A 136,619-nucleotide genomic window follows, 5' to 3' on the forward strand; every position below is an offset into this window, starting at 1 on the left:
GCTGGGAAGAAAAAAAATTCACGCTAGCAGTGGACACACCTTGAATCGTTCTGTGGTGGTTACGTAGACACGTAGTAGGCGTTTGCTTATATTTAAGATCGGTTGGTCCCACTTGTCAGTTGCGGCCCCCACAGGTTAAATGTGGCCCGCATGTCAGTCGATGGTCCCACTTGTCAGCCGCGGCCCATAGGGTAATTGAAGCCCGCGTGTCAGTCTGTGGTCCGGACGTGGCCTCAAGTGACAGATTTAGGACTCGGTCAACCGTTGGTTCAGGATCAATGGGTCCCACATGTCATTGTAATGTTACTCTTGACACGTAAGCATTGAATTGACACGTAGACACGACATGTGAGCAAAATTGTCGTGGTGGCTGTCCAGCCATGCAAATGCTTCAGATTTTATAGAGTTATTATGACGATCTAAAATTGGTCATAATCAATTAGGACTAACAATTGCTATTTTGTGACCATTTCGTGTGATAGAACTATGACCTTCTTGATACAAATGGTCATAAAAACTTAGGACTTGGACCCTCATGAATACTCTATGACCATTTATGACCATTTCTCTCGTGGTCATTAAAAAAAATCACAAATCAACACATTTCTTGTAGCGTATCCCCCTTTGTATTCCACAAGCCAAATGATCCCATCTTCAAAGTGCCTGCACTACACTAGCGCCAAGGTAGCCGGGGTTGGGCCGTTTGTCTTGGACCATGGTCCATGGGCGCAGCAAACAAAAAGAAACGAGAATATTGAAGGCGAAGAAGGGGAAGCATCAAACAAGAGCAAGGTAAAGAAAGAGGGTTTAAATCAAGACCTACTATGTGCTTTCCGAACCAAGAGTTAACTACTGGAGCTAATAAAAAACATCATGTCCCTTATATTGTAATTGATGCTTAAATTACCATCTCGACGCCAATGGTGATGGCGCCGCATCTTACACATTGAAATGGTTGCGGCGCCGAGGTCCTGCAGCGGCCTTGTTAGTGTCTCCGTTGACGGCTTCTTATATCAGAGCCATCATTGTGGAAATAAATTGCTTAGCCTGTTTCCATCAGATCGAGCTTTTGGTTGAAATGACTAGCGCGTACAATTCAGTATCATGACCAGCAGATACATTCTTGGTACGGCTGACGCCTACTCCGAGTGATATGTGATGTAGTATAGGTTTAAACGTGATCACTTGTTTAATCAAGGGTTAAGCAAGGTCATGTAGGGAGAAAAAATCACACTACTTCTTCTAGATATATCCTTCAAATATCTGGTCAATTATTGACAAAGACAGAGCAAAAGAGGTAGCAATATACTTCTTCGGACTTCGGAGTAACTTCCTCCGTGTGGCACAAGCTAGCAGGCACAAAACGTCGAAAAGCTAGCATGGTGGCACGTAAGAAATGACGTAAACCCATCAATAGCAGCCGAAACACAATAATTTGAGGTACTCCTGCTAAAGTCGTCCACCTACCTACCTATGAACTTGGAAGATACGACCGGCGTCGCCAAATACGTCTATGAACTAATCGGGCGGTTGCGTCAGCTCTGACCACACCGTTTATATCTTCTAGTCGTTTGCAGGAAAAGATGCGTTTGCGATTTGTGTCGCTGTTGTTTTGATATAGAACGTGCATGGCACCTATGAGAACAGAGGATAATGTAATCAAGCAAATGTTGACTGTTGAGTCTGTCGCGCGGGCGTACGTATTAGTAGTTTTTTTAGTCACCAAGTTCCATATATGAGCTAGTGAACTTGTTGTTAATTACAGTTTCGTGCATGTAGAGTTTGACCTCCACATGAATTGTAGAGCTTGACCTCGTGTTGTTAAATTGTTCCCTCCGTCCAATAAAAGATGTCTCTGACTAAATTTGAATGCATTTATACACTAAGTCATGTTTAGATATATTCAAATTGTAATAAACTTGAGACATCTTTTGTTGGACGGAGGAAGTATGTCCGTCCATGTGTGTTCATGTAGAGGTTAAGCTCACGTAAAATCGACGCATGTGAAACACCTCGGGCATTACATTGGTTTAGACAGGTACCTCTTGTATAAATAACATGGAGTATATAACAATCTGAGGGCCATAGAAAGAGATGAGGAATGGTCACTTAACAAAGAAAACTCCAAGTCAGGTCAACCCTGGTTTTGACCATCCTAAACCGTCCTAATGACGAGATTGGCCCGGTGTTACATGTTGAAGGACGAACTTTGCACAAAAAATTGTTCGAAAAGGAAGTTGGCACATACGCAATAGTTGATCGATGAAATAGCACTTACTCCCTCCGTCCCATATTAAGTGTCGAAATATGACATGTATCTAGACATATTTTATTACCACCTCGATCCATATTAATTGTCTCAAATTTGTCCAAATACGGATGTATATATGCCTAAAAATTGTTTAGATACGTTCACATTTAGACAAATTTGAGTCACTCAATATAGGAAGGAGGGAGTACTCTTCAATTTCTTGATAATTGGAATTTTTAGCGGCTTTTTAAACATTGATAGTGAAGCATTAACGGTTCATCTAGAATTATAGAATATATATTGTGCAATAAAATGAAAACTAGAGGCTAGGGGCAAGAAATCTTGTGATACAAAAATTCACGAAGACCAAGAGAAGTGGATAAAAAAAAAATCCATTCCTGTATTTCTTTTAAATGACCTAAATATGAACTTTGTAATTGACCTTTCACAAAGAATTGTTTAAAAATTGAAGAATAGAGAAAATGGCTCCCAAAATTGAGTTCCAGAATAAATTTAGTATAAAAGTATGAACAATTCCCTCTATAACACTTTGAGCACCACACAGTCCATGATAGAGTGATTGGTCCCTAGAAATAAAGTATGAGTAGGCTATTTTAGTCTTGATTTGTATTATTTAATTAGTGGCCTAAATAACAAGGATATTTTAGTTTTTTTTAGGAAAAAGTAGATCAATGATCTACTGCAAATATATTGATAAAAAGAGTAATATGTACAAAACTGATAATGAAAAATTATTGGGTTAGTCTATCTAAAATTGTGAATCCCGTTGCCAAACTAGTAAGGATACTTTTGTTGGAGATATGAGCTGAAAACCTCTATTTAATGAAACTTGACACTTTCAATCATAATCATTCGCTAGCAAATAAACTGATCATAAGAAGCTGAAACCTCTAGTCACTTAAAAGCAATTTATGAAAACACTCTACGTGATTAGAGGTTTAGTTTTTTTCCTTCATAAGTATGTGTACATTTCCGCACAGACAACTTTGCTATGGTACGCCGACGCAACCGGACAATCATTTCCCCGGCTATTCTAATGTTCGCATGACACGGTAAAAGCGACCTAGAAGCCGTACGTATTCCTCGCATGCCGGCAGAGTTCCAAAAGATGAATCTAGACGTTTCGGTATTTTCGACAGGTTGTTGTAGCACAGGTGTTACCCGCATGCCGCCAGAAACAACGAAACAAGCGCGCGTTCCAACCAATTGCAGCGGCAGCGAAACCAAACCAAACTCCTGCGTTTGTTTGGTAGGAGTACCCCCAAACAAAAAAAAAACCTGCAGGAAAGACAGTGCCACACAAGCTAGCAGCCACAACTCAATTTCTACTTTTTTCCCCCCCTGGCGGCCGTCGCAACTCGCAAGTTTTTATAGCCCACACAGACAACGCTGAGCTGTGCGCTCCTCTGTATCCTGCGCAGCCACAGCCCACATCGTACAGGGGAGAAAGAAAGAGCGAGAGAGGGACGCAGAACTCGCGCGCGCCCCCATGGCTGCGGCGGAGGGCAAGCTGGAGAGCCCTTTGCTGACATCGCTGCAGCCGTCGGCGGGCAGCGGCGGCAGCGATGGAGGGCACGGGGCGAGCCGGCAGCTGGAGAGCATCCTGAGCGACGAGTCGGTGCCGTGGGGGCGGCGGATGTGTGCGGCGACGGCGGTGGAGCTGCGGATGCTGATCCGGCTGGCGGCGCCCGCCGTGCTGGTCTACATGATCAACTACCTCATGTCCATGTCCACGCAGATCTTCTCCGGCCACCTCGGCACGCTCGAGCTCGCCGCCGCCTCCCTCGGCAACACCGGAATCCAGGTCTTCGCATACGGACTCATGGTACGCCAAATCACACGCGCCCTACCTTGAATTTTAATCTGTCGTCAGGACTGTAGGAGTATTTTATTATTAGTATATCTCGTGGTGTAGCGCATCATTAGCGAACATGCCGAATCTCTGTCGCCCCTTTTCAATTTTAGGCCGGAATCCACGGGGCTCCTAGTTTAATCGATCTCATCTCTGAATCTAAGATTGGTACTCTCGTGATCCGAGTAATGAAATCAATATATAAGGAGTATCTACCAACAACGTTTTTTTTCCCCGACGAATCTACCAACAACAGTTGATCCTGATTTGTACGGACCTGTGTAGAGAAAGAAAATATACAGATGAACTGTCAACATGCATGACTAGTGTACTCTACTAGCTAATGAAGTGGCTTTTTCTAAGTCATACTATCTCATATGAGTCCAATACTCGAGAGATTTTAGGATGATTATCTTCCCACGTGTGGTACGTGTTGCCTGCTTGATGGGCATGTAACACGGGAGTTGGCATCTTCGTATACCAACTGATAGAGAGATAAGAGATGCTGCTGCCGAAGAAAGAAGAGATGTTGCTGTCAAAACAGGAGCTACATAGAGATAGAGAGATGCCAAGGTACCACGACGACTTAAATTCGTACCTAGACTCCCACATCGGTGAATAACTTTCACGTGATTATGTCATATGTGACGATAATAATTCAGGGGAGCCATGCCAGGTCCAACCGAACACACGTAAATGGAGCTGGTGCACAAGATGTGTTTTGGCTCTCCGTTAGCGGCAGCGGTAGGCAGAGATCGATCGTTCTAATTTCGTCCGGACGTGGACCATTCAATGAAAGCTGCTGCTGCTATGCATCCCGCTGCCCCCATTTATTTCGTGGTGTCCTCTGACCACTGACCACCAGACCTCACAGTGAAGTGGCCACACCCATGCGCTTCTCTGTCTCTGGTTCATATACATGTCGGTTCATCCATACGCTTCTCTGGTGAAATGTGGACCCATCGAGATCGATGTGACGCCAATCATACGTGCAATGTTTACATTTTGATCTCAGAATAGTTATACTGAAGATTTCTGTTTAGCGAGAGCATGAAGATTTCACATTTGGGAAATCCAACTGAACCACGGCTAACAATGGACGCCGAACTCTGCAAATGCAGCTGGGAATGGGGAGCGCGGTGGAGACGCTGTGCGGGCAGGCGTACGGCGCGAGCAAGTTCGACATGCTGGGCATCTACATGCAACGCTCCACGGTCCTGCTCATGGCAACGGGCGTCCCGCTGGCGGTGCTCTACGCCTTCTCGCGCCCGATCCTCGTCCTCCTGGGCGAGTCCCCCGAGATCGCCCGCGCCGCGGCCATCTTCGTCTACGGCCTCATCCCGCAGATCTTCGCCTACGCGGCAAACTTCCCCATCCAGAAGTTCATGCAGGCGCAGAGCATCATGGCGCCCAGCGCCTACATCTCCGCCGCCACGCTCGCCGTCCATCTCGTCCTCAGCTACCTCGTCGTCTACAAGTTTGGGCTGGGGCTCCTGGGCGCCTCGCTCATGCTCAGCGTCAGCTGGTGGATCATTGTTATCGCGCAGTTCGTCTACATCGTCACCAGCAGCCGGTGCCGGCTCACATGGACCGGGTTCTCCCTGCAGGCGTTTTCTGGTCTGCCCGAGTTCTTCAAGCTGTCGCTTGCCTCTGCCGTCATGCTCTGCCTTGAGACTTGGTACTTCCAGATCCTCGTGCTCATTGCTGGCCTCCTCAAAGACCCCGAAATGGCCCTCGCCTCCCTCTCTGTCTGGTAATTTTACTCATAAGTACGTTTAATCAATTATTTAGAGAGATTGCGTTGTTGAGATGACTCAGTCAATTCTGATGTGTTTGTTGCAGCATGACCATTTCAGGCTGGGTCTTCATGATCTCAGTTGGATTCAACGCAGCAGCCAGGTAAATTGTGTTGCTAGTTCTTGTTAAGTTAGCAGGCACTTGCAGGTGAAGTAAACTTGGCACCACGACTGACATTTTTGTTTGTGCAGTGTGAGGGTGAGTAATGAGCTTGGCGCCGGCAACCCCAAGTCTGCAGCCTTCTCCGTTGTGGTGGTGACGATGCTGTCCTTCGTCCTGACTTCCATAATCTCAGTGGTCATCCTGCTCTGCCGTGACTACATCAGCTACATCTACACTGACGGGGACGACGTGGCGCAGGCCGTGTCCAAGCTGACGCCACTGCTGGCGCTCACCCTTATCCTCAACGGCATCCAGCCGGTCCTCTCAGGTAAAACAGATCACATGCAGAGAAAGAATAAAAGCTAGGCAGCTAGCATCTTCCAACTTGGGCAGGCGTGAGGCAGAAACTACTGAAGCATTAGATTCATTAATTTGTGGAAGCACACACCCTGTAACTGATGTGGATGTTATGAGCAGGTGTGGCCGTGGGCTGTGGGTGGCAAGCATTCGTTGCCTACGTCAACGTCGGCTGCTACTATGTTGTCGGAATCCCCCTCGGATGTCTCCTCGGCTTCTACTTTGACCTTGGCGCCGCGGTAACTAACGCCTTTCTCGTTCATGGTTTTGACAACTTAACCTCGATATATGTATCATGAATTTTGACAAAGAAGAGTGGGTGACACAAAATGCAGGGCATATGGAGCGGTATGATTGGAGGTACCTTGATGCAGACCTTGATCCTCGTGTGGGTTACCTTCAGGACAAACTGGAACAAAGAGGTACGTGTGGGATTAATGGCTAGCTAGTACGTCGTTATCGTTTTGTACTTTGTATATTAAAAGTGAATAGTTTTGCATCAGAGCCATCGATAAATTCAAGTGATAAGGGTTCAGTCAGGATAGTAACATCATTGCCTGCAAATTATTGCAATGAGTTTCTCTGAAATTATAGACAGTGGATTGAGCCAAAGATACTCAATAATTTTAATATTACGAGTTCCAACCAATATTATGAAGAAAAAAAACTGAATTACATATTGCATGTTAAACGACATACTCGCATTGCAATATTCTCTGTACATTCTCTGTTAAGGGCATTACATCGTACTCGGAACAGTTACCTCATTTTATTGTGTAAGAGAGCCACTTTAAGACTGGAGACCTTCTGATTTTATTGTAGGTGGCCGAATCCATGAAAAGACTGCACAAGTGGGAAGGCAAGACACCTCTATTAGCAGGCCAAGAATGAAACAATGATAAGAATTTTATGGTTGCAGTGATAAGAATTGTATGGTTGCACCGACCATTGGATCAGCAGAGATGGGACTCGGCAATTCAGCATCAAGCCGATGTCCCTAAAAAAATGTGTAAATGCGATATTCTGTCATGCAATCCACCATTGAAATTTCAAATTATGTGTTACTCCGAAATTTCAAATTTCAACTTGCAGAGTACTTTATTTCTGGCATTCATGGTGACGGTGACAATCTTGTCAATTTTTACAACTGAAAGTCTATGTACGTGACCGATAAGTGGTGCTGAGACCACTTTGTTTTATGTAAGAGATCTCGGGTTTGTTCAACCGAGGTAAAAACGATCTTAGACATAACTAAACATATTGAATGAGGAGTACCATGACATATTGTTACATATTTGTACCATCTGAAGATTTGATGCCATGCAGAATTTCAATATTATACCAACACGAGTGAAAATATTCACTCAACAGCCAACTGTTATTCAGAAGGGCAAAAATAACATGTCGCTGTCTCACCTATCTGAAATTTGATGGCCAATCTTTCTACATATCATTTTCCAAAAACAGTAGTCATTCTGCATATGAAACCAGCGTTCTGCTGTGAGAATATGCAACTTCCAGCCCACACTGAGAAAATATACAACAAGTACGCCCAGCTATAAGTCCATGTGTTTATATATCTATGTATACGTAGGTTGCAGCAAGGCATAGTGCCTGATCCTGAGAGAGACCAAAGACTATCAACAGTATGTGGTTATTAACCAAAACTTGACTAATAAGAAAATCAAAGGAGTCATTTTTTTCGCGAGGAAAAAGGGGTCGGCTTACTATAATAACAGAACCAGAGAAAAAATTGAAACCAGGCAGCTGGAGCTGGTACTGCATGATGAACCATACTGAAGTCATTTGAAATATATTAAAGAAGGAAATATTGTTCTTTATGGCAATTAATGCCATATGCTAAGCCAAAATTTCACCAACCCTCCTTGTTTTCCTTTCCGCTATGATAGGCTCGCACATCTAACAGGAATTCATGTTCAGATAGCTTTGTTGAACCTCCAAAAGCTATAAAACTTGAGTAAAGTTGGACAATCATACCAAACAACATAATTACCTATAAACATAACAAATCTATCTGACCCTACATGCTCTGTAGCATGTTATAGACCAGGCTACGAAAGTTTGACTGACCATGTATAGTCAGCACTGTTTGTGGATCGCTTGTTTCCCCTTGTACTACTCGTCTGCTGAAGAAAAGAAAAACTAATTAACTCATTCATGCCTTACTAGCAAGCCAAGTTACCTCGTCTATGTGTCCAGAAAACCCAAGAAAAAATCCAAATAAACTAAGGTTTTCCGAAATCTCAATCAAACAACAAAACAGAGGCTGTATGTTCATCAAGACCTTGAAGTATCATCTCCAGGTTCCTTTTTCACATGGAAATCACCAACTTAATTTGTTGGAGCATTTGGAAGATCCGCAAATGTATTCAACGGGCACACAACCTTTGCTCTTTAGATGCAGAAAGATCTTTAAAGATGATCTTGATCTTGTTTTCACAGACTTGTTTTTCACAGAGCTAGAAGAAAAACCTATGTTAATTTTGGCGCTTGAATTAGCAGGTTTAGATAGCTCATCCTGTCAACATGCTTGGTTACAGGTCATTTATTTGTAACACATTTAAACCTTATTTATTAATATTTGCAGTAGATCTATGATCTACTGTTTTGCCTCAAAAAACATAACAGAGGTACAAAGATAACTTAAAAATAAGATGCATATAAAAAATAGTACTCCCTCAAACCAAAATTACTTGTCATTGATTTAGTATAACTTTATACTAAATTTAGGACAAGCAGTATGATTCGGAGGGAGTAGTAAACATAATACAAAAGTAAAACTTTGGTGTCCTTACTGCCTATAAAATATAGAAGTATGCAATTAGAAATTTTAAGTAAAATAACACCAGAACCGAGGTGAAAATATGGCTTAAACTACGAAGAAATACATGTAAAATGGATAAGTCAAGGTTGTCGGAAGCTCTTAAGTTAAAATATGATTTTTGAAAAGTCAGTTCTTCGCTAGTTATTTTTTTTTTGAGTTCTCAATAAACGGATCGTACCTTAATATTGTTGTTGCCCGGAAGTCTAGCTTGCTTATAGATGCTGACGTGCATCTAGTAGTTATTGGTCTAGGTGTCCTTGTCTCAGGGTCCGATGACGTACCTTAATCTTGTTTTTTTTTCCTATGTTTCCTGCCACCAAGCTCTAGTTGTTTTATTTTTTGTGTTTTACTTTTAATCTTCCGGGTAGACTCCGTCCGACCACTTTGACAATGAATAGCTCGTTGCAGCTGTTTCGTCAAAAAAAAAAACAGATCGTTGTACCCGTTTCGTAAAAAAAAATTTGTTCTTTAATACTCCCTCCGTCCCTAAAAATGCCCCCTCCATCTCTTGGAAAATATGCTCATAGGAATAGAATTGTGTTTCTAAGAAAATGAACTTGTTGTAACGAATAAAACAAAAAGGACCTAACAAGCAGCGGAGAAGAAACACATTAACATTATTCATTACAACCTCGCAAACAAAAGAAAAACGTTAACATTATTCTACCGAGCGTCTCCAACACACTATTTTAACTTTGCATCACAGGTCACATTAGGCAGGAACATTATTCTTTCTGTAGTTCTCGGGCAAAACCGTCCTACATGGCCTCATAGATAGAGATGAGCCGGCAGCCGTGGCTCAGCCTGCAGACGCAACGGCTGAGCCAACACCAGGCTCGTGTCAGCCTCTCGCAGCTCAATTCTATCGACACCAGGCGGCTTGGTCCAGACGAACCCCTGGAGGAGCCGGGCAAAAAGCATCATGGTGATTTCCGTGCCAAGCGAAATCCCCGGGCAGCCTCGCCTCCCCGTGTTGAACGACACGAACCGCAGCTCCGGCTCGCTGAGCGTCACGTCAGCATCGTCCGTCGTCAGGTGCCGCTCCGGTCGGAACTCCAGCGGCTCGTCCCACACCTTGGGGTTCCGACCGAGGCCGATGCGGCTCAGCATGACCTGGCTCCCCTTGGGGATCGAGTAACCGGCGATAGTGGTGTCGGCCATGGCAACGCGGGGCGGGCTCAGCGGGTGGTACGGGTGGATCCGGAACGCTTCGCGGATGCAGGCCTTGAGGTAGTTGAGGCCCCGGATGTCGCCTTCTTGGACCAGCCGGTCACGGCCCACGACGGTGTCGAGCTCCTCCGTTGCCTTGCGCATGATCTCCGGCTTGTTCATCATCTCCGCAAGCGCCCACTCCACCGCGTTTGACGGGTTGTCAACGGTGGCAATCATGATATCCTGCACGTGGTAATTAGCAGTCAGTCTCGGTAATTAATGCTTGATTCGGTCAGCTAATCTCGATTTGTGTGTTGCAGCTTTGCGCGTTAACACTTTATATTGTATAAACAGACGAAAGAATTCACGCGGACATTTTCTTTCCAATGAAACAATTACCCCATGGGTCCACCACATATTTGCTTGGGAGGAGGAAGGACCGAAGGATGGAATTAACCATGCAAATGGGAAATTTTCTAGCTGCCAGAAGAAAACAGGAAGAAGGGCAGCAGTCCCTCAACAACAAAAAAAGAAAAAAGGAAAAGGAAGAAGGGCAGCAGTGCCCTTCTGGAGCTGCGGCAGGAGCAGTGCCCTTTTGGAGCTACAGCATATACAGGTCAGGATCATCACGGTGCATTGTAAACAGAAAATTCAAAAATTATATACTCCCTCCGTCCAGAAATAAGTGACGTCCACATCACTTATTTAAGAACGGAGGGAGTATTTAAATTTGCTTTTAATTTGTTTATTTGAAAACGTGTTGAATGAGCATCTACTAGTTTATGTCTCTGGATCTCCCTGTCTCTCTTGATCTCTATATATATTCACAAAATGTACTGGAGTACACTGTAATTTTTAACATTGCGATGTGCTTTAACTATCTGACAGTTCTTTCCTTAAAAACAACAACTACAGATCTGGCAATTCTTACCAGTTTTGAAAAAAAATAAAGTAATACGCCTCTCCTTCTTTGATGCAACTAGTTGCTACAAACTTGGATCGAATTGGCTGACAAAAAAAAACTTCGATCGAATTGACGAATCAACGAGATCAACTCGAAACTAGGTAGGAGCAAACTATTAAGTTCCTCATTTTCATTGGCTCATTGCTTCATGCACACTAATACAATATCCATCAGCTCTCAGCACGTACCATGGACCATTTTATTTATAATTGGGCTAGTATTATATATTAGTGAAATATTTTACTAATTTTGATTGAAAATTTATTTATTAGTAAATAGTACTCCCTCCATTCCTAAATGTTTAAAGTCCTACCTTAGTCCTAAGTCAAACAAGTTTAAGTTCTTTTATAACTAAGTTGTCTGATTTTTGAATAGAAATAAGTCAATTAATTGGATCTAGTTTGTGCTTTAAGATTCTCAACGAATGATGGAGAGAGAAGTGGGTATGGTGCCTAGATACTAATCCGACGGTTTTTGATACATTGACTGGGATTTAAGAAATTTCCTTATAGATCAGCGTCTGAGATATAACCACACCCAAATTTTTAAACATTGACCAATTTTATAGAAAAATCTTTCAACATTAAGACTCTAAATTAGTTTTATTAAATCAATATGTTTTTTCACAGTACATTTATTTGATATTCTAGATGTTGATATATTTTTAAACATTGACCAATTTTATAGAAAAATGTTTCAACATTAAGACTCTAAATTAGTTTTATTAAATCAATATGTTTTTTCACAGTATATTTATTTGATATTCTAGATGTTGATATATTTTTCTTAATCTGATCAAATTTAAGTAATTTAATTTATGACAAAAAAACAGTACTTAAAACATTTAGAAACAGAGGGAGCAGAGCGTATTTGCATACTAACGTTAAGAAATTCTCGCTTTATTAGCTAAATGATGAATTGAGGTACTTGTACGGTTGCACCTTTATGACCATATAAAAATATATTATCATTTCACGTACAAGCAAGATGTCTGTGCATCCAATCAATTCCAGTGGAAAGAGCAAGATCGAACAAACTTTAAGTCTTTAAACTGCGTATATATGCATGCAAACTTAAAAAAAAAAGAGAAGATTGTGTGTACGTCTATAGATAAATGTTTTTCCACTTTTCTAAGGGGCCACTTTTTTTTACGGTATGCATGCAGATCGAGGCAGACTTTTTGGTCAAACGATGAAAGTGATAAAAAAATAGCCAGAAAGCAAATAATAAATGGAAGTGATAGATAACACGAGTAATTAACTTACAATGGTCTGAGACTTGATCTCTTCCACGGTGAGCAGCGCGCTCCCATCCGCGGCGTCAAGGGAGGCGAGCACGTCGAGGAAGTCGGCGACGTCGCGCCGCCCGGCGCCGGCTTTCCGCAGCAGCCGCCACTCCTCCACTCTCTCCTCTATGACGGGGTCGTGCAGCCGGTTGAGCGTCCTCATCACGCCCTTGACGACCTTCTCGTGGCCGTCCAGGTCGAGGCCGACGAGCGCCGGGAAGTAGTCGGAGACGCAGAAGGCGTCGAGGTAGTTGAGCACGGCGAAGAGCGCGTCCACGTGCTCCTCTTCGTCGGGCCCCGGCCCCGGCCCCACCATGGCAGCGTCACGGAAATGGCGTCGCCCCAAGGCGAGCCTCCGTATGACGTTGCCGCAGAAGTGCCTGGCCACGTGGCGCACGTCCACGATGATGCCGCCGTTGCTGCTGCTGCTGCATTGGAGCTTAACGTAGCGCAGGAGGTGGTCGGCCTCCTGCTGCCGGGCGCCGCGGAGGCGGTGCTCGGCGGACGGGGAGAGGATCTCGGAGGTGAGCACGCGGCGCATCTTCTTCCACTGGTCGCCGTAGGGGGAGATGCTGACGCTGCGGTAGCCCACGCTGAAGGACGCGGCGGCGAACGTCGTGGGCCGGTCCGCGAACACGGCGTCCTTCCTGCGGAGCACCTCACGGCCCATCTCCGGGCACGCCACCACCACCACGTGCACGGGGCCCAGCCGCACGCAGACGATCTCTTCCTTGATGAGCTTGAGCAGCTCGTGCAGCCACCGGAAGACCGGCTTGCTCGCCAGCATCTGGTGCATGTTGCCCACCACGGGGAGCCCCGCGGGGCCCGGTGGCAGACCGCGCCCTTCTTTGTGCACGGCCTTATTGCCTTTGTACACGGCCTTTGTACACAACGCGACGATGAGGAACAAGGTGGCAGCCATTGCAGCGGCAAGGGGCGATGCCATGGTGGCTGCCGTGGGGTTGGACTTGGGTATTGTAGAGTTCATGATCTCTTTATTCGTATTGGCTATGGCTAGCTTGCTTTGCTGTGGATGTATAGTGGACGTCGTTACTTACTACTCATCAATATATATATGCAGGTGGAGAGCGTCTTGGACTTAGGATTATTATTGGTCCCTTGGCGGAATTAATGGTTAATTTGTGGATGGATATCTTAGCCAAATCCCCTGGGCCTATTTATACCGGCCGGAACAATCTAGAGAGAGATACATCGTAGAGGTCATAATAAATGAAATGTTTCGACAGATGCAAGCAGATCGGCGCGGGAGCTCGTGATTCATGCACGAGCCAGCGCGTAGTCAGCATTGCCCATTCTAGTCTACTGACACTAGGCAGTAGCAGAATTCGCATTGGGACGAAACATCATGGCCGACGACTGTTGCTATTACCGCCTGCCTGCCGGTGAACGTACTCAAAGTATGCCGTCAAAGGAAGACTTGACCAATGACCGGCCCGTGCATGGACAAAGATTTGATCTTTGAGAAAGTTGATGGGGAAAAGGTTGTAAACAATGCATCTAGATCAATGTGTAGCATGTGTGTGATGCGCCTGCAATTTGCATATGCATGAATTCGTGTGTTGGAATGAAGAATTTAGGTTTGATCATTAGCTATGACCCGTACGTGAGTCGTCGCGACGGTGAGATGTCGCAAAGCGCAGGGCGATGAAAATTCGCTGCTGCGACGCGGAGGTTGGAGGATGCTGCGAGCTTGCGACAAGTACGTGCTGTGCTTGTCAACAACGTGGCACGTGCGTACGGCCTTTGTCGGCTACAATCTTAGCCATAGGACTTCTTGATTCATAGCGTCTCAAATTGTTAAGTTAGACCTTGCTTTGTTACTTTTTCTGGAGAGGAAAAGAAGATTGTGTGCATTCCTTAAGCATTGGTTGAGTCCTCGATTCGGAAACTTCATGGGAAGCTGTGGTGGAACCGGGGACTCGACGTGTTCTTTTCATATAGAGTTGCTTCGGTATAACCTTTTTAAAGAGTTTAGATCGACGGTGGAGATTAAAACACATCTTTTTAATTCAAAAAAAGAGTTTACCCTTCCTTATTCTTCATTGTTCGTAACAGACATGATATCTTTGCTCAGGTTCTCACTTCCTTCCCACCAAATGTGTCCTTCAGACGAAGTCTTGTCGGACCTAAATTGGTAGAGTGGACCGATCTCCTGACTCGTCTCTCTACTGTGAACCTATCTCCTGCTCACGATAAGTTTTGTTGGAATTTTCACCCCATCGGTTTATTTTCGGTCAAATCAATGTACCAGGTCTTGGTCCATGCTGATACGTACGCCGATATCTACCAAACAGTTATGGAGATTAAAGGTTCCTCTAAAAATTAAAATTTTCCTTTGGTTCTTGCGGCGGGGGGTCACTCTTACTAAAGACAACCTGTTAAAGCGGAACTGGAAGGGTAGTCCGAAGTGTAGTTTTTGTGCTGAGGATGAGACCATTGTACACCTTTTTTTTTTTTCCGGTGTCAGGTCTCTCGATCTGTGTGGTCAATGGTCCAAATAGTTTCTAATCTTTATCCTCCCCGTGATGCTGCTCATATGTTTGGGTCCTGGTTACGGGGTGTTAACAAAAGATTGAGCACGCTTCTTTTGTTCGGGGTAGCAGCTTTATGTTGGGCAATTTGGCTATACAGAAATGATAATGTTTTTAATAGAAAAAATTTAACTTCTCCAATGCAGGTTTTGTATTCTTTCACGCAATGGCTCCGTACTTGGTATACTTCTCAAGCCAGCAGACCGTCAACTGGCTTTGATGGCGTGCAACAAGCTGGAGCAAGTTGTCAGGGATATTTTTACCCACCATGGGTGGCGGTCTAGTCTCCGCCTTGAAGCTGCTTGAGTCGTTATATTTCTTTCATTGTAATAAGTTTGTTCGGTACTTTTTGGCTGTGTGCGTTTCGGCGCAGAGGTCGAGGATGTGATACTCTGTGATTGTATCGCTTGATATAACATTGAGATCAATAAAAGCTTCCATTTTCAAAAAATTCAAAAAAAATAGTAATCCCACTCTATTCAACGTGGTGGGAATGCTCAGCCCACTAATGATCTTTCTTTTTTTTAAAATAAATCTTGTTTTCACAAAGCAGCCTTCTAATAAATATTTTTTTGTGACCTCTAACAACATTTTTTTTTGCGAAACACTAAACCTTCTGGCAATGTAACTCTGCTTGCTTTTAGATGCAAGGAAGTAAGAAACCACTTTGCAATCTTGAAAACCATCAAACATAAGTACAGTAACTTCTTATGGTTTTGCTATTTCGTCTCATTCTGAAGTATCCAACAATTAAAATATGTAGCTATTTCAGTTAAAAGAAACGGAAGGATCACAGGACATATGACGCTTAAAATATCATGGACGAAAAATTACTGCTCTGCTTCTGCTTCTTTTCAACATTGACAACCAAAAGAGGAGCCACAGAGGTGCAAAAAAAGGAAAAGAAAAACAGACCCATGGATAAATAGGGTAAAAAGGGAAGGACATCTAAACTTCAATTAATTATTCTTTAGCATATTACATATGAATTTCAGAAAGGACTAGGATATTTGAAGTGGGCATGCAGAGATAGCAGCAAGGACGCCAACTGCATTCCTCTTTCTTTCTTTTTTATCAAAAAGAGGGTAGAGATTTTTGGCTCATCGATTCAAGACTGACAGTGGTCAGGAATGCCAATGGCATTAATATCGTCACTACATCCTGTTCTGAACAGCTTCCTGCAAGCGCTGCTTTTCTGAAGTTTTACCTTTCCTATAAATAGATTGAAATGAGAAGGATAATTTCAATTGGGAGGCTGCAGGCAACAAATGTCACTGCTGACTGCTGAGTGTTCTCAGGATATGCAAATTCAAGCTCGTGGAACTGCGAATAAGCATCAGCTCAGCTGAGACCGTATTATCCAATTTAAATCGTCCTTCTCATTGGTATGCCTCCACACCATTGCCATTGCGGTTTCAATCCCCATGGGACTAATGAACCAAGGTTTCTCGTCACATTCTCCTACGTAACACTCCAAGGGGTGTTCTTCTGACCTGATTATTAACTGCATAGCTTCTCCTCACAGAATGGAAAAGAACAAATGTAAGACAGTACATGGTGCAGTTGGAAGAGTTAATCCTGTATTAAACAAGTAAACAGAGAAGGAACAGTACAGTGAAAAAAGCTACTCCGTACTATATTCTTTTTATCACGGAGAAGATGTTAACTTGGTAAAAAGAAAACTACAGCTCAAGATACCAGATAAAGAATGAAGTGTAACATAACACCCATATATCTCTTTTTTCTGTGAAGAGTTACAAATATGTTTTTTGATTAAGAAAAGAAGCAGCAAAATACAAGGGTTTGGCACCTATTTCTGAGATCAGAAGGTCTAAAGGACCACAGAGCAAACAGAGCTTACAACACAACATGCCCCATCTACTCCTCAGGGTGGTTCAAAGAGTTATAAATATATTTATGTTCAGCTTGTGAAACGGCACTGTGTCTAAAGAAATCCACATAAGTACGTTACTGTATTATACCTTATCATACAAAGCTGGACTCTATTTAAAACACCATCACTTTTGTCACGGAAAAACAGATCACATGAAATTTGCAATAACAAGCTTCAGTTCCTGACAGTATTATAATATATTTTCCTTGGATAAATTTGTATGAAAGTTGGATAGGCTACCACATGGACTAACTTTCTGTTTCGTAATACAGTTTAGACGAATGGGATGACTGTCAAAAAATAGTTTAGATGAATGGGACCAGTGAACTCCTACCATGGTAAATTTCACCTACAACTGATAGTAGCTTGTTCAAACTTTTTGGTACAGCACAAAAGATCATTATCACATCAATACCAAGGTACATGGAGGCTCTTTAATTACCAATTAGGCTTCATCCTGGTATTATTGTTGCGATAAACCGAACCTGAAATCTGTTTCCTAGTTACTATCACATTTGTAGACCATTTCACATTGACAGCATTATTATAAACTTCAGCTACTACCTTTCTTTTTGCAATGACTGCTAATAGTTACATGAGCCACTTAGGGCTGTTCTAAATTGGGTTCAGATGAAACCATGAAAACAGGCTGCAAGCAGCGTAGTTCATCTTCATTCATTAATTAGCAATCCGAGCTGCCAAGCAAGTTCAAAAGAATGAACTACGGTTTACACGGTTTAAATTCAACCTTTTTTGAACAGCCCTAATGCTAGCCAAAAATATTGATCCAAAGATTTGAGTGTGTTCAGGTAGGAACACTTAACAATACAATAAAAACAGATAGAACACCACGTTTAGCATTATTCCATCATATCGATCAAAATTATAAATAGGTGACCCATGTGACCTGAAACTCACCGTATCATGAAAGCATTTAATTCATAATAATTAAACACAGCAAACAAAGCCAGAGTACTAATATTTAATAATTGGTTCAAGGAAGCTGATGCAATAAAATGAATTGCACGTGTAGAAACAAAAAGGGAAATGATGTGTAAGAAATGGAAGCATACCCCGAGTCAGCCAGCCTACGTGTAAGTTTGGCTCAGGATACCAAAACACCTAATCCGAGTTGACACTTGAGAAAACCCTTTGTAGTTCATCCACAACTGACAGCCGACATCGACAGATAAGTCAAGAACATGTGCTTTCTATCAAATCAATGATGCACAATAAACCAGCATTCAGTAAGCATATGTAACCATTTATATATTCATAACAAAAAAAAATATTCGTAACATTCAAGCATACTAAATTACTGACTTAAGAAGCTCACATAAAGAAAAGAAAACGAGCCTAGTAATAACTGTTCTATTAAAGGGAAGAAAACATGGGTTTACCAATGCCTTCTTGCACAGTCCACCATGAAAACCAGAGGTTCATAATTTGCAAATGTACCGAAAGAAACGACCAAAATATACAGGACGATTTGCATATGTTGGAAAGTAATACTTTCTTTTCCGAAGAAAGGACAAAGAAAATTACTGTCTCATTGGCCCCTGCAGTTCAAATACAGACCCTAGGCCCAGACCAGGCACACATCTTGATTTCTTTTAGGAAATGATGATTCTCATCAAATCCTGGAGATCAGAAAATTCCTGAAGTGGCCCTAAGAAAGCGAAGCACTGTAAACATTCAAAATCAGGATGAACCCTTTTCGGAAAAAATATCCAGATCCAGAGGCATAGCAATGAATGACGGAAGGCTTGGTGAAGTCCCATATGTGTAGCACCGTTGTGGAAGTGAGCACCGCCTTACGCCTCCTTATAGCCGCAAGGTCACAGCAGCGAGCAACAAGGGTAAGGCATATATCCTAATGTTTGTCCACTGAACTGGGCTGCCGCAGATTTTTTATTTATGCCGCACAGTTGTGCCTGTTGAGTCCTTGGTCCAAAACGCTTGTGATTGGTGAAGTTGCCCCAAAGGGGGTTCACCTCCACGCTCGGTTTCCAGCTTGCGGTACCATAGAATCGCCTTGCTTGTCAGACATTACGAGGCTAGCCAAGTTTTGCAGTCATCTTCTCTCCCATGGCCTTTCAAAAATTGCTCAACACGAGTCAACCAGGGCAGCGATCCTCCTTGCCGTTTTAGGTTGGGTATTCCAATTTTTGAAATTTTGGCTTGGCGCTGCCTGTCGTGATCACCATCCTGGGAGCTGGTGTCATTATCTTGCTGAACTCCAGTTTTGTCTGTTCTGGCTAGCTTCTTGCTCCTTAAGGTCGTTGATGTCTGTCTTAATCTTCTCGAGCTTGAGGTTCAGCTTGGTGTCCTCCAGGAGATTCTTCATGTCATCAAATATGATGAGAACCCATCGCAGCGGATGCAGAGCCAAGGTTCGGACCGTTTGATACCAAATTGTCACATGCTAAGTTCCTGAGAGGGTAGTCGTGCGAGGTGGTAGCTGATGGCGAGGGTGTTTGGGCTTCAGAGCCATTGCGCCAAGGGAGAGGTAAGGCTGCACAGTAAACTCCCTTTTCTGTGTCTACTATTCGATATCTCAAAAGAGTTGATCACCAAGCTTTATAGATAGCTGGGTCCTAACAGACTTGTACTAGGACTCCCATCTTTTTCTAACTAACATGACTCTTTCCAGCCTGACATCGGGAAAAAGCAATGTAAACAAACCTAAAGGAAGGCCAATCTGTCTAGGACTCTCCTGCTGTTACCCTTTGGCTTGGAACGCCGGTTGTAGTGCTGCTCACACATCACAAGTTGGAACAGCTAACCACCAACCTGCTTAACATTACTAAATTAACTGAAAAAGAAAACTAGGATGGGCACAGCATCATGTTAACACTTCTAAGTTCGAACAAGCTAAGAACAAGCAAGTCTTGTTAACCTGACAACCCTGGTGATACAATTCTGTATGTCAACAACGCCATAAAAAAGATGTTGCTACCCGTAACAAGAACTCATTGATAATAGTGTCATATGCTTAACTTATGTATCCACCTTTGACCTATCAGAAGCTAAAATTAAAAACTATGCTGCATCCTATACTAAGTTAGTACAAATTTTGTACTAAGTGGATGACACTTTTTATGGATTGGACGGAGTACAAAACAAAACCAACCTACAGCATTCACCGTTTCACCTACCAGCCATCATAAGCTGCTGAAGCTTCAAGTAGAGTAATCCATGCTGCCGATGCCAGAATAAATAGTCCCATCAGTCCACAAGCATCTGATGGTAACGCCGGTAAGTACTTGTTCATACAATGCCAAAACGCCTCGTCAAATGCTTTCTTACAGCTCTTCTGGAGCACAATTCACTTAGCAAATCTTGTGCCTCACATAATAATCCCTCACTAGCTAAACCTTTAATAAGTGCAGTATAGGTTGATTCATTGGGCATGCATCCATTTGAAACCATGTAAGCAAGAAAATCAATAGCAAGATCTGTTTCCCGCCTTTTGCAAAGCGAAGAAATAACAGCATTGTAGAGCACTGCATCAGACCTTATTGTCGCATCTTGGATGTTGTCAAACATCTGAATAACCTTGTCAATTCTACCTTCTCTAGCGAGAGCAAAAGCCATTGACGAATACGTTATCACATTTGGTGTGATCCCTTTATTGATCATGACATTTAACAGCTCCAATGCTTCCTCCGTCTTGCCAGCTTTACCAAGTCCATCAATCACCGTGCTGTAACTAATAAGGTCAGGATTGCATCCATTCACTAACATCTGCTTAAGAAGTTCAATCGCCTGCTCCACCAATCCCTTTTTGCACAAGAAATTGATGATCGTATTGAATGTGACAGGATTCGGAAGACAACCTTGTTGAATCATCCGAGACATCAGCTCCTCAGCATCTACCCACCGCTCGGTACTGCACAAACCTTTCAACACAATAGTATAGCTTATGGTGTTTGGCTTGCATCCACATGATGGCATATTTTTTAACAGCATGACAGCTTCATCAATAAGCCCTTCTTTGCAAAAGCCATTGATTACCGTAGTATATGTGATGACATCTGGCATGCATCCATGCTCCAACATCTGTTCAAGAAGTTCAATCACCCTGTCGACCAACCCATTTTGGCAAAAGAAATCAACAAGTATATTGAATGTCACATCATCCAGGGGGCAATTCTTCTGATACATCTCAGTGAGTAACTCCTCAGCTTTCTCCCACCTGTCAGCACTGCATATGCCTTTCAACACAGTATTGTAGCAAACAACATTGGGCTTGAGACCATATGAAGGCATCCGACTCAAAATCTCGTTTGCAACCTCGTGATGCCCCTCTTTGCAAATCCCATCAATGATGGTTGCATACATCCTTATGTCTGGTGTGCAGCCGTGCTGTGCCATCTGAGAAAGGGCCTCGTGCACCTGCTCAAACAACCCATTGCGGCACAGATAACCAATGAGAGTATTGAACGTCACCATATTGGGTGGGCAATCCACCTTGACCATCTCGTCCATGAGCTCCTCAACATCCCCCCACCGCTTGGCGGCACACAAGCCCTTCAAAACTGCATTGTAGCTGACAATGTCCGCCTCACACCCGAAGAGGGGCAACTTCCTCAACATCTCCAATCCCTCATCCACGCAACCTTGATCGCAGATGGCGTTGATGACTAGGTTACAGTTGCCAGTGTCTAAAGTGGAGCCCTTGGCGTGCAGCGCCTCAAGAACCCTCAGAGCGCTACTGTACCCGCCGCTCCTGCACGCGGACTCAATGATGACGTGGTACATGGGCGGGATGGGCACGCAGCTCCTGCTTGTCATTTCATCGAGCACCGCGAGCGCGTCGGCGATCCGGCCCCGTCCGCAGAGGCCACGGACGACGGGAAAGTATGTGTAGGCGTTGGGCGGGACCGGGACAGCGGCCGCGAGGCGGCGCGCCGCCTCGACCTGGCCGACGCGACAGTAGCCAGCAACCATGGCGTTGTAGTCGACGACGCCGGCTGCGTTGCCCGCAGCGTCCAGGGCGCGCACGGCGTCGGCTGTGCGGCCGGCTACGCAGAGGGAGCGAATGAGCGCGGAGAGGCGGCCGCTTCCCCCGCCGACGGCTGTGTCGGCAGATACCGTCGCCGCGGTGGAGATGGAGGTGGCGGGTGCCGGTTTGGGCTTCGTGGCGGGCTTGGAGCCCGGGAGGGTGGGAGGCGGGAGCGACGAGGTGAGCATCTGCGACTTGGCTTGGCCGGAGCGTGTGGTAACAGCGAGTGCCGGACAGCCGGAGTGCGTCGCGAGGGCCACTAGATATCGGATGTTGAATGCTTGGATTGCCAAATTTGCCTATGGCTAGTCAGCTTGAGTCCTTGATGAACCTCACAAGCCTACTCACAAACTTGAGTTGGGGAAATTCGATAAGGCTCGACCGATTGTGTAGATTCAGGGGATGGGCGCGTCTCCTTTTGCGCTCTTTGCGTTATTGATGTGACCAGCTATTTCAGAGTGTGTATATGTAGTACCACTTATTGTCGCCTTTTTCCAGTCTTTTCACATATTAGATTGTGTCAAGTACAAGAAGCTTATGCACAGATGATTGGCACAATGTCTCAAAATATGGATCTTTGCATAAAAAAATTACCCAGGAAATAGTTGAGCTGCTGTCCTAAATGCAGCCATGGCCTGGTCACCCTCCTCTCGAGCAGCATAAGCAATATGCCGATATCAGTACCAATCGCTTTGCTGATATGAAACATATTAGTGTAAATTACATTGGCACATTTGAATATCCCAAAAAATATCTAATATTATTCCAAGAAATCAGGGGCAGTACATGTATTCTTTTAATCAAGAAAAACAAGGGAAAGGACAAAATAGCCATAAAACAGCAGCTGGTGCCAGAGTTTCCAAAATGAGAAAGTAGTTTTACAAAAGGAGAAAAATAGCAGGATGATAAAGCTTTACACTAATATAAGTCCATATAGGGTTGATCATGGTCTCCCACTAGGATTAGTACTTGTGTGTGTATAAATACGCAGGTAGTCAGCCTAGGTTGAGACCAAGCTTGTAACGTGAGATATTGAGATAAGAAATAAAAAAAAGAAGACACGACAGGTGGCTTTGGCCATAATCCGATGATCGTCATGTGCGTGTGCGTCTTCGTGTGATTGATCTTTGGGCAAGTCCAACAAAGAAAAGGAAAAGGAAGAAATGAGATGAGGAGATTATAAAATCGCAGAAATGATCCATGGATAAATATAAAGAGTAACATTAGCACGTCCAACATAGTAAGAAATCCAGATGAGTGGGCAATAGTTGTCGTGGAAGAGGCCCTTGGAGAGAACAATGTTGACAACGTGGATGATAACAATGTGAGTGATCATGAGCCTATATTTAATTCTCCAGAATCTGCTAGTGTTGATGAGGAACCAGTTTTTAGCACTGATATTTATGATCCAGTAAATTGGGATAATTTGGATAAGAAAACAAGGGATATGTTAGTGGAGAAGGGGCCTCAAAGAGAAGAAATTTTTGGCAACTTTATGCATTGAGAAGAAATTGGTGGATGAGATTGATGTTCAGAGCATCATCGACGACTTTGCATCAAGAAATGTCAGAAGAAAATTTTAAGGTAATCTATATAACTTTTTGATATAAACGCATTTTTTGATCCATTGTCAGTTTTTGTTGGTGAAATTTTATATATACATACATTAGTTATGATTATTATATTTTATTAAGGGTCCTGACAGATCCCGTGGTCTTAATTTTGCCCCGAAATCTTAGGACCGGGCCTGACGAAATCTGTATCAGATCACTCACATATTGATGAGTTTCTTTTCTCCAGGAGCAGGAAAGGCTGTTTGAGTTCTCTTCAAGTTTATCGCATCGCATCAATATGGTTGGCAGTATTACTATGTTAAAAAAAGATTTGGCAAGTGTGTACCTTAGTCCGGTGAAGTATTTGCTATATGAGCCTCCATGTTGGAACTCCTGTTTTCTTGAAAATCAACGGCATCCATGAAGGTGAGTCTTCTCTGATTAATCTCTCCTAAGATTGTACTGTGGCTGCAGTCGTGTTTATATGTTATCTGAAACTTAGTGTGTACCTTAGCGTAGGTAAATTTCCTATGTATGAAGATGTAGTCGGGTACCTAACCAGGGATTTCCTACTTCCCCTAGTAATGTTTCAAGTTGATTGTCACTCTATCTTGCTCTCTTTACCACATGGTTGTGCTGCTGATTTTCGTATACATCAGCTCATTTGTTATCACCACAGTTTTGCACTTCGTTGCCTGGCCGGATGTTTTGCTTTTTTTTTGTGAGATATTCTATCATGATTTCTTTTCTTTTGATCTGTCATATAATTTTAGTATACTAAAATAGATAGATAGATGTGTGGAAGACCCACATGCAGACTATTCTGCTGGGCTAAGCTAATATCAATATCAACAGAATTGTCCATACTCTATACGCGTGAAAGGTGCCATGAAATATCATAACTGTCCAATATCAGCATAATTTGTCCATACTCTATAATTGTCCATACTCTATATGTGTGGAAGACCCACATGTACACTATTCTGATGGGCTAAGCTAATATCAATATCATAACAGTAGGCACCATGAAATAACCGAGAGACCAAGAAACACATTTGGATCCCAACCAGAAAATAATCCTCCACCACCACCTTCTGTGAGAAGATCACAATGCGAAAGAGATAGCATCCCTGATGATTTTATCACTTATATGGATGAAAATGATATAGGAAAGGTGGAGGACCCATCCTTATATAAGGAGGCCATTAAAAGCGAAAACTCATCTGTCGCACCAGTGGCACCCGGGGTACCATCGTTGCTCAACGTGTGGGTCACCCCACTTGTTTCCTGCAAGGACGGCACCCTGGGCAGCGCGGTGCGAGCTGCCCGAAAAGGCACCAGCCCGACAGGAGCCTGGAAAGGGGGTTGCCGTGGACTAGGACTAGTCGGGCTGCGGGGGTTACCTCGGAAGACAGCGTGAAGATCCCCGTCAGGACGCCCCCGGGAAGCCCACTTGCCGGGGAGAGTGTTCCCTGGCGCAGGCGTTTACAACAGGGCCGATGCCCAGCAAGCAGAGTATCGACGCCACATGGCCGCCCGGCAGGATCCTTTGTGCAGGGCTGGTCAGAGCGTGGAGTGTGACACAAGCCGAGCATTAAATGCTCCGACAGGGAGGAGGTTACCCGTCTAGTCAACCTACAGTGAGTAGCCCGCAGTGAATCTAGGGCACGTGTGGCCCTAGCTACAGTGCATCTCACCATGCATGCATGCCAGCGCAGCGAAGGTCCTTGGGCCTATGTTCGACGCGTGTCCTAGGGCGCGTCCCTCATGCAGACTGTGGCACCTGTGGTATCCCCTTGAGTATAAAAGGAGGACCCACGCCACCGGTCAAGGGTTTCCGATCTCCAAAGGTTAGACTCGAGCGTAGATTGCAATCCCGAGAGATTTATTCCAGAAGTAGCAAGTAGCCACTTAGCAGAAAGAGAAGAGAGCGCTCGGAGGCTCCCCCGGCAACCTTGTAAACGCTTGTTCATTGGCTAATAAACACTCAGAAGCAGGACGTAGGGTTTTACACCTCCGAGTGGCCCGAACCTGGGTAAACCGACTTGTGCATTGCAGCGCCCATCATTGGCCTTGCCGGCGATCGCCGGAGCGATCCCCAACGCCCACTGCCGAACCAAAAAGGGGGTGCAAAACCGCATCCCTGGTGTCTAAGCCCGGGCTACGACATCTGGCGTGCCAGGTAGGGGGGCGTGCGGAGAGCTCGCCGGTGACCGCCGGCGTCATCGTCTACAACTACATCAGCTTCGTCTCCTCCGACGGCCAAACTCGTCGCTATGCCTCCCAAGCGGGCTGGCGACTCTCGGATCGATCCGCGTGGTGCCCCAGCGGCGCACACGCAGTCACACGACGTGCAGCCGACGTCGCAGAATCAGGAGAACCCTGAGCCTACCCGGATGCAGCAACAGTCGTCATAGCTGCCACCGCCACCTCCTCGGCTGTCGGCAGACAACCGGCTGATGGGGCCTGCGGCTCCCAGCGCCAGAGCAAGTCGCGCGAGCGGCCATGATGCCGCACGCGCTGGCCAGCGAGTCCACTCGCGGGCCGAAGACGCGCAGCGGTAGCTGCGTCAAGAGCACAGCGCGTCGCGTGCGACGCCGACAGAATCTCGCCCCACTCACCCGAGGGCACCGGGGGACAAGGCGGAGGGCAGCCGGTCAAAGAATCGGCAGCCTCCCACCCAAACCCCGGCGGAGGCCATCATAGCTGCGCGTGTCATGGTGCGCTACGAGCCACCGCAAGGCACGCCGGCGCATGAAGCGTGGAGTGCGGAGCTGGACGCGCTCTTCGCACTCGCCGCCCAGCAGCCGTAAGGCAAGAGCGCCCCGGCCGGTTCAGGCCGGGGGCAGAACCCGGGACGCGGAGACGCGCCCCGCGTCTCAGGGCATGGAGAGCACCCTCCCCCGCAGGGAGGGCAAGGAGGTGAGGATCCCGAGGGGTCCTCGGATTTGTCACCGACCGTTACACGGGGTGACACGTGGGGTATCCTGAACGCCCGCCAGCAAGAAGACCTCCGCCAGCGCTTGGAGCGCCGGCGCCGGCGTGAGGCAGAACGCCACCGCCCAGAAGAGCAGGAGGATGCTCCCATGGGCGCTGACGAACCGTGAACCCCAAGGATTTTCTCTTGACCTACACGTTCGGGATGCACGCCATCGGCGCCGACGACAAGGTCAGGACCAACTGGTTCCCGATGGTCCTCAAGGGATCAGCGAGGACCTGGTTGCTCAACCTGCCTGTTGGGTCCATAGCCTCCTGGGCTGACCTGCGCGAGCAGTTTGTGAACGCGTTCCAGGGCGGTTACAAGCGCCCGGGAACCATGGCGGAGCTGCACGCGGTCGTGCAGAAACCGGGGGAGACGTTGCGGAGCTTCATAAACCGCTTCTCCAGCCTCTCCTACTTCATTCCTGAGGCGGAGGCTGCCGCCATCATCAACACCTTCGCCATCAACGTCCGTGACCCCAAAATGCGGGAGAAGCTAAGCACGCACCGGATCTGGACGACGCATGAGCTCTACGCCTTGGCGCACAAGTGCCCCATGGCCGAGGAAGGGCGCTTGGCGCCCGAACTTGCAGCTAAGGCTGTCGCGAGTCCCACTGAGGGCTCGGAGAAGAAGGGCTCCCGGAAGCGCAGCGGGAAGCAAGTGCTTGCCGCGGAATCGGGGGCTACCTCGAGGCCTACGAAAAAGGCCTCATCCGCTGCTGGGTCTGGTGGCAAACCGGGCGATGCGCCCCGCTGCCCCATCCACGCCAACGCCACCCATGACGCGCGGGATTGCCGCATCCTCCAGGGTATCAAGCAAAGGCGCGAGCAGCGCCACGAGGAGCGCCGGGCAGCCGACGCCTGCTTCAACTGTGGGGATATCGGGCATCTCTGCCGTGATTGCCCGAATGATCCCAGAGCTGGAGCGAAGCCTACCGGCGGAGATGCCGGCAGAGAAGAAGCCCAAGGGGGTCGAGGCCAAGCCCGTGTCGGCAGGGACCGGCCTCCCCAGGGATGAGACAAGACTCACGCTGAGGAGCAGCGCGGGTCTGATTACAGCGAGGGCGACGAGCTCGGCTTCCAGGAGCCCCGCGGCGTCGCCTGCATCCATGGGGGAGCGTAAGCTCCCCCATCCTATAGCGCGGTAAAGCGCCTCACCCGGGAGGTGTGTGCGCTATTGCCGAACATGGAGACGCAACAGCCGTTGAAGTGGTCGCACGTGCCGATCACCTTCAACTCTGACGATCATCCAGCCCGGCAGCTGGGGTCAGGGGTTCTGCCCTTCGTGGTCTCACCGATAATCAACAACATAACGGTGACCAAGGTGCTGGTGGACAATGGAGCGGGGTTAAACCTCCTGTCCGCCAGGTTGGTGGAGAAGCTTCAGCTGCCGCTGGAGCAGATGATGCCCATCGACCCGTTCCAGGGGGTGAACCCCAGGATCGTGCGCCCTCTGGGGCGCATCACGCTGCCGGTTACCTTCGGGTCCCGGGAAGCGTTTAGAACTGAGTACCTCGTAATTGATGTGGCTCACACCCCGTTGCCGTACAACGGGATCCTTGGTCGGCCGGCGCTGATCAAGTTCATGGCGGCAACCCATGGCGCGTATGGCGTGATGTAGATGCCGTCCACATACGGAGTCCTCTCCATCAAGTGCGATCTCAAGGACGCGGCTTGGTGTGTTGGCGAGGTCATCAAGGCCGCCGCCGCAGCCGATTCCGGTGACGAGGGCGTCGCCAGAAGCGAAGGCTTGCTGGCGGGCGATCACCCAGCAGCGAAGAAGGCTCGTGTTACCCCACAACCACTAGCCGGGGGAAGCACAAGCTCGAGTCACGCCCGGCAAGGGCCAGAAGCTCAAGGAGGAGGCCGCCAAGGTGAAGAAGCTTCCCCTCCAAGACGGCAACGAGGATCGCACCGTCACCATCGGTGCGAACCTCGATGCCAAATAGGAAAGCGCCCTCATCACTTTCCTCCGGGAGAACTCCGACGTGTTCGCTTGGGAACCATCGGATCTTCCCGGAGTCCCTAGGGAGGTGATCGAGCATCGACTGGCGGTGCGTCTAGACGCCCGCCCCGTCAAGCAGAAGGTCCGCCAGCAAGCACAGGAGCGCAAAGACTTCATCAAACAAGAAATGGACAAGCTAAAGGCTGCAGGGGCTATCAGGGAAGTATTGTACCCCACTTGGTTAGCAAACCCAGTTGTAGTACCCAAGGGGGAAAATAAACTGCGCATGTGTGTAGACTTTACCAATTTAAATCGTGCATGTCCTAAAGACCCTTTCCCTGTACCCCGCATTGATCAAATTGTAAATTCCACTGCCGGTTGTGATTTGTTGTGTTTTTTGGATGCCATTTCCACCTATCGTCAAATTAAGATGTCAGTCGAGGACGAGGAGAGAACGGCCTTCATCACACCGGTTGGCTGCTACTGTTACACGTGCATGCCTTCCGGGTTGAAAAACGCGGGCTCAACATTCCAGCGTGCCTTACACGAATGCTTGGGACACCAGCTAGGCCGAAACGTTGAGGCCTACAAGGATGATATCGTCATCAAGTCAAAGCACGGGGACTCGCTTATTGATGACCTGCGGAAGACGTTTGATAACCTCCGCAGGATCAAGCTCAAGTGAACCCTGAGAAGTGCACCTTTGGTGTAGACTCGGGGCAGCTTTTGGGCTTCTTGGTTTCACACAGGGGGATTCAAGCCAACCCAAAGAAGATAGAAGCTATCGAGAGAATGGAGGCTCCCCACAAGGTGAAGGACGTCCAGCACCTCAACGGCTGTGTTGCCGCATTGGGGCGCTTCATTTCAAGGCTGGGAACGCGCCTGCCTTTCTTCAAGGTAATGAAGAAGAAGGGCCCAATCAATTCGACCCTCGAGGCTGAGGTGGCGTTCCAGGACCTGAAGCGGTACCTGAAGTCGCCGCCGCTGCTCTACCTAGCGGCGACTGACCAAGTGGTCAGCTCGGTGCTTGTCGCCGAGAGAGAAGAAGATCTCCCGGGGGCTGGGGTTGCGGAGTAGGGGGCTGAGCCAGCCCCGGCAACCGCCACGGACCCGGGAACCGCCATCGAGCCGGCGGCGTCGACACCACGCAAGCGGCTCGTGCAGCACCCGGTGTACTTCGTTAGCACGATGTTGTGTGACGCCCGCGTGCGGTACCCGCAAGTGCAGAAGCTCTTGCTGGGGATTCTACTTGCATCCCGTAAGCTGCGCCACTACTTCCAGGCGCACCACGTCACGGTGGTGTCAGGGTTCGGCCTCGAGCGGGCCCTTACCAACCTAGAAGCCACCGGGAGGGTGGCCGAGTGGAGGATGGAGCTGTCGGAGTTTGATCTGCACTTCACGAACACCAAGAGTATCAAGAGTGCCGCTCTGGCTGATTTCGTTGCAGAGTGGACCTCGACGGGCATACAAGAAGAGGAGCCGGAGACCAGCCTGCCCGGCAGGCTGGACGAAGGCCATTGGGTCATGTACTTCGACGGCGCGTTCAGCCTGCAGAGGGCTGGCACCGGAGTCGTCATCGAGTCAACCACGGGAGACCAGTTGAAGTTCGCCATCCAACTCGACTTCTCCAACTCCACCAACAACACAGCTGAGTACGAGGGGTTGCTCGCTGGGTTGCGAGCGGCGATCGCCCTCGATATTAAGCGCCTGGTTGTCTGCGGGGATTCGCAACTCGTGATCAACCAGGTTAACAAGGACTACGACTGCCCGCAGATGGCAGCGTACGTGGATGAAGTCCGCAAGCTAGAACACAAGTTCAAGGGTTTGCGATTTGAGCACATCAAGCGCAAGGATAACTTCGCGGCTGATGTACTGTCCAAGTGGGCGGCAAAGCACCGGAAAGTCCCGGCGGGAGTGTTCTGGCACAGGCAGACTACGCCTTCAGTCACTCCCAAGCCGGCTGCCGGGGAAGCCCCCCCGGCAACCGAAGGAAACCCCGCCAACAGTGGGGGTCCATGCCGCCGATGTGGCGGCATGCATGAATAGGGAAGCCCCGCCTTGGGCGGCGGACATCGCCCGCTACCTCAAGGGGGAAGCCCTCCCGGAAGACGGCGTTGCCGCGGAGCGCGTAGCCCGACAAGCCAAGATGTACGCTCTGGTAGACGGGAATCTCTACCGGAGGCGTGCAAACATTGTAAAACTCCTCTGTGTGCCCCAAGACGAAGGGCGCGCACTCCTGGAAGATACACCGAGGCACATGCTCGCACCATGTGGCCTCCCGAGCTCTGGGCGACAAGGCTTTTCGGCACGGCTTCTCCTGGCCTACAACACTAGCCGATGCCGAGCAACTGGTCAAGACGTGTGAGGCGTGGCAGTTCCATGCGAAGAAGAGTAATCAGCCGACGCAAGCCCTACAAGTCATTCCATCCTACTGGCCGTTCGCGGTCTGAGGGCTGGAAATCGTCGGCAAGTTGCCGAGAGCGGTTGGCGGCTACGAGTATCTGCTCGTGACCATCAACAAGTTCTCCAAGTGGGTGGAGGTGGAACCAATGCGGAAGGTGACCGCTCAAGCGGCCATCAAGTTTTTCAAGGGCATTGTGTGCCGGTTTGGTGTGCCCAACGACATCATCACCGATAATGGCACACAATTTACAAGCGCCGTGTTCCAAGCTTACTGTGAGGGCATGGGTACCAAGATCCACTTCGCCTCTGTTGCTCACCCGAGGAGCAACGGACAGGCGGAGAGAGAGAACGCAGAGGTGCTGCGGGGGCTCAAGACGAGAACCTTTGACAAGCTCAAAGGCCACGGGAAGCACTGGATTGAAGAACTCCAGCCCGTGCTGTGGTCGATCAGGACCACACCTAGCCGGGCGATGGGTGAAACTCCTTTCGCCCTTGTCTACGGGGTAGAAGCGGTGCTGCCCCTCGAGCTCAAGCATGGATCCCCTCGGGTACGCCCGTACGGCGAGCAAAGCCAACATGAGCAAAGGGTTGACGATCTTAACTTCATCGAAGAACTTCGATGCTGGGCTGCTGTACGAGCTGCGCGCTATCAGCAGGGGCTTCGCCGTTATCATGACAGGCGAGTCCGTACCCGGGAGCTCGAGGTCGGAGACCTTGTCTTGCGCCGGATACAAGGAACGAAGGCCGGGAACAAGTTGGCTCCGAAATGGAAGGACCCTTCCGGGTAGTGCAGGTGACCAGGCCGGGGGTTGTCCGTCTGGAAACCGAAGAAGGCTTGCCGGTGCAAAACAGTTGGAATCTTAAGCACTTGCGCAAGTTCTACCCATGAAGCGGCGGAGCCTGTCTCACAGGTGATGCTGCTGGAGCATGCCTCTCGAACTAGTGTAGCCGGGCAACCCCCGATTGTAATCCGCTAGTTTCTATGAATAAAGATAAGTAATTTCGTTTAAATTTCAAGTTGTCTCGTTATTGCATGTTTTTTCTTCTGTCTCCCGCTCTAGGTGCACAGAAGTCTCTTTCCATCCTTGGCTGTGAGCAGGGGGCTGCCTGAGCCTCCAAAACAAAAATCCCATTGCCGGATCACTCCGACACGGGGTCGTGCCGTTGCCAGGTTCCCCGCAACGCGCACCGCGCAGCAGCTGTGTCTTGGGAATAGGAGAGTGCTCACACCAAAGTTTGGTATCGACCCTTCTATGCCCGGGGGCTGGGAGGCAGGAGGGCTATCTGTGCTGTACCTTTTTTCGTGCATTTCGAAATTTTTTGCAGCATCTCGGGCTTGGTAAGGATCTGACATGCATGATAAGGTTAGGGGTCAGACACACTATGATACTCGTGGAGTACTCACGGGCCGTGTCGTCTAGCGGGCAGCCACTGGTGCATGGCGACCGCTTCAAGGTTCTTACCGCAGGAGGGTGTCGCCACATGTGCCGCGGTGGATCGGCGCGCGCTGCGGCAGGATTCTCCATCGTGCCTATAAAAGGGCATGGTTGCCATGGAGCAACTCAAAGCAAAGCTAAGAAGGTGGCGAGTGGTGCAGTAGAGGAGCGGTGGTGGTGCATTTCTCCGCGCACAAGCGCCGAGGGTGTTCCCTCCATCGCGTCCCTGGCTCCCTGCCACGTCACTCCACCAGGCATCTTCAAGGCGGGGGCTGCTGTAGAGGCGCGATGGTGGTGCATGCCATCCGTGCTTAGCGCCGATGGGTGCACTGCCAGCGCGGCCTTGCTGCATCCCCCCAGCAGGCGGTTCCAAGGCGAGGGTTGCCGCAGAGACGCAGTGGTGGTGCATGCCATCAGTGCTTAGAGCCGATGGGTGCACTGCCCAGCGCCCTTGCCGCATCCCTCCAGCAGGCGTTCCAAGTGCAGAGCCGTTACGTTCGACTAGAGAACAGACAGCTAAGTGCATTATCCTAGGCGCGCAGCTTTCTAATCTCAACGCTGGCTCGTTGGTGTGGGTTGGGTCTTGCGTGTGGCTGGAGTGTTGGAAGGACGCTTGCGGGGGGAGTGCGCTCCTCATGCAGCTTGTAGGTCCGTCCCGCAGGCGCGTGCTTGGGAGTAGGTAACCCGCAAGTAGAGTGGCTCGCCGCTGCTGCTTAACCCCAGGTCAGCACTACGGGTCCGTCCCGGGTCCCTGGTCTGGTTAAGTGGGTAGCGTGCGAGTCCCCGACAACACAAAGCATAACACACGAGGACAGGAAGACCCACCCCGCGAGTCAATTTCAGGAGCAAATACCAAGTAGAACCAGAAAGCGGAATTTCTAAAAGTAGCAAACGATTACATGGGCTAATGAAACCATAATTGTTTAACGGCACCAAGCGCCACTTGCAGGAAACAAAAGTAAAACAAAAGATAATAGGGGACTACGACGACTTGCTGCCGGGGTCTTCCGCTGGGGGCTCCGGCTCCAGCTCCGGCTGCATCCGCTCCACCACCTCGTCGACGAACCTGCCCACCGCCCTCGTGTGGGAGGGGCCGTCCTCGCTGTTTGACCACGCGTCCAGCAGCGCCTCGAAGGGGAAGTCGGGGTGGTAGTAGTGCACACAGGGGAGGATCGTCTCGGCAATCTCCCTGGCACACGATCCTATCTCCCCGTCGTAGAACTTGGAGATCCACACGTCCAGCGCCCCGAGCTTTCCCACCATGTCAGAGAAGAACGGGATCAGGGTGCTGACGTCTGTGCCGTCCACCTTCGCCGCCTGCAGCTCGAACCTCAGCAGCAGTGCGCGAACAGCCTGGGCGATCTCATGCAGCTTCTCGGTCTCCCTCCGCTGCTGCTCGGCCAACTTGTCGTGGTGGGTGCGTGACAACGCCACCGCAAGCTTGGCCTTGTGGAGGAGTTTCGTGAGCCGCACGATCTCCTTGGCCTTGCCCACATTGTCCTCGCTAGTGTTGACGAGCTCACCCTGGGCAGTGGTTAGCTCGGACTCGAGATGGACGCTCTTTTACTTGGCGGAATTGAGCTCCCCCACGAGTTCGCGCTCCCGAGTCCGAACTGCTCCCGCAACTCATTCTCCCGCCGCGCCGACGCAGCTGCCGCGTCCTCTGCAGCCTTGGCCTGCTCCTCCAACTTCGCGCGCAACGCTTGGAGTTGGGAGGAGTAGCCGCTGACCAGCTCGCTCTTCTCGTTGAGGCGAGCTTGAGCTGTGGCCATCACGTCTTCATGCTCCTTGTCGGCCTTCTCCCGCGCCGCGGCCAGCGAGTCCAGTACCTGCTGGTGCTCGACGCGCTGGGCCTCCAGCTGCCAAAGGAGCTCCGCCTTGGGGACGACTGGCGTGGTGGCCTCGTCCCTGGTCTGCCGGGCCAACGGGGTCTCCTCCCTTAGCCGGGAGAGCTCCTTCCTCTCCCTCTCGACATCCAGCCACACCTCACCTAGTTGGAGCTTTGCGAGCTCGTGGTGCTCCCTCACCTTGTTGAACGAGGTGACAAACGCTAGCTGCTGCTCCTTGATGGCGTCGAGGAATTGGTGCCCCTGATCGTAGATGCTTGGGTCCCAGGTGATTGGGTCCCAAGTCGCCCCGGCAAGAATGCCGAGATCTGGGCTGGAGGTAGCGGCGGACGACGACGAGACTCCCGCCGCCATGGTTTGGTCGGGGGGGACATCGTCCCCTTGCAGGGGGGCTGCCGGCTGCTCCTCAGCCACGTCCTCCTCCACACCTGCGCCCTTGGGTTGCGGGTCCGGTGGAGGGGCCACGCTCCCGGCAGGAGTCGTCTCCTGATGGGCGGCCGCAGGACTCGCGCCCCCAGCCTAAGGCCGGGGACGCGCCGTTGGGTCCTGCTCCGGTAGCGGCGGCGGGAGCCACCACCGTCGCGTCTGGGGCGGCAGGGCTTGGCACGGGAGCCACCTCCGGCTCGTCCCTCAACTCTGCGCCCTCGACGTCAGAGGTGAGGTCGATCACCGTATCGTCCGCCCCTGTTGGGAGTGCATCAGGACCTGCGACAAGGGCAGAGTAAGTACCTCAAATCAAGATGGGGTACCCGGCGACGAGCGCAAGGGAGTTCTGGATGTGTACCTTGCAGGGTCGTCGCGCTTGCGGGGGGAGGCTTGTCCCCCTTTGTCCCGGCTTCTGCTGCCGGGCTGTCCCCCGCAGGCTGCGTTTCGCCTGCAAGCCAAGGCAAACACACGGTTAAGGGTCAACGTGCAGAAGGAGCATGTACAATGGAGTCAAGGGAGGGGTCTGTACCTGCTGCGGGCTCCTCCTCCTCTGGGACCAGGTCGGCGGCAGGCGTAGTGGCGGCGCCGCTGGTCCTCATGCCGGTCTGACTGGCACTGGCCCGGGTACGCGGTTTCTTACTGGGCGCGGTGGGTGCAGTGTCGGTCCTCCCCCTCTTGCCGGCTCCCGCCGGAGCGCTGTCCCTGCAAGGCGTCAATGAAGAAACGAAGGAATTAGGGCAAGCGCAAAGTCATAAATAGGAGGGGGGAGAAAACGTCAGCTTACCTTGGGGGATTGAGCTTGAGCAAATAACCCGTGAAGATTCCCCTCTTGGGCGGGGCCGCGGACCCTCGTGGAGTTGCCGCAGCCCCCGGGGCGCCTTCAGCCGTTGTAGGGGTAGCTGCTGCCGTCGGCGCTGTCGACGCAGCCGGGGCCGCTGTGGCAGTGGGACCCATGAGAGATGAACTCCCGTGGGGTGCCCCGGCCGCCGGCACTCTTGGTCGCCGCACCAGCGGCACGTCATCCTCGTGCTCCACCTCCACCTCGGGGAGGACCGTCCGTGCTCTGGCAACACCGCCAGCCTCGTCGCCGGAGGACTCGTCGCCGGGCCAGCTGGAATCCGATCCCCCTCGCTCTCCTCGGCCACTTGCTTCCCACGGGCAGCGGGTGGCGGAGGCTTCGGGGCTGGGACCGGGGGATCGGACATCAGCCCCCACTTGTTGCAGGGTGGGTAGCTGCCGATGATGTCGTGGAGGCCCGTGACGCCGGCGTGAAGGGATGGAGCCCTCGGGGCAGCTCCGTGAATGGGACGTCCTCGCCGGTGATTCCCTTCACCCCCTCCTGGATCACCTCCGGCGTCACACCCACGCTTTGCAGGCGCGGGGCGGGCAGCTGCAGCGGCGCGATGCGCCGGCTGATGTAGGTGCACGCCACGTCCAGAGCGGTGAGCCCCGCTAGCCGCAGGGCCTCGATCTTCTTGATGATGGGAAGGAGTTCCGCGTCTCAGCTGTAGCGGTCCCGCCAGCTGCCGTTACTCGCCGGCAGCTCAGTGGGCGCATGAATGAACTCGTCGGGCTCATCCACGCGAACCCAACACCAGCTCCCGCGCCACTCCTTCTCGATCTTCTTCTCGCTCCATGCTCTCATGGTACGCCGCCATGAGAGCATGGACGAAGAGGGAGTACGGAGGTACGAACCCAGCGAGGATGAAGCGGCCGAACCGTTGTCCTGGTGGTTGCCGCCGGCGGGGAAGATGAGTGTCTCGCCGTACTCGTTGAACGCTGGAGGGTGCACTGTCACCGTGTCCTTGCCACGGCTCTCAACAAGGTGCAACAAATCCAAAAAGAACGGGAAGCTAAGTATCTCATTTTGGGTCCTTGGTTTTTCCCCCTCAGTAACACTGGTTTGCTGGGGTAAGCTCGTCCCCCGTGTAGCCGGAGCGTAGGAAGGACGCTTGCGGGGTGAGGACGCCCCCCGTACGTGGCTCGCGGGTCCGTCCTTGAAGCGTGCGCGCTGGGGTAGTTAACCCGCAGGCGGAGTGACTAGCCGCTATTGTTTGGTCCTAGGTCGGCACCGCCGGTCCGTCCCGGGTCCCTAGTCTGGCCAAGCACGTGGTTGGCGAGTCCCCGGGTACGCATGGCTACAACACGAGAAGGACAGAGCCCCTCCCCGGCAAGCTAGTCTTAAGCAAAGAAGCAAGTGAAAATAGCATCGGGAGAAGCCCCCAATGCCGAGGATGCCCCTGACACCGAAGCAGCCGCCTCGGGAGCACCTCCCGCGTAGTTCCCTTCCTTCTCTTTTTTTTTACTTCCCTACAAGTGGCGCGTGGCACCTTAGAACTTTTTATGTTAGCTTTCCCTTGTCATTATCAGTGTCAGCAGTGGCTTCGTCACCTTCGACCTTGCCCTGCATTTGCGCAACATCTCGTCCACGACGCCCTGCACAGCCTCCCGGTGAGTCTTGCCCTCTTCCTCGTCCGACTAGGCGTCGAAGACCGACTCGAACGGGAAGTCGGGGTGGGCGGAGTGGACCCGGGTGAGAATCTGCCCGGCGACCTGCTCGGCCGCAAGGCCGACTTGCCGGTCCCCAAAGGCCGTGACACAACTCTATAGGCCACTCAACCGGCCGACGAAGTCTATGAAAGAACGAACTGAAACTCCCCATGTCTGTCCCATCAAAGGAAGCCACAGGGATGTCGAACCCCTGCAGCGCCTCCACCGCCGAGTCGGCCAGCTTCTTCAGCCTGGCCACCTCCCCTGTCCTGCGGGCCCGCAGCTCTGTGCACGCACCGCGAGCCTCCTAGGCCTGCAGCTTGTGCTCGCGGCACTCGGACTTCAGCCGACCGATCTCTGACGCCTTCTTGGTGTTGTCGTCGTTGATCAGCCGGAGTTCCATCGTGCCATGTCAAGCTCGCCCTAAAGGGACGAGCTGGCATCTTGGGCAGCCTTGAGCTGCCCCGCAAGCTCGCGCTCCCGGGAGCGGGCCTGGTCCTACAGCTCCTTCTCCCTGCGCGCCGAGGCTTCGACTGCTGTTGTGGCCGCCATTCCCAGCTCTCCGACCTCACGGCGGAGGCGCTGGATCTCCAAGGAGTAGCTGGACAGTAGGTCCGTCTTCTCCCGGAGACGCCCTTGGAACGAGTCCAGAGCCGCCTGATGCTCCTCCTCGCTCTTGGCGTGTGTGGCCTTCACCAGCTCGAGCTCCCGCTGTGCTCTTGCTGGAGGTCCCACAGCTACTGGAGGACCTGCGCCTTCGGCACCCCTCTTGTGTTGCCCTGGCCTACCGCGCCTGCTGGAGCTCCTCCCGGAGCCGCTGCAGCTCGGTGCGCTGCTCCTCCGCCTCCCGTCGCGCTAGGCCGAGTTCCGCCCCTACGCGGGCGTGGTGCTTCTGCGCGTCGTTGAAGAAATCGACGAACATCCGCTGCTGGTGCTGGATGTTGTCGATCACGTGGTGTCCCTGCTGGAACACGCTGGGGTCGAAGGTGATCCGACCACAAGTCCGCCCGGCGAGCTCCCCTGCTCCCAGGCTGAAGGCGGCTCCAGCGGAGGAGGACCCCGCCGCACCCGTCTGCGACCCCGAGGGCGCATCGGAATTTGATGGCGTGCCCACGGCATGGCCGAGCCCCGCTGCTCCCTGCTCGTCCGAACGGGCGAGCTGGGGGGTCGAGGGCTTCTCCAGGGCACCACCGCCCGCCTCAGCTGGTGGAGGCTGCTCTGCGCCGCCTGCCTCGGATGGCGCCCCCTGCGTGGCGTCATCGGTGGCGGCAGTCGCGTCCCCGGCAGGCGCCGTGACAGATTGTCGAAGGGCTCCGGCGGAGGCAACCTCCGTCGGAGCATCGTCGTCGACCTCACCAGTGAGGTCAATGACCCGCACCTCTGTAGGCGCGGGCGCAGACGGAAGCCCTCCGCAACTGCACGAACGGCTCCTGTGTCAAGCGTGGGGATTGGCGTGAATAATAAGGGAAGTGATCGAACTTGCGCGTACCTGCCGCCGGTCCGGTGCCCTACGAGCTCGAGTCACGGATCCTTTGGTCCCCCGCGGCCGTTGCCGCCGTCGCAACTGCTGCGCCCGCAGCATCTCGGTCGCCGCCGCCCGATGCTGGGCGAGGCTTCTTGGTTGGGGCTGCCGGAGACACGCTGGTCTGCCCCCTCTTCCTCGACGAACTGGAAAACGCGAAAATGAATTAGTCAGGCACAAAATAATTTCGCGAAATCAAAGTTGCTCTGAACGACATTGGATTTACCCCACCGGCTTGAGCTTCAGCACCCTGTCCGCCAGGATGCTCCTCGCCGGAGGGCCGCTTCGCACATGGGTAGCTGTCGGAGTTGCCGGGGTGGTCGGGGCGGCTGCTGCGGCCGCGCCGCTGCCGCCGGAGACCCTAGCCCCCGCGTCGCCGTGAGGCCCCTGGAGCTCCGGGCTGGCCTCCCGCCTGCCCGTCCGCGCGCCGCGGACCACCTCACCAGTGGGACGTCATCTTCCTCGTCGTCCTCCTCTGGCACGACTTCACCGGCTGACGGGGGAACGTCGTCGTCGCTGAGGTCTCCTCTGACGCCCAACGAGGAGTCGTCGGAGTCCGAGCCCTCTGCCTTGGCGGAGGCCTGGCCTTGGCTCCCTTTCCCCGAGTCGGTAGCCGGTTCCTTGCCCTTCTGGGACCGAGGCTGCGGGGGTGAGGGTTGCGCCAAGGGGTCCTCCATGATCCCCCACTCGTCGCAGAGTGGGAGATCCCGGGCTCCCGGGTTCGGGATCCCGGCGTGGAGCGAGTGCGCTCTAGGCGGGAGCAGCCGGTAGGGCTCGTCCTCGCCGGTGATACCCTTCACCCAGAACTACACTTCCTCCGGGAGAAGGTCCGTGCGCTGCAGCCGGGTCCGGTCGCCGGCCCCGGTGTACATCCACGCCGGATGCGAGCGCCGCTGCAGGGGGGGCACCGAACCAAAAAGGGGGTGCTCGGCATCCCTGGTGCCGGAGACCGTGCTCCGACAACAATCCTCATACAAAAAGATAACGCTAACCTCATCTCCTCCCTACTGATGATCCTTTTTGACGGGTCGTGGACGAGACTGATCTAGACATTAAGTTGATACAACAGCCTCCAAACAGTACGGACATGAATGTCCTCGACCTGTGCTTCTTCAGGTCCCTACAGTCACTCATCGATTGCAGAGCACTAGCAACTATCAAAGAATTAATAGAGGGTGTGGAGGAAGAATACAATAACTACGATGTCCAGAAGCTCGCTCGAAGCTTCATGACATTGCATTACCGTATGATTGAGGCTATGAAAGTGGAAGGAACAATTGGCTACGACGTCCCGCACAAGCATAAGGAGCACGTAGAAGGGAAGCTACCATTTATCACGGCAGATTTACTAGCAAAAACCAAAGCACTTATAGAAGGAGAGTTTGAGAAGGAAAATGTGAGGTAGAGAAAGGAAGAGAATGAGATTACCATGTGTATGATAGTACTTGTGTATACTTGTGTATGATATTACCATGTGTATGATTTTTTTTATAAAGAAACAAGTGTAGTCTCGAAGTTTTGTTCGATTGAAAAAATATGAGTACTTGTGTCATGAAAGAAAGCTGTTGCTTAATAAATTTCTGTTTTCAAAATCAATGCACAAGTGGTATTCACAAATAGCAATTTCAAATAAACAATTTCTAGATAGTCCATGGTGGTAATTAGATATAAAAAACAACAAACAAACATCCATTACAAAAAAATAACATGTTTCGCACAACACAATACCATCATGAAAAAAACTCACTTCATTGTCAGTCCAAACAAAACCAGAAAATTGAGCTATGTTCCTCTTCAAGTAATGGACCTGCAGAAAACCGATCCTTACATTTGAAGGAGTGGACAACAAACAATTAATCCAATCTGTGGACTAGTATGCAGCTAATACGAAAAGAACATACTGAACAATAAATATCAGTTAGAAAATGAAAACAGAGCATGCTATTTTTTTTATTAATTCAACAGAAAATGTTACTTAATTCTGAATTACTTGATCACTTGACAACATTTTCAGTTGCCTGCCAAGATCAGTATACTACTTCTATTTAGATCAGAAAATCAGAACAGAGCATGCTATTTTTTATTAATTCAACAGAAAATGCAGTACCTACTAAACAAAAGACACATGCCGTTTAGATTCAGGCCAAAAGATGCATTAAGCATATCCATCACCCTGACCAAAAGGACTCCAGAGACATCAAATATTCAGGCCAAAAGATGCATTGGGTACCTAATTAAGTTGTTTGAAAAAATGGACCAAGGCAGTGGAGTAGTATTGTTAGCAGCAGAGAATTGCACGTTGATTGCTTCTATCAAGCCTATATGCTGAAATAAACAGATATTGTCCCACCCTGAATCAAACACTTGTACTCACAGCAAAATTTTAAACACAAATAAATACCAGTGCTCAAGTATCCACTTCTCTGAATCTCAAGTTTCACTTCTAGAAATCATTCACATAACCAACTTATATATAAATGAATCAGAGGGATGTCCAACACCCTGCCACAGTTTTCTCCTATCTCTAGAAGTTCACAAACCTTATGCTTTCTTGTTGACAGCTAGCAGTGTCTCAACAAATTTCTGGAAAGATATAATGGAAATTTTATCTACTCCTCAACAACAACAATCTGAAACCTGAAAATCTTACGGGCCAGTTTACTGACTCGTGAAAACCTGAAAATACTGAACATAGACACTTCCAGTGCAGAGTTTCTACCACTGAACATAGAGAAGGACAAACAAACAAACAATAAAAAGATCATACTCAGGCCTAGTAAATTGAAAATTGAACATGTTTCTCGAAGCATCACCAAACATCAATTAGTCGTTCAGAGATATATATGCTACTGCTGCTAGTTCTTCACCAAACAGAGAACATGATTTGCGATCAAGTCGGAGGAGAATGGAGAAGTTTCCGTACCTCAGTGGGGTCCTGAGGTACTCGCGGCGCGGACCAGCTCGAACCTGGTGGCGGCCGTAGCAGTTGCAGGCGGAGGAGGAGGGAGTCGGCGCGCCCAGGGGTGGGGAGGCGGAGGAGGAGGGATTCTGCGCACCTAGGGATGGGGAGGAGAAGGAGGAGGGAGTCGCCGCGCTGGGCAGCCTGGGCACCAGCTCTCGCCTCCCTCGTCCCCATTCCAAGCAAAACCCAACCTTTGGGCGGCGGAGGGGGAGCAGCACGGGGGAGCTCGACGGCGGAGCGGGAGCCCGGTGGAGCTAGACAGCGGAGGGGGAGTGTCGAGGGCGAACCCGGTGGACCTATACGGCAGAGGGGCGTGCGGCGTACGAGCAGAGCGGCGGCGTGCAGCGAGGAAGAAAGCGTGCGAAGAAGAAGAGAACGGGAGGACTGGCTGTTAGGTCGGGAATTCTCTGAGTTTCTTTTTTGAATAATGACCCGGGCGACATCTTTTTCTGGACAGGAGTACAACACTTCTAAACAAGACTGGTATTGTACGCGATAACGAACCAATAGTTTTCTATATAAACAATAACAAGTCAAGTGATGCTGACAAGTATATTGACATTAAGTATCATGTTGTGAAAGATAAAATTCAGGATCACACTATTAATGTCAAGCGCACATATGCTTGCGATCCGCTAACTAAAGATTTACCATCCAATATTTTTCATCGTATTGCCGGCATGGGACTACTGGAGACCTTATGATACTAAAATTCACGCAATAAGTAAAATATTATCTTTTAATGATAACATGTGGGAAGTAGATATGGTATCAAATCTTAACTAAAGATTCTGATACGTCAAGTCAAGTGAGATTTAGGTTTAAATCTTTTGCTTAAAAATTAATAATAGTCGGTTACTTGTTATAACTAAGTGCGGTCGTCTTGCATGAGCAAAATAAGCAAATACTGCTCTCAATAAGAACTTTCCGCCGTGGAGTACCATGCCGTATCTTTTTGTAGGCACCAAATCCGCCGTGGATTAAGCACTGATCCATATCCGACGATAAATGCCTTTGGTATTATTTCGTTGACAACCAGTCAAACCATAGCCATATAGGGGTATAAACGAGCATCGCCCCTATTCACCACTAGCCCTGCCACTCGTCTGCCTCGGGGCAGAGCAAAACCACACGAGCAAGCAAACTTTGAAGGCGAGCGCCGCTTTTACCCGGGTAACCCGGAGCAGCGACGTGACAACACCGGCCGAATCCCGACGCAGACTCAGCCGCGGCCGCCCGCCCTCTCCCCCGCAGGTCTCCTTGATGAATTGGATATAATTCATCCAAGAACCGGACGGAGAGACCCCACTCCGCCTCCGCAAGGAGTGCTCTTTTTGTCTCTCTCCGCCGTCGCTCCCGCGGCTCGTCCTCCTCGGCGCCGGCGGCCTCCGACCCCCCAAAATCGTGGTCGCATTGTGCTGGTAAGGGCGATCGCTTCGCTCCTTTCTTTCAATCTTCGGTTGGGTTCTTTATTTCGTCCGTTCTTTTCACGCGAACTCGATGGTTAGGGTTTTTAGAGGGTTTACTTGCCGGTGCAACGATGACGCCGCCAATATCTCTTTGCATTCTTCTCTCCCCCCTTTCCTTATTTTGGTTTTGGGTTCTTGGCATTCTTTTCTTTTAGATGAAAAATATGGATTTTTTTTATTGTTCTTAGTAAAATCTTTTTTTCCTCGAACAGATGCGTGCAAATATAAAAAAGAACGCCAAAGAAGGGTTTCTTGAAAGTTTCTTGTTGTTTGCATTCCTTTTTCACGACGAAGATGTACTTGCACACACCATCATCATACGGGCAGCTGTGCCTCTTTAATCACAAGATAGAACTGACCGAGATCGGAGATAAACCCGTAAATTTTATTTTTATCTGACGCATCTTAGTGTGTTATCAGTTTGATGGTACGTAGATGGGTTTTGGATACCATCGCCGCCGACAGCTGTTGTCACGATTTTCAGGTCCATTTGCAGACCTTGTGTGGACTTGAGGCATCCAACTTCTGCTGAGAGAAGGTAATAATACCGCCCCTTGTATATGCCTTGTACCTGCTATATTTGGATGCGCTTACCCCGAGATTGAGGATTCATGTAAAAGTGGCGGAGACAGGCCCTGGGCAACCCAGGTCGCGGCCTGGGGCGTAGAACTTTTCTTCCTTGGTAATTTTGGTGACTTGAAGATTTGGCCCGGGTCTTGCTATGTGGTAATTTAGGTGATTTCAAATCCTTCTTCTAAACTTGGTGACTTTTAGTCAGCTTCCCCCAAAACTCACACCTGTATTTACCTTGGAAAACATCGTGATCAAAACATAACCTGTTTGTACATGGCACGTGGGCTTGGCATTATAGTTTGCTTAATTATTACTCCCTCCGATCCATATTAATTGTTATCTAGACGCTTCTTAGGCATAGATACATCCATATTTGGGCAAATTTGAGACAATTAATATGGATCGGAGGGAGTAGTTGCCAAGGAACAGACCTCATATTCGGAGTAATAAGAAATAACAATTATTGACTCTTCATTCTTTAGTTGCATTTACACCTGAGCAATCTATCTCTAAATTTGGAAAATAGTAATCCACCTAGTTTATGTAAGGAACGAACTAAACAAGCTTTTGAATATTGTTGTTTTGGCACGCCATCTCCTGGTCTATTTGTACAGGTGGACCCCATCCAATTGTTTTCAAGCATAATTAGTCACATGCTAGAAAGGAGTAACAGAGTATAAATTGACACGCTGTGTCATTTTCATCAAAAAAAGAGACGAGTCAATTAGGATTCTGTTAGTTGTAATCAAGCAGGCCTCCTGGTTTTATTCTGTTTGTTTTGACCTGGTGCAAGTGGACATACAAAGTAGCAGGAATCACGATTGTAATGTTCCTGAGCACTTCTAATTTATGGGTGCCTGCGTGCTTAAAGGGCAGCATGAGGCATCACCCAACGTCAGGTTTGGATGGCCATTCATTGCTGTCAGATATAAAAGAGGCAATCGGTGGTGGTGGTCTGTCGCCTCCCCGCCTCCTTCTATTGTAAAAACTTCTCATCTTCTTCTAATGCAAACAATTTAATCTGTAATTAAGATAGTGATGATGTTTTTATCAAAACTGAGATAACATTACTATCAAATGCTACTAATATATAATATTATTTTAAATCTAATTTATCCTCAGCAAACTGTGTAATTCATTTTTATCCGTAGCCACGCGAGGGTATTTAGCTAGTTGTCAGATGTGCCTGCGCAGGTTGAACACTCTCTTGCCCCTTGCTGTTGCAGGATTCTTGCCTCCATGTAAATTCATTTGGCATCCCTGATTTACAATCCTTTTATCTATTTTTATGGCGGCACAAGAATAGGCGCTCTCTCCTGGATCCCATGCAAACAATGAGTACACACACCTGGCCTGAACACTTCTCCTGTAGTAAGAAACCTCATTCCTGTTGCATGCAAAACAACTGGAGGCATGTATGACTAAAACTTCTGCCTCATCATCCTGAGCACCGAAACTGAGATTCCTTTGCATCTAACTTCTCTGGTTTTTAACGTGGCAACTATTTTTATCCTGAATAAAATATGTACAAATTCAGTAGCGTTGGTAGGCATATCCATATCATCTCTATGCTCTGTGCTTGCAATGCAGGGTAGTCACCATTTCTCTGTTGCTCAACTAACTTGTTTCAGGGCCTACCATGCTTCCCTTGCTCAACTGCTCTACTTGGGAGGCCGAATGCATGGCGTTTCATATTAGTGTTACTTCATGTTGGAGAATTCAACTATGAGTGTTCTAAAAATTTAATCTAGTGGTGCATATGCACAGCTCCATAGTGATTCAGCTTTATAAGGTGTGCTTTGATGGCCCCTTCTTCGAATCATGTTGCCGTCACTGGGTTTAAGGTATGCCGCTACCGGATCACCCTCCCAACATTTTTGCTACTGGATTTAAGCGCCGCCGAGCAGAGGATTGGACTGGGAACTGAGTAGAGGAGCTAGGAGAACCTGTTGCCGATGCAACGCTGGTATTGATGTAGCTGGTTCCTCATTTCTAGTGCTGGCAGTGGTGGAAGACGTCCAACCAGTTTAGTTACGGCAAGATAGGATAGAGATGATTATGAACTTATGTTTATATTATACTGGGCTGGTTGGGATAGGCCATGTCAGCAGCATGTGTACATATCAGTTTGACTTTTTCCTCTATATCATTCTGTTTTGAGCTGTAGCCCTGATTTCTATGTTCACTATATCAGACAGCAACTAATATGTTCAACTTTGCGGTTTGTGCCTGCCTGCCTTCTGCCTAAGCTTTCTTGAAGCTTGAGCACCAGAAACTTAATTTGATAGATCATTTCTAGAAGGTAATCAATGTAGTGCGCCATCCATTCCATGACATTAAATCAGTGCACCTCGAGTTCCAATCCAATCTCCCAATAAATGACAGTTGTGTGAGATCTCTAATGTTGTCCCTACTTGCTGTGGAATGAAAAGTGTGGTTCTATCTTCTATATTTAGAAAGCAATATTTTGGTTGAATAGTTTGTTGTAAGAACAGCTGATTCAGTGTATATAGAGGAGCACTTGTACGTTTATTTATTTATTTATTTTGGTTACATTGATTTAGTGCCTAGAGCCAAGAGGCAAGGTTTGTGCTATATATGCTCTCAGTATGCATCGGCTAGGCTACATATTTCTTTTAATGACTAAAGAGGTAAGCATAATATCAGCATTTGTACTTCAAGATATATGATGTTATTGCAATGCATAATAAGCACTTCGGAACATAGATTTCAGCGCTCTATGTAATGTGTGTATTATTTTGTTCTTATTTCATAATTCTCTAGCAGACCTAGAAATTTCCCTCTTGACCAGATACTTATTCAATTATACTCTTTAACTGTTTTCCTGTGCTGTTAGTGTAGGACTGGTTTGAACCAAGCGCCATGTCTGAAGGATGGCTTATGAAGTAGAGACTAGAAAGTGATCCTTCAGGGCTTGCTTTGACCACTATATGGTCTAGCAGGCGATGTGGTGCAAGAAATCATCCAATGATTTTGTGGAAATTGTTACCAGGAGGAGAACACAAAGTTTCAAGATGATAGCTAAAATCATCCAATTTGTGATATGTTGTCGCTGATACGCTGTTTGGATTAGATGTCGCAATATCAATGTAGTATTTCCGCTCTTTCTATAAGCTAAGAGATGAATTTTCTAGAATTCTTTTTTTCTTGATTGTCAGTTAAGAGAGTTTTGGACTGTCTGGTATTCTAATCCAAAGTTAATCAGATTTATTGATAGGTGCCACTGTTAACTCCTGAAATTCCCTGTTCTTATGGTAAATTTAGGCTTTTTCCATTCAGTGGTAGACTGGTAGTATACCTTTGAACTGGATTTATTGTCGGTTCCTCAGTCTGAAAATCTTTATTCCAGGAATTAAGGATCGAATCAACTTCTTGGTCTCATCCAATATATAGAGACGAGCATTTCATGGTCATCTTGTTTCAAGAGCTTTGATATTAATGGGTTCAAAGAGGCTACCCTTTGGGCTCATGTCAGGAGAATATAGCTGCAGCAAGCAATATGAGTGGCAACATTTGACCCTTTGTCAAGCAACAAGGGAGCAGCCCCATGTTGGTGCAAACTTGAACTACCCTGTGGATGCACCCAGCAGGTTGTTATTATTTTACAAGAAATGGTTGCATATCTGAATTTTCTGTTGATAGTTTTTACTTGTTCACTTGTAGTCTTCTTGATAGAATTTCATGATGCATAGACACGGTAGAATATTCTGCAACTGCTACAAGAATTTCTGATGGGTTATGCGGTTAAACGGTTAATTTCTTAAATGCAGGACTGAGAGGGGCAGCCCTTCATTTGACAGTGTTTGTGATTATGCAAAAGGAGCTGATGGACATATTCATGCAACAGTAGGCCGATGCAAGGATTTTCCATTTAACTGGGGAAGTAGCACTCAAACTAGGTATTATCAAGAGGACATATATCTTCCAACTTACTTCCTGGGTGGCCATTTTTCTGAGATAGATGAAGCAAAGCATCGGGCCTACATGGATAGTTTCCACACAAAAAGTAAACCTGATCACACTTCAGCTGGTCAGTTGTGTCATAGAGATGAAGTAAGCAAACCTCTCACCAAGAAGAAGCCATTTGATGAATTACACACTATTGATCCTGGGCGACTTGAGCTTCCTCCCAGCAAGGATTTTCATTGTGACTTGGACGTTAGTCAAAATTGCCGGAAGGCTTTTCACGGCAAGATGTCACGGACAAAACAGGCAAGACAGAGTTCCCAGAAAAACAGTACTAATAGGGCTTGTGTTAGTAGACATGGGAGAAGCAGTCGCCAGAAAAGGTATGGTGATCAGCTCTCTGTGCAGGAAGATGAGAAGAGTCGCCAGAAAAGGTATGAAGATCAACTGGCTGGAGAGAAAGCTAAGAAGCAGATTACTTGTAAGGAACAGAAACCACCTCTGCATCATGAGGTACATCATGGTGGTTCCGATGTGACAAGAAATGATAACTGGGAGGGAAATGCTGAAACAGCCAGTGGAGTAGGTCATAATGGAGCAAAAGGGATATTCCACCCAACAAAAAATATTCGAACTGCCGCTACTTGTCTTGGTTCAAAAAAGTCTAATGAAAACTCAGAATTGGTAAGTCCCAAGTACAGCAGCAAATCCATTGCTTCATCGAACAAACCAAAACAGAGTGAAGGAAGTAGCAACGAGAAGCTAGGATCTGACAAGCAGCTCAGTGTTGTTGGTTGCACCAGCAAGCTAGAATCTGAGAAGCGGCCCAGTGTTGTTGGCTGCACTAAAAAACTTCAAAAGGAGAGAACTGGAGAGTTTTCAATGCATAACCTGCAGAATCTTCCAGTCACTCGTATGGAGAAGATCGTACACACAGAAAATTCAAATGATAATTCTCCATCTGAATTACTTCGTGAATGTTTGGAAATTTGGAGAAGAAGAAGATTAAGGAAGGCTACTGATGCTGAAGCTGAAAAGCTAGTACAAACCGATCAAACAGTTATTGTGAGGCATGGAAGATCTGCTACTTCTGGTAGCTCAGAAAGCGCGGATGAAAATGACGTTGAGTTGGAGGATTCTGAAAAATGTGGAAGTGGCACATCACCTGATGGAGTACAAAAGCATGGTCAAGGAAGAGCTAAGAGAAACTCGAAGCAGTCTTTCCGATGCCCTAGTGGCAGCGATTGCAAGAAAAACTTGCAAAACAAAATGGCCAAGCAAGGGCTGATCTGCAATCTGGAGGTTCCACCAGCACTAGAACCAAATCCATGTGAAATCAGGCAGCAAAAAGAACATAATGAACTATCAACTGCTCATCAAGATGCCACGAGACAAATTAGCCAGAACAGCTGTTCTGATACTAGCATGATACAAACCAGTCTGAACATCTGTTTAGATAGTAGCAAGGGGGGTCAAGCAGCTGCTTCATGTCCTGATAGTAGTGCGTATCAGAAAGTTACTCAGCACAGGGAAACTCATGATCATTTGGATGCTAGGAGAAAATATAAACTCGGTGTCTGCTGTGAAATTAATAAGAAAGCAGAAGGTGATGGTGTGTGTGAACAGATGGCCTCTTTGATAACCGATCCAACACATCTGGATGAAGAGAGCGTTGCTGTTTGCTCACCGCATGATGGTAATGTGAAGGTCTATGGGTCAGATTGTTCCAATCAGGGCATTGAAACAACTCCTTCGTTCAGTGCATTAAAATTGGATAAAGGGACCCAAAACAATTGCCAAAAGAAGCCTGTCAATTGGTCGAGTGGAAGTGATTGTAGAGACATACAAAATTGCTCTAAGGCAGGTGATTGTGGAGGCATCCAACAGGATACCATGAATTGCAAAACAGACAAACAACTGGCGTCATCTCTGGTAGAGCCTGAAAATAATGTTTATAAGAAAAGGATAAATGAGGATCATCAGCCACATCAAGTTGAAGTGACATCAAATCAACAGACATTCCATCAATGTGTTGCTAGACCAGCTGATCGCACTTCAGGTTTTGTAATTCCAGACTTGAATTGTTTACCCAGTATGATATCAGATGAAGAATTTGAGTCATCGGAGGAAGTGATTAATCAGGCAACTGGGCACATTTCAAAACCACAGGATCCTAGTCATATCCTTTCAGCCTTCAGTGAGGCTGCTGTGCAGGAAGAACAGTTGAAGGAACCTGAGAAGAATGAATTTGTCGGAGGAACTTGCCGAAAGGAGGTTGCAAATGTGTCGCGAATCTCCGATTCGCATAGTGGACCACCAAAACAAACTACAATTGAAGAAAGTAGCACGTCGACCCATGCGTTCAAATTTGCCCTCGTCGAATTCGTAAAAAATATCTTAAGGCCATTGTGGGAAGATGGCCTCTTATCACGGGACGTTCACAAAATTATAGTGAAGAAAGCCGTGGAGAAAGTGACTGTCACGCTGGGCCCGAAGGTTCCTGGTGCACAAGCAGCCATCTGTCGTTTTCTAGCAGAGGAATCTCAAAGTGTGGAAAAACTCGTTCAGGTGGCAATACGCTCTTTCTATTTAAAGATTTCACAATGGTGCATGCTGATTTGTTCTAAGCGTCTAAATATCGCTACAATCTCTTCTTTTGCAGGATTACTTGGATGTATACCTGGGAAAGGAAGTTCTTAAAAGGAATGTGCGTCGTGGCACCTGACCAGTTCCTGGAAACCCCATGTAGCCTCAGCCCGGAGTAATTCCCAAGTTTTTCCCTGCTGACTGCACATTCCTTCATTTCCATGGGTAGCTTCAAAACACAAGTAGGGATCAAAAAGGGAATGTAATCCGTCTAGAACTATCAATATGTAGGGATGTAATGCAATGGGGCGCAAATGTCCACGCAGCCCAATTTTGGTTTGTAATGCACGTGGTCAGTCTGTACGTCTATAATCCAAGGCCGAAAATGTGTAGGTAGACAGATTTGGTTTGTATCGAACACTTTGATCGCAGCAAATGCAAGAGTTTCCCAGAGTCAATTTTGATATGAATACCATACGAGATGTGTTAGCACCAGGTAATTTCGGTGTGCAAAGTGAATTTTGATTGTGCGTCTTGTTTTTCCCGGTGATGCGTTTTCTTTTCTTAAGCAGGAGTGTTGGCAGAGAGGTCTTTTAGAGACTGCAACTGGCTCAACATCGGTGTTGAGCATTTCTGATGGCAACACCCTTCACACCTGGCCGCTGATTGCAGCTTTATTTTTTATTTTTTTGAGGGAATTGCAGCTTTAGTTTTCGTTTGACACGTGTCCGACAGGTTTGGTGGAAATGTATACGACCGGTCTCTTCTCAGTCATTCGTGGCCCAAGAATTGAAGCGCAATTGCCATGTTTAGGACATTAACATCTTGCGATCCTCGTTCTAAAAAATAAGAAGTTTTAGCTTTGTTCTAAAATCAATTTTTCTAGATTTGACCAAAATTATACTCTTTTCTTTTTACAAAGGTTACATATATGGTTTCATTACGACAAGGCTTTAACCAAGAATTACTTTATTAATACATGTTTTTAAGATATGATTAAATTTGTCTTCAAAAGTTCTTGATGATAACTGTGGTTTCATCGCATATAAATTACATGTTAATAAAGTTGTTGGTCAAATTCTTGTGTTAATGAAATCAAATACACCAACCTTTGTGAAAAAGCGAGAATAAAAGATTGTGCTGATATCTACAATATCAAATAGGTGTACAATCAAGATATATATTATGGTGGATTTAATAAAAACTAGTTTATAGTTACTTTGGCATAGCTAGAACATTTTATATTTCGGAATGGGCGGAGTACATAAAAATTAATTGTTTATGATAATAGTTGTTTTTCTTCAAGATAGCATTTTTAAAAATAGAAATCTAACTTCTATGGGTGATTTTGGAGCCATTTTATCAGCAATCCTATAAAGACAGATAAAAAGATTTTTCTTTAAATTCATCGATACATGCCTGGTCAAACTCCTCTTGTTGCAATCTCTATCCTTCTTGCATCGTGGCGTCCTGTACCAATTATCAACAAAGACCTACTGGCAAAATCTTCACTAACGCCATTGTTTTTGACAGTATGGTTCCTCCTCCTCCTGCTCCGTGTTCCCCCACTAGATCATCCTCTCTGAGCTCATTATAGACCCACCATACTGGGTAAAGACAACAAACATTTACAAAAGATCATGACCAGTAGAACAAAATACTTGTTGGAAAAGGAAGGAACATAACTTTAATTCCTAAGGCAGCATGAATCTTCACCATCAATATGGCTTTGTCAGTTGCTTCCTAACACATTACCAATTGTTTCTGGCACGAGCACGTCACTTTGACGCGTGCATCAAAGTCATGAAGTTTATTTCCCTTGAGACAAACCTAGTGCAAGATTCTCTCCCGCCCTCCCGACCACTCTTCCCAAATCCATTACCTACTAAAAATCCCCTTCCAGCACTGCCGCCTCCCAAAGCACCGCCACGCTGTCAGGATGCAGAGGTCTTCAGTTAGAACCAGCCGTCAGAATATGGTGCACTCATCACAACCGAAAACAATTTTTAGGACTTCTTGGAGCACATAATTGGTATATTATCCTTGAGAAGATTTCTAGTGCTACCAAGGCATTGGGTGCTCCTACACAGTGCCATGCTCCGCAACAACATAGAGCGTCCAATCTGCATCCAGGGGACGGAACTAGAGCATTTGACAGTTTTCATTTTAGGCCTTTAAGTTTTGTGTGAATCAACCCTCTCTACGCCCCCCCCCCACCCCACATCCAGTCATTTTGCTATTTTACAACCTTAGGTTTTGCAATGATTGGTGCTAACGATTTTTTATTGTCATACCATTGAAATGATTGATGCTAACGGAATTTCAAACGACTTCTCAATGAAAGTTCAATGATGTATCAATGAAGGATTTTCGATGGTGCATTTGTGAAACTTCAATGGGATCTTAATTGCACGGTTGGATTTTCAATGATGTATTTGTGAAATTTAAATGAAATTTGGTTGAACTTCGATCGTTACGAAACAAAATCGTGGATTTCAATGATATATCCATGAACTTCCAGCGAGATATCAATGAAAAATCTATGCACTTCCAATGGAACGAATGATTCTATACAACAACAAATGTACAACAATTTTCAATGAGATTTCAATGAACTTTCATCACTGTAGCACGGCGGCGGCGAGCCAGTAGCGTGAGGAGCGAGGCTGCCAGACGGGCGGAGGGAGGCTGCCGCGCGGCCTCGGGGGCGAAGCAGATGGCGGCGGCGCATGGAGGGAGCGGAGGAGGAAGGGGTGTGAGGCGGCATATCCGGGCGCGGCGGCAAGCCGCACGTGATGAGGTGGCGGCGTCAGCGGCTTGGCACACGGGTGCTCGGCTGCGGCGGCCCGCACGGGAGGAGGTTGGCGGCTTGGCGCGCGACGAGGCGGCGGATCCTGCCGGCGCGCACCGGATCAGGGCTCGGCGACGGCGGCCCGCACGGGAGGAGGTGGCGGCGTCAACGGCATGGTGCGCGGGGGCAGGTCGCCGGGGGCTCGGCGTCGCGCGGCGGATCCGGCTGGCCGCGCACCAGATCCGGGCCGGAGCGGCGGCGGGGGTGAGCGGTCGCTAGGAGGGAGGAGCGTGAGCGGGGGCAGAGAGAGAGTGGAAATGAGAGAGAGGATTCAGAATAAACTCCAGGGTCCTTTTTGCATATGTGCCAGGGTGGGGCTGAGAGATGCCTTTATGTCTAATCATGTCCGTTGAATCAGATCTCATGGTCCAGGTTGCACTGGAGTTTGGTATCACACTTGAGGGGAAATCTTCTCTATTATCCCTAGTCGAAAATAAGTATAAGGCATATATGATTTTTCACACTCTTCAATATACAATTTTGGCTATTTTTTTTTAGGGGAACTATGGCAGGAGCCTGCCCAAAAAACTATATTAAAGAACTAAAATTCAAAGGGGGCAAGGAAAACAAGAAATTTACAAGGTGACAAGGTCACAATGATCTAGCTAGATCCATTAACATAATGCCCAAACCTGCGATGGTTGCACTGTAAGGCCAGCAAGTCGTTGACGCGCCCGATATAACCACATGTGGCTCATCTAGATCTTCGCAAAAGACCTTCGCATTTCGCCACTTCCGCAACATCAATTTTGACTATCATTTGTATTTGTAATATGGTTATAAAATTAGTAAAAATATATATGACAGAAAAATATATTACAAGACAAGATTTACGTGCTCAATCCATTTCACGTATACTAGTAGTCAAAGTTTAAATTTTTTGACCATATGTTTGTTATCACTAAATTCTATAAAAAATGATGTATTTTCAACTTGGGAGTAAATGAGTACCGAGAAAAAGTTTGTTACCGACTTACTGTGACATCTTTTCTTTCTCGTTCTCTCTTTTCTAATTCTCTAAAGAAAAAATTCCCTCAAAAAAAAATTTCGCTAAAAAAAACTAAATGACGTCACCTCAACTTAGTACGTACCCTCTATGGAAATTAGTCTTGTCTGTCGCGGTGTCTACGGATGCTCTCACACCGTCACACGCAACCAGAAGATCACAACAGAATGCTGCTCCAACAACCAGAGAGAACTGAAGAAACAGCAGGTGCTGTGATGGAACCCCTAGCTGTAGCCCGGAGCCGGAGGAGGCCTCCCATGGACGCGTCCGCCCCGCCTCCACTCCTCCCCCTCCTTTTTTCTCTCCTCATGCTGGCCTTGTCCTCCTGTGGCGCGGCTGCTGCTTTGGGAGCTCCGGTCGGAGAGGACTACGTCCGGCCGCCGGCCCGGAGCCGCAAAGCCCTCCTCAGCCTCTTCCCCTGGAGCAAGAAGAAAGCCTCCTCTTCCGCTGCCGATCCCCAGCAGGTAACCTCTTGGCTGCCCAATTTCGTGCCGATTGCTCTTGATTTGGTCGGTTCGGACGGGGTTGCTGATGTTTTCAGAATCCAAGAAAGGAACGTTTCTTGGTTACACAACAAGCTTGCGGCTAGATCATTTCATGGTAACCACTCCCTGATTTCGGGTAGTTTTCGGGTCAAATTCAAACAGGACCGAGTTGATTTGTTGCTTGGAGAATTGATTAGCTCTGTTTCGGTGGCCATAAATAGTAGTGCTGCCTCAGTTTCTTTTTATAAGATGTTCTAGCTTTACCTTTATTCGAAAATCTACGAACATCTGGAACTGTAAATTAGTTTTTTTTTATTAAATCCGTCATTGTATGTATCTTCGTTAGTAACAGAGTACTAAACTAACAATGTATTTTTTGGTAATGACGTAACGTAATCACCGTGACTGAAAACAGAACTAAGTCGAAGTGTACTGACTATGAAAGTACCTGGATGACTTGGATTGCCAGATGGCAATATTTGGAAAACGCAGTATGGACAGAAGAAAAAATTAGGTCGGTTCTGAGGTTGAATTTGCTCAATTCTGCCCCTCTATAGCTAGTTGTATGGTGTAGGCACAAAGTGTACTTAAAGAATAGAAAGTATAAAGTGATACATCATAAAAATGCCTGCCTAGTCCCTCAAAAAAAAAAATGCCTGCCTAGAGTCGATAATAGAAACTGCAATCAAGGAGGCTGTGCCAAACTTCTGAATACCAATCTACATACATGGAACATTTTGAGGAGCATCTATAAGGACTTTGACTCCAACCTTACTCAGTTAAAAAGACATGAACTGTAATGTTACTATTCTCCAGAAGTTGTTAGTTGGAAGCTCCTATAGAAGTTCCAAAAGGTCCTAAACCCAAAATGGAAATAGACACATTTTGTAAGATCGCTTTTCTAATTTGATCCTGAATTAATGAGATATAGCTCACTAAAAGAATAAAATAGTATTTTCCTTTCAAAGGTAAAAAAAGCTTATGTACTAAATCAGAAAATTATACGGTGAATGGATGACATACTGCCTCGCACTTGGATCCTTTTTGTAGCTTGGCCTTCTATGAAGTATCAGTTCTGGTCTTGTCCTCGGTTGAACTATGAGCCTTGAGTCCACACCACCCTGAGAGATTTAGCATTAGCTTGAAGAAATCAAATTAGTCTTTGCAAGTTTGAACTGCAGATTTCTAACCAAACTTACAGGTTACAACCGATGTATCACTCCATTGTTTACTTGAATTATAATAATTACTAAGAAAATTAATATGAAAATTACAGGTCACAGTAAGCAAACAATCATTGAAATGCTTAAACATGTGCAACTGCAGAATATTACCAGTATCCACTATTTTCTTGTAAGGGGATAACTTGCAGCAAACTAAGATTTGAAAAGCCATATATGTAGATGCAACACTAAGTACAGATAAGGGATCAAATTCAAGCATGGGAATAGAGAGCGGGGTGTTTAAATCAGTTTATCATATAAACTATGGAAGATTTGAATGGTTACAATTTAGAAGATATGGGCTTTCGAGCGATCATAAGGAGAACTGGAGAAGCTTAGCAATATTTTTGTGTTTTTATAACAAGATAAGTTACTTGAGGCGACATTCTTTGGCGCATTAATCTGATCCTCTCACACGGCAGACATCACTGTCACCACTCACCACCACCAGGTCATTCCCTTCAGCAAAGCCATCCTTGCTCTCCACCGCAATGATTGAAAGTAATATCGGAGACAGAGAACAAAAATTCTCTTCTTTGTAGTAGATTAGGAACGAAATCATGCACATTGTATTCTGCACAAATGCACAGTCTAAACAGGAATGCAAAACATAGGTGAAACAGGCAATGTGCATAAACCGCAATGCAGACTAAACTAATTGAAGTCCTAATGAAGCATTTTTCTAGCTCTAGTTTTCTTGATATTAATAAGCAAAGCAGTAGAGATTTGAGACACAATTTGCCCCCAAAATGCTCAACAATTTTTTGAAAAATAGTACAGCCAAGAAAAAGGAGAAATCTCTACCAGTTCTCCCTGGAATGAGATCGAATCTGAACTTCCTCTTCAGATGGAAATCACAAAACCTACAAAAAGGAATCAAGAACCACATCGAATTGTCAAAGATAGAAGAACCACATCAAATTGTCAAAGATCGAACATCAAAATAGAACCAGCAAGAAGATTTGTGGCCCATTTCATCTTACTGAGATGTAACTCATGGCCGCACTGCAGCCTCACCATGGTCCTCCCTGCCGTCGATCACCACCGTAGATCCATCACGACACTATGGCCTTCTCCTCTCCCTGCCCGCTCTCTCTGAGCATCATCGACCACTCAGCTGCCATAACCAAGAGACATTGCAACTCAGCACGTCAAGCCTTATGGAGCAAAAACCATTTTAAACTGTTTATCTGGAGAACATTATGACTCTGCACATCACTCTAGGAGTTATAATGTCTACAGCAATGGATTGCCTTGAGCAATAGGTCATCATCCTTGTAGGCGGGCGAGTATCAAGTTTCGGCCATGAGGTCTGGTGCAAGACTCGATGGCATCTTGTAATTTTCTTTTACAAAAACAGAATGACCATAGCAGGGTATCTATCCTAATGCAAAAAATCCATGTTCGATATAAGCCTAGTAGTTGTTTCGCTGTTACTCTGCTGAATTGGCATTGAAACTTAGCACCTGGAGCATGACAATGCATCACGTCAACCTCTTCCACTACTTTCACCTCAGCATTGCTTCCAGGAGAAGAGAGGGCAGCAGAACACAAGCAGCGGCATTGAGAACGTCCAGAATGTATACAGTTATAAACACACTCCATTCTGCTGGAAGTGTGGCATAAAAACAAATTAGGTTAAGATAAGCAAGATCTTTCTGAGACTATAAGATAAGTAAGACATGTATAGCAAAATTACCACCACAATAAAATATCTAAAATCCAACACTTGCCTGTGGCTGTAAAATGCAGATAAATGACCATGATGACTACATAAATTTCAGTACCAAAGAAAATGAACCACACAGGGATATGGAGAAAGAAATAATGTGGCATGTGCTAGATCATGAATCCATGATGTAGCTCAGTTGTCAGCACTCAGGTATCTAAATATCCAGGGTAGTTGATGAGGTTGGCATGGCGAGTAATTAAAAAAATTAATCAGATACTTGATTTTCTGAATCTACCTAGCAATCTAATATCTGAAACCCTAAACAAAATTAAAAGAAAGCATAAATCACTGATTAACAGTAGGCCAAGAACAACCACAAGGTGAAATTTTTGAATGGAGAACTGAGGATCGACCTAATCTGTAAAGATGAAAGAGGTGCAAGTAATGCAGGAGCAGGAAGTGAGGCATAACCGTGCTCTTCTCATCCTGTCGCCTCATCTCCTCTCCACTCCTCGTCTTCACCGCCACATTTCCCTGCTGCAGCTCAGGCCCAAACCCTGATCCCCATGGTGGAGGACGGGACGGAGGCAGCAGGAGGTTTGTGCATTTTGTGGAGAATTAGCGAAATACTTGTGGTTTCGTGAAGAAGTGTTCAAAAGTTGTGGTCAACTGTTATAAGTGCACATGAACATGGGGTTTATCTTCCATGGCCCACTTAAACCTGTCTAGTGCTTGAAACGTCTGACTTTCTGCCCCCGACCCTCTTAACAAATGAATTTTAGTTCGGAATCTAATGGCAGATCATAACATTTATATTTAGCAAGCTGCGCAGTCCTTTCAGGCCAACGTTTTTCCATACCATGGTGCTCAGTGTCTTGAATCCATTTGATCCCAGAAGTTCAAAGTTGTATGTAGCAGATCCTGTGTGTAATGCTGGAGTACTTAGCAAATCCTAACTCTTATTTTTTGTGTCAACACTTTCTTGCTAATACATAACTATGTAAGTTCATCAGCCACTGAAGTGTATGAAATGATTTGTTCTACAGGTGCACATTTCACTAGCTGGAGAGAAGCACATGAGAATTACATGGGTCACAGATGATAACTCTGTCCCCTCAGTTGTGGACTATGGAACAAAAACCGGCACATACACATCCACTTCTCAGGGAGAAAGTACATCCTATAGCTACTTATTGTATAGCTCGGGAAAGATCCATCATGTTGTTATTGGACCTCTCGAAGACAACATGATATACTACTACCGATGTGGCGGACAAGGTCCAGAATTCCAACTGAAGACACCCCCCTCTCAGTTTCCATTGTCATTGGCTATTGTGGGCGATCTTGGGCAGACCAGTTGGACAACGTCAACACTAAACCACATTAAGCAATGTGAACATGATATGCTTTTGCTTCCTGGTGATCTTTCTTATGCTGATTATATGCAACATTTATGGGATTCCTTTGGTACATTGGTGGAGCCACTTGCTAGCACCCGGCCCTGGATGGTGACACAAGGCAACCATGAAAAGGAGATGATACCATTTTTGAAGTCTGGATTTCAATCGTATAATGCACGATGGAAGATGCCTTATGAAGAGAGTGGATCCACATCAAATTTGTACTACTCTTTTGAAGTTGCAGGGTTGCATGTTATAATGCTAGGTTCTTATACGGATTATGACAAGACTTCAGATCAGTATGCTTGGCTTAAGGTGCGTAACCTCAAAACTCCACATCATACTGAATCAGAACTCCTACTAGTTTCTTACCAAGCATCAATCTTGAATATGGAACGATATTGTCCCCCAAGAATTGAAGTTCTTCTCCAATAGTAATTTTTGTTAATTTCTGGCTGGTGTATTCTTTTACCTTAAAGAGGACGCCTGTAACTTAAAAGTTTAAACTCTCCCTAGTTGTGCTGATTGCAGACTACCTTTTCTGTGGAATACCTGTGCTGATTTACAGGCTGATCTTGCTAAGGTGGATAGAAAGATGACGCCATGGCTCATTGTGTTATTGCATGTGCCATGGTATAATAGCAACTGGGCTCATCAGGGTGAAGGTGACAGTATGATGACTGCAATGGAGCCTTTGCTATATGCTGCTCATGTGGATATTGTAATTGCAGGTCATGTGCACGCCTATGAACGTTCGGTATGAGTCCTTGCAGATCCCTTAGTTGCACCATTGTTCAATTTTGGGCCTCTGACGTTTTAGCTCATGTATGTAAAATTCCATATGATCATTTGACTTTTTGTACAGGAGCGGGTCTACAATGGTGGACTTGATCCATGTGGTGCTGTTCATATAACTATTGGGGATGGTGGAAACCGGGAAGGCTTGGCCCACAGGTATCTTTCTTGTATTTCTGCAGTTAATGCTACTGAATTACGGAGCATATCATTTTGGTGTCACTAAATGTATTTATCTTGGTATCTCCAGGTACCATAATCCAAAACCAGCTTGGTCGGTCTTCCGGGAAGCAAGTTTTGGGCATGGTGAGCTAAAGATCGTCAATTCCACCCATGCTCACTGGACTTGGCACAGGAATGATGATGAAGAACCAGTGAGAACAGATGATGTGTGGATAAACTCGCTGTCTAGTTCACGGTGCATCCAGGAAACTAGCCATGAATTTAGGAAAATCCTGATGTCTCCTTGAGAACAGCAACACAATCATACAGCCAATAACATAGTATGAGAAGTACTTGCCATGTATACCGCATATGTGTGTGTGTGTATAGGACTGCTTGCTACTGTAGATTGTTTGTATACTGAGTGAAAATGATGGTTTTTTCAGTAATACGTGAATACCATATTAACCTGGATGAAAGTATTGATACACATACAAGTTGTAGCTGGTTGGCTGATATGCTTGTGAAAACTGAGATGATTTTTAGCAGAGGTCACGTTCTGTATAAGACAATAAGATGTAAAGACAACCTAAATTGTACCTTAGAAACATTATAAAGCACAATTTGGACAACGGCATGAGAGACCAACTAAGTATATGAAGCTAAAACAGGGATGGCAGAGTGCACGTAACAATCATCATCCTATTCATAATCAGAGTTCATATACACGCCAGCAGGAAATGTGAAAAAAGGAGCTGCACTGAGAACAAAGTCTTCCAAGAGTGGGTGGCAAAACAAAAGCACCATCTTGGACATGCTAATGCTAGCAAATTTAATTGAATCAGATAATGATATAACGATATCTAGACTGAAAATGGATCCAGCAGTCAAATAAAATTTAGACAACAAAAACGGCCAGGTGCCATACTATGACTTCAGTTTTGGCTTCCAATTCTCATCCTTGCATCGCCGCTGATCAATAATCATTGACTCGAAAACATCCAGGACATCATCCAATCCCTTCTCATCCTCTCCAAGTTTCTTCATGGCAACAACTATGCTCTCGATGGTAGACAAGCACCCAGCCTTTGGCTCATGCCTCACCTCACTGTACAAGCTAACCCTATCTGTTTCTAGCTTCACATGTGGCAGAAGTTGTAACCATGGATTCTCATGGTACATCCGCTGTGCCTTTGCCCACGTGCCATCCAACACAATCAAATGTTTTACCTGACAATCTGAAGCATCAATGCTGATTGCACGCTGGCATGGAAAAAGCAAAGCTGAATGCGGCGGTATTGTGATGGAGAATTCCTCAAACTCCGACACTTCGCCTGTCAGTTTTGACTTCTTCTTTTGTATTTTTGCGACTGTAAATCCACTCGAGACAGCTCTTTGACCAAGCGGACCTCTTGACAGCCATCTGATTTTGGGCTTCGCGCTGCGCTCAATATCGATCCTGAGTTCTTTCTCTGTATAAGCAATAGAGCACCTATCCATGTTTTCCACCGTCCAACCTTGCTCGATAGCACCACCAACTTCAGCATTTCCATTGCATACACTTTTACAGTTGCATATAGCCGGCATGTGAAATTCTGAGGTATTTTGTACTGAAGGGTGAGGCAGATCACCGTTTACCTTATTTGGCATCCCTGTCTCGCTGTTGTGTTGGACTTCACCATTAGCAGCATGTTCATATCTTTTCATCTTGTCAAATCTGAAACACTCATCACCATTGCAGTTACATTCAGCACGACCAGCTTCCCGATCTAAAGAGGAAACACCATTGCTCATTTCCCCATTATCTAATCCTTGATGAGCATGTAGCCCAGGAATAGCAATATCGGCATTTTGTTCACCCAAATGATACCAAGGATTGATGCCCATCTTTTCAGAACCACTGGAGATTGCATGATTCAATCTTTTGCCTTCACACGGCCTCAGACCGTCGCCATCTTGTATGCCAATATGCACATGACCACTGGGACCATCATGATTTTCAGCATGGGCTTCTGCCAGATCAGTCCTTCCGCCTCCAAGATTCGAGGCTGCGGCGCCGTCAAGCGTCGTGAGGAGGAAGCTAGCGCGGTAGTTGACGTCAGTGACCCGAGCGACGGCGAGGTTGCGGAGGCCGAGGCGGGCTACACGGACGGAGCTGAGCGGGTGCTGGGCCTCCATGGTGTGCTGCAGCACGGTGACGCCGACGGTGGTGTCGAGCGGCGGGCCGCGAAGGCGGCCGCAGAGGCAGACGCGGAGGGGTTTCGTGCAGACGCCGCACATGGGGCGGCGCTGGCCAGGCTCCCGGCGATGCGGGTCGCTCTGGCTCTCGCTGGCGGCCATGGGTGGCGACGCAGGAGCTGCTGCTGCTGCTACTGCTGAATTGGAGATGGCGGCTGTCCGGAGGTGTGGTGGTGGCAGTCTAGGGTTTTGAAAGGGGGACTTTTTACGGACGGGTTTAGGGTGGGGGAAAATGGCAAGCTTGTCGGAGGATTTGATCTCCGTAGGATTCGTTTGGATTGGAGAAATTCCAAGAGAATTCCAAACGATAGGCATTTTTGCGGATGACTCGAAAAGGGGCAAAGGAGTTCTAAGCATACAGAAAGCTTGCTGCTAAAAAATGAAGGGACGAGAGAGGGCGAGACAAGAAGATCTGGTCCCGACCTTTCCAAAATTGTGGGTTCATTTGTGGGTGACTTTGAATCTAGGAAAATGGTGCTCGGTTGAACAATAAAAAGAACTAAATTCCTGTCGTGGTACTTGTTTAGATTCAAATTTGTAAACTATGTTACTTTCATGTTTCTACATTTTCTCTATCACAAGTTTATGTATATTTCATTCGTTCCATGCAGCAAAGTGGTTAATTTTGTTCCATGACAGCCGCCCCCACATCCCTCAAAGTTGGCCCGTCCCCTGCTTGTGACCTCATGCAAAAATGAAATCCAGTACGAAGTATGATCACTTAGTCCGTAGTGCCTATTAATGATAGAGGTGTGGCGTGATCAAGAACTGTTGCACCATTTAGGGAAACAAATCGTACTCTTTCTATAATGAAATTGTCAACAACATACCACCATGCAACATAAAGGATTATATTTGTTGTTGTTCTCGACAACAATTAGATTAAGGGTTGCCAAAACTCGATGGCACGAGTGCGAGTATAAAAGTAGGGTGTGTACGCCGGTCTTATAGTGAAGGTCGCCGTACACTTGGACAAGTTGACACGTCGATATTTTTTGAATAGGTACGGTCAACCCTGCGGGAGCGACCTAATCCTATGTTAAGAGAGGCTTTCAGGAGGTCGTTAGCCAAATCGTTCGGGTCGATCGAGGCTCCCCAAATCACTTAGTGAGAGGTCGAAAGGGGCCGCCTCGTACTTAGGCCGAACGAGGCTTCCCAAGTAGTGAGGTCGAGATACCCTTAGGACTCTAACCCGATTCCCTCTCCTTCAGGCTCAGGCAGAACGAGGCTTCCCGAGATCCCGAAACTAGAGCTCCTCTCAAAGAGGCTCTCTAGCCCTCTCCCCTTGAGTTTATTCAAGTGAGAGTGAATGGTACATGCCCCCATGGGGGGTATTTATAGCCTAGGGGTCCATGACAAAAGACCATGGCTACCCTTGAGGGAGAGAGAAAAGTGAGGGCAAAATGGTAAAAGTAGCCTCTTAGTCCATACCTTTTGTGTGCACCAGGTGGGAAAAAAGGGGGGCTTGGTCCATGCTCTACCATGGACTAAGGGTCCCCTCCTCACACCTTTGTTGCCCCCTACTCAAGCTCAATTCACCTTTTGACCATGGCATGAGAGGCTTGACTTGTTGATTTGTCTTCCTTTGCCACTTAGGTTTGACCGCGCCACGTGGGCATCTTGACTCGTGCTTGTGAAATGTTAACTTGGTCGTCACCACGTATGATTTACGGCCCGGGCTGTTTTTTTTTACTTGGGCTGTTTTTTGGGCCGTCTTTTGGGCCGAGGCCTGGTTGGGCCCGAATAACGGTTCGATTTAGTGAGGAAAATCCGACGGCCAGGGTGGGTTCCCCGCCCTAGATCGGACGGACCTCCTCTTTCTTCTTCCTCGGTACGGTCCAGGTCAGACCGACCACCTTTCTAGCGGCGCCGTCATCACCATGGGTGGCGGGAGCGGCTCAGCCCCCGGTCGAGACTGCGCAGGGGTGCTCCCCCCACCTCCCTTTCCTTCTTTTCGAAAAAGGCGGCTTATCTCCCTTCTATTTTTGCTTGTCTTGGGCAGTTGGAAGGACGACGAGGTGTCGGCCTTGCATTCGCCGGCCCGGACGCCAAGGAGCTCCCTGTGGCCTATAAAAAGGAGCTCAAGTCCCATGGTGGAGCTTTCCGGTCTTGTTTGATTTTTCCGGCGCCGAAGCCTCGTTCGGCGGCGCCCGAAACTTCTTCGGGACTTGTTGTTCGTGTGCGTTTTGCAGGGGCGTCAGCCACTCCTCGGTTGCGACGGTAGTTGTCTTGGTACCCGGGGAGCCATTGCGGAAGCTTGTCCTTGTTGAGGCGTCGTGGGGGCGAGGTGCGTGGGCGACGCCGCTTGGAGCAAGGTGTAGGCGGTGCCTCCAACTCTTCTCGGGAGACCTACATCGGCTTCGCCATTCCCCCTGCTCGTGCGAAGGTGAGCGAAGCACCACCGTGGTGAACTTCCTTCTCCGTGACGCTGAGCGGCTTCTTGGTCATTTCGTCGAACACCCTCGGAGCTTGCCGTCGGCGCCGCGGTTAGGACGCGCGAGGGGCTCGGGCGAGGCCCCGTGTGGCCTGGCGTGGTCTGGGTGCGACCGCGGGCACCTTTAGGTGTCGACGCGGGTGCATGGGGCGAGGCGCTGGCGGCGGGGACGCGTGCGGCAGCGCGTGACGGGGCGGTTGCAGTGTACGCGCGGCGCGGCTCGACAGTGAGTGCGGGTGGCCGGGCGCGAGGATGTGCGGCGCGGGCGCGGGCATTTTGCCGAACGGTTGGCTGGCGTGGGGGACAGTTCCCCCACCCTTCCTCTCTTTTTTTTTAAGCTGCAGACGCGAGCGGGCCGGGGGGGGGGCTGTGGGCCGGAGGCCTGCGGAGCTGGGGCTCCCCCTCCTTCCCCTTGCGCATGCGGGTAGGCCGAGGGCGTTGGCCCGCGGGGCTTGGCCCCTGTTCCTTTCTCCTTTTTTTTTGGGTGTGGGCCGGCCGATGGCCGGGAGGTTTGGCCTCTTTCCTGTACCTACGCGGGCTGAGCGGCCCAGGGAGCTTGGCTCCCCTTCTTTTTTTTGCTTGCTAGTCTCTTTGAGATTTCCCCGTACCTCCTATTAACCGTTGTTGATTCCTTGTTTGTGTAGGTGAGATGGCGGGTCCCGACGCCGAGCCCGCAATCGAGAGGGGGCCGTCCAAGGGCTCCGCGGTAGAGCGCGCGGCGAATCGACGGTCGAGGAAGAAGAAGGTCGCCTTTTGACCGTGTGGGGATCCTCTGGTGGTTCCGATGGCTCCAATGGAGGGCAGTTGGGCTCACGACTACCTTCTCCCGTCTTCGACGAGCCCCGAGGACCTTGTCCAGCTGGAGGAGGCGGGATACTTCCCCAAGGGGGGCGGTATCTTGCCCGATGGGGAGGAGTTCAAGCTCGACCACAAGCGGTGTCTTGGGTGCATCGTGGTGTTTTCGGTTGGTTCCATGCCGGCTTGTGTGTGCCCGTCCACCCCTTCCTGCTGGAGTTCTTGGAGACGTATGGCATCGAGTTGGCCCAGCTTCACCCTTCGGCGATCGTGAAGTTGAACGTGTTTCGTTGGCTGTGCGAGACAACGCTTCACGAGGAGCCTTCGATGAAGCTGCTGCTGTTCTACTTTACCGTGGAGGTGAGGGAGTTGCTTACTCCCGACGGCTTTACCCTGAGCGCCTTTGGTTTGGTGAACCTGAGGCTCCGCTCCGGCTTTGGAGACGACTTTCTGCTCATGCTGGGGAGGAACACGGTGAAATTGTTTGACAAGTGGGAGTCCCAGTGGTTTTTCCTTCGGGCTTCGAAGACGCGTCTTTGACACTCAGGCGATCTTCCTCGACACTCGGGGGCTGGGGGCCTCAAGGAGGTGCCTCACCCAGGCGAGCTTCGGTCGACCGACCTTTGGAAGGTGACCAAGATCAAGGAGGTGTCCGCCGAGAGGAGCCTCCGCGACCTCATGGAGGAGATGGTGATGGTGGGGCGCTTCATGATGAGGAGCCGTCCGAGGTCTGAGCTTGGGATTCCTCGGTCTTTCCGTCCTCCGCATGCCATCACAACACGTGAGTGCCGCTTCCTTTTTCCTTTCGGGCTTTGGTTGTTTTTCCCTTGCGATGGTACTCAACAACTTTGGCTTGTCTTTTTTCAGCGACGTTTTCCGAGGAGAGGGCGGTGCTGTGGGCCGTGCAGCTGATAGGTCCGTACGGCGGGCCGGAGCACTGTGGCTACGAGACCAAGATCAGCGGCGGGGGATGTCATAACATCATCACGAAGTGCTTCGGGAAGATGGTGCCAATGCGATAAGATCCGAAGTTCGGGCGCCTCTTCGAGTGGGCGATCGCTACTCCCGCTCGGCGACACCGTCGATGCTGGCGGTAAGGTCCAAGTTGTGGGACACCTGCGGGAAGGTGAAGACGGGGACAGCGGTGCTGGGCCTGGCGATGCTTGTTGCGACGGTCCCCAAGATACCTCGTCCGTCGAGTGGATGCAAGAGGAAGGCTCCCCCGACTCCTTCTCCTTCTTACAACTACGCCCCGGCGGATTCGGTGGAACCCGTCGTGGGTGAGTCGAGGTCCTCTTTGAGGGTGACCTTGGACCTGCACATGAAGGGGAAGATTGGACTTGAGCACGTGCTTCCTCCTTCGAGCCACGAGGTTGAGGCTTTCACTCGCGAGATAGGGCTTTGGCTGCAGAGTGACTCGGTGGTGGAGTTGTCGACCGGAATTAGCAGTGCGGGCGTCCCGGTGTTCTCCATCAGTTGCGAGCGTCCCGAGGAGGATGCTCCTACCTCGGGTGAGTGCCTTTCTCTTTGGCTGTGTCGCTCTTCTTTGAAGATTCTGACATGGTTTCCTTGGTTTGTTTTCAGGTGCGAGGGTTGCGGCTCGTGAGGTTCCCGAGGGCGAGCCCCTGGCTCAAGCGAGGGACAGAGAGATTCTGACGACCGAGGATGGGGTGAGAGACCCTCTCATGGCATTGGAGTTGGTGAGCGTCCGTGACATGTCTCCCTCGGTCCTTCGGTTTTGCTTTTGGGCTAACTCCGTCTTCTTTGTAGGTGAAGGGTTTGGTCGAGGCCGTGGGCACCCTTCCTTCTCTCAAGACTTAGGTGGGGGCGCTTTCTGCCGCTTTGGACGTGGAGATGTCCAAGTCTACCCTTGCCTTGAGCGAGTTGGCTTCAGAGAGGGTGCGGCGCGAGGCCTAGCTTTCTCGCGTTTCGGCGGAGCTCGCGGCCATGGAGACCAAGGCTCGGCTCACTGAGGATTGTCAGGCGGACGAGATTGCGAAGACTCGTCGAGTTGAGGAGGACTTGGTGGTGGCCAACCTTGATAGGGAGCACGCTCGAGCGGAGGCTGCTTCCCTCAAGGTGGAGTTGGCTGCAGCGAGTGACGGCCCGATGCTCACTACTCGTGCTCGCCCTCCTTCGGATCGTCGTCCCGAGGTGGTTTTGCTTTTGCTTGCTCAGGCCACTGAGATTCGGGAGACGATGATTTGCTTGAGGAGCGTTTCTCAGCCGGACCTTCCTCCGTGTCGCACGGTGGATGAGGCGAGCAGGCTGCTCACTTCCTAGGTGGAGCTCATCGAGCCTACCGTGAAGAAGTGCCTGCTGAGTACGGGTGCTCGACTTGTTTCGTCAGTGGTTGCGGCAATCTTGGACGGCGGTGCCGGGATGAGCGGGCTTGAGGGTGAGATGTCTCACGGGGCGAAGAAGTTTCTGGCGGACCAGGGTGCTCCTCTTCGCGCTCGGGCTCAACGCTTCGCGCGTTGCCTTGAGCCTGCTCTTCAAGACAACTTAAGAATCATGAGGGAAATTACCCCACTCATGATTTGGAACTAGCATCGGTAGTGCACGCACTCAAGACTTGGAGCACTACAACAAAACATGCCTGTAGAGTCGTTTTTTTTAAGACGCCAATGTATTTCGTCTCAACACCAAATGATGAACGCTAAGTAAAGACGCTTTTTGAAATGCTTTACACAGCGTCACAATAATCTCTTGTAAATTAGGAATTGATTAAAAAAATGCATTTACGTTTAACATAGAGACGATATTTGAGACGCTATATAAGATGATTCTTAATCTTTTCTTAGGAATTGATTAAAAAAATATTTACGTTCAAGGTAGAGATGAATTTGAGACGGTATATAAGATAATTCTTAATCTTTTCTAAGTAATTGATAAAAAAAATTACATTTAAGATAGAGATGAAATTTGAGACGCTATAATGACTATTAATCTTTGCTAATCAAAGTAATTAAATCTGTTAAATACTTGCGTGTTCCAAATTTGAACGCTCAACCGAGAAGGTAAAAACATCTGAAAGGTTGATAGCCAACATGACAGAAGTGTTTTTGTGTTCGTGTTTTAACTGATATTTCTTTTCATTTTTGTTTGAGCAAAACATTCCTTTTCATAGAAGATAGCGTGGCTCAGGCTTGCTTCGAGCAGCCCTGCTGCTCCCTGGGCTGGGTGGTGCTTCCATGGGCCTGGTGGTGCTAATGGGCTAACAAATCTTGACTGGCCTCATTTCTTTTTTTTTTGCCTGTTGTTTTATCCTATTTTGCTACAGCCCAGGTAGCACCCGGCCCAGCTCGGCCCCTCAATAAGAGCGCACCAGATTGATCGAGAGAAAGCTGAACGGGCGCCCAACCTCCAACTGAATCGGGGACGTTCCCTCAAATAAAAAAATTCCCTCAAAAAACTGAATCGGGGACAAATTGCCTGATCTGATCTGGATGGCGGCGGGAGCAAACTGAATCGGGGAGAAAGCTGAAGCGCAACGCAACGCCACCGGCCACCGCACGGTTCTGCCGCAGTGCTGCTCGCCGCCCGCCTCCTCGCCTCCACCCAGCCACACACCTCCTCCATTGTCCGGCTCCCTGGCTCCTGTTGGCCCCGCCCGCTACGTCAGGGATTCACGTTCGCAGTCGGCTTAGCGCGGCAGCACAGAATCGCCGTCCGGCAGTCACCCGTTGCCCACTCGCCGTCTCCTTCGACTGGCCGACTCCCCAAATTTGTCCAATCTTCAATTTGACTGTGGTGCTGTTCAATCTTCAAGTCCATTGTCGGCCTGAAATCCCCAATTGGTAGCCCCCCTCTCTCTCTCTCTCCCAAATTTGGTGTTTTTTTTATATAAATTTTGTGTCCAATACCTGATTCATAAACGAGTTTCTTGTTGACATGGCTGAGCTGCAATGGTTACCTCCTACTTGTGAGCCACGTGTGACAGAGCACATTGAACATATTATAGAGTAGATTACCGAGGTTCTTTTGACTTGTGCAGAAAATGCCGCCAACTTAGCTGCGTTGTTGTTCTGTGTTGTTTGTTTAGAAAATCCTTAGTAATTGTACCATCGAATATTGTGTTCAAAAAATTTGTAGCGTGATAATTTGGAATTCATTACTGATCATTCACACCCATGGACAGCTCAACACGGAAGATATATTATGCTAAATCTCAAAAGAATTAAGATACCTCCCCACTTAAAACTTGTTAATCAATAGCTGCATGAATGTACCGTAGGTAGAAATATACATCAGACAATTAATTACAAACTGATCTATTTTGTGTTAATTACTGCAGCATATCAAAGAGTGATGGATCGAGGTTGGATGAGTAAACCAAGCACAAGTGCTGCTTATAAAGATGGTGTTGAGCAATTCCTATCTTTTGCCTTTCGTGATGTTCCACATGATGAAAAAATCCTCTGTCCATGCGTGAAGTGTCGAAATAGAAGAACGCAAAATTATGATGAAGTTAAAACCCACCTGAGGTGTGATGGTATTCTTCCGGGTTACATTAAATGGGTTTGCCATGGAGAGGATTATAATGAGCCATCATTTGCATTTGCGCGCGTAGAAGATAACATCAGTTCGCATATTCCTGGTGTTCCAACAAATTCTGTTGCTGGAGGCGGTAGCGGAAGAATGCATGACATGCATGGACTCCTAAATGCTGCATTTTCTGTAGTTAACAGCTTCGAAACAATGTCAAGCACATCTGATGGTGAACAAAGTGATGTTCAGTTTGAGTTTGACAATGTGGAAGCTAGCATGCCTGAGGATGTAAATACTGCAAGTGCAGAAGGTGATATGGGAAGGAAAACTGATACATATGCAGACTTCTTGAAGGAAGCAAACACAGATTTATATCCAGGATGTGAAGCATTTTCGAGGTTGTCATTCATCGTCACTTTATATCACATGAAATGTTTACATGGGTGGTCTCAGGAGTCATTCACACACCTACTTGGAGTATTATCTATTGCATTTTCCTCACATAGACCTACCGAAGAAATATTATGAAGCAAAAAAAATAATCCGTGGTTTAGGGCTGGACTATGAGAAAATCCATGCATGCCCAAATGACTGCATGCTTTACCGAGGTGAAAGAGCTAACCAAGAGTCTTGTCATGTCTGTGGTACCTCTCGTTGGGTTATGGATGACAAGAAAGGGTGTCCAAGTAAATGTAGAAAGAAGAAGAAACCAGCCAAGGTGTTGCGTTATTTCCCTTTGATACCAACGCTGCAAAGGCTCTTTGCAACTAAAGAAACATCGATAGACATGCGTTGGCATGACGAGGGCCGTACAAAAGATGGATTCATGCGACATCCTGCTGATGGCGAGGCTTGGAAGGATCTTGATTCTAGATATCCTAATGAATTTGCTGCAGATGCCCGTAATGTCCGACTTGGCCTTGCGAGCGATGGATTCAACCCTTTTGGGAACATGAGCTCACAGCATAATACTTGGCCAGTGATGCTTATTCCATACAACCTACCACCTTGGATTTGCATGAAACAAACATCTTTAATTTTGTTGATGATCATTCCTGGACCACATTCACCAAGAAATGACATTGATGTATATCTACAGCCGCTGATCGACGAGCTCTTACTCCTGTGGGAGGGTGTGGAAACATTTGACTCTTGTACACAAAAGACATTTTCTCTCAAAGCTGCACTATTGTGGACTTTGAATGATTTTCCTGCACTAGCTTACCTGTATGGTTGGAGCACCAGTGGTAAATATGCATGTCCGTCTTGTGCTGTTTCTACAAGATCATTTCGCCTAAAGAAGAGTAAAAAGTTTTGTTATATGGGTCATCGCCGATGGCTACCACAGGGACACCCATTTCGGAGTCGGAAAAAGCAGGAGTTTGATGGCACCAAAGAGACTGAACTTGTGCCTACAACTATGAGTGGTAGCTCAGCCTTGAGCATCTTGCAGGTCAGAGTGTTTGTGTTGGGGAAACCGGTCACCATATCAAAGAAAGGGAAAGGGAAAGGGAAAGGGAAAAAAGGGGGAGGAAATGGTGAAAAAGAAAGAGAAAATGGTGGAGAGAAAAAGCATAAAAGAGAGTCGGGGAAGAACAAATCGAGTAATCACGCGGGTAAATCTGAAAAGAAGCCTGAGGATTGGTTCAAAAAGAAGTCAATATTCTTTGATCTGCCGTATTGGGAGCACAACAAGTTAAGGCACAATCTGGATGTGATGCATATAGAGAAAAATGTGTGTGACAATTTAATTGGAACCTTATTGGATATTGATTCTAAAACAAAGGATGACCTTAATGCACGACTTGACTTGGTAGAACTTGGAATTCGACCTAAGCTTCAACCTGATCCTGTAGTAAACAATAGGAAACCGGTATTGCCCCCTGCACCTTTTACTATGTCTAGAGAAAAGAAGGAGATTCTTTGTTCGGTGATTAAGAATATGAGGACCCCTGATGGTTATGCCTCAAACATTTCAAGGTGTGTCAACATGAAAGAATGTACTTTGACTGGCCTCAAAAGCCATGACTGCCATGTAATTCTAGAAGACATTCTTCCTATTGCACTTCGATTTTGTTACCCCAGCAGATGTCATGACAATAGTTATTGACCTAGCTAATTTCTTCAAGAAGCTATGCTCTAAAGTGTTAGATGTTTCTGAGCTTGACAAGCTGCAAGAGAGTATTGTGATGACACTTTGTAACATGGAGAGAAATTTTCTTCCATCATTCTTTACTGTTATGGTTCATTTAATGGTGCACTTGGTTGAAGAAGTAAAACTTGGTGGTCCAGTGAATTACCGGTGGATGTACCCTTTAGAGAGGTATGTAAACTTTGCTTTGATTTGTTATCTTCCACAATGCGTATAAGTAACACTATTTCTTAATTATATTTTAGATATTTTGTTCGGCTGAAAGGATTTATGCGCAATAGAGCGTATCCTGAAGGTTCGATTGCTGAAGGATATATTGCTGAAGAATGCTTGACCTTTTGCTCACGATTTCTAGAAGGAACCACACGTTGCACAATAACATCTAGAAATCCTGAGCCTTCAGAGAAGATTAGGGACATGTATATGTTTGATAGTGCTGGTGAACCAATCGGAAGAGCTATCACTGTAGGCCAGTTTGATAACCAGCTTTTAGTTCAAGCACATCGATATGTCTTGCGACACTGTGATGAGCTTGAACAGTTTCGTAGGTGGGTATATATCGCTGCTATATACATTATAATTTTTCTTAACAAGTTGGCAAAAAATAATCATATAATTTGTTTCGTTGTTACAGAGAATTTGTGGAACAAGAGAAAATGAAACCATGCCACTTATCTAATTTGATGCCTGATGACATTGAGAAGTTGATTAATAGACACTTCGCTGACTGGCTGGAACAAAAGGTACTATTTAGCATGTTCCAATTCTATGAACTGCATACATAGGAAATTAAATTGTAACTCTTTGTACATACAGGTTTTACAAGATGATGGACCAGAAATCACGGAAAAGATAAGAGCATTGGCTGCAAAACCAAGCAAATGTGGCATGTGCTACAGTGGATATATCATTAATGGTTTCAGGTTTCACACTATGAGTCGCGAGACAGGACGTGTCATGCAAAATAGTGGTGTAGTGAACACTGCAGAAGATGGTGTCTGCTACTATGGCAGATTGTCTGACATTTGGGAATTGTCATACAAAGATTACAGGGTTGTGCTCTTCAAATGTGATTGGTATGATGTTCATCACCGAGCTGGCCTTACAAAAGATGATTTTGGATTCACTCTTGTGAACTTCTCGTGGAAAATACATACTGGAGAGACGTTAGAGCATGATCCTTTTGTATTTTCGTCCCAAGTGGAACAGGTTTTTTATGTCGAAGATCCAAAAAGTGATGTTTGGAATGCGGTGATGAAATTCAGGCCTTGTGATTATTTTGACATGGGTGCAGAACAGCCGTCCGATGAAGCAGAGTAGACCATTATGCTTTGAGTATATTCTAGGCAGCTCTTATTTATGTTTCTTTTCGTAGGCCCTTTCAGGTTTGTAAGGCCGGACATGTATGCTAAGTCCATTTATGTTAGAAACCAGCTCAAGGAGGCAAATATGTTTAGAGTATTGATTTTAATTTAGTTTCTGTTAGCTGATACATCTGCACTTCTATGCCTGTTCAGCAATTGACTTGGGAATGCTTCTTTATGATTGCTTGTTTGGATGAGTGGGGTATGTTTAGACTTTAGAGTTTAGACCATGTCTGGAGGCAGAGTTGGACAAGCATTGTTCTGACAATAGTGTTTAACCACACAATTTGCTTTCTTTTTATCCTTCTGTAGCAATAAGCTGTCCAGGACAACAAACCCCTGAAATCCTTTTGTGCCCTTTGATACCTGTGTCTGTACAGTTACAGTTCAGAATCCTATTTGCTCTATGATTCATCTTGTTCGCTTGCCAGCCAGCCTATTTCATTGTCAAATTACAATTCTAGGATTTAAATTCATAAATAAAAATTGCTGCAATATCTTTGGGTAATGCCTTACTTCATTGACTGAAATATTTAGAGAGGATTCTCCCGCCTTAAGAGAGGAGAGATATTTAGAAATATTGATATATCTAGATATTTAGAGAGGAGAGACACACCACGGGCAAACAATATTAGGACCTCAGATGAACAACTTATGAAACTATTATGACTCAAATGTGCATTTTGAAAGTTCTAGAACTAACTTGGCATTTTTGCGAAAGAATTATGACCTACAATGTATTTTACTAAAAAAAAACCGACCGGCGGAAGTCGAAGAGAGAACCAAGGGTGGGAATTGTGCCGAAACGCCAAGAAAACGGACCAGTGGAAGTCGAAGAGAGAACTGAGGGGTGGGAATGGTGCCGAAACGCCAAAACATGCCCCTAAAGAGGAAGTCTTACACACGCCAAATATGTGGGGATGTCAGTATGTCATACCTTTGAGAGCACCACTTAGGCACAAGTTGTCGCGGGTGCCGCCATTGGAGGACTTGTGGGTGAAACCGCCAAGAGACGCACCATCATGCCACTCCTTTGCCACCCGGGATGCGAGCCCTCTGTGTGGTGCCATGCCGCACCGCATCTCTCCATGCCACCTTGGCTCCAGACCCTGCTGCATCATGACTCATCAACTTTGTCAGCTCAGAGCAATGAGGAGTTTCTCCCTCCAACAAATACTATTCAATTTTTTATTCGTTTTTAGCATGATACTTATCATATACTCCTTGCATTTCACAAAGAATGGCACACACTCATTTCAAGATTTTTTTTTGACCAATAGTTAGACTAATGATTTGATGCTTATGTGTTACAAAAATTATATCAGTTGATTCGTATTTCAAAAATCTTTCCAATGATATAAATTTTGTAACATATAATTTACATATAATTGGTCTGATCGTTGGTCAAAGTCGACCTTGAAAATCGTGTGCGCCATTCTTTGTGAAACGGAGGAAGTACAATATTCATCCAGGAAATACGAAATATATAGTTAAAATACCTTTTATTATGGTGGTAAAAAATATTTTAGCAAAAGATGGAGAGCCTACAAATCTCGTTTGAAGAAAAAAATATTACAACCGGCACGAGAGGACATTAGATGCAATTATGGCAGATGTTCCAAAAGGTGTTAATAAACATCAATGTGACACTCTTATTGGACTGTGGTGCCAGGATTCACACACGGTGATGTATCCATTGTCTCATACTTGAACTAAAATCCATAGCTAGTTTGCTTGCATTATTATTGACTGAATCCATTTTTTCTAGAAATTATGTGAAAAGAACTCCCAATGTGCAAAGAATCAAAAGAATTCACACACGACAGGGAGAAAAAGTCATGCTAGGCTCCTAAAAGAGATGGTGATATTTTATCCTCTCCATGTGTTGTGTTACTTGGCAAACTGAATATTTTTACTTTTAACACGAAACTTTATAAATATTGCACTCTGCTTTTTTTCACAGGAAATCATTAGGAAAGCAAAGGTTCCCAAGATTGACCTTTGGGATGAAGCTCACAAGAAGAAGAATGGAAATTACAATAACGAGAATACAAAGATACTAATGGTATACTACTACATATGGCAGAAATAAACACTTCAATTTTAGTCATAGTATCTACATTGTTTAATGAGATGTTTATGTTTACTTCAATAGGAGGAATTAGCAAAAAGGAAAACAGATAACAATGGGAGTCTTTCATTGGAAGATTATAGAGAAGTGTTTAAAAGGGTGTATGGAAAAGAGTCACAATTTCGAGGTTACTATAATGATAAGTATTGGAGTGGGGTAAAGGTTTCTCAGGGATTGACTTTTGTTCAGCAACCTGAGCAAGACAAAGAGGTTCGATTTGCACTACGGGCAGTTGAAGATAATGTGGAAGACATGAGAGATGAGATGATTCTCATGCGTACATTTATTTCAAAAAAATTTCCTGGTGAAGATTGGAGAAATGCAGCTGTAATTACAGAAAATGATGAAGTTAGTATTTGAACCCCATCTCTATTTCTACAAATATAAATTGTTCTGTATCAGTGTACTTTGACCATGTTCTCATTTCAGGATGCTCTCTATGAAAGAGATGCTGCCAGTGACATCCCACATGAATCAGAACATGAAGTTGAAGAATCAAATCGTGATACTCATGCTCCACCAAACACTGTGCAGGTGATGTTTGTAGTATTTTGATGCCGTGTTGTTTTTTTATCTCTCAACACTAGATGCATTCTTTTTTATTAGTTGTTGCCAATGTTAAAATCAATTGTTCATCGTAAGTTGCAGGGACTGCATCCTAGCAACTGTACAAAAACCAAAGTGGGTCACACCAATTTTACTTTACCAGATGAATACATGGTGGAAAAGGTGTGTGGAGTAATTTGTACTTATCTACCAAGCCATTAAATTTTTGTATAAGCTTTCTTACAACTAAACTGAATCAATTGTAGGAAGCGCATAATCAAAAATGTGACAAGGCAAATCAGAGTTTTACAAAATTGATTATACCAGACACGCAAGTCGCTAACCATGTATATGCAAACTATGGATCAAAAGGGATGTGTATGTATTATTTCGTACAAGTGATACTATATATAAAATATTATGCATTCAAATGTCCTCTTCTAAATGTTTAGTCAATTGGATGAGTATCATAATAGTTCATCCATGTCAGTATGTGTTACTGTAACTTTTTTAAATTAAATATGCTTTATGAATGACTATGTTTTATTTCTTGGAATGATAGGGTAAAGGTGAAGTCTTCTTGTTTTCGGCAAACCCAAGAAACAAAAATAAAATGGTTGCCAAAGGATCTTTAGTGAGTAAAGATAAAACATACGTCGTTGGACGAAACATGCTTGGAGATGAATATTATGCAGTTTCGGTTTTTGCTGTCACAAAAACTGGAAACGAAAGATTGCCAAGGCCATATGAAAATTGTCAAATGCTACAAGATGCTATTGGTTATGTTATTGCTTGGCCTCGGTCACATGTAAGTATTTTCATTCTGGAACAACTCGGTATTCACAAAGTATTCACAAATGTCTGATTGGGAACACTGTTATTTATGAACACATGTTGTGATTTACAGGTCAAAAGAGCTAAGAGAACGACTGCAAACCAGCCAACAAACAACAGGGTATTCTAATTCCGTCAGAAAATTAAACATGTCATTCTACACTCTCAGGAGAGCTTATATTTTCAAGGAGTATTCATTTTATCTGCCTACTTTGCAGGATGGTTGAGGCCAAGAGACATATTGGACGAGGGATAAGCAAAAAAGATTAAGTTTATGTTAGAGCAAAGCTTATAGATATACAATTATTTAGAACCAAAACATATGTGCAAATAAGATCTTTTCTCTATGTATTGCAACTTATCTACACTGATGTTTAATTCAGCTGTGATTTGTGAACTCCATTTATTGTAACATATTTGTTGCTGCAGTCAATTCAAAGCTCTAGTATTCGTTAGTCTTGTTATGAGAATATGGTCATATATGAAATGAACATTTAGATTATGTACTTTGTCTTTGCACAACTGAGTGTGAACAAGGTCATGAAACGAAGATGCAGATCATATACTCCTGTCTTGGTACAACTTATTCTGCGAATGTGCGTCATCAAAATTAAGAAAATAACAATTCCAAATTTAAACAGAAAATAATGTTTTCCTAGAAGATTTGTAATTTAAAATATTCTACACAAAAATATTTTTTCAGGAAAATGGGCTTGGCCCGTGCAATGAATTCTAAATTAAGTTGGGCTGCCAAAATGGTGGATTTAAAACCCAACCCAGTACCCTTTCAAAAAAAACCCAACCCAATACTAGCTCACGAGATGGGCTAGGCCAAATTTGTAGCCGGCAGAATGGTGGGCCTAAAACCCAACCCAGTACCCTTTCAAAAAAAAACCCAACCCAATACTAGCTCACGAGATGGGCTAGTCCAAATTTGTAAAAGCGTCTCTACATTTGTTGCAACGTAAATTGAGCGTGTCAAACTATTAGTACGGACGTGAGTGAAACGTGTCAAATAAAACGTCCCTACATGTATAGACGCGAGTTTCAACATCTCTACAAAGCGTCTTATATCTTATAGACACGTTTAGCTAGCGTCTCTACATAACTTGACACGGTCCCTGAGGAGACGCTTCAAGGACGGTTTGTGAAAGCGACTCTATAACTCAATAGAGATGAAATATCACGTCTTTAGTCTGGTAATTGGGCGTCTCTACGGGCATGTTTTATTGTAGTGGAGGCACTCTCTCATGGGAAAGCAATGTGAGTTATTCACCGATCACAAGAGCTTGAAGTACATATTCACGTAGAAAGAATTGAACTTGAGACAAAGAAGATGGTTAGAGTTAATCAAGGATTATAATCTGAATCTTCAATACCATCCAGGCAAGGCTAACGTAGTAGCTGACGCTCTGAGCCGCAAGGGCTATGTTAATGGACTTACAGCCGGAGAATTACCTGCTGAATTGTGTGAGCAATTCAAGGATCTCAGATTGGAGTTAGTTCCGGAAGGTTACTTAGCCAACATGGAGGTACAACCCACTCTACTGGACAGAATTAGAAAAGCCCAGAAAGAAGACTAAGAAATGAGAACGATAAAGGATAATATGGCTATTGGGAAGGCAAAAGGATTCGTTGAGGACGATCAAGGTACCGTATGGTTTGAGAAGCGTATTTGTGTACCACAGGACCCCGAGATCAGAAAGCTAATATTACAGGAAGCTCATGATTCACCATACTCAATCAACCCTGGTAATACAAAGATGTACATGGACTTGAAAGAAAAGTTTTGGTGGACATGATTGAAGCAAGACATCGCTGAGTATATCACTCTGTGTGATGTGTGTAGCAGAGTCAAGGCTGAACATCAGAACCAGCTGGATTACTACGACCAGTGCCAGTGCCAGACTGGAAATGGGATAAGGTAGGCATGGACTTCATCACCGGCTTGCCAAGGACAAGATCTGGTTATGATTCAATATGGGTGGTAGTCGACCGTTTGACCAAAGTTGCCCATTTCACACCAGTGAAGACCACTTATACAAGTGCTCAGTTGGCCAAACGATACATGTCTAGGATCGTATGCCTACATGGAGTTCCTAAAGAGATCGTTTCAGACAGAGGTACCCAATTTACCTAAAGATTTTGGGCACAATTGCACGAATCTCTAGGCACGAGACTAGAGTTTAGCACCGCGTTCCATCCACAGACAGACGGACAAACAGAAAGAGTGAACCAAATTCTCAAGGATATGCTAGGAGCTTGCGCTCTGGACTATGGATCTAGCTGGGATGAGAACCTACCATATGCAGAGTTCTCATACAACAACAGTTTTCAAGCGAGTATTGGAATGGCACCCTTCGAAGCTTTGTATGGCAAGAAATGCAGGACACCTTTGCTATGGGATGGTGTAGGAGACCGCAGTCTATTCGGACCCGACATGTTAAAGGATGCTGAAGAGAAGGTCAGACTGATTCGAGACAGACTCAAGATAACTCAATCCAGACAAAAGAGTTATGCAGATTCCAAATGAAGGGATGTCATCAACGAGATTGGTGACAGAGCGTATCTCCGAGTTTCCCCGATACGCGGAGTTAAGAGATTTGGGATTAAAGGAAAATTATCGCCACGCTATATTGGACCCTACAAGGTTTTAGCACGCCAAGGAGAGGTTGCTTACAAGTTGGAGTTACCCGAAAAGTTGACAAGTGTCCACGACGTTTTCCACGTGTCACAGTTAAAGAAGTGTCACCCGGAAATGGCTGATACGCCACTAAGGGATACAGTTTCACTTGACGAAGTTGAGATTCAAAGCGATCTCACATATGAAGAGAAACCAACTAGGATCTTGGAAACAGTGGAAAGACATACCCGTTCCAAGACAATCAGGTTCTGCAAGGTTCAATGGAATCACCACACCGAAGAAATGGCTACGTGGGAACGCGAGGATGATCTTCGAGAAGACCACCCACACCTTTTTGCTAACCAACAGGAATCTCGAGGACGAGATTCATCTTAAGGGGGTTAGTTCTGTAACATCCCAATTTTTCAAAACTCTTCATATGCATTGCATATCATGAGCATCATGTCACCCTTGCATTTGATCACTTTCAAAACCCTAAAATTTGCCCAGAAAACCCTTCTGCAGAAACGCCTTTATTTGTTTTTGGTCGTTGATCTTGCTTTTGAGTATTTGCACTTTAACCCATGAGGGTATTGTGATAAAAATGGATTTAATGCATATATAAAGCTATCCCATAGATTGGCTTTTGAAAGTATTTTGAAAGATAATTTGTTTCGATAGCCTAAGGGGCCTAAAAGCCATTTTAGAGGCAAATGTATTTTTAAATATTTTATTTTGAGAAAATTCTTGTTCCAAAAGTTAGATCATATGAAAATATGATTTTACAAATTTTGTTGCATTTTATTTGGAGTGCTTTGGAGCTCCGAATCAATTTTGAGGTTCAAAAACAGAAAATAGATAAAAGAAAAGGAAAAACCAAGGAAAACCGGCCGAACCGGACCGAACCGAAACGAACCGGACCGGCCCAGCCCGAACCGGCTGGCCCGCTCCCACTGACCGGTGGGACCCGCGCTCATCTTCTTCTCCAACCGACTGCCCGAGAAGCCCGGCCATGAACGACTCCGAGTCACCCACGATTCCGTTCCGATTTCTTCGCGCACGAACCACCAAATCCGAAACCCCGCGCGTCATATCGAAGCCCCCGAACTCCTCTACCACTTCCCCCAAACCCCACGATCAATTTCGCTTCGGTTTGAGATTAATTTCTCCCGTGGATTCGGGGAGCGCCTACGTTGCAAATGTGGAATGCCACCTGGGGTAACTGAGATTGGATTAGTTTCCAATTTAGAAGCTTCTAGTACAACCACAATGCTATATGGGCTCTGGCGAGACAAGAGTAAGTTGTATGAACCTAGACCCGAGGAATTGTACTGAGGTAGCCGTGTAGGGGGAGCGTGATTCTCTCGTGGTTTAGGGAATTACCTCTGAAAATCTCGTAATCGATGCCGTTGCTACTCTACCCTGAGGACAGCAAAGGATTAACACGTCGGTTTCTTGTGGGGAATGTGTACAAACTCTTGAGAGCGTCAAAACTAAGTACTTAGCCGTGTCCCCGGCAATGGACAATTTGAGCAACTAGATGTGGAGCTGTAAGGAAAGTCTCACTCATTCCAATTTCTTAATTAAAATGAATGGTTTGAACAGGGTAGGAGCACTTGAAGAATCCACTTCAATGTACTCTAGGTTAATAGGAGCATGGGTGTGTCTACCCCGTGTCCATTAGTTAACATTATTATAACATTCCTTTGTAGTAGGGTATTTTATGTTCTGCTTCCACGCAAACAGCCTGAACTCCACCTTGCCAAATACTGCATATACTTGGTAGGTTCTATTATAACTCCTAGTGAATCTTGCCAATACATTCAATGTATTGACCCTAGTGGCTGCATCATTTAATGATGCAGGAAGCTCCGACGACGAGTAAGATGTACGTTCTGCTTGTTTGGGTTACAGGCCTACATTCCAACACGCTCTCACCGTGGTGTTGATGTGCCCTTGTATCTTTCGTTTTCCGCTGCTAAACAGTTGTTTTATTTCTAGCTAACCCGTGAGGTTATGCGAGTTGTAAGTACCCTTTAAATTCTGGATGATTCGTTGTAATATTGAGACCTTTGTTCTATGATATTACATCTTGAAACTGTGTGTGCTAGTGAGTCGATCCAGGGACTAGCACTAAAGCACAGAGATTGAACCCGTATACGGGGGCGGTCGCTTCAATGTATTTTTCATGTTTCACCACGTAGTCGACATTATCGGAAATGTTAACTTGGCTCAACATGTGTTTCTCGGAGTACTATATTTACTTCTTGTGAAGTACTATATTTTCTCAGTTTATACAGCTCGCGATCGTTCGCTATGATTACACTTTTGTGTCATCAATTGCTGTCGCCGTTGGGATACGACTTGGCTTCGGTGCCTTAGGCAATGGTTACGAGCCATGGGTCCTAGTACCCTTGTGAGGGTCGCTATCGATATGTCGGTAGTGATCCGGACATTTCGACCTGCCTTTCGGGAAATTTCATGCGGAATTTTCCCTCTTCAGAATTCAGGAAGCTATGCTTTCCCGCGATTATTATGGAGCCTTAACCCGGTTACTATCATGCAGGCCCGCGCGCGACATCTCGCATACGGGTAGCATGGTTCTCCGAGGTAAGTAAGCTCATGCATAACTCGCTTATTTACGGTTCCCCTTAAATGTGTTTTAAGGAGCTTCCGGTCCTCGGGGGACTTGGTTCTACTTGGTGGATGGCCTCGAGGCACGCTAGGATCCACCAAGGAACAAGTCGCTTGTAGTGACCTATGTCCGTGGACATTTTTAGAGGATGCTCGGGCCAAAGGAGGCCTTTCCGCGTTCCTCGGTGAGCGGCACAGGGGCAGCGGCTCTGTTACGACGATGAGTCGTGTGAGTGTCTCGTGTTACTCTTAATTTTTTCACAAGGACTTGCTTTATTTATCCTTGCTTCCTTGTCTTAAGGTATGGCCCGACGGGCACTTACAAGCCTTATGTAGACGTGGCCTCGTTGGCGCTTATGATCCCTCGAAGTTTCATAGGGAAGAGGCCGGTTGGGCGCTGATGATCTCCTTTTGGGAGCGGCAAGGATTGCCCTTGAAGGTCCTCCTTAGGCGTAGAACTGCCGGAGCTTGTCGCTGTTCCAGGCATGGACAAGATTTTGCCCTTTCATATTATCGAGGTGGTATGCACCATTTTCCAATACTGCGGCAATGCGGTATGGTCCTTCCCATCTAGGGTCGAGTTTGCGCTGGAGCTTTGGGTCGACATTCTTTTTCAGCACGAGATCTCCTTGGGAGAAGGCTCGTTCCCGCACTCTTGTGTTGTAGAAGCGTGCGGCGCTTTGCTCATAGACGGCGTGCCTCATGAGGGTTTTGTCACAAGCTTCTTCCACAAGATCGACGGCCGTCTTGGGATGTTCTTCATTTTCGATGAAGGCAATTGGGGTGGCTTCTTGGAGCCTTTCGACCCGAGGTGAGCGGAACTCGACCTCGGCGGGAAGAACTGCTTCGGATCCATATACCAAAGAGAATGGTGTTCGGCCCGTGGAACGGCTTATGGAGGTGCGTATGCCCCAAACCACGCTAGCGAGTTCATCTCCCCTGTTCCCCTTGCTTTGCTACTCATGCGCTCTACCCTTCGGCGGAGTCCTTGGAGGATGAGTCCATTTTCCCTTTCGCATGCGCCGTTGCTCTCGGGGTAAGCTACGGATGCGAAGTGCAGCTTGATCTCAAGGCATTCGTAGAATTTGAGGAATTCCGCACAGTCAAACTGTTTGCCGTTGTCCGCAGTTAGCTCTCGCGAGACGCCATATCGGCATATGATGTTTTCCCAGAAATTTTTTTGAACGGCCTGTGACGTGATCTTGCCAAGTGGCGCTGCCTTTATCCATTTGGAGAAGTAATCAATCGTCACCACGAGGTACTTGCAGACCCCGTTGCATGCGGGGAAAGGCCCAAGAAGGTCCATTCCCCAGCGTGCAAATGGCTATGTTATCGAGATGTTCTTCAGGGAAGTTACGGGCGCATGTATTGACTTAGCCATTTTCTGGCAAGCTTCGCATTTCTGCAATATGGTGATTGCGTCTTGCACCATGGAGGACCAATAGAATCCTTGACATAAGGCTTTTGCCGCGGTGGCTCTTGGCGCAAGATGGTGGCCGCATATTCCTGAATGGATTTCCAGGAGGAGCTCGGCTCCTCGGTCAGGAGTTATGCACTTAAGCAATGCGGCCGCTCCTTTCTTGTATAGGATGCCGTCGAGGAGGACGTACATCTTGGCTTTTGCTAGAAGAGTTTTGGCGCTTGGGCCTTTCGCTTCTTCGTCCACCTCGCCTTCCAAGGCGCGGATAATCGGTGTCATCCAAGAAGGTGGAGTGTCGATGACCATGCTGGTCTTTGAAGCCTCGTCAAGGGTGTCGGCTTCTTCCTTTATGGATGGGGCGTGAATTATTTCGAAAAATGCACCGGGCAGAAGCGGTTCTTTAGAACCGGCCGTTCGGGCTAACCTGTCGGCCAGGTGATGTAACATCTCAGAATTTTCCCATTTTGGAATGTTAAATAAAGTAATTATTTTAAATAAAATATTGGCTTTTTTTGGAAATTACTCCCTCCATTTCACAAAGAATGGCGCCCACGCTTTTTGAGGTCGAACTTTGACCAACGATTAGACCAATTATATGTAGATTATATGTTACAAATTTTATATCGTTGGAAAGTTTTTGGAAATACGAATCCAATGATATAATTTTTGTAACACATAAGTCTCAAATTATTAGTCTAATTATTGGTCAAAGCAAAATTTTGAAATACTTGCGTGCCATTCTTTGTGAAATGGAGGGAGTATTTTGGTTGTGAATTTCTGAAGGATTTTGAATTTTTAGGACTTAATTAAATTTTTCCACACCATGTTTGAACAATCAACAAAAGAGTGGATTAATATGACTATCCAAATTATACAACATTGTTGGGAGATTTATATAAGTCCAAAGTATTTTATTTGGACCCATTTGCATCTTATCAGTTTATATGGATTATTCTTTAATCTTAGCAAATCCTATTTTCTTTTTGAAGGATTTATTAACATCCCAAGTTTCCAAATTTGGATGCAATGACCATTTGAGAGCATCGTTGAAATATTTGAATCAATTAGAAATAATTTCTGACATTTATTTAAATGTTAAAGAAAGTGAATAATATGACTTTTCCAAGTATACGGTTGGAAAACATATTTAATGATTCACCTTTGTTTTTCTCAATATTTGCTTTGTCGTGTTAATTTTGTTTTCGAGAAGAAGTTATCAAATAGTCGAGAAGAGGATAACGTGACATCCTCATGTGCAAATGTTATTCCAACATTTATTCCGTCATTGAGAGTGGGATAACGTGACTTCCCAAATATATATATATAGTTGGAAACATCTACGATGGTTTACATGATTTGAGATTTGTTGTTATAAAGCTAATTGAGAATTTAGTGAACCATGTAATTATTATGAGATTTTATTTGGAGTTCAATTATTTGGAGCTCAACCCAATGGGGTATTTAGCTAAGGAAGGATTTTAGTGCAAAGTATGACAACCCAATATTTTTATTGGAGTTTAAACTAATTTATGAAACAAAAGTTTCATAATAGATTTTGAAATCTATTTTGATTATTAGTTATAAAGCCCTAAAGGCAAATATATAAGCAAAGATATTTTTAAATATTTTATTTTGAAAGGATCCAAGTCACAAAAGCTGACACCTTGGAGGATTTGAATTTACAAATTTTTTGGAGTTTATTTGGACTTATTTGTAGTTATGAATCAAAAGATATAGATGAAAAAAGAAAAAGAAAGAAAAGAGAAAGGACCGACCCAAATTGGGCCGGCCCATCTCCCCTCGGCCCAGCCGAGCGAGCACGAGCACCCTCCTTTGCGTGGGAAAGCCCCTCCATGATTTCCTCCTTTGATTTCTTTCCTTCCCGCGCATTTTTTTTCGAAAGGAAACCACCTCGTCAATCCCCACCATCTCATGAACCGATTCAGGCAATCAATTTGACGTTTCCTCTCTTAATGGCTTTTTCCAAAAGAGGCGCCCCGAATGCCGCCCGTCGACATCCATGCCCGATCTCTCTCCTCAGCCAGTATAAAAGGATCCCACGCGCGTCACTTTGAGCCTTTGCCTATCCTCTCCCATTCCCATGTAGAAAGTTGAGCCTCTATCCCTCTGTAGATCCGGCACCATCGACGCCCGTCTCCGTCCGTCGCCACCGCCATTGTTGTCGGTGAGCTCTCTCCGAAGGTTCGTTTTCCAATTCCTTTCACCAGTGCACTCACGTGACCATCTCCTACCTTTGTGACAAGGTTTCGCGATCTTTTGACGCCGTTGGCCGCGCCGTCCCTGACCCCATGCCGACGCCACGCCCGAAGCTCTGCCCGTCGAGTCCGGATGCGTCTCCAACCGTGCAAGCCGCGTCACGATGTCCGCCTCGATGTCGCGCACGTCCCTAGACTCTTCCACGACCACATCGACCCTGCGGACGACTCCTTTGCCATTTTCCGAACTCCGGCAAACTCCGTTTCGGTGAGAAAACTTTCAGCATGATCTGTTTTGATTAGCCTTGTTTAGAAGACCATATATTTTGACCTGTATATCAGTTTTGGCCGAATCTTTCTGTGGTAGTTAGAGCACGTCCTTCACTATAGGTCAGATCAGTTTGTATAGCCTGTATCCAAGAGCTTCTGTAGTGCATCTTCATAAGAAATTGCTATTCACAGCTCATTGTTTCTGGATTAGCCACCTTTCATAATTTCTGTAGGCTGTTCCATTGATCCGTTTGGTTCCAATCCTTGTGTAGATCATTGAATAGATCTTGTTCTCCACATTAGTGTACTTTTTGCACAAGTTAGGATTCATCTACTTAAGTGCATCTTCAATCAAAAGTCGTATCTGTTAACACTGTCACATCAGTTAGCTGTCTTCCGGAGCCTATATCTTTTGAGCCATCACTCCAAATTAGATGATTCTTTCTGTCATGTCAATATCAAATCCAAATCTACATCCTAGACCTCTTTTAACACCTTTAAAAGTTCATCCAGACCAGTACATAGTCGTTGCAAAACTGTATCCTTAACAGCCTCCCATCCTTTTCTGTCGCGACAGAAACAGTACTGTTTTGAGTAGCTTCATTCCAGGCCTTGTATCTTGTGAGCCATAGTTCCTTTTCGGCCAATTATTTCTGTGTTGTGTAGAGCACACCATGATCTGCAGTTTAGTCCACTTGGTGCACTTTTTCCCACACAGCCACACTAGTCCATGCCCAACCAAACTTTGTATCGGTTAACACTGTCTTATTGATTAGCAATGTTCCAAAACCCATACATGTTGATCCATAGTTTCAAACCAGTTCATTCTTTCTGTTGTGACTAGAGTTCACCAAAATCTAATTTCTAGACCACTTTGTACACCTTCCAAAGTTAATCTACAGTAGCCCATGACCCCTAGAAAGTTGTATCTGTTAAGAGCCCGTAGGTTACCAAATCAATTCCGTTCCAACTCCGCTTTTGTTCCAAACCTTGTTCCTACATCTTAGATCTATGTCTAGGACAACCTAACAGTAGTTAGGTACTATTTAATTTAAACATTGTATTTGCTTTTGGTTCTTTAACTGGAGTTATGATTTGGAGTTCTCGAATAGTTATTTATTATTGCTTTTCGTTCTTCGCGATAGATTATACGGAGTGCGGTAACTATGAGTATCGACAAAGAAAAAGGATACAAAGATATAAACAAGCAAGTTCACTTTGATCATCATCCTAATATTTTATTATGAACTAGATTTTATTAGTTGCATTGTAAGAATTATTATTGTATCTATGCTAGCTATGGTCTCTCCTAGTAGTATAGGATACCCTTGCCATGTCCTTACCACCAATTGCCATCGTAGTAGTAAAATGCTATGCTATGATAATATACGAGGGTTGTATTATTACAATGTGATGTTATTGAATTAAAGTATGGTTTTCCTAGTATATGGCAAAACAAGTAATTCAATGAACCGTCCTGGGTGGGCTGCTTTGAGTATTTGAGATGTATGCGACGTCAGGTCCATTTCTATGAGTCGTCTCGCCATTTCTATGGGAGCGCCTGCGTCGCAAATGTGGGATGCCACCCGGGGTAACCAGAGATTGGACTAGTTTCCTGTTTAGTAGCTTCCAGTACAACCACATGGTAATATGGGCTCTGCTAGGATGGATGTAAGAAATATGAACCTGGATCCGAGGTGACATCGGTATGTAGCAGTGTAGGTTGGAACGCGTCCCTCAAGTGGTCTGTGGAATTATGTTCTGAAAATTCCTATAGTCGATGCCGTTGCTACTCTACCCTGAGGACAGTAAGTGATTAACACGTCGATTTCTTGTGGGTAAAGTGTATCCCCTCTCGAGAGTGTTAAACTAAGTACTTAGCGGTGTCCCCGATTACGGACAATTATGAGCGACTAGATTTGGGCGCTGTAAGGAAGGTCTCACTCATTCGAACTTCCTAATAAAATAAATGGTTTGAACTGGGTAGGAGCATTGATGTGTCTACTCAATGTGCCTAGGTTAATAGGAGCATGGGTGTTTCTACCTCGTGTCCAATAGTGATAAAACTATTTGTTTGAAAATGATAGGATGAAACATTGATGCTTTTATGCAAATAACCAAACCCCTACCTTGCCAAATAATGCATATGATATGATCTGTTATAACCTGTTGGTGAACTTGCCAATACATTCAATGTATTGACCCCCTAGTGGCTGCAACGTTTAAATGTTGCAGGTGAACCAGGTGAAGAGTGAGGTACGAATTGTTAGGGTTGCGAGTTTACATCTTCCAACATGTTTCGACTGTGGAATTGTTATGGGACTCCCCTATCTCCTGCTTTCCGCTGCAAGATTCTATTCTCTTTTGAGCTAACCCATGCGGTTATGCAATATGTAAGGTAGTATTAAATTCTGGATCAATGCGATGTAATATACTTTTGACCTTTGTATCTTGATATTACATCTTGAAACTGTGTGTGCTAGCGAGTCGATCCAGGCACTAGCACGGTAAGCACAGAGATCGAACCCTGTACGGGGGCGGTAGTTTCAGGTGATTTTCTCCTCATGGGATGCGCCGCGCTTCCATGCCCAGGAAATACCGTTCCATCTTGCGAAGTTCTTCGATGTATTTCTTCATCCTTTCATCAAGGCATTGATATGACTTGTCCATTTGGAGTCTCCTTGGATGAGAAGGCGTCGGACTCCCATGGCCTTGGCTAATCGAAGTTCGAGAAGTAGCGCCTCATATTCTGCCATATTGTTGGTGGTATTGAAGTCAAGGTGGGCGGCGTACTCCAAGATCTTGCCTTCGAGGCTGATGAGTAAGACTCCAGCCCCGCACCGTTGAGGCGCTTAGAGCCGTCGAACCTCATTATCCAATGTGGTTCGGGGCGCTCGGTATTGGATGTGATTTCTTTGGGCGGGGCTAGTGGAGCGTGCCACTCGGCCACGAAGTCAGCCAGGCCTTGGGATTTTTTGGCCGTTCTCGCCGTGAGTTCCAACAAGAAATGAGCCAATTCCGTTGCCCATTTGGCGATTCTTCCGGTGGCCTCCTTGTTGCCGAAGACTTTCTTGAGTGGGAAGGTAGTTCGCACCATGATAGTGTGGCCCATGAAGTAATGACGGAGCTTTCGAGAGGCCATGAGGAGGGCGTACGCGATCTTCTCGATCTGGGTGTATCGACCCTTCGCTCCTCCCTAAGCTTCGCTCACGTAGTACACCGTGCGTTGTGACCCATCTTCTTCCTTCATGAGTGCTGCGCTTACGGCGACCGGGGTCGCGGCGAGGTACAGGAGCAAAGGCTTCCCCTGTTTTGGGCTCGTGAGAAGTGGAGGGGTCAACAAATAGGTCTTGAGATCTTCGAAGGCCCTTTGAGCTTCGTCGGTCCACTCAAAGTTGTCGAGGCTCGTCAGGGCTTTGAAGAAAGGGAGACCCTTTTTGGCTGACTGGGCGACGAATCGTCCTAGGGCCGCCATTCTTCCCGCTAGGCGTTGCACATCTTTGACGGAGCGAGGAGGTTCCATCTCCAGGATGGCCCAAATTTTTTCCAGGTTTGCCTCGATCCCCCGTTGGGAGACAAGGCAGCCTAAGAGTTTCCCTCCTCGAACTCCAAATGCGCACTTTTCCGGATTGAGCTTCACGCCATACTTGCAGAGATTGTCGAAGGTTTCCTGCAGGTCCTTGGGATGGGTCCCTGCAATTTGACTTTTGATGACGGCGTCTTCAACGTACACTTCGGCGTTCCTCCCCAATTGTTCCTTGAGGATGAGGCTGACGAGGCATTGGAAAGTTGCGCCGGCGTTCCTCAACCAAAAGGCATCCTGCGATAGCAGAAGGTGCCGATGGGAGTGATGAAGCTCGTTTTTTCCTCGTCTTCGTTGGCCATGTGGACTTGGTGATATCCTGAATAGGCATCCAAGAAACTCAACCTTTCGCATCCCGCTGTGGAGTCGACCAGTTGTTCGATCCGAGGGAGCGGGTAGTCGTCCTTGGGGCACGCCTTGTTCAGGTCGGTAAAGTCGACACACATTCGCCACTTGCCGTTGGCCTTCTTCACCAAGACGGGATTGCCTAACCATTCGGGGTGCCAAACTTCTCGGATTAGCCCGGCGTCGGAAAGTTTGGCGATTTCTTGCTTGATGACCTCGCATCGCTCGGTGGAGAGTTTCCGAAGTTTTTGCTTTACGGGAGCTTTGTCGGGCCTTACGGCGAGGCGATGCTCCATGACGTCGCACGGGACTCCTCCCATGTCAGAACGTGACCAAGCGAAGAGATTGGAATTCTTGCGAAGTAGGTCGACGAGTTCTTCCTCGAGTTTACTCAGGAGGTCGGCTCCGATCTTCACCGTGCGCGTGGCGTCTTCTTGGGAGACGCGTACTTCCTTGAGTTCTCCTTCGGGGAGGGGCTTAGGGATGTAGCGCTCCGAGTGATCGGTTTCGGATGCTCCTGCATCCGAAAGCATGTTGATACTCTTTGATGATTTTCTCTTTTCGGCGCACTTGGTCTCATGGCGGTAGAGGGTCTTCCTGTCGGAAGATCGCTCGCCGCGGACCGTTATCACGCCTTTTGGGCCCGGGATCTTCATACACAAGAAGTTGTGGTGGACGGTGGCGCAGAGACGGTATAGCGTCGTCCTCCTGAGGATGGCGTTAAAGGAGGCTGACAGAATGTAGAAAGTAGTGTTGTCGTGTTCTCTCACAGGGAACTAATTACAAACAGTTAACTAGTTTCGAACAGCTAGACAAACAGATTAAAGAGGAATTAATAAAAAAGACTTGACTGATCTAGCTAAAAGATAACAAATCAAGAGCTTGTTCTGTAGTTTGCTTACAGCTACGGGGACTGAATCTCGACAAAACACAAGCAAAATACTCTAGATCAAGGGAGAAGCACATATGAGAGAAGGAAGGATTTCACAGAATAATTAAGTAACAACTATATTTTTGTGTTTTTCGGGGTTTTTTACATCGCAAGAAAAATCAAGCAGAGAACAAAATGAACAACTAACTCTGAACAAATAGAGAAAAGTACACTAATTTCTCAACAAAAAAAAGGCTCAATTTGTGGCAAGCATACTCATAGGGAAACAGAGGAAAAGAAACAAGTTTATCTCTCGTTTTGCAGGTACAGATCAGCAGCAGCAAAGATCAAGAAAGGGAGAGACTAGAAGACCATTACAGAGAACTCCTGCATGCTTGACAGAAGTCGATGGTTCGGCTTGGAGGGACAGCAGAGTATGGAGACGAAGGAAGAATTCTTGTTCAGTGCTCCGGTGATCTTGGTGACGGTGTCGCAGCTAGGTTAAGCGAGGGTGCAGATCCATCTCCATCTCCATCATTTTCCTTTCCTCCCTTCTCTTCTTTTCTTTCCTCTCTTTTTTTCATTTCCCCCCTGCGGCTTTTCGATAGAAAAGATAACCCCCCTCTGTACAGAAGTGCCCCCTAAGTCCTGCGATGGTGGCCTGGCTGCAGCATGGCATTGCCATTTTTTCATTTCCCCCTGCGGCTTTTCTCCTTTCTCTCCAAGAAGATCCTGAAACTGTCACTTTCTCTCTGCACTTTGATCCCTTAACTTGCTTTTTCTTCTCCTTTTTGTGCAACTCTCACGTGATAAAGTTTTTTCCTAGTAGGTAAGGTCCAAATTGAAAAATTAGATGCCTTTTTGCACCCTAACTGCAAAAGAAAAACAGCAGCCTGTAAAAGTTGTGCAAGAGAGATTTATAAGCTTTTCTTACTAAATTATGGATTAAATGTGCTGATTTCGACAGAGATCTGAACCAAATGCACACAACAAAGCCTGAAAAAAAACTATATATAACACACTAATCAGAGGCCTCCATGTCCACCACGTCGAAGCGCACGAGCTCGGTTCGATGATTTGTGGCGCTCCCGAAGGTCATGAGGAGCTCAATTTGTCCGAGCGGCTTAATGGACTTCCCCGGTACGAAGCCGGTGAGAGGATAAAGGGATGGCTGCAATGAGACGTTCTTGTATCCCCCTTTTGGTTCCATCAGCTTTTTCAAAGTGCTCAGATATAGGATGTCGGCGGAGCTTCCGCCATCCACAAGAATCTTTTTGAGCTCACAATTGGCGATGATTGCCGTCACGAAGAGGGCGACGTCGTGTGGGAAGTGTATCCCCTTGGCGTCTTCCTCGGTGAAGGCGATTGGCATGCTTGCCCACTTTGGTGATGGTGTCAGGGTGATGGTTCCCACGACATTGACTTCGCGAGCATACTCCTTGCGTTGCCGCTTCGGTCCCCGGCTTATGTGAAGCGACCGCCCCCGTAAAAGGGTTCGATCTCTGTGCTTTAGTGCTAGTCCCTGGATCGACTCACTAGCACACACAGTTTCAAGATGTAATATCATAGAACAAAGGTCTCAATATTACAACGTATCATCCAGAATATAAAAAGGGTATTTACAACTCGCATAACCTCACGGGTTAGCTAGAAATAAAACAATTGTTTAGCAGCGGAAAACGGAAGATACAAGGGCCCATCAACACCACGGTGAGAGCGTGTTGGAATGTAGGCCCGTAACCCAAATATGCAGAACGTACGTCTTACTCGTCGTCGGAGCTTCCTGCATCATTAGACGATGCAGCCACTAGGGTCAATACATTGAATGTATTGGCAAGATTCACTAGGAGTTATACCAGAGCCTACCAAATATATGCATAGTGTGGTTAAGTGGGGTTCAAGCTATTTGCATACAAGCTTAGTTATTGAATCCTATCTTTTAATCAAATAGAATTTTATCACTATTGGACACGGGGTAGACACACCCATGCTCCTATTATCCTAGAGCACATTGATGTGGATTCATCAGGTGCCCCTACCCTGTTCAACCATTCATTTTATTTAAGAAGTTAGAATGAGTGAGACTTTCCTTACAGCTCCACATCTAGTCGCTCAAATTGTCCGTTGCCGGGGACATGGCTAAGTACTTAGTTTTGACGCTCTCGAGAGTTTGTACACATTCCCCACAAGAAACCGACGTGTTAATCCCTTGCTGTCCTCTGGGTAGAGTAGCAACGGCATCGATTACGAGATTTTCAGAGTTAATTCCCTAAACCACGAGAGAATCACGCTCCCCCTACATAGCTACCTCAGTACAATTCCTCGGGTCTAGGTTCATACAACTTACTCTTGTCTCGCCAGAGCCCATATAGCATTGTGGTTGTACTAGAAGCTTCTAAATAGGAAACTAGTCCAGTCTCGGTTACCCCAGGTGGCATTCCACATTTGCAACGTAGGCGCTCCCCGAATCCACGGGAGAGACGTCCATGGACGATCCATTCCTGAATCCACAGGAACTCGACTCAGAGGGACCCATAGAAATGGACCTGACGCCGCTAATCCTCAAAATCTTCAAAGCTGCCCACCCAGGACGGTTCATTTAATTAATTGTTTTGCCTTACATCTAATAAAATCATTTCATATCGCCAAAGGCATAACAATAAATAATGTAGTTATTTCCCCCACGATACTACCATAGCCTAGCATTCAACTACAATCGAAGGCAACTTTGGTAGCAAGGTAATGGCGAGGGTAAACTAGACTACCTGGGATTTATAGCTAGCATAGAAGTACGAGTAATATTCCTGATGCATCTAATGAAACATCTAGTGCATAGTAAAAATATTTTGGAGAATGATCAAAGTGAACTTGCCTTGTCCAAGGTTGTCGTAGTTCTCGCACTCTTCGCAACAACAATGATTACACTCCACACAATCTAAAATAAAAGGAACACACACAATAAACACAACATTCAATACAAAAACCATGCCATGATGCACATGCTATGCTGATGCACACAAAGGTTACTTCTAACGTACAAAGTTTTGTTTCTGTTTTGAAAGGCTCTCAAAAGATTTGGACAGATTATACAACATCAAAGTGGTAATTAATATGCAAGAAACATGGATAGGGTTTAAAACAAAAGATTGTGCGGCTTTTGTAACATAGAGCAATATTTAAATTGCATACCATGATTATACACAAAATAATTTCTTTTCTGGTCCTAATGGATAGAGAACAAGTTTAAATAATTTTACCGCAAGATAACATGTTCAAAACTATTTTGAAACCATTCATTCGAAATTTAAACCATAAACCACCATTCTGTAAATAGCTACTGTCTAAGTTATTCAAAACTGAAAATAAACAGTGCCAAAATATTCTACACGTTGCGACGATTCCAGAAAGGTGTGGATCGTAAATTTTGGACAAACGGTTTAAAAGATATAAAGGTTTGAAGTTATAGGGTCTTTTCTGCAAAAGTGTATTATCCACTTCGGCCGAAAAAAATAAAATAAAACAAAACAAAAACTTGCCACGTGGCGAAACCTGACTGGCCCGGTTCTAGGGTTCCGGCCGGCGGGCGAGCTCGCCGGCGGCGGCGCGGGAAGGCGGCGCGGGGCGGAGCGCGGGCAGCAGCGGGGGCGAGCGGCGCGGGCGGCGCGGCGCGGGCGCGGGCGGCGCGGAGGCGGGCGCGGGCCGGCGGCGCGGGCGGGCGGCTGGGGCGGCGCGGGGGAGCGCGGGCAGCAGCGGGGGCGAGCGGCGCGGGGCGCGGGAGCGCGCGGAGGGCGGCCGGCGGCGGCGGCGCACGGGCGCGGGGCGGAGCACGGGCGCGCGGGCTCGGCGCGGGCGCGCGGGCAGGCGCGCGGGGAGGCGGCGCGGGGCGGCAACCGGAGGTGGCACGACGAGCGGGCGGCGGCCGGCGCTGAGGAAGACGGCGGCGCGGCGGGCGCGCGGAGCGCCAAATCGGAAACGGCTCGCGTCACAGCGTGCGCAAGGAAGAGTGGATGAAGACTAGGGGGTCGGCGCGGGCGGAGACTCACCGGAACGGCGGCGAAACGCGAAGAACGGCGGTGGCAGCAACGAACTCCGGCGAGCAATTACTTTCTAACCGGTGCGAAATTGAACGTGGGGTTTGGGGGAAGTGGAGGAGAAAAGTGAGGCCTTCGGGGTGACGCGCAAGGATTTGGAGAAAACGGCCCGAGCGCGGAGAAATCGGAGGTGGAGTCATGGGCAGTTCGCGGGCGTGCGTGGCCGGATTTTTCGGACGGAGGTTGAAGATGACGCGTTGGTCCCACCGGTCAGTGAGAGCGGGCGGCTCGGGCGGGCTGAGCCGGTCCGGTTCGGTCCGGTCCGGTCCGGTTTGACCGGGCCGGTCCGGTTCAGCCGGTTCGGTCGGTTTTCCTCGGTTTTTCCTTTTCTTTTATCTATTTTCTGTTTTCGAACCTCAAAATTGATTCGGAGCTCCAAATCACTCCAAATAAAATGCAACAAAATTTGTAAAATCATATTTTCATATGATCTAACTTTTGGAGCAATAATTTTCTCAAAATAAAATATTTAAAAATATATTTGCATATAAAATGGCTTTTATGGCCCTTAGGCTATCGAATCAAATTATTTTTTTCAAAATACTTTCAAAAGCCAATTATGGGATAGTTTTATATATGCATTAAATCCCTTTTTATCACAATACCCTCATGGGTTAAAAATGCAAATAGACAAGAGCAAGATCAAAGCCCAAAAACAAATAAAAGCATTTTTGCAAAAGGGTTTTCTGGGAAAACTTTAGGGTTTTGAAAGTGTTCAGATGCAAGGGTGACATGATGCTTATGATATGCAATGCATATGAAGAATTTTGAAAATTGGGATGTTACGTTATGGCGGAGCCCTCGAGTATCACTCCGACGTGATGCACGGGTTCCCTAAACGGGAGGTTATCCTCCTTAGGTGCCGGGTCAGCATCGAGGACGTTGGCGGGGCGCGGAGCTTCAGCTGTTTTTTCATCCCCGCGCCGGGCCTGCATTCGTGCCTGGAATTCTTCGCGAGCCGCGATGAGAGTGTTGCACTCCTCGGTGCTATGGCTTGCCGAGTTATGGATGAGGCATCTTCCAGTTCCTCCCTCGACGGGACGAGGTGGCTTCTTGTGTTGCCAAGTCTTTTGGGATGATGCTTGTCCTTCGACGGCGAAGATTTTCCAGGCTTGGTCGCCGGGGGCCTTTTCCCCCACCTCCTCTTCTTCTTGGAAGATGAAGCAGGCGCAGGGGGTTTGTCGGACGAGGGAGTTCCTTTAGGAGCAGCGCGTGGCGCATCCTTCTAAGCAATGTCCCCGTCTTCGCCCTGGGCGTATTCCTGCAAGATCCGATAGAGCTCCTCGGTCGTCCTTGGAGGATTGCGACTCAGGGCCCGATTCACTTCTCCTTGGAGAAGGCCTTGCATGCATGCGTCGATCACGGTGGTCGACGGCGGGATGGCGATTTGGCTTCATACCTTCGCGAAGCGATGGAAGAAGCTTAGGAGGGGTTCCCCCGGCTTTTGTTTCACGGCATATAACTCGTGAGCCTGCACGGCTTCTTTGAAGTTTCCTTGAAAGTTGGCGATGAAGACCTCTTGGAGGCGTTCCCACGAGTGCACGAAGTTCTTCCGCAGGTTATAAAACCAAGTTTGCGCCATTCCGGTGAGCGCGAGCGGAAAGAGGTTGCACATCTCGACGGGACCTCCCCGGTGGCCTATATGGCGGTGGAGTAGACATCCAAGAATTGAAAAGGATTCGATTCCCCGTCGTACGGCCGTATTGTAGGTGGCTAGAAACTTGGCAGAAAAGGCGTGTCTTGGATCTCCCGTGTGAGCGGGTTGCAAGACGGCCGATTCTTTTGGTTCCTTCGGTGGCGAGGTCCTCCCTCATCGCTTTTGTCGCTAGAGGGGTCGCTTGGAGAATGATCTCGGCATTTTCTTGGAGGGTCGGAGCATCGACGGGAATTCCTTTCGCCGCTGGCACGAGCTCCGGATTCCGCCACTTGCTCGTTCTCATGTACGCTGGGGTCTCGTTCCTCGCGAGGCGCAGCTTGAGGCGGTACCTGGATGCCACCTTGCTCGACCCCGACGTGGGGAGCGAGGGGCGCTTGCGGGGCATTCGCAAAGCGAGGTTGATGCTGAGCGTGTGCGACTTGGAGAGCGCCTTGCGGCGGAGGCCCCCAATAGGGATGATACCAAGGAGCTCCATGGGCGAGCGCGGCGAGCGCCAGCAGAGGCAATCCCAGGTTGGAGGGGTCGTAGACCGGGATTCCTTGGTTTTTCGGCGCGGATCCTCCCGACACCACATTGTTTCCTCTTGTAGGTTCCGAGGGCAAGGTCACTACCGATTGTAGGGAAGGTGGCTGAAGCCCATCGAGCGAGTCATGCCGAGTTTCGTATCCCTTGCGGGGGCGGCAACCGTAGGCAGCTTGCCGATCCTTGCCACTACATTGGTGAGTGTCGAGGGACTGCCTACGACGGTTTCGAGCACCTCGGTTCCTTCTGGGACGGCCGGTAGCGAAGGGGCGACCGCAACTTCCGTCATGGCGACCATGCTTGCGGTGACGTCCGGATTGGTGAGGATTCCTTCTTCCTCGGGACCCCCCGAGGAACTTGCTTTCTTCGTTTGCAACCATGTAGACTTCGCGGCAAGTTGGGGACCCGGTGAAGTAGGTTCGTCGGGGCCATTAAATCTTCAATTGCAGGGAGGGTTCCCCACAGTCGGCGCCACTATTGTTGTTCTCGACAACAATTAGAGTAAGGGGTGCCAAAGCTCGATGGCACGAGTGCGAATATAAAAGTAGGGCGTGTACGCCGGTCTTATAGCGAAGGTCGTCGTACACTTGGACAAGTTGACACGTCAATATTTTTTGAATAGGTTCGATCGACCCTGCGGGAGCGACCTAGTCCTATGTTAGGAGAGGCTTCGAGGGGGTCGTTAGTCAAAGCGTTTGGGTCGATCCAGGCTCCCCGAATCACTTAGCAAGAGGTCGAAAGTGGCCGCCTCGTACTTGGGCCGAACGAGGCTTCCCAAGCAGTGAGGTCGAGATACCCTTAGGACTCTAACCCGATTCCCTCTCCTTCGGGCTCGGGCCAAACGAGGCTTTCCTTGAGGGAGAGAGAAAAGTGAGAGCAAAATGGTAAAAGTAGCTTCTTGGTTCATAACTTTTGTGTGCACCAATTGGGAAAAAGGGGGGCTTGGTCCATGGTCCACTATGGACTAAGGGTCCCCTCCTCAAACGTTTCTTGCCCCTACTCAAGCTCAATTCTACTTTTGACCATGGCATGAGAGGCTTGACTTGTTGACTTGTCTTCCTTTGCCACGTAGGATTGACCGCACCACGTGTGCATCTTGACTCGTGCTTGTGAAATGTTGACTTGGTCGTCGCCACGTACGATTTACGGCCCGGGCTGGTTTTTTTTACCTGGGCAGTGGTTTGGGCCGTCTTTTGGGCCGAGGCCTGGTTGGGCCCGAATAACGGTTCGATTTAGTGAGGAAGATCCGACAGCCAGGGTGGGTTTCACGCCCAAGATCGGACGGACCTCCTATTTCTTCTTCCTCGGTATGGTCCAGGTCAGATCGACCACATTTCTAGCGGCGCCGTCGTTAGCATGGGTGACGGGAGGGGCTCAGCCCCCGGTCGGGACTGCGCAGGGGTGCTCCCCCCACCTCCCTTTCCTTCTTTTCAAAAAAGGCGGCTTGTCTCCCTTCTATTTTTGCTTGTCTGGGCAGTAGGAAGGACGGCGAGGTGTCGGCCTCGCATTCGCTGGCCCGGACGCCAAGGAGCTCCCTGTGGCCTATAAAACGGAGCTCAAGGCCCATGGTGGAGCTTCACACCGGTCTTGTTTGATTTTTCTGGCGCCGAAACCTCTTTCAGCGGCACCCGAAACTTCTTCGGGACTTGTTGTTCGTGTGCGTTTTGCAGGGGCGTCGGCCACTCCTAGGTTGCGATGGCGGTTGTCCTGGTACCCGGGGAGCCATTGCTGAAGCTTGTCCTTGTTGAGGCGTCGTGGGGGCGAGGTGCGCGGGCAAGGCCGCTTGGAGCAAGGTGTAGGCGGTGCCTCCAAGTCTTCTCGGGAGACCTACATCGGCTTCGCCATTCCCCCTGCTCGTGTGAAGGCGAGAGAACCTCCACCGTGGTTAACTTCCTTCTCCGTGACGCCGGGCGGCTTCTTGGTCATTTCGTCGAACACCCTCCGAGCTTGCTGTCGGCGCCGTAGTTAGGACGCGCGAGGGGCTCGGGCGAGGCCCAATGTTTCTTGGCGTGGTCTGGGTGCGACCACGGGCACCTTTCAGTGTCGACGCGGGTGCACGGGGCGAGGCGCTGGCGGCTTGGACGCGCGCGGCAGCGCGTGACGGGGCGGTTGCGGTTGCAGTGTACGCGCGGCGCGGCTCAGCGGCGAGTGCGGGCTAAATGTAACATCCCAGAATTTCCCATTTTGGAGTTTTAAATAAAATAATTATTTTAAATAAAATATTGGCTTTGGAAATATTTTGGTTGTGAATTTCGGATGGATTTCAAATTTTTAGGACTTATTTAAAATTTTCCACACCATGATTAGATATTGAACAAAAGAGCGGATTAATATGACTATCCAAATTATACAATATGGTTGGGAGATTTATGTAAGTTCCAAGACATTTCTATTTTGACCCATACGCTTTTAACCGGATTATTAGTCGCACCTTAATAAATCATATATTCTTTTTGAAAGATTTATTTGGTGTCCAACCCAATGGAGTATTTAGCTAAGGAAGGGTTTTAGTGCAAAGTATGACAACCCAATATTTTATAGGAGTTTAAACTAATTTATGAAACAAAGGTTTCATAAAAGATTTCAAAATCTATTTTATTTCTTACTTATAAAGCCCTAATGACATTTATATAAGCAAAAGTATTTTTACTTATTTTATTTTGAAAGGATTCAAGTCCCAAAAGCTCACACTTTGGAGGATTTGAATTTACAAATTTTCTGGAGTTTATTTGGACTTATTTGGAGTTAGGAATCAAAAGATATAGATGAAAACAGAAAATAGAAAAGAGGAAAAAAAATTTGGACTGACCCAACTGGGCCGGCCCACTTACCTGCCTTCATGCTCGTCTTCCTCCTGGCAGGCCAGGAACAGAAGCACGCACCAATCACGCGGCAATCTCCGCCCCCGATACCCGCCTTCCTTATCCCGTTTCGCGTCCAGGTCCTATGAACCTAAGCCCACTGCCCTCCTCTCTCCATTCCTCTCTTTAACTTCCCCAAATCATGGCTTTCAATGCCATTAAGCACCGGCGCCCTGTCGCCGCCCTTTGGCATCCCGCTCCCGATCTCCTTCCTCGGCCGGTATAAAAGAATTCCACACACGTCACTTTGAGCCTTTGCCTCTCCTCTCCCATTTCCATATAGAAACTTTTCCCTCTAGACCTTTTTACATCCGGCTACGTCGACGTCTTCCTCTGCCGGTCACCGCCACCATTGTTGTCGGTGAGATCTCTCCGAAGCTCGTTTTCCAAATTCCTTTCACCGGTAGCCTCCTATGACCCGTGTTTACCTCTGTGACAAGGTTGTGCGAACAACCGTCGCCGTTGGCCGCGTCTTTCCCGACGTCATGCCAACGCCACGCCCGGAACTCCGCCCGTCGCCGTCCAGATGCCTCTCCGACCGCTTCAACCACGTCACGATGTCCGCCTCGATGCCGTGCACGTCCCTAGCCTCTTCCACGACCACATCGACCCTGCCGATGACTCTTTTTCCATTTTCCGAACTCCGGCGAACTCCGTTTCGGTGAGAAAACTTTCAGCATGATCTGTTTTGATTAGCCATGTTTAGAAGCCCATATCTTGATCCGTGAATCATTTTTGGCATACTTGTAGCTAGATCACGTCCTCCTCTTTAGATCAGATTAGATTGTATAACCCTTCTCGATGATCTTCTGTAGGCATCTTCGTTGGAAATTGCTATTCACAGTATGTTGCTTCTGGATTAGCCACCTTTCGAAATTCATGTAGGTTGTTCCATTGATCCGTTTGGTTCCAAAACTTCTGTAGTTCATCAATTAGATCATGTTCTACACATAAGTGTACTTGTTGCACAACTTAGGATTCATCTACAGACATGCATCTTCAATCAAAAGTCGTATCTGTTAATATTGTCACATTGGTTAGCTATCTTCCAAAGCCTATATGTGTTGATCCGTAGATCCGAATTAGTTGATTCTTTCTGTGCTCACAAGATTACATCCAACTCTACATTCTGGACCCCTTTACGCACCTTTGAAAGTTTATATAAAATATACCATGGCCCATAGAACTTTGTATCTGTTAACAGCCAGAACTTCACTATTTCAATTCCAATTCAATCCTAGCCTTTTGTCTAACCTTCTATTCTAGATTTTCTTTGCATCTATCGCGTGTTTATGATCTGATCATAACATGTTCACATCTTTAAACTCATTTAGATTAGTTTTTCCATTCTCTAATTTGTTCCAACAACTTGGAGATTCATATCAAATCTTGATATCTTAAACCCTAGGTTCTTGATCTATCTTTTCTTTGTTTGGGTATCACTAAAATAATTTATGTAAATATATTTTCATACCTATAAATTGCATCATGAGATTTATGTCATTGTTAGCCTCGGCATGATAATAAACTATCGCTAATAAAACTCTCATGTAGCTTAGTCAATTAGCATGTATAGTTATGTTAGAATTGCATAGATGAATTTGATGCATTCAAATTAATTACTTCATTAACTAAATTAACTAAATAATAGTAGCATATCATGCTAGAACAACAATTAACATGATGTTTTGCTATCTATCACGTTCACTTAAGATTCGTAGTCTGCATGATAGCTTTGTCATATTGTTGCATATATTATACTAACATTAGTTGGATCATGAGATGTGCATTGTCCATGTTTTCATAAATACAACATGTGAGATACAAAGGGGTATAGTATTATTTCCTTAGTTATAACTCTTTTCGAACCATTCCCATCCTTTTCAAACCCAAACCTACGCTTTAGCATTAAAGATAATCATTGATTATCACGTTTGGTTCTTTATTTGAATTTATTTGGAGTTATCGAACTATGTGTTTATTATTGTTATTCGTTTCTTCACGATAGATCACTCGGAGTGCGATTGTAGTGATTGTGTGTCGTTTAAGAAGAAGGGTTCAACAATTTTAACCAAGGCAAGTTCACTTTGATCATAAATTCTCATTACATTCCTTATTTTAAATACTTATGCACTAGTGTTGTGTAGTTTGCATTGATAGGGATATTATTCGTATCTATGCTAGCTATATTTTGTCCTAGTAGAGTAGGATACCTGTGCCATTACCGTTCCACCAATTGCCATCGTAAGTAGTTGATTTGCTATGCTATGTTAGTATACGTGGGAGGGAATCTCAATTACCATGAAACTGATAATGTGGAGTATTTTGGAAACTCGGCAAAGACAACTTTAACGAATCATCCAGGGTGGGCTGCTTTGAGCTGTTGAGATGTTATGCGGCATCAGATCTATTTCTATGGGTCCCTCTGAGTCGTCTCCCCGTGGATTCCGGGAGCGCTTGCGTCGCAAATGTGGAATGCCACCCGGATTATCAGAGACTGGACTAGTTTTCTATTTAGTAGCTTTCAGTACAACCACATGGTAATATGGGCTCTGCCAAAATGGAGTAAGAAATATGAACCCGGATCCGAGATGACATCGGTATGTAGCCGTGCAGGTGGGAGCCCGTCCCTCAGGTGGTCTTGGGGATTATGTCCTGAAAATTCTTGTAATCGATGCCGTTGCTACTCTACCCTGAGGACAGCAAGGGATCAACATGTCGTTTTCTTGTGGGGAATGTGTACAACCTCTCGAGAGTGTCAAACTATGTACTTAGCCGTGTCCCCGGTTACGGACAATTATGAGCAACTAGATTTGGGGGCTGCAAGGAAGGTCTCACTCGTTCCAATTTCTTAATAAAATGAATGGTTTGAACTTGGGATATGAGCATTGATGTGTCTACTCAATGTCCATAGATTAATAGGAGCATCGGTGTTTCTACCCGGTGTCCATTAGTTAACATTATTGTAACATTCAATTGTAGTAGGGTAAATTATGTTCTGCTTCCACGCAAAAAAGCCTGAACTCCACCTTGCCAAATACTGCGTGTACTTGATAGGATCTGTTATAACCCTTTAGTGAACTTGCCAATACATTCAATGTATTGACCCCCCCTAGTGGCTGCAACGTTTAATGTTGCAGGTGTTATAGGTGAAGAGTGTGATACGAATTGTTAGGGTTGTGAGTTTACATTGCAACATGTTTCGACTGTGGAGTTGTTATGGGACTCCTGTATCTTCTGCCTTCCGCTGCAAGATTTTATTTTCTTTTGAGCTGACCCATGAGGTTATGCAATATGTAAGATGTTATTAAAATTCTGGATCAATGCGATGTAATATACTTTTGTCGCACCGATGGCACCCGGGGTACCACCGCTGCGCGACGCGTGGGCCCCGTCCTTGAGTTCCCGGGGAAGTTCCATCCCGGGCAGCGGCTACGAGCAGCCCGGCAAGCTACCAGCCCGGAAGGGCTAGCGGGGCTTCGGGGAATAAAGCAAATTTTTGGGCAGTGGTTTCATTCAAAAAAGACTTCTAAATAATTAGTTATGATTTAAATGGCATAAAACCCAAATCTGTAATTTGAATGTGATTCAAATATTCAACACTTCCTAAGGATTCCAAAAAGGTGTGGATCATTAAATTTGGCCAAACAGATTTAAAGTTATGATCATTTGAAGTTACAGGGGCTTTTCTGCAAAAAAATGCCATTTAATTAAACCGGGGAATAAAAATTACATTTTCATTTTATTTAAGCAATGACACATGGCGCGTTCTCATTGGTGCGTACCGGTTCGTTTTAGTGAAATAAAAGAGATCTAATCTACACCGTTGGAGATGGATGGACGGACGAGATTGATCGGGGAGGCTCACCGGTGCTAGGGTTACGGCGAGGAGCTCCGGCGAGCGGCGGGGTGCGGCGGCGGGCGGTTCCGGCGACGGGGCGGCTCGGGGAGGTCCCGGGGAGGCGCGGCGTCGCACGGCGAGGTCGATGGCGCGGATTTCGGGGCGAGGCGGGGTCGCGGGCGGCGCCTAGGTCGGGGACGAGTGCGGCGGCGCGGGCACGGGCGCCGGCAAGCTTCGGCGTCGACGGGGGCGGCGCTGCGGTGCACGGAAAAAGAAACTGGGCGTGTCAGTGGGTGCGCGCGAGAGAGAGGGAGCGAATAGGGGGGGAGACGGCGTTGCTGTCGTACCGGTTCGTCGGCGGGGAGCTCGGGACGGCGGCGCGGGCGGTCGGACTCCAGCGAGAAATCGGGGCGGCCTGGCGGCGTGAATAGCGACGGGGAGCAGAGGGGAAGAAGAGAGGGGGTCGCGGGGCTTAAATGGACGCGCTCGGGGCTGCAATAGGAAAGGCGGAGGAGGAGATTGCGGCGGTGAGCGCGCGGCGGCGGAAAAGGTAGGCGGCGCGGCGGGCACGGGCGCCTTCCAAACGAGGAAGAAGCCCCTGACAGGTGGGCCCCACCTGTCAACGGGTGCGGGCGCGCGCGGGGGGCGGCTAGGCCGGCTCGCGTGCGGTCGGGCGCGATCGGACTGGGCCGGTTCGGGCCAAAGTGGCCGGGCCGGTCCGTTTGTCCTTTTTTTTTTCCTTTTAGCCTTTTCTTTTTCTGCTTTTCTCATTTCTTTGATATCTTTTGAGTTTGAACTCCAAATTTGTCCAAATAAATTCCAGAAAATTTGTAAAATCATGTTCTACCATGATACAACTTTTGGAAGTAGTTTCTCTTCAAAATAAAATATATAAAAATACATTTGCCCTATAAATGCCTTTAGGGCCATATATCTATTTAAATAAAATACTTTTTCAACTCCAAATAATTATCCAAAAATTATGGGATAGCTTGTATATGCATTAAACCCCTTTTATACATAAAACCTATTGGTTTGAAAATCCAAAGCTTAAACGAGTGTAAACAAAGTCTTCTAAAGCCTTTTGAGATTCAAATTTTGAATTCAAATATGCAATTGTGGCATGATGCTCATGGATGCAATGCATATGAAAGGGTTTGAAATTTTGGGATGTTACAGCTTCCCGGGGAGCGACTTGCCGGGACAGGGGGTTCCCGGGCGCATGCCCCCGCCTCAAGCGTGGGGTCCAGTAGGTAGATCAACATCGCCACGCGGGCGTGTGGCGGGCGTGGGGTGCGTGGCTCCACCGGGGCAAGGAGTAAGGCGCACGACTCATTAAATGAGCCGATCGACGGGGCGTTACCCGTCCGATCATGCAAACAGTGGCTGTCCAATCCTACTCTAGGGTTTTAGACCCCTAGCGGCGGAGGTGGCGTCCATGCGCGCCACCAGCTCACCTGGGGGGAGTGGTATGCCTCCCCGCTCGACACTTGTAGCCCATGCACCGTGGCGCCTGTGGCATCCCCTTGAGTATAAAAGGAGGACCCTCACAAACGGTCAAAGGGTTGGAATCTCAATTGGTTCCAGTAGAAGAGAATAGTAAGGTGTACCGAGCCCAAGGGAGAGAGTACCCGGGAACTTACCTGGCAACCTGTAAACACTTGATTCACGACAAATATCAGCTCAGACAAGCAGGACGTAGGGCTTTACACCTCTGGTTGGCCCGAACCTGGATAAAAACGTGCGTGTATCTGTTCCTTGATTAGCGCGCACTTTTAGTACTTCATTTCGCCGGTCCCGCAGGGCCTCATCGGCCGAGCCCGAGATCGCCAAGGCGAACCGCGACGCCCCTACTGAACCTAAAAGGGGGCCGTGACCGCACGCCCTTGGTGTCAGAGCACCGTGCGACGACATCTGGCGCGCCAGGTAGGGGGCGCGGGAGAAGAGCCTGCCGACGGTCGCCGGCAGCATTGTTTGCATCGACGTCGGCCTCGCCTTCTTCGCCGACGAGACTAGTCGCCATGCCCCCCAAGCGGGCTGGTGATCCTCGTATAGACCTGCGTGAAGCCCCAGCGGCGCACACGCGGTCGCATGACATGCAACCCGAGTCGGCGGCTCAGGAGAACCCCGAGCCCTCGAGGGTGCAGCAAACGCAGCTGCCCTCCCCGCCTCCTCGGCCGTCTGCCGACAATCGGCCGAGGGGACCGGCTGCCCCCAGTGCCGGGGCCAGTCGCGCGAGCACGCACGGTGCCGCCCGCGCCGGGCAACGGGTTGAGTCGCGGGCCAAGGATGCTCCGCGACAGCGGCACCAGGAGCATACCGCGTCGCGGGCGACCCCCGGGGGTTCGCACCCTGCGCACCCGGAGGCGTCCGGGGCCAGAGCGGGAAGCAGCCGCTCGGGAAACCGGCTGCCCCCCGCACGAACCCCGGCAGAAGCCAACATCGCCGCGCGCATCATGGTGCAGTACGAACCGCAGCAAGGCACGCCGTTGCATGAGACGTGGGGCGAGGAGTTAGAAGCGCTTCTCGCCCTAGCTGCCCAGCAACCGCAAGGCGAGGGCGCCCCGGTAGGCTCCGGCCACGGGCAGAACCCGGAGGGGTCCTCGAACTCGTCGCCCACCGTTCCAGGGGGCGATGCGCACGGCATCTTGAATGCCCGCCAGTAAGAGGATCTGTGCCCGCGCTTGGAGCGCCCGCGCAGGCGCGAGGTAGAGCGCCAGCACCCACAAGACCAGGAAGACGCTCCCATGGGCCCTGAGGACGGTTGCACCGCGTTCACACACGAGTTGTGGTGGGTGACGTGGCCCCGTAAGTTCTGAGCGCCTGCGCTCGGTACGTACGACGGGACCGCCAACCCCAATGATTTCTTCCTGACCTACACGTTGGTTATGCACGCCATCGGCGTCGACGACAAGGTCAGGGCAAATTTGTTCCCGATGGTCTTGAGAGGATCAGCGCGAACCTGGCTGCTCAACCTGCCCGCTGGGTCCATCGCCACTTGGGCGGACCTGCGCGAGCAGTTCGTGAGCGCTTCCAGGACGGCTATAAGGGCCCGGGAACCAGGGCGGAGCTGCACACTATCGTGCAGAAGCTGGGAGAGACGTTGCGGGCCTCCGTCAACCGCATCTCCAACCTCTCCTATTCCATCCCAGAGGCGGAGGCGGCTGCCATCATCAACACCTTCGCCATCAACGTCCGCGATCCCAAGATGTACAAGAAGCTGAGCACGCATCGGATCCGGACGACGCAGGACCTGTACGCCCTGGCGCACAAATGCGCCATGGCCGAGGAAGGGCGCCTAGCACCCGAGCTTGCAGCTAAGGCTACCGCGAGCCCTGGCGAGGATTCGCAGAAGAAGGGTTCCCGCAAGCGCAGCGGGAACAAGTTCTCGCTGCGGACTCGGGGGCTCCTGCCGCGAGGCCTGCGAAGAAGGCCTCGCCGGGTGGCGGATCTGGCGGGAAGCAGGGCAACGCGCCCCGCTGCCCCATCCATAGCAACTCCACCCACGACGCGCAGAACTGCCGCGTTCTACAGGGGATCAAGCAGCGGCGGGAGCAGCGCCATGAGAAGCGCCGCGCCGCCGGCGCCTGCTTCAACTGTGGCGACATCGGGCATCTCTCCCGATACTGCCAGAACGACCCCAGGGCGGGGCCAAAGCCTGCCGGCAGGGATGGACCCCAAGGCGGGGGGGCGATCATCCCCGCGCTGGGGCGGGAACACCCCCCCACCCCGGGGACGCGACAGGGCACGCGCTGAGGAGCAGCGCGAGTCCGACTGTACTGGCGGCAACGAGCCGGGCTTCCAGGAGCCTCGCGGCGTCGCTTGCATCCATGGGGGAGCTTATGCTCTGCCATCCCATGCCGTGGTAAAGCGCCTCACCCGCGACGTGTGCGCCCTGTTGTCGGATGCGGAGCCGCAACAGCCGCTAAGGTGGTCGCACGTGCCGATCACCTTCAGCGCCGACGATCACCCAGCACGGCAGTTGGGTTCAGGGGTAATACCCTTCGTCGTCTCGCCGATCATTAGCAATATGACGGTGACCAAGATGCTGGGGGACAACGGAGCGGGGCTTAACCTCTTGTCCGCCAGGCTGGTGGAAAAACTCCAGTTGCCGGTGGAGCAGCTGAAGCCCACTGACCCGTTCCGGGGGGTGAACCCCGGGATCATGCGCCCGCTGGGACGCATCACCCTGCCGGTCACCTTCGGGTCCCGGGAAGCGTTTAGGACTGAACACATAGTGTTCAATCTGGCGCATACCCCGTTGCCCTACAACGGGATCCTTGGTCGGCCAGCGCTGATCAAGTTCATGGCGGCCACGCATTGCGCCTATGGCGTGATGAAGATGTCGTCCGTCTATGGGGTCCTCTCCATCAGGTGCGACCTCAAGGACGTGGCCTGGTGCGTTGGCGAAGTCGTCCGGGCTGCTGCCGCAGCTGACGCCGACGACGAGGTTGCTACCGGAGACGACAGCTTGTCGGGCGATGCCTCGGCAACGAAGAAGGCTAGCGCTACCCCTATGGTGGATGGGAACCTCTACCGCAGGCGTGCGAACGGTGTCAAGCTTATCTGCGTGCCGCAGGATGAAGGGCGCGCACTGTTGGAGGACACACACCGAGGCACATGTTCACACCATGTGGCCTCCCGGGCTTTAGCCGGCAAGGCGTTTCGGCACGGCTTCTACTGGCCCACGGCCCTGGCCGACGTAGAGCGGCTGGTGAGGACGTGCCAAGCATGCCAATTCCATTCGAAACAGAGCAACCAGCCGGCGCAGGCCCTATATGTCATCCCTTCCTCGTGGCCGTTCGCGGTCTGGGGCTCGACATCGTCCGCAAGCTACCGAGGGCGGTTGACGGTTATGAATATTTGTTCGTGGCCATCGACAAGTTCTCCAAGTGGGTGGAGGTGGAACCAGTGCGGAAGGTGCCCGCCCAGGCGGCCATCAAGTTCTTCAGAGGCATTGTGTGCCGGTTTGGTGTGCCTAACAGCATCATCACCGACAACGACACACAGTTCACGAGCGCGGCGTTTCAAGCCTATTGCGAAGATATGGGCACTAAGCGGCGTTTCGCCCTTGTCTAATGGACAAGCAGAACGAGCCAACACAGAGGTGCTGCGGGGGCTCAAGACGAGAACCTTTGACAAGCTCAGAGGCCACGGGAAACATTGGGTCGAAGAACTCCAGCCCGTGCTGTGGTCGATCCGGACCACACCTAGTCGGGCAACGGGCGAGACTCCTTTCGCCCTTGTCTACGGGGCAGAAGTGGTGCTGCCCCTCGAGCTCAAGCATGGATCTCCCCGGGTACGCGCGTACGGCAACACCAGCCAACACGGGCAAAGGGTTGACGATCTAAACTTCATCGAAGAGCTTCGATGCCGAGCTGCTGTGCGAGCCGCGTGCTATCAGCAGGGACTACGTCGTTATCACGACAGGCGAGTCCGTCCCCGGGGGCTTGAGAACGGAGACCTTGTCCTGCGCCGGATACAAGGAACGAAGGCCGGGAACAAGTTGACTCCGAAATGGGAGGGCCCCTTCCGGGTAGTGCAGGTGACCAGGCCGGGGGCTGTCCGGCTGGAAACCGAAGACGGCTTGCCGGTGCCCAATAGTTGGAATATTGAGCACTTGCGCAAGTTCTACCCGTGAAGCGGCGGAGCCTGACCCTCAGGTGATGCGGCCGATGCATACCTCTCGAACTAGTGTAGCCGGGCATCCCCCGTGTGTAAACCACTAGTTAGTTTGAATAAAGATAAGTGTTTCGCCCCTGGGCTTTGAATTCGCCTTGTTTATTCGCATGTTCCTCCTTCTTCTGTCTCCTGCTTTAAGTGCACAAAAGTGTCTTTCCATACTTGGTTGTGAGCAAGGGGCTGTTGGAGCCTCGAAAACATAAACCCGTTGCCAGATCGTTCCGGCACGGGACATGCAGTTGCCGGGCTTCCCGCAACGTGCATCACGAGACGTGCAGTTGCCGGGCACCCCGCAATGTGCACCGCGCAGTCGCTGTGCCTGGGAAATGAAATGCTCACATCCAAGTTTGGTATCGACCCCTTTGTGCCCGGGGGTTGGGAGGCAGGAGGAGTTTGTCTGTGTTGCGAGTTTGTTTGTGTTGCTTTGTGTATTTTCGTGAATTTCGAAAGAAAATTGCAGCACCTCAGGCCTGGTAAGAATCTAACCTGAAGGAAAGGGTGGAATCTTGTGCACTGTGATGCCCGTGGGCTGCCCACGGGTCGCGGCATGCACCGGTGCCTTGTGGTGCGGGACGACCGCAACACAAGAGACTCACCGCACTCTGAGGCTTCTGACCTGGGAGGGCGCCGCCACCTGTTCCACAGTTGCTTGGCATGCATGGCCGCAGAGACTGTACCGCGTTTCAAGGGAGGGGTGCCATGGGTGCTGTGCGGATCCGTCGCGCGCGGTGGCAAACCCCCCTCCCGCGCCTATAAAAGGCGCGCCCCATCCACGGAACGGCTCAGAGCGAAGGCGAGTAAGGGGCCGTTAAGGCGGGCGGTGCCACGGAGGCGCGATGGTGGTGCATTCCATCAATGCTTAGCACCGACGGGTGCATTGCCATCGCGCCCTTGCCGCATCACCCCATCGAGCCCACCCCGAGGGGCGTCGCAGAGGCACGGTGGTAGTGCATGCCATCAGCGTTCTGCGCCGACGGGTGCACTGCCGCCGTGCTCCCGCCGCGCCTCCTCAAGCGGGTGGCTCCTGGGCGAGGGTCGCCGCGGAGGCACTGTGGTGGTGCATCCCATCAGCGTCCGGCGCTGACGGGGTGCATTGCCGCAGTGCCCTTGCCGCGTCCCTCCATAAGACACCTCCGCAAGGAGCAGGGGCTGCCGTGGACACTCTATGGTAGTGCATGCCATCCGTGCCTTGTGCCGATGGGTGCACTATCATAGTGTCCCGGCCGCATTCCCCTTGAGAGAGCCTTATTTCGGACGCGGGTCGTTGCGAGGACGCTGTGATGGCACCGGTGTCGGCGTCCGCCGCCCGTTCCGGCCCATCACCGCGTCCCTGCCACGGCCCTCGAGCAGTTTTGCTCCCGGGCAACGAGGGCTGTTACGCCTCTTGGGACGAGCTCCCCAGAAAAACCAGGTCTCCCCAGTTGCGGGGGCTGTCGCCGGGAGGATATAACTTCCTCGCCACCCGTGCCCGCTGCTCGGGGTGGGGCGCAGCTGGCAGCGAGGCCGTTATAGCCGTCTTGCGGCTGCTCCCGGGGCGGAGTCCTCCTAGGCCAGGGTCCCTTCCTGAAGGCGAGGGTTGCTGCATCAGCGTGGTGGTAGCATCGTCGGCGGCGGTTGCCGCGGGCGGCGATCCTGGTCCCGCGCTCCTGCCGCACCCCTCAGAAAAAGTTTTCCTTGAACAGGCACCCGAGGTGGATCCCTACCAAGGCAGTGCTCCAGGTACTCTTTTCCGCCAAGCGTCACGAGGCATTGGACTGAACGGAAAAGCTAAGTGCCTGAACATGAATGCTGAATTCAGTAAGAACTGAACGAAATTGAGCGTTGTCTCGTTGAGTGTGGCCCCAAATCCTGCGCGTAGCCAGAGTGTTAAAAGGACGCTTGCGGGGGGAGTGCGCTCCCCGTGTGGCTTCGCAGGTCCGTCCCGGAAGGGCACGGCTTGGAGTAGTTACCCCGCAAGTGGAGTGGCTCCCGCTACCGCTTGGCCCCAGGTCGGCACCGCGGGTCCGTCCCGGGTCCCTGGTCTGGTCAAGGGTGAGGCGCGCGTGTCCCCTGCAACACAAGGTAAAATGCGCAAAGGCTAAAAGGGCCACCCCGCTAGACAGCACCGGGAACAATGAACATGTCGAAAAACTTAATTGACTAAGAGTCGAACGATTACATGGGCTAATCCGAAATATGATTGTTCAAACGGCGCTAAGCACCACACTTGCAAGGAAAGCAAACAAAAGAAGATACATCGGGGAGCAACAAGCACGGCTGGGGGCTGCAGCAACTAGTTGCTGCCGCCTTCGGCCGGGGGGTCGGCGGGGAGATCGGGCTCCGGTTTCATCTGCATCCACTTGACCACCTCGTCAACGAACTCGCGCACTGCTTGGGTGTGCGTGAGGCTCGTCCTCGCTGTCGGACCAAGCGTCTAGCAGGGACTCGAAGAGAAACTCCGGGTCCCGGAGATGAATCCGCGGGAGGATTGTCCCGGCAACCTCCCGAGCGCAGTTGGCGACTTCGTTGGCGCCATACTGGGCGATCCAGACGTCGAGCGCCCCAAGTTTCCCTACCAGGTCGAAGAAGAAGGGGATCAACATCGTGACGTCCGTGCCGTCCACCTCCGCCGCCTGCAGCTCAAATTTGGGCAGCAGGTCGCGCAGCGCTTGGGCGATCTTCAGCAGCTTATCGGTCTCGATTTTCCGCTGACCGATCAGCATGCCATGGAGAAGCCGGGCGTTGACGGCAGCCACCTTGGCCTTGCTGAGGCAGCCCGCCAGCTTCTCGAGCTCTGCGGCCTTGGCCACATTATTCTCGCCGGCCTTGGCGAGCTCCTCCCGGACGGCGGCCAGCTCGGTCTCAAGCCTCGCCGCTCTGCCTTGGCGGAGCCGAGCTCAATCTCGTGCCGAGCCGCCGCTCCTACCGCGTCTTTGGTGGCCTTGACTTGCACCTCCAGCATGACGCGAAGGCCTTGGATTTCGCCGCGGTAGTTGGCGATAAGGACGCTCTTCTCGCCAGCCGGGTCTGGGCCGCCGCGACCACCTCGGCATGTTCCTTCCTGGTCGCCTCGAGGGTGGCCGCCATTGAGTCCAGCTTCCTTTGAAGCTCCGTGCGCTGGGCCTCCAGCTGCCGGTGGAGCTCAGCCTCCAGGACCACCGGCTCTCGGGCGTCCTCCAGGGCTTGCCGGGCCAGCCGCGCCTCCTCCTTGGCGAGGCGCGTCTCCTCGCGCAGCCGGGACAGTTCCCGCCACTCTCTCTTCACGGCCTCCCGCACCTCGCCAAGTTGGTTCTTGGCGGCAGCGTGATACTCCCTCACTCGTTGAAGGAGGTGACGAAGGCCTGTTGCAGGTCCCTAACGGCGTCCAGGAACCGGTGCCCCCGCTCGAAGATGCTCGGATCCCAGGTGAGGGGGTTCCAAGCGACCCCGGCGAGCGTGCCGAGGTCGGTATCGGGGAGAGCAGCCGAGGACGATGAAGCCCCCGCTGCCAATGTGGGGCTGCGCACGGGGTCGCCAGCCTGCTCCCAGGGGTCTTGTTGTCCTTCCCCGGCAACTTCCCCTGCACCTGCGCCCAGGGACCCCGGGGCTAGGGAAGCCTCCCTGCTCCCGGCGGGGGCTGTCCCCTGCTGGGCGGCAGGTGAGCCCGCGCCAGTCGCGTCCGCAGCCGCGGGCGCGTCGTCGGGCGCCGTCACCGCGGCGGCGGTGTCCCCCCCTGCCACTGTCTCCGCCGTGGCGGGGCTTGACGTGAGAGCCGGTTCCGGCTCCACCTCCGCCCCCGCGGCTTCGATGACCGGGTCAAGATCGACCACGGTCGCGCCCGTTCCAGGTGTGGGCGTACCTGTGCCTGCGACGATGAGAAGCATGAGGATCGGCGAGTAGTGGGGCTATCAAAAACGGACAAGGGTGACCAGGATGGTTACCTTGTGCGGCTGTCGGGCTTGCGGGGGGAGCCAATCCTGCCTCGCCTGCGCCGGCGAGAGCATCCAAGAGGCTTGCCGCGGGCGAGCTGCCGCTCACTACGGAAAGAGGTACGTTCATGAGTTTGGCTAACAAAAATTGCAGCTGCGGAGAAGTAACGAAGACATCCCAGTTGCCGGCCCTGCCTCCGTGGGGGCTGGGCCATCACGGGGCGCGATCGCGTCGCTGCCGACCCCTGCGGCGGTGTGGTCGGCGGCGCCGCTGGCATCGGAGCGCGCCCTCTTGCTTGGCTTGCCGGGCGGTGAATCGCTCCTCACCCTCTTGCAAGCACCCGCCGGCGAGTTGGACTTCGGGGGGTTACGCCGGAGCGCAAAGCCCCGGAAGACCCCCCGAGCAGGTGGCGCCTACGGCGCCCGCGGGGTCGTCGTGACCCGGAGAGCCCCGGGTGTCGACGGTGATGCCGCCGCGGTGCCAGGAGCCGACCTTGGGGAGGCTCCTGCTACCGGAGCGAAGGCCGTTGCTGAGACTCCGGCGACCCCTCCGGACGCGGGCGCTGCCGGAGTACTGGTGGGCGCCCCAGGACCGGCCGCCGTGGCGGCAGCTGCTGCTGAGGCGAAGGCCGCCGCCGAGGCACCCACGGCCCCTATGGCCGCGGATGCCGCCGAGGTGCCGACGGGCGCCCCTGAAGCGGCCGCCACTGCAAGGTTGGGGGCCGCTGCCGGGGCGGACGTCGCCGTCGAGGAGATGGCTGCGGCCGCTGCAAACGCCCTCGATCTCCTCACGATCAGGGGCGCGCTGTCGCTGCTTTCATGGTGACGACGACCTTCGGGGACGCAGCCGCCTGGCCCGCCTCGTCGTCCAGCGACTGGAGGGAGGGCCAGCTGGGCTTAGATCCGCCCCCGCTCTCCTCGAGCACTTGCTTCTCGAGGGGTGCTTTCAGGGGAGCGTGCGGGACCTGAGTGGGGGTGTCATCCATCAACACCCACTCGTTGCAGGGCGGGAAGGCGCCGACGATGTCGCTGAGCGCCTTGACGCCGGCATGAAGGGAGGAAACCCAAGGCGGGAACTCCGTTCATTGGAAGGTCTCGCCGGAGATCCCCCTCCCCCACGTCCTGAGGGGCTCCAAGTCCACGCCGTCCTGCTGGAGGCGTGTCCTATCCCCGGGACCCATGTACATCCACGTGGGGCGGGAGCGTAGCTGTAGCGGGGCAATGCGCCGATGGACGAAGGTGCGTGCCACGTCCACGTCGGTGAACCCCGGTAGCTGCAGTGCCTTGATCTTCTCCACGATGGGGAGGAGGTCGGCGTCGCGGTGGTACCTGTCCTGCCAGCCGTTCTGGGGTTGCGGTAGCTCCGTCGGCGACTGGATGAACTCCTTGGGGTCCTCCACTCGGACCCAACACCAATCGCTCCGCCACTCCTTATCGATTTTCTTCCCCGACCGGACGATGAATTCGGACTTCATCTGGTCGCGGGCGCGAAATACCACCCCCGACCGACGGGGGTAGAAGTAGTGGCGGAAGAGCCCCACCGACGGCATCACCCCCACGAAAGCCTCACAGAGGAACTGGAAGGTGGCGAGGAGGAACAGTGACGTGGGGTGGAGCTGCGCCGCCCGCAGCTGGTAAGACTCCATCAGTGCGTGGAGGAATAGTGAGAAGGGCGGCACCAGGCCGCAGAGGAGGAAGCGCGTGAACACCCGGAAGTCGTTGTCCTGGTGCTCGACGCCCGCCGAGAAGATCAGCGTCTCCCCGTGCTCGTTGAAGTTGGAGGCGACGGCGTACCGGAGCTTCCCCAACGCCTCGCCGTTGTAGCCGGGGCGGAAGAAGGCGACCGTGGCCCGCATCTCCTGCCTCTTCTGGTCCTTGCCGTGGCTTTCTTTGAGATCTGGACCTCCTTCCTCTTTCTGGTGGTGGGGGGCGCCATGGAAAGCGAGGGCGAAAGCTAGCAGGAACGCAGGGATGTGAAATGCGGAAGGGGATGAAGACGAAGACTATGGGGGCAGAGTGTTTTTTCCCCTTCTGGCAACAGTAATAGCTTTCTAACGCCCGGCCGTTTGGTAACGGCCGGTTCCGTACCCTACGGGTGCGCGGGGATAACTCCTAATCATTAGAAGTAATGCGTGGAGTGGCCTTAACTTCCCTATTTAGGGGGAGAGTTAGGGCGGAAATCACACGCCCACTATCCCGTCTGTAACGGCGCCGTACACGGGGCAGCGAAGGGACGCGGGCCCGTGGTAGATCGGGGCCCACATGTCGGTTAAGGGCGTAGCCCGGCAACCGACTTGGGGAGACTCAACAGGGAACAGGTGATGCCGACCCACGCCCGGGGGCTACTATCGCGCCGGTGGCACCTGGGGTACCACCGCTGCGCGACGCGTGGGCCCCGTCCCTGAGTTCCCGGGGAAGTTCCATCCCGGGCAGCGGCTACGAGCAGCCCGGCAAGCTACCTGCCCGGAAGGGATAGCGGGGCTTCAGGGAATATTCCCGCCTGGGCACCTCCCGGGAAGCCGCTTCCCGGGGGGAGGTTCCCGGGTGCGTTGGGCCCGGGCGCTTCCCGGGGAGCGACTTGCCGGGACAGGGGGTTCCCGGGCGCATGCCCCCGCCTCAAGCGTGGGGTCCGGTAGGCAGATCAACAGCACCACGCGGGCACGTGGCGGGCGTGGGGTGCACGGCCCCACCGGAGCAAGGAGTAAGGCAAATGGCTCGTTAAATGAGCCCGACGGGGCGTTACCCGTCCTATCATGCAAACAGTGGCTGTCCAATCCTACTCTAGGGTTTTAGACCCCTAGCGGCGGAGGTGCCGTCCATGCGTGCCACCAGCTCACCGGGGGGGAGTTGTATGCCTCCCTGCTCGACACTTGTAGCCCATGCACCGTGGCGCCTGTGGCATCCCCTTGAGTATAAAAGGAGTACCCTCGCCAACGGTCAAAGGGTTGGAATCTCAATTGGTTCCAGTAGACGGTAGAGTTCGGTTGAGTTCAATCAGCCCACAGTTAGCCTCCAGATTAGCAGAGAATAATAAGGAGTACCTAGCCCAAGGGAGAGAGTACCCAGGAACTTACCCGGCAACCTGTAAACACTTCATTCACGACCAATATCAGCTTAGACAAGCAGGACGTAGGGTTTTACACCTCAGGGTGGCCCGAACCTAGGTAAAAACGTGCGTGTATCTGTTCCTTGATTAGCGCGCACTTTTAGTACTTCATTTCGCCGGCCCCGCAGGGCCTCATCGGCCGAGCCGGCGATCGCCGGGGCGAACCCCGACGCCCCTACCGAACCTAAAAGGGGGCCATGACTGCACGCCCCCGGTGTCGGAGCACCGTGCGACGACAACTTTTGACCTTTGTATCTTGATATTACATATTGAAACTGTGTGTGCTAGCGAGTCGATCCAGGGACTAGCACTGTGAACACAGAGATCGAACCCTGTACGAGGGCGGTCGCTTCAGTAAATAAATTTCAAACAAATGTTCCAATTATTACAAATCATCCAAAACAAATAGTACAAATAAACAAATATTGTTTCAAATATAGTTCAAACACTCAAATAAATAGAAAATCCCCTACTGATCTCCTACATGTTGCCACATATGCTCAACCATCATTTAGGAGTTGGTTGTGAGCTGCCCGATCCCAAATTTCATGATGCATATGAATGAACTGTTGGAAGGATGTCGGTCCATGTTGGCGTTCAACCAAATCCCCACGGAAATCCCACTCTTTATCATAGATGGAATCATCCCTCTCGTCCTCGACAATCATGTTATGCGTGATCACACAAGCAACCATCACCTCGGCCATGATGATCTCCACATCCATGTTCTTGCAGGATGCCGAACAATGGCCCAACGAGCTTGCAGCACTTTAAATGCCCGCTCCACATCCTTCCTAGCACTCCCCTGCTCTTTAGCAAATCTGCATTTCTTCTCTCCTTGAGGCCTACGGATGGTATTCACAAATGTCGACCACTCAGGATAGATACCGTCAACCAGGTAGTACCCCTTGTTGTACTGGTGGCCATTGATCTCATAGTTGACCATCGGAACTTGGCCTTCCGCAAGCCTAGAAAATACCGGGGAGCGTTGAAGAAGCACGTTGATGTCATTGTGAGAGCCCGCCATGCCGAAGAAAGAGTGACAAATCCAAAGGTCATGTGATGCAACTGCCTCAAGAATCACGGTGCCCCCCCACCCACCCCCCGCATGTCCTTTGTATGCACCCTGCCAGCGAATGGACGGTTCTTCCACTCCCAGTGCATACAAACGATGTTTCCAAGCATCACCGGAAACCCCGGGACACATTGATAGACAACAAGCGGGCTGTGTCCACGGCTGTCGGTGCTCTCAGGTATTGAGAGCCAAACACTGGAACCACCGCGGTGCAAAATCTATACATTGATTTAAGGCAAGTGGGCTCGCTCATGTGCAAATACTCATCAAGACTGTCACCGGCAACCCCATAAGACAGCATCCGAATTGCTGCAGTGCATTTCTGATAAGTGGAGAAGTCAATCGTCCCGCAAGCATCTGGCTTGCATATGAGGTAGTCGTCATATCCAGCCACGCCTTGCATGAGACGCCTGAACAATGCCGCCCCATCCGATACCGACGTCGGAATAGGTGGGCAGGAAACGCATGATTGGTGCGATGGAAGTAGTCATTGAAAAGAAGAACATGGCCGATTTGTCTGTTCCGGCCAGCGTGAAAGCACGCCCCCTAATTGATCCCCTAGAATTGGACGCAGGATCTGGTTCTGCTGATGGAAGAAGAGAGCAGTACTCACCAGCAATTCAGTGTCGCCGTCAGAGTCCACATCGGACGAGGTGTCGAGGAAGTGCTTGAAGAAGAACTCAATGTCGCTATCAACCATGGCGAGCGCAAACTCGGGGACAGCGGCGGCTACGACTAGCATCGACGTTCCCCGTCGAGAAACTAGGCGGTGTGACAAAGAGATTGGGCGGCGAGTCAGGCGACAACGTTGGCGGCGGCGATTGGGTCTGGAGGGGGGGGGCTGTGAGATGGGGCGACTTTTGTGCTGGGTAAACTGACGAGCTGGCCACCATGAAGCTAGGACGGACGAGACGGCGCTCCGTGCACGGTCCGGGTCGACCCAAACCCGGCATTTCCATGTGACGGAAATGGGTCCAACCGGACGAAAAAGCGGACAGGTGCGGAAATGCGTTGTCCCGCTGGACTGCGGTTTCGTCCGTTTCGGCCCGGACGGACCATGCCGGCCCAAATGTGTTACCCTAATCAACCAAATGAGTGGCATCCATAAAAAATGGCTATCCCTGTCTTTTCCAAGACTGTCAAACAAAAGCACACTTACTTTGCGTGTGCATATCATCGTGGGAAAGTTCAGGTTCTGCCCTGATCAAGGGACCCAAGTATAGGTGGCTATCCGGTCGGGCTTTTTTTAACAATCCGGTAGCTCGGTGGGCTTGGCCCGTTTGTGCCCGGCCCAACACATATTTAATCAGGCCGGCCTGACATAGGCCCGTATTTTTTAAATTTTTTGGGATTACACATTTGGCCCATTAACTAACCTTCTCGATTCTAGCACAGCCCACCGGTTTTTTCTACTTTAGCCCACAATTTCTTCTTGTTTTGGCCCAGAACAACTTATTTTTCCTTTAATCTGGCCCAGCCCAACATGTTTTTTTTTTCTTTTTTCAGTAATCTGGCCCATGTGCCGAGGTAGGCCCGTCAGGACTTAACGGGCCCGGGCCGCCCCGGCCGAGCTCGGTGCCGCGCCTAGACCAGGAGGTTGCGTTTTCGGGCCAGCCCGGCCCTTCTACTGCCGGGCTTCACCTGGCCGCGCCTAGTCCAGGCCCGTCTATCCCAAACCGAGCCGGGCCGGCCCGATAGCCAGAGATTCGCTTCCTCTCGGATATACCTGGACAAATCTCGGGCCGGGCCGGGCTTCATAAGAGCCCGACGGTGAAACCTGAAGCCCGAGCCCGACCCGGCCCGGCCCGAAACTCCGAAAATACCATTTAAACATTAAAATAATTATTTTCAGAATAAATAAATAATTTTTTATATCTGTTTTAAAAAAATATCCGTTTTTAGTTATTTCAGGCTTTTTTCGGTCTTTCGGGCCGGGTTTGAAATTGAAAAGTGAGGCCCGAGCCCGGCCCGAACCTGGGCCAACCATGCCGAGGTATACTTTTCCGGACACCCCGTTCACCGGAAACAATAACCTACCCGTCCACGACCTCCTTGTAGAAACTGGAAAGGGAGAAAGGAAACCATCGCGCTGTCCAACCGGCCGGCCGTCCGTCCGTCCATGGCGTCACCGCCGGTCCGGCAGTGGGGGGAGCTGCAGCACGACCTCCTTGTCTCGATCATGTCCCGCGTGGGCTCCCCCGATCTACTTTCTGGCGGTGCGCCCCGTGCCTGCTCCGCGTGGTGGGGCGCGGCCCGCGACCCGCTCGCTTGGCGCCGCGTTGATCTCCGGGACTGGACAGCTCTGACCTCTGCCCGGCGCGCGGCAGGAACCGGTGGGACAAGCAGGCGCGTATCCGTCCAGGACGATCTAGCCGGGGTCCTTGAGATCGCCGCGAGGAGGGCAGATGGTCGGATGGAGGCTGTGCTCCTCCCTGAGTTTGCCGATGAAGAGCACCTCCTGTTCCTCGCTGAAAGGTGAAGCTTCTCTGTCCTTGACTCCTTTTCTTTTTCTCCTTATCTTGGTTTCTGTAATGTCATTTTTCAGTTATTGATGCAGAAAATTGATTAGGTTATCGTACTGCCATACTTTTTGTATTCGCACCAAACCGCTTATTAAATGGTTAATTTTCTGTGGAACTTATATGATCGGTTGATCCATGTAGAACTAAATATAGCTACTCAGGAACACCGAAGAGGCACTTTGTCTGTTAAATTTGTCCCAATTACATTTCGTTTCATGGCGCATTCAGGGATTTTAGCTGTGTAGTTTTGTGGAAAATGTCTCTTTTAGTTCCCAGTATTATTTATTTGCAAGCACTACTACAAGATGATTGTATCTACGACTTTGATTGTTTATGTGAAAATCAATTTGTGATTCCAAGTTACTGCCTGTTCCTTTTGTTAAAGCAAAATTACCATCAAATTTCTGTCATATCACGCGACTTTGTTCTATGGAGTTACTATTCTTACTATTACATTTTAAAATTTATTTGTCCAGTTTAAATGGTGTAGTGTCATGTCTTAAAACTGAAATGGAATGACATTGCTTGAAGAAGTTACTTTCTGTAATATTTCACGAGGATTTCACTTTTGTTTTCTAAATTTACCAAATCCTTTTTCTTAACCAAGAAAATTCTTAAGTATCCAAGTGAATGTGGTACCTTTTCAATTAGTCTGTACATCCAAAGGCGAAACAATCATGTTAAATGTTTTTGTTTCAACTGCTCTGTTTACATAGCTAAGTTGCTTTGTTTTTCAATGTTATGTGCTTACCATAGGGGATAGTAGTGAAATTGAAGAGGGATTTTGCAGTTTACATGATTCGAACAACGGAACTAATTTTTCCCAGTGGGCATATAAGAGGGAATTTGCAGTTTACATGGTTCGAAAAATGGAACTAATCGTTCCCAGTGGGCACATAATAAAAAGAAATTGGTTGACAATGTCTTGATGAATGATAATGAAGTACTGCTGGCAGTTATAGCTCTCACTTGCCAATTAAGTCCAAGAACTTGTAATTTGAAATCATAGGCCTTAAACTATTAGATGTTGAGATATGATAGTTTGACAGATGGGGCATGTCAGTTCGTGTGGCACATGGTGGCTGTAACACCGAAGATAAACGTCATCTTTTGAAGTTTATTTTTCGTAGATGTTTTAAGCCAATGTATCCCTCGTTCATTTTTATGGGTATTAGAAATCCCCGCTTGGATTCAAGTTTACCTATTTTTACTGGTTAACATGAGAGCCTTATAGCACGTGTTTGTTATATCTGTCTGTTGTACCAGTACTCTCATGTGGCACTCAGCTTTGAACTCGATTTTGTCCAAATCCTTGTGGGTGGTCACACTGCTAGTCTGCCATCACATGCTACAGATTGTTTCTGCATCAGAAAAGATTTATTCACAGTGCACAACCTTGCCAGCCCTTTCACCACAAATGTATTCATTCTTTTGATCATTTCCTTGCTGCCCAGCCCTTGTTGGCAACTTGGCATGTGTCACACCATTCTGCTTGATTTTACTTCATACTTTGATGCTGAAATTGCAATTGCTTCATTTTTCATCCATCCTATGTGTCTCATCTTGCTCTCTTTCATTCTCTTAATCTCCTAGCCGTTCTTAATTAATACTTTAGTTTCTCTGCTGCATACTTACATCCTTGCTACCTCTTGCTACATCTCACCAGCTCAGTTTTGATGTATATAGTTCACCTCCTCACCTATCAGTTGCCAGTTGATGCTTGCTTTTAAGCATTCTAACAGCCGTCTTCTTTGTCATCATTAAGTCATCTATAAATTTTCATATCATGATTGATGGCAAGCCAACCGTGCTAGGCAATCTTAAATTTCATGAAGCTGCCTTGATGTCGGTCACACCTCAAGGGCATGGAGGACCAGAGGAAGGTGATTGGGAATAGACTAGTTTATTTCTTGCCTGATTATTTCCTTGTAGAGGATCCTCTTACGTTTGAAGCAGCGAGACTTTCATGACTACGCAGTTCATCTAGATGTTAGTTAGAATTTTCGCATGGTCATTTGATTATTTTGGTTTTTGATACTTATAAACTAGCTGTGAAGTCATTTTTTGACACTCTGGTCCGGGCTTCTTAATGAATAATATTTGCTAGCATTGTCATTTGTGTGCCCCACAAATTTGCAAAACTGTTTAGACATGGTTTTGACATATTTTGTAATAGATATCATTCTATGTGGCATTCTGGTATTTATTTTACATGGAATTTTTATAGGCATGGGCTATGGTCGGTCAAAAATTAGATTGCAGCTAAATGCTTTTCTCAATGTTTTCTACAGGAGTCTGAACCTGCACTATTTCAGCTTTCCAACCACATGTATGACTTATGATCAGTTCTGCAAGGTCATAGGCAAACTTCAGTATCTTAGAGGCATGGCGGTGGATGAGAGTCTTATTAATTATGATGTCCTCCTCCATGTTTATCAATGTTGCCCAAACTTTCTGGAATTGAAAGTGTTTGCTGTTTACGTGGATGAAGATATGGCCTCTATAATTTGCGACTGTCTTCCACGTCTGAAGAAGCTTGAGATACCAAACTCCGATATGTCCTGTGCTGCAATAATAAAATTCCTTGATTGTCTAGAGGAGCTGGAGTATATGGATATATCAGGTTATGAGACCTCGGTCATCTCAAGTAGTGTCCTCCATAAAGCTTCACGGCTTAAGGTCTTTGTCTGGAACTCAAAATTTGAGCTTGGAGAGTTCAAGGACTGCTCAAATTGTGGAGAACACTCCATTAATCCTCAAGAGCCCTGTAAGTGCACCATAGATCACAAAGTCATGGACTGGCTTGCTGGACCATTGCAAATTAACTGAGTCCTGAAACCAGAGCATGCATGTGTAGTTTCTGTTGTTAAATTAAGATCATTTCCTTTTCAAATTCCAAACTTCTTGAATTTTCTGTTTGTGTTGGTTGTACAATGAGAGAATACATTTGACTGCACAGTTGATACGACATTCAATTTGCTTGCATGACTGTTCTTCTTTTGAAATGACAAGCCCAAACTGGCCTAGCAACTTCTGGTTCACTTCCTGCAGAGTTCATTTTCTGCCATTAAATTGAGTTTAGTGGTTCCCGAAGCATCATGCGGTGGGGCGGTGGTATGTTCAGTTAAGAAGATATTTCTTTCATCCTTCGAGCAACCTGGAGGTTGGGTCTCTAAAAAAAAACCATTGTACTCCCTCCATCCCATACTAAGTGACTCTAATATGGACATATCTATATATTAAAATATGGCTAATGTGCTGGAAAACAGATAGATATATCTTTTTTATGTTTTATTTACTATTCTTTAAACTCTTATAAAGTTTTTTTTTATAGAAAAACTCGTATAAAGGTTTTAACCGGTGGTGGTGGTCCGTGCACTATCATTTTCCTTCTATTTCTTACATGTCAAACTATTTGGAAAGCTTTGAGAGACATGACAGACAGAAACACATTAACAATGCATAGGCATGTTATGTTAATCTAAATACTTATCCGTAACAACACAGGGGAACTAGTTCTCGGTGATGGTGATGGTGATGGTGATGGTTGGTTATCCACACTCCACACAGGGGAACTAGCGCTGGTAACAAAGTGAACTTCAACGGGTCCGTGCCACAATGGAGTTCGTTTAGAAAGATTAAAATCAATGTGTGCCGTTCCTTTACCATGCTAACGCCCCTACTACCGTTGCTAAATATAATATTTTTATTAGCTTTGTCCTAATTCAAACTTTTACTTTGAACAAATTTGTGAAAAATATATATAAACATTTAAAATGTCAAATAAGTATATTATGATTATATCATGATGGATTTAGTAAAACTAATTTAGAGTTGTAAATGTTGGTAGATTTCTTTATAAACTAGGTCAAAATTTAAGAGATTTGACTTAAGACTAAGATATAATAGAACTTCTTACATTTAGTAAACGATGGAGTATTATATTTGAGTACAGCATAAGAATTGTCTCCCTCCAACGGACTCATCTCATTCCCATTCCTAGCCATTCTTCGATGGTTCGTGAGCTCGCAGTCAACTTTGCGTGCTTGTGGTCTAGTCTCGGTGTCGCACCACTTCTATATTGATTGTGGTACAGCTCACGGTGATGGCAAATTGGCAATCACTCTCTCAAGCTTGCCAAGGTGGGTGTTGTCTCGGCAGAGTGATGCACTTCGACTAAGTGACAACACTCATTTACATGTTGGCGCTCGTATCCCCTAAACCACCAATCAAGCGAGTGAAACTGGTGCAACAGGTGATGAATCAGCGATGGATTGCCTTTTGACTACGCCGATCGTTTCTAAGATGATGGTCCCATAGTCTAGTATGCCAGACATGATAGTTTTTTATCGAACACTAGTTATTTAAATTTTCTTTCTATTTTTATTATCGCAGTTTACATCATTGATGAACTGCTACATGCTGGCCTATTCTCACTGCCTTCCTCCGTGTCAGCCAACGATTCAAATATATCTTTACTACTACTTAATTTGCAGTTTGGTTGGTCGTCGGTCCGTCCCCCAAATTCACAGAAATTACATCCGTACCACCACCCGAACTCCCGATTCATTTTTCTCTTTCATTTTCTCGCATCTCGCCCAGTCCGCATGCCACCGCTGCTCCCCGCCCCGCGCGCCGCCGCCACCGCCCACCAGCCTCTCCTCTCCTGAAATCTCTCCTCTCCACGGGAACCCACTCGATCTCTTCGTCTCCCTCTCGATCCCTTCCTCTCCCTCACCATCCCTCCCGCGCCCGTCCCTCCATGTGTCGGTCCATGCCGCCGCCGCCATGGGGTGCAGCACTGCCGGTCCCCCCGCCGCCACCATGGGGTGCCGCACTGCCGGTCCCCGTGGACGCCGCCATGGGACGCAATCCCGTCGCAGGGTAAGTTTCACAAATTAAGCCCATAGCAAAGTAAGTTCCACAAATTAAGGAAACCATGCGTAATCTATATTTGAGAAAATTAAACCCATGTGGAAGGTAAGTTCCACAAATTAAGATAAGTTTTGTGTTTGTCAATTACGTTTTGAAAAGAAAAAAATTCGATCGGTCGATGGACATGCGTAATCTATATTTGAGACATAAATCATTGAAATATTTGTGTCTCCGTTGCAACGCACGGGTACTTCGGCAGTCGGTGGATATACGTCACTCGAAAAGAAATCGTCGTGTTACTGGCGTGGCGAGTGGACGCCACACTTCTTCCGGCCACCTAGCCGTCCAAAATGACCAAAGCGCCCTCCGTTGCAGCCACCACACCGGCTCTTTTCTTTTCTTCGTCGCTGACCACCGCGCGCACACATTCGACGACCAAAACAGAGGAAGAAGAAAAGAGAAGGTTCTCGAGATCTCAGCGGCGAGAGAGATCTGCGAGGAAGAGAGACGGTGCTGCTTCCGAGATGCACGACTTCTGCTTCACGATCCCCTACGGGTTTGCGGTCCTGGCAGGCGGACTCATAGGCTACCTCCGTCGCGGCAGCACCGCCTCCCTGGCCGGCGGCGCCGGCGTCGGCGGGCTGCTCCTCCTGGCGGGATTCGTCAGCCTTAAGGCCTTCGAGAAGCGCCGCAACTCCTGGCTCGCCCTCGCCCTCGAGACCCGTACGCTCCGCTTCCTCTCCCTCCAATTTCCACTGCACATTTATGCTTTCTACCTTCAGAGAAGAAAAGAAAGAAAAGAAAAGAAAAGAAAGATCCATACTGGCAAGACTACTCGATCATTTTCGATTTTTCTGTCTCTTGGGATCATGCCATTGATAGAAACTGGTTTGTGGTTGTTTATTTATTTCTTGACCTGGTTGAATTAATCCGGAGTCGGTGGGCCATGATGGGAATGATGCGACTTTAATGGTGGAGGCGACGGTATTCCTGCATTTTGATTTGCTTAGGATCAGGATTTTCTGGTTCTCATCTTTGTGACATGAAAATTTTCTTTGTTGTTAGCGAAGGATATGCATGTGATGGTCTCAGGAATCCATGCAATAATTTTGTTTCTGTCTTCGCAAAAAAATAATAATTTTGTTTCTGTGTGCGGATAACAAAAATGCGAGAGGTTTTCCATGCCATCGATCATCCATGTTTGTGTTCCTCAAGCTCTGGAGCACCGAATGACATGAGCAGCTTAGCGTGCTCCAATGTTTGTTTGGGAATAGGGAGTTCCGTGCTGTATTGCTGAAGAACATACTTGCAGTTAGATACTACATGTGTGGATAGTTCGTGTGTGAGTTGTACTTTTCAGCATAGTATTACTACATCATGTTCCTTGGCAACGGTATTTGGCGTGGGTATGATCAGATCATACTTGTGGCAGCTGTTTGAGAAACAAGAGTTCTTCTCTTTTTTGCATTGCTGAATGTTTAAATTTTGTAAAGCTAAAGTGCTTGCTGTTCTGAGGGCGTCCCTGTTCAATAATTTTAGAAACGGTAGTAGGAATGGTTCTATGGGTTTGTAAGACCTGAGCTTAAAACTGAATATGGTTTCATTTCTATGAAATGGAACAGGGCGAGGAGCCTTTTGATCTAAAAACTGGCATTGGAATAGTTTCTATATGGTTATAGAAAATGCATTGCTGAAAATTGTTCTCTTTGGAGTTGCAGTTAATTGCATTGTTTTAATGTTAAAGTTGAATAGGCTTCATTCAATAGGCTTTGATCATAGCTAATGGAATGGCCCTGTGAGTCGGGCATTTGCGCTATGCTCGCAAGTCCTAACTTGTGGATATACTCTTGATTGGCCGTGAGTGTCTGAGTACCCGGTTACCGCCTGTTTGGTTTGCAGGATTCTAAAAAAGTGGGAATTTGATGGGGGTGCACATTGAAAATAGAGGGATTGATGCTGTTTGATTCATAGGGTTGTAAAAAGGAGGTAGTGGTGGATGTCTGGATTCATATGGAACCATTCCTACTTATCAAACAACCTACTTAAGAAAAAATCCTTCGAAATTCCTTTGAAAATTCTTTGAAGAAAAAAGGCCCTTAATTCCATCATTATTTAAACAAATATGTATAACTATAACCTGAGATATCTAATCTCATATGCAGCTGCTAGCTTATTGGCATTGATCCTTCAATTTTTCACTTTGCATATGTGATATGAACTGAACCTTTTTTTAATTCAAGTTTGCTCTGGTATGTGTTAATTTTAGGCTGCACGTTATGTATTTATTTTTGAATAAAAAGAACTGCATCTGTTGCTAGTGGGGTCATCTATTTATATTGTCCTTGGACCCACAATTATTTTAACGAATAACTTATATGATCTCGAGCATGTTGATTCATTAATAAAGCAGTTCAAGTATCTGCAGTTGTGTGCGCACAGACTTCATTTAACCTAATTATTTTGTTTGAGATTGGAATTTTCCTATTCATGAACTGTAGTTTTTTTTTTTACTGTAATAGGTTTATGTTGGAATGCTGCGAGCATATCATCAGATCTCCATTTCACATAACTTTAGCTGCCACATTGTTTTTCTGCTAGGAATTGAACCTAGGCGGCCAGTGATGTACTCTTAGTCTGACATATTAAGCATCAATCCCCGAGAAAAAGGGAATATTCCCTTAGGATCTACAAGAAAACTTTGAGAAATCTATCTGTCTGAACTGGAAGTATTGATATGTTGTTACTGTTCTAACTGAGCAATTCTTTTGGTGCCAGTCTGCGCGCTGGCGTTGACCTATGTTATGGGGCAAAGATACCTGGAAACTTCGAAGATAATGCCAGCCGGTGTCGTTGCTGGTCTCAGGTAGGCACTTTTTCCTTTTTCCTTTTCAACCGCGCACCCCACTTGATTTTGCACACCCTTGGAGTCTTGGACAACTACTGCCTCGTAAAGAATTTATAGACATTTCATTTGTTTTCCTCTTGTAAATCCAGTATTTGTCTTGCACTGAGCTAATTTTTACGTTCTTGCAGTGCTCTGATGTCTGCATTCTATCTATTTAAAATTGCAACCGGTGGCAATCATATCTCACCAAAGAAAGAGTAAACCACGGTTTTCTTGCAAGATGTGTTTTGGCCAAACTAGAAGACTGCTGCAGGTTGTGTTGTGCATTTGCATTGTAAACCTCAATGATGTTGTTATTTCCTGTTTGTGCTGCTATTCCAATGTATCGTGGAGTTCTGACGTGCTCACCGCCATGTAGAAGAAGTGAATATTTTGAATGTGCTTCACCGAGGCGCAAGTTTTATATTAATTGCTAGCTATCCATGTGCTTTAAACAAGATGATGGCTGTTATAATTATCGATTGTTATATGAATGAACAATGGTGGGTGTCTCGTATGCTTTTTGTTACGGATGCTGATATGAGTTGTCATTGGAAAAGCATTACCCAATTTTGATGGTTGGAAAAATTATAATGTGCTCGAACTTCATGATTCAAATTTTCAATGCGATGGTATGTTCATAGCAATAAATTTATGTAGCAAGGCCCGGGATATACTATCTCTTCAAGAGATTGAAAGTTTCTGGTTTTCACAGAATTTTCAGACTGACATTCTATTCTTCATGTTGATACGTTGTGGGTTGGATCATTTTGATGCATGCCTTGGAAGTGTACACATTTGTATCCAAGATTGGAGGATGGAAAAGAATATCTTTTAAATAACTATACAATGAGAAGATGGTTGACAACTGAAGCGCCATTTGATTGGTAAGAATGCTCTCCCGTTGAAAGGAATACTTGATAGCACAAGAGGGATTGGAATATAAGGTAAACCATTAATGATCTCAAATATCATCAAGAAAACAGAAATTTGAAGTGATAATTGCTTAAGAGACAAAAATAAAAAGCGGCCCTCATTGAATAAACCTACTCGCTAGAACTTGGCATATTTGATTCTCAACACTGAGGAGTGCAAGGCATTGTTTGCATCTATGGCAACAAAATTCAAACTACAAGCATAGCTCAGTTCCCATGTTTGGCATTGTGTGCCTGTCCGGTTTGCTCATGTTACTATTTCAACCATGCAATGCACAAAATTGTAGTGCTGGTGATTTGATTATCAGTCCTTGTATAATGCGGGACGGAGGAGAGTACTTGTGATTTAAGGATCGGAGATGCCCTTATAACACACCAACATGCCACCAGGTACATGAGTTACATCCTTCAAAAAAAGGGTACATGAGTTACATCCATGCTGGAATTGCAAATCCTGAGCAAGCTGTTGACACAAATTTACGACACCTACAATCTGGAATCTCTCATGTGAAAGATTTAGTCATTTCCCTCTAATTTTGTTACATTCTGCTATCTAACCCTGTTAGAAATCAATATGACTGCTGCTCCTAGTTTCATAACCCTAAGGACAAGAAAAGATGTGTATCTCTACAAGAGCCGCTGGGTCACTTAGTAGAGAATTCAAAAAGCATTGTATGCGTGTACTTCTCCCCGGGATGAACAACAACTGATGGAAAATTTGGTTGGTTAACAGCATTTGGAAAACCTTGCGTCTCTAGGCACAGGCCAGCATGCTTCCCGTAGACCACACCTCCTTTCCCCACAACACCATCAAGGAAATTACCAGTGTAGAACTGCACTCCAGGAGCATCTGCCCAAATGTTTAGGACCCTCAAACTGGAAGGCTCTGTCACCTTAGCCACATGCCGCAAACCTGACTTGACTTCGCCAGGAGAATCGAGCACATAGTTATGATCATAACCAGCAGGAACTTGCCCAATCCTGCCGCCAATCTCACTCTCGGTCAGAAAATCGAAGGGTGTGCCACTCACGGGCATAAACTCGCCTGTGGGTATTGAGGTTTGATCCGCTGGAGTTATGTGAGATGCCTGTATCTGGATTAAATGCCTAAGCACATCTCCTGAGTTGTGGCCTGCCAGGTTCCAGTAGGTGTGTTGTGCTAAACTGATGGGTGTGGCCTTGTTCAAAGGTACAGCCTCCATCTCTAGCTTCAACGACGTGCTTGATAGAAGAGAATATCTGGCAGTAACAGAAACATCACCTGGGTAACCTGTTATTTGAAGAAAAGAAATCAGTATCAAGTTACAGTGTTCTTCAACTGGTGATAGAGTTAATTGTTCAATGGGAGTTTGTTATCATGGTACCTTCCTCTCCATCTTTACTGTAGTATTTTAAGGTGACCGATGGGGTCTTCCCTTCGTTATATTCAGTGACTTCCCAGATGACTTTGTCAAACCCTTTAAATCCACCTGAAAATTTTGATATCGCATGGCATTAGCTTATGTAATAGCAAACCGCAAGTAGCATGGAGATCTTTTTCTCTGCATGTGAATTTGTGAGTGTAAAGAGCATGATAAAAACTGATCATGACAGAATGCATATCCAGATAAGCCATTCTCCTTGAGTGATACTGCTAGAAATGCTTATTCTGAACAACATATGGACTAATGAGATCGAAGGATTTTCTGACAAGTTCTTGTAGTTGTTCAATTTTTTTGTTGCATCAAGAACCATTACCATGGATGATAGTACAGCATATAATGGCAATAAATGCTATAGAAAACAGATGGACCTTGCTGTTCGACTAGGTAAAAAAGGACAGAACATCATCTGGCAGTGGCCTGTACCAGGTAGTTCCTTGTTTTTTACTTGAGTTAGATTTCCTAGTTTTTGAGGCTTTGTAAGACCTTTTTCCCCTTCTTAATACCTCCCTCCCTATTAAATAGTGATGTATAAGGGAAAAATTAAGACAGTCCAATGAACATGTAATTACATAATACTATTGATCTATTCTGGATAAAATGTTTTGAGTTTTGACCAACAAACCAGTAATGAGAGTCAACGGACCAATAGGTTGGCATGATTCTTCTCCAGCTATGATAAATGATCATAAAGGCTACTAGAGTATCTGGAACTCCAAGACTATTTTGAGCAGTGACAATTGCCTCCGATAACTGATGCTTCCTTAGCTTTGGTTCTTATTCTGCCATGTAGTTTTTGGTCCTGCTATTTTTAGCTCGTCAGTGGTGTTTACTAATTTGTTATTATGGTCTTCGTTTGCACTTTTAAGCTGACTATTGCTTTGTATATTATATTCTTCATCCACATTAATAAATTTGATAGCATCATACCATAAAGCACTTCCAGATATTGTTCAAAATGCATGTCTATCTTCCCAGAAAAAAAGATGGGTCTCTCCTGAAAACAACATGTTGTTTTTCCATTGCAAAATAGGATAACAATACCATATTGACCTGGTAAACCCTCTTGCTCATCCCTCAGCCCTTTACATTTAATCGCAAAGCATTCAGTTCCTGATGTTTTTTGCCCAAACTCATTAAACAGACATCAAACTCACAGGCTCATGTCACTGGCCACATAAATATTATTGAACCATCTAAGTATAAGTAGCAGCTATTGTTTTAATGACGAATCTAATTACCCATACTAGTTTGAGATCAACGGCATGATGTTCATATGACACCTGTTACAAATGCTACACAAACAACAAACTTATTTTATTTTTCCTTTTTGTTTAGTAAATGCTTTGGGCAGAAATATCGTAGTCATATACACTTAACCTCAAGAAGTCACAGTTGTTTGGTAGCAGGGTAGCTACCTGTGACCACTTATGCCTGTATACCTGAATATATGAACAAAATAATACATCTGTGCAATGTAACAACCCAATCCTCCTGTGTCTTACCATGAAGAGTGTTCGGGGGGTTGTTGATGCCCAAACTATACTGCACACCATTCAAAGTAAACATTGCATCCTTGATTCTGTTTGCAACTCGCCCAACAATGCAGCCAAAGTAAGGTGAGGTGCCATTCTGATTATAAGAGAACTCAAACCATGAGCACCAAGAAAAAAAATGTTGACATATAAGTATATACAATCATATAAGACGAGCGATAAAATATAATGCACACAAATAAGAGGCAAATAAGGTACACTAAAGGGGCAAATAATTTTTCCATTAGTTTTAGAAATTGCAACTTCCAACTGTCTCAATTGAAGACTTTATTAAAAGAAGCTATGAGATGAAAATCATCATGAATTTCCTGTTGTTGCAAAGATAGCTCACTTAGATAGCAGATTAAAAAAAGGCCAAATAGTGTATGTCCACAATTATGAAACCTAATTTTGTTTTCTCATTAAGAAATAGAAAATGCCGCCAGAACATTTTCAGAATGTACATAAGGAACATCACTAGATCTTATGCTTGAGATAGTGGCCAAAAAACCTTAGAAATGGTATGAGAAAGGATAGGGTAGTCGATGCAGGGGAGGATGTCATGAGTAGAGGCCAGATCCTAACAGGGATCACCTTCATTTACATCATACCCCTGTACGTGATGTGCTTGGCCCAGTGCAGTGCAGAAGGAGAAACAGATACAAATACATGAGGCAAGCAAATGGGAACGGTATCGAGAAGATCAAAGGCACGTCACGGCGGCTTCTCCTTCCAATCTAGGCTCTCTTCCTCAACCTTTCTTCTTGCTTCTTGCTGCTACTTGTTTCCAAGTACCAATATCCTGCTGTGTTGAGTAATCAATGAACCAGGGTGTTAACATCTGGTACTAGAGCCACACAAACCACCAAAACCACCCCAAATTTCCCTCCTTCTCTGTGTCGATGGATCCTAAGGAGTTCATGGAGGCGTTGGCAGCAATGGAGGAATGTCTCATGTCCTGACTCCATGGCATCATGGTTTTTAAGGAGGAAGGAATGTTAGGCTCTTGCCTCTACTCATGATTGGGTCTGGGAGATGGGCGGGCTATACCTGATGTGCTTGGCCCAGTGCAGGGCAGCAGGACGAGCGAATACAAATACACAATGCAAGCAACTGGAAATGGTATCGAGAAGATCACAAGGCACAGCACGGCGGTGGTTTCTTCGAATCTAGGCTCTCTTCCTCGGCCTCAGTATCCTACTGTGTTGAGTGATTAGTGAACCAGGTTGTTAATAATCCCATTGGAGTTCTTGGCTGGCTTCGGCCCTGAGTCGAGGCATTCAGGCAGTCATCTTTTGATGCCGTTATTATTATCGACATTGAAAAGGAAGAATAAGAAATACAATGACATGCTAGATATCTTACAATTGTGTTACTTTTCTCAGGTATCATGTTAACTTGAGATCAATTAAACTGTCTAAAGAGATGCAGTATTTCTGAGTTCATTTTTAATTGTAAGTTTCAGTAAGATGATACCGCACAGCGATCAAGACATCCCATAAATCAAGACTATCTCACTTGCATAGGAGTCGAGCTGAACCAAAAAAGGTAGGTTCTAGACTTGTCAGCTAATTTTAAGTCCCTCAAAAACAAAGTGGGTAGACTCTAAGAACTCAGTTCCACCATACTAACATACAATTTCCTTGGCATAATCAAGCAAAACAGAAAAAACTTATGTACTCCCTCCGTCTCGTATTAAGTGACTCAAATTTGTCTTAATATGGATGTATCTATACCAAAAAAACGTCTACATACATGTAATATTTCGTCACTTAATATGGGACGGAAGGAGTACCAGGTATGCTAATAGCCTAATATTGCCTGATAACCAGCAGTGTCGGCTGACCATCGAAGATCAATTAAGTAAAGTGCGATTCAAACAAAAAACTGAAGTGTAACATGTGGTGCACCCAGTCTTTCTCTGGTTGTCTCTAAAAGAAAGTGCTGGAACACCACGTCATGTTGCCACTAGGTCATGTAGAAGAAGGCAGGCCTTTAGCAAAGATGAATGAAACAGTTTAACTGTTTGGTGAACTAGAACTCAAGCTCGGAGCTCCTTTAAGGAAAACTACATCAAAGCAAACTGAGCGAGTTTTCCATACTTTGAATTGAGTTCTATAAGCATACACTGCAAAATTGTGCTGCCACTGCCAGTATATAATTTAACAGAGGACTAGTGAAGTTTTTAAAAAATGGTAATTGTTCTTGGTCCCTCAACTTTTAGTAATGTGACAAGTTAGTTTTCACATGAATAATGAAGGAAAAAATTATCTTTGGTCCCTCAACTTTTACCTTCAATTAATTAACACCCTGAACTTCAATCTTCCTTTACTCAAAGATTTACTTCCAATGCAGAATCCTAATTAAGCATTTAAGCCACATCAGCTTTTAAACTAGAACAATTAGATATAACTCAATCAAAATATCAACCTTAGGCCTTACATACCAAAGGTGTTTTGATTAGACTCCTTTAAGTTGACAGGTCTTAAGCTTATAAAACCGATATTGTTTCATGAAAAGATACATTTATGACACTCTTTGGCTACTATATACATAGTCTGGTAATGCTTTCATTATTTCCATTACTAAAACTTCATCATCCACAAACCCAGCAGCAAAGCGAGCGTAAATACTAGTATTGTACTCCCTCCGTTCCTAAATACTTGTCGTGGTTTTAGTGCAAGGTCTAAAACCACGACAAGTATTTAGGAACGGAGGGAGTACTCTGAAGTCTGAATAATTAAATACATACATGAGTAGTTAAATCTGTTAATTCTTTAACAAAACACAAATTTTAATTTAAAATAAAAGCCCCACAGTACAACCAATGAGCTTAGGAATGGAGGGAGTACTCTGAAGTCTGAATAATTAAATACATACATGAGTAGTTAAATCTGTTAATTCTTTAACAAAACACAAATTTTAATTTAAAATAAAAGCCCCACAGTACAACCAATGAGCCAAGAAAAGGAAGAAATTTGACTCAATAGCAGAACCATTAATCCATTATGCGTGACAGCGTGAGTATACGGAAGATAACAAGACCAGTACACTAGCTGACTTCAGAAAGTTAAGAAACCAGGAATACCCCTTTCCAAGTTCCCAAACAGTAATCCCAGATAGATTTCCAAGAACAAAAGTGCGCTTATTAATCTCTGAAAATGTGGCCCCAGGCAGTCAGAAATGCTGCTAAAGCGTCTAAGCCTGAGATTTGGGTTATGTGAAAGAAAGAAAAAATCCCAAAGTTGTGGTAAAATAATGCGGTGGTTATGTGATTCTTTTTTTGCCAAAGTTGTGGTAGAATAATTTTGAGGTCACAACTGTTGGGATTTTGTGATATTTACTCTAAGTTAATCTTTGCAAATCGAAAGGCATACATCAAGAACCTACCAGGTATGGATCCAGGGAGTCGAATCCAAGCACCACATCACCAAGAACCCCTGCAAAAAGCACACATAATGGCACTTAAAACCACGACCGAGAAGCAATTGAATCATTCCGCAGCAGATCAAACGCACCGTTCTTGTCCGGCACTAGGAGCGATGTGACGGTCGCGCCCACATTGCTGATCCTGGCCCGCATCCGGCCATTGTCGAGCTCGAAGATCTCCGGAGAACGCGGGCGCGATGGGGCGGCCATTGGAAGGACGAGCCTGTTGGGGTTCTCGGTGGCGCGGAGCGAGGAGGCGGCGGGCGCGGAGAGGATGGTGAAGGAGGCGAGGAGGTAGACGGCGGCGAGGAGGATGAGGAAGAAGGGCGGGGTGATGCGGAGGATCTTGAGAGCGGCGGCGGCGGCGTGGGGTTGCGCGTGGTGGTGATCCCGGAACCTGTTGGAGGGGATGTGCTGGAGATGCGGGCGGGTTGGGGTCCTCGGGGACTGGGAACGATGGGGCTGATGATGCTGCTGCTGCTGCTGCTGAGCTCCCAGCCCCAGCAGCTGCTCCATTTCTTTCTTCTCCAGGCTCCAGCCGAGATCGCTCCGGTCTCCCCGCAAGGCTTGTTTGTAGTGTTTGTAGGTTGTTGGGTTTTTGGTTTTTTTAGGCTCAGCCGAGATCGCTCCACCGTGGACTTCTTCCTGTAAGCTCCGTCGATAGACGATGATTTTGTGTTACACGTGCTTCCACCGTGACAAAGATTCGTTAGATAAGTCTGTTTTCAGCGGCAGCGGCAATTCAAGCTACAATAAGAGCATCCACGTCTCTGACCTGGAAACAGCTCATGACTTTTACCTTGTCACCAAATGTTGCAGTTTTTAGAGTCAATTTTACCTTTAAGATGGACGTCACGTCTGAAAATAAAATATCTGGAATCTCTTTCATGATTTATATTTATTTTTTTTACACGCATTACATTGCTTAGAGCTTACCTCCATGAAAGCAGTCATTTTTTATCTTTATAGATTAAAGACAGAGAGCTGCAATGCTTAGAGGCATCTATAGAGGCAGTATTTCAAAAAAGTGTGGATGCTCTAACATACATTTAAATTGTTTTCGGCGGCAGCGGCAATTCCACGGCTACAATAACATATATATTTAAATTGTTGCAGTTAACCGTAGTTGTAGTTGTACTTTAGCCTGAATCGTCGGTCCAACATTACTTCGGTCTACTATAATTTTTTTCTTTTTGATGAAATTGTTTGACTCTTGTCTATAATTTTCTCTTTTACCGTTCAAGTACCGCATTGTAGACACTATTGTATTTTATGTTTACAATAATGCAATTAAAGTAGGAATATGGCTATTGCTATGAGATTCTCCCTCCCAATATCACTTACTTACAAATACCGTAACTATCGAGGCTTTGGTATTTTATCCCTCGAAATGAATGAATGTATGCAAACTGTGAAGCCTCGGGAACACTTTCTCACATGCCGAAAGAAAGGCAAATGATGACCTATATTTATGAAAAACCGTGAAGCCTCCTCAAGAAATCAAGCAAAGCACATAAGGCTAGTCATAGTGGGGTAACATATATGATACAACGATGT

At 47.8% G+C, this 136,619-nt stretch overlaps 9 protein-coding genes and 2 long non-coding RNA genes across 25 annotated transcripts; 5 read left to right on the top strand and 6 right to left on the bottom strand.

The window, feature by feature from the left end:
* The first annotated feature begins 3,634 nt into the window (after nucleotides 1-3,634).
* Nucleotides 3,635-7,672, top strand: LOC100825572 (protein DETOXIFICATION 40). The gene is made up of 7 exons (XM_003562302.4): nucleotides 3,635-4,097; nucleotides 5,246-5,877; nucleotides 5,967-6,023; nucleotides 6,113-6,351; nucleotides 6,501-6,619; nucleotides 6,716-6,802; nucleotides 7,203-7,672. The coding sequence occupies exons 1-7, from the start codon at nucleotides 3,762-3,764 to the stop codon at nucleotides 7,269-7,271; spliced, it is 1,539 nt and encodes a 512-aa protein (XP_003562350.1). The 5' UTR covers nucleotides 3,635-3,761; the 3' UTR covers nucleotides 7,272-7,672.
* Nucleotides 7,673-9,749: 2,077 nt separating this feature from the next.
* Nucleotides 9,750-14,096, bottom strand: LOC100828136 (tyrosine N-monooxygenase). Its single transcript, XM_014896529.2, has 2 exons — nucleotides 12,607-14,096; nucleotides 9,750-10,620 (listed from the first exon to the last, which is right to left on the bottom strand). Exons 1-2 carry the CDS (start codon nucleotides 13,612-13,614, stop codon nucleotides 9,994-9,996), a joined length of 1,635 nt encoding a protein of 544 aa, XP_014752015.1. The 5' UTR covers nucleotides 13,615-14,096; the 3' UTR covers nucleotides 9,750-9,993.
* A 1,981-nt stretch (nucleotides 14,097-16,077) lies between these two features.
* Nucleotides 16,078-22,497, bottom strand: LOC100825886 (pentatricopeptide repeat-containing protein At1g09900). Of its 8 annotated transcripts, none has more exons than XM_010234891.3 (3): nucleotides 20,231-22,497; nucleotides 18,146-18,241; nucleotides 16,078-16,690 (listed from the first exon to the last, which is right to left on the bottom strand). In XM_010234891.3, the coding sequence occupies exon 1, from the start codon at nucleotides 22,266-22,268 to the stop codon at nucleotides 20,343-20,345; it is 1,926 nt and encodes a 641-aa protein (XP_010233193.1). In that variant the 5' UTR covers nucleotides 22,269-22,497; the 3' UTR covers nucleotides 16,078-16,690; nucleotides 18,146-18,241; nucleotides 20,231-20,342. The 8 variants fall into 8 exon arrangements, with proteins under 8 accessions (XP_010233193.1, XP_024313605.1, XP_024313606.1 ...); XM_024457837.1 differs by having other exon boundaries at nucleotides 16,078-16,693; XM_024457838.1 differs by having other exon boundaries at nucleotides 16,078-16,696.
* A 10,756-nt stretch (nucleotides 22,498-33,253) lies between these two features.
* On the bottom strand, nucleotides 33,254-42,095 carry LOC104582001. Of its 5 annotated transcripts, none has more exons than XR_001405204.2 (5): nucleotides 41,605-42,095; nucleotides 35,454-40,504; nucleotides 35,199-35,371; nucleotides 35,028-35,117; nucleotides 33,254-34,948 (listed from the first exon to the last, which is right to left on the bottom strand). It is a non-coding gene; the product is annotated as an uncharacterized LOC104582001 (long non-coding RNA). The 5 variants fall into 5 exon arrangements; XR_002962474.1 differs by having other exon boundaries at nucleotides 35,454-38,827; nucleotides 38,913-42,090; XR_002962473.1 differs by having other exon boundaries at nucleotides 35,454-38,827; nucleotides 38,908-42,090.
* A 716-nt stretch (nucleotides 42,096-42,811) lies between these two features.
* LOC100828436 lies at nucleotides 42,812-50,634 on the top strand. Of its 4 annotated transcripts, none has more exons than XM_024461570.1 (5): nucleotides 42,812-43,064; nucleotides 43,597-43,650; nucleotides 47,056-47,296; nucleotides 47,477-50,180; nucleotides 50,275-50,634. In XM_024461570.1, the coding sequence occupies exons 3-5, from the start codon at nucleotides 47,145-47,147 to the stop codon at nucleotides 50,335-50,337; spliced, it is 2,919 nt and encodes a 972-aa protein (XP_024317338.1). In that variant the 5' UTR covers nucleotides 42,812-43,064; nucleotides 43,597-43,650; nucleotides 47,056-47,144; the 3' UTR covers nucleotides 50,338-50,634. The 4 variants fall into 4 exon arrangements, with proteins under 4 accessions (XP_024317338.1, XP_024317334.1, XP_024317336.1 ...); XM_024461568.1 differs by having other exon boundaries at nucleotides 43,001-43,064; nucleotides 43,533-45,529; nucleotides 46,548-47,296; XM_024461566.1 differs by having other exon boundaries at nucleotides 43,597-47,296.
* A 3,542-nt stretch (nucleotides 50,635-54,176) lies between these two features.
* Nucleotides 54,177-60,322, top strand: LOC100826513 (purple acid phosphatase 18). Its single transcript, XM_003562305.3, has 5 exons — nucleotides 54,177-54,519; nucleotides 58,482-59,150; nucleotides 59,404-59,592; nucleotides 59,701-59,789; nucleotides 59,881-60,322. The coding sequence occupies exons 1-5, from the start codon at nucleotides 54,181-54,183 to the stop codon at nucleotides 60,098-60,100; spliced, it is 1,506 nt and encodes a 501-aa protein (XP_003562353.2). The 5' UTR covers nucleotides 54,177-54,180; the 3' UTR covers nucleotides 60,101-60,322.
* On the bottom strand, nucleotides 55,053-58,243 carry LOC112269818. Its single transcript, XR_002961953.1, has 2 exons — nucleotides 56,747-58,243; nucleotides 55,053-56,626 (listed from the first exon to the last, which is right to left on the bottom strand). It is a non-coding gene; the product is annotated as an uncharacterized LOC112269818 (long non-coding RNA).
* Nucleotides 60,323-60,471: 149 nt separating the features above from the next.
* Nucleotides 60,472-62,430, bottom strand: LOC100828740. Its single transcript, XM_003559672.4, has one exon. The coding sequence runs from the start codon at nucleotides 62,385-62,387 to the stop codon at nucleotides 60,720-60,722; it is 1,668 nt and encodes a 555-aa protein (XP_003559720.2). The 5' UTR covers nucleotides 62,388-62,430; the 3' UTR covers nucleotides 60,472-60,719.
* A 57,059-nt stretch (nucleotides 62,431-119,489) lies between these two features.
* On the top strand, nucleotides 119,490-122,988 carry LOC100827348 (putative F-box/LRR-repeat protein 23). The gene is made up of 2 exons (XM_003562308.4): nucleotides 119,490-119,936; nucleotides 122,275-122,988. The coding sequence occupies exons 1-2, from the start codon at nucleotides 119,581-119,583 to the stop codon at nucleotides 122,810-122,812; spliced, it is 894 nt and encodes a 297-aa protein (XP_003562356.1). The 5' UTR covers nucleotides 119,490-119,580; the 3' UTR covers nucleotides 122,813-122,988.
* Nucleotides 122,989-125,216: 2,228 nt separating this feature from the next.
* Nucleotides 125,217-128,259, top strand: LOC100826827 (protein FATTY ACID EXPORT 5). Its single transcript, XM_003562306.4, has 3 exons — nucleotides 125,217-125,581; nucleotides 127,634-127,721; nucleotides 127,892-128,259. The coding sequence occupies exons 1-3, from the start codon at nucleotides 125,383-125,385 to the stop codon at nucleotides 127,962-127,964; spliced, it is 360 nt and encodes a 119-aa protein (XP_003562354.1). The 5' UTR covers nucleotides 125,217-125,382; the 3' UTR covers nucleotides 127,965-128,259.
* Nucleotides 128,260-128,993: 734 nt separating this feature from the next.
* On the bottom strand, nucleotides 128,994-135,672 carry LOC100829342 (aldose 1-epimerase). Its single transcript, XM_003559674.4, has 5 exons — nucleotides 135,152-135,672; nucleotides 135,024-135,073; nucleotides 131,604-131,730; nucleotides 130,042-130,146; nucleotides 128,994-129,947 (listed from the first exon to the last, which is right to left on the bottom strand). Exons 1-5 carry the CDS (start codon nucleotides 135,576-135,578, stop codon nucleotides 129,322-129,324), a joined length of 1,335 nt encoding a protein of 444 aa, XP_003559722.1. The 5' UTR covers nucleotides 135,579-135,672; the 3' UTR covers nucleotides 128,994-129,321.
* Nucleotides 135,673-136,619: the final 947 nt, after the last annotated feature.

Source organism: Brachypodium distachyon, chromosome 1, assembly GCF_000005505.3.
Source record: "Brachypodium distachyon strain Bd21 chromosome 1, Brachypodium_distachyon_v3.0, whole genome shotgun sequence".
NCBI classification, from domain to species: Eukaryota; Viridiplantae; Streptophyta; class Magnoliopsida; order Poales; family Poaceae; genus Brachypodium; species Brachypodium distachyon.

Bases quoted from the DNA above. Each gene is read 5' to 3' on its own strand.
- LOC100825572 (XM_003562302.4), top strand. From the start codon at position 3,762: ATGGCTGCGGCGGAGGGCAAGCTGGAGAGCCCTTTGCTGACATCGCTG. The intron at 4,098-5,245 runs GTACGCCAAATC...CTGCAAATGCAG, and splicing joins TCTTCGCATACGGACTCATG to CTGGGAATGGGGAGCGCGGT. The intron at 6,352-6,500 runs GTAAAACAGATC...TGTTATGAGCAG, and splicing joins CATCCAGCCGGTCCTCTCAG to GTGTGGCCGTGGGCTGTGGG.
- LOC100828136 (XM_014896529.2), bottom strand. From the start codon at position 13,614: ATGAACTCTACAATACCCAAGTCCAACCCCACGGCAGCCACCATGGCA. The intron at 10,621-12,606 runs GTAAGTTAATTA...TACCACGTGCAG, and splicing joins AGATCAAGTCTCAGACCATT to GATATCATGATTGCCACCGT.
- LOC100825886 (XM_010234891.3), bottom strand. From the start codon at position 22,268: ATGCTCACCTCGTCGCTCCCGCCTCCCACCCTCCCGGGCTCCAAGCCC.
- LOC100828436 (XM_024461566.1), top strand. From the start codon at position 47,145: ATGGGTTCAAAGAGGCTACCCTTTGGGCTCATGTCAGGAGAATATAGC. The intron at 47,297-47,476 runs GTTGTTATTATT...TCTTAAATGCAG, and splicing joins CCTGTGGATGCACCCAGCAG to GACTGAGAGGGGCAGCCCTT. The intron at 50,181-50,274 runs GTGGCAATACGC...CTTCTTTTGCAG, and splicing joins GTGTGGAAAAACTCGTTCAG to GATTACTTGGATGTATACCT.
- LOC100826513 (XM_003562305.3), top strand. From the start codon at position 54,181: ATGCTCTCACACCGTCACACGCAACCAGAAGATCACAACAGAATGCTG. The intron at 54,520-58,481 runs GTAACCTCTTGG...TTTGTTCTACAG, and splicing joins CCGCTGCCGATCCCCAGCAG to GTGCACATTTCACTAGCTGG. The intron at 59,593-59,700 runs GTATGAGTCCTT...CTTTTTGTACAG, and splicing joins TGCACGCCTATGAACGTTCG to GAGCGGGTCTACAATGGTGG.
- LOC100828740 (XM_003559672.4), bottom strand. From the start codon at position 62,387: ATGCTTAGAACTCCTTTGCCCCTTTTCGAGTCATCCGCAAAAATGCCT.
- LOC100827348 (XM_003562308.4), top strand. From the start codon at position 119,581: ATGGCGTCACCGCCGGTCCGGCAGTGGGGGGAGCTGCAGCACGACCTC. The intron at 119,937-122,274 runs GTGAAGCTTCTC...TGTTTTCTACAG, and splicing joins CTCCTGTTCCTCGCTGAAAG to GAGTCTGAACCTGCACTATT.
- LOC100826827 (XM_003562306.4), top strand. From the start codon at position 125,383: ATGCACGACTTCTGCTTCACGATCCCCTACGGGTTTGCGGTCCTGGCA. The intron at 125,582-127,633 runs GTACGCTCCGCT...TTTTGGTGCCAG, and splicing joins CGCCCTCGCCCTCGAGACCC to TCTGCGCGCTGGCGTTGACC. The intron at 127,722-127,891 runs GTAGGCACTTTT...ACGTTCTTGCAG, and splicing joins GGTGTCGTTGCTGGTCTCAG to TGCTCTGATGTCTGCATTCT.
- LOC100829342 (XM_003559674.4), bottom strand. From the start codon at position 135,578: ATGGAGCAGCTGCTGGGGCTGGGAGCTCAGCAGCAGCAGCAGCAGCAT. The intron at 135,074-135,151 runs GTGCGTTTGATC...TGCTTTTTGCAG, and splicing joins CCTAGTGCCGGACAAGAACG to GGGTTCTTGGTGATGTGGTG. The intron at 131,731-135,023 runs GTAGGTTCTTGA...TCTTATAATCAG, and splicing joins ACTCCCTGGATCCATACCTG to AATGGCACCTCACCTTACTT.